The 131,584-nt window shown below is 42.6% G+C and overlaps 5 protein-coding genes across 9 annotated transcripts in view; 4 read left to right on the forward strand and 1 right to left on the reverse strand.

Annotated features, from left to right (window-relative positions):
- Positions 1 to 1,350: 1,350 nt before the first annotated feature.
- Positions 1,351 to 11,124, forward strand: LOC147253002 (transmembrane protein ZNF593OS-like). Of its 2 annotated transcripts, none has more exons than XR_015118522.1 (3): positions 1,351 to 1,507; positions 7,292 to 7,412; positions 8,601 to 11,117. XR_015118522.1 is itself a non-coding variant. In XM_086217976.1 (3 exons), exons 1-3 carry the CDS (start codon positions 6,432 to 6,434, stop codon positions 8,745 to 8,747), a joined length of 315 nt encoding a protein of 104 aa, XP_086074102.1. In that variant the 5' UTR covers positions 6,290 to 6,431; the 3' UTR covers positions 8,748 to 11,124. The 2 variants fall into 2 exon arrangements, 1 of the variants encoding a protein (XP_086074102.1); XM_086217976.1 differs by lacking the exon at positions 1,351 to 1,507 and adding an exon at positions 6,290 to 6,478 and having other exon boundaries at positions 8,601 to 11,124.
- Positions 11,125 to 22,493: 11,369 nt separating this feature from the next.
- LOC147253003 (uncharacterized protein C1orf232) lies at positions 22,494 to 25,122 on the forward strand. 2 transcript variants are annotated; one of them, XM_086217111.1, is made up of 5 exons: positions 22,494 to 22,748; positions 23,764 to 23,841; positions 24,096 to 24,202; positions 24,667 to 24,775; positions 24,833 to 25,122. In XM_086217111.1, the coding sequence occupies exons 1-5, from the start codon at positions 22,668 to 22,670 to the stop codon at positions 25,055 to 25,057; spliced, it is 600 nt and encodes a 199-aa protein (XP_086073237.1). In that variant the 5' UTR covers positions 22,494 to 22,667; the 3' UTR covers positions 25,058 to 25,122. The 2 variants fall into 2 exon arrangements, with proteins under 2 accessions (XP_086073237.1, XP_086073236.1); XM_086217110.1 differs by having other exon boundaries at positions 24,667 to 25,122.
- A 19,805-nt stretch (positions 25,123 to 44,927) lies between these two features.
- Positions 44,928 to 63,511, reverse strand: fam110d (family with sequence similarity 110 member D). Its single transcript, XM_086217112.1, has 2 exons — positions 63,336 to 63,511; positions 44,928 to 48,543 (listed from the first exon to the last, which is right to left on the reverse strand). The coding sequence occupies exon 2, from the start codon at positions 47,832 to 47,834 to the stop codon at positions 46,476 to 46,478; it is 1,359 nt and encodes a 452-aa protein (XP_086073238.1). The 5' UTR covers positions 47,835 to 48,543; positions 63,336 to 63,511; the 3' UTR covers positions 44,928 to 46,475.
- A 26,092-nt stretch (positions 63,512 to 89,603) lies between these two features.
- Positions 89,604 to 117,063, forward strand: slc9a1a (solute carrier family 9 member A1a). Of its 2 annotated transcripts, XM_086217977.1 has the most exons (13): positions 89,604 to 90,679; positions 100,010 to 100,482; positions 101,979 to 102,229; positions 103,941 to 104,158; positions 104,986 to 105,191; positions 107,487 to 107,576; positions 109,128 to 109,198; positions 109,531 to 109,707; positions 113,406 to 113,532; positions 113,643 to 113,744; positions 115,096 to 115,177; positions 115,442 to 115,498; positions 115,990 to 117,063. In XM_086217977.1, the coding sequence occupies exons 1-13, from the start codon at positions 90,394 to 90,396 to the stop codon at positions 116,277 to 116,279; spliced, it is 2,430 nt and encodes an 809-aa protein (XP_086074103.1). In that variant the 5' UTR covers positions 89,604 to 90,393; the 3' UTR covers positions 116,280 to 117,063. The 2 variants fall into 2 exon arrangements, with proteins under 2 accessions (XP_086074103.1, XP_086074104.1); XM_086217978.1 differs by lacking the exon at positions 115,442 to 115,498.
- Positions 117,064 to 129,268: 12,205 nt separating this feature from the next.
- LOC147253006 (mannosyl-oligosaccharide 1,2-alpha-mannosidase IC) overlaps positions 129,269 to 131,584 on the forward strand; it is a 182,832-nt gene continuing 180,516 nt past the window's right edge. The window contains exon 1 of one of the 2 annotated variants that reach the window (XM_086217979.1): positions 129,269 to 130,841. In XM_086217979.1, coding sequence (XP_086074105.1) covers positions 130,284 to 130,841 — 558 coding nt within the window. In that variant the 5' untranslated portion in view covers positions 129,269 to 130,283. The remainder of the gene's footprint in view (positions 130,842 to 131,584) is intronic. The other variant, XM_086217980.1, reaches the window with a different exon arrangement.

The raw sequence follows: 131,584 nt of genomic DNA on the forward strand, positions 1-131,584 counted from the left end.
TGACCTTGGAAACGAGAGTTTTGTCCTCAAGGTCTATTTAGTGCCATGAGGTGCTGATGGTGGTGAGTGGGTTCACCTGGATTCTCTGTCCTGGGAGAGAGAGAGAGAGAGAGATGACGCTGCCGCAGGAACAAACTCTTGCTCTGAATGCTAACTGTTGCGTCACCGCTCCATATGTGGTAAGGTGACACCTGGAGGTCTGACAAAATGGCCGCCTCCAAACTCTTAAGACATACAGGTCATTTAAAACATGGAAGGACAAATGGCAGCATTAGCTTTATTCAAACAGGTAAAAAAAACAAAACAGACGCAGCTACATTCTGATATCCATCAAAACCTTTTACACTAACAAGACAACAGGATCCACACAGGAGCTCTCAGTCAATCTTCCTCAGCGGGTGCAGAGTAAACGTTCATCTTTTCAGAGCATTTAACATTCGTAGAGGCAGAAACAGATTGTTTTCACACAAACATGCGATCCCCTTCCCCTCTTTAACCTTCAAAGTTCTTGGAGAGCCGTTCTTCTGTATCTCAGGAATGCATATTAACCCATTGACCCCGGCTCACCAGGAAGGACCGGGGGTTCTTCGTTCCTTAAGTGTCCAACATCCTATTCACCCCCAAAAACGAGCTCAAGTCTACCAGGCGGATTTTGGGAACGTTATAAACCAAATTCAGTGTTGCATGAAACTTTGATTTGAACAAAACGGCTATTTTAGATGGCTTAATGTCATTCCCCGCCTTTTTTAAGCCAACATTTCAACACAACGGGGATTAATTTTAAACCAAACTTTAATCAGTAGTTCTATAAATATCATCTTGAGAGTAAGATGGTGTGATATGATCAAAAGTTAAAACAGACGTACGGGGAACTTCAGGGGAGATTTTATCTAGTCAGTGCTTTTTTTCAACTTTAAGAATGAACTTTTCATAATAATTATAAGAAGAAGAAGAAGAAGAAGAAGAAGATTACAAACAAATGCCTGTATCAATATCAAAACGAAGGAAACTCTGTAAAACTCAGAACTGGCAACAAGTTAGGTTTATAAAGGTTTGTTAGTTTGGCTCTTTGTTCCTTTCTTGTTTTGAGCGCTCCACTTTTAAACATCCATGTATCAAACTCAAACACACCCCTTGCAACAGGCTACACGTGGCCTGCATGTTATTCACCTCTGTTTTTAGTATTTCACAGTGTTTGATTAACTCTTTAACAGAAAAAAAAAAGAAAACTAAGGAGACATTGTAGCACACCCACCGCACGTGCTGGAGTGGACGAGCCCATTCCTCCTAGATCTCAGGGGTGGGTAGTGGTGGGGTCCATACGTTTCACATGCACACTGAAGCGGCTTGTGTGTGCCGCATGGCCGCCAGTGCCCCACCCCCCCTGCTACATATACAACATGCTCCAGCTTCATATAAAGATTGAACACCGGGGTCCAGCTGTACTTTCTACCCAGCACAGGAGGTCCGGCCCCCCAAACTGACCCCAGAAGCAGCCCAACTGCGGGTAAGAACTCGGGTTTTTACTTCATACTTTTACAAAAATCAAACAAGAAAAAAAAAAGAAGTGACCGGTGAAGAAACGCCATAAATGAGTTCTTGCAACTATTAGCTAGTAGAAGTCTTTGTCTCTTTGGTTAGTCAGGCTTGTTTGAGCTTTACTTCCTGAATTTTGATATTTTTCAGGTTTTTTTTCTCCTTAAATGTGTAAATGTGGTTTGAACTGCTGTTTAAAGAGGCAGCACATTTTTTTTATTTGCTTTTTTTTTTTTTTTTTTGCCGTGCAAACGTTTAAAACCCCCTTTGTTGCATGGAGGAGGTTCTCCTCCCTCAATAAATGAATATTCAGTCCACCAAAGACCTTGTCAGCTTGCATTGATGAGAAATGAGCAATTAAGAAATGCAGTAATGTCACAAATATTGGTAAACCCCGACGGATGAATGTCTGTTGGGTTAAATGGTTTTAAACGTTGGCGTGCAGCTGATTGAGAGGGGCGTGGCTAGAGAGGATTATTTGGTTAAAATGCAATGCATTTTGTTTAATTTTATTTGCCTTAATACCGGTAAGAAAAAGGTGGTATTTGAGCTGCAGCCCGACCATTTGGACGTTTAACAAAAGGGATCAACTCGTTTCTTTCGTTTTTGTGACGAATTGACAGCATGAACCTCATTTTAATTACAAGTCATGTTGGTATTTCAAAGATGTTTTTGCGTTGAAAGGTTTCATGCAGGCCTGTCATGTCGAGTCTTTTCTCCCAGGGCATCTGTACATTTTGTACTCTGGGCTGTATGGATGCAATCATGGATCCAAGCTGCTACTAGAGTCCATCTAAGGAAGTGCAGCTAGTTTATTCTGTGTGTTGCAACCTGTAACTTAATCTGGATTAAATGTCTGATGTATAAAATGAACATAGATTTAGATTAATTTCTTAAACAACAAGACAGTTCCTGTGACAGGAAGCCGAGGGTGCACTTCTCTTTGGTTTGAAACAGTCCTGGACACCTCAGGATGGATTCAGGTGCGACCTGTGGGTCAACTGATTATTTTTCTGCTCATAAACAATCTTGTAATCCGGTTTTATGTTTTGATATCCCTGAATCAAACTGTCTTTGTTAGCGATTGTCGGCCATGTTCGCTTCTCCAGTGGAGGGGCCCAAAATGGTGACCCTGTCTTATGTTTCAGAGTCATGTACACCCTCAGAAGATTTGCTCATGCGGCTCTAGCACAGACTGTCACTCCTCTGTTGAGCAGCGGCAGAGCGAAAGACGTTGTTATCTTTTGTGAAGATGTCTGCCTGATTTTATGGAAGATCAACTTTTTAATACATTTTTTGCACAAATCAACAACAGCAGAGTTGATCCTTTCTCATGTACACTGAGAGCACACAAAGAGAGGGCATTGAATTCATCTCCCCCAGTGATTTAAATATTTCCCTGCGCCAACAAAGCTGATTCAAGCGAGCGAAGGAGAACAGCCGGTTCAGGATGGGAATATTTGTGTTACTCCATCTTGCCATTCTCTATTAAACATACAGACGGATATGGGCGGATGGCGGTTGGGGTGATCCTACCTGAACTTCCGGCCGCCATTCTGTCTGAAGTGGGGGTGGCCACAAAGCCAAAGCAAGTGTTGGTATAAAAGGTGGGAGATGGCGCGGTGGAGCAGCCACACGCTAGATGCCGGCGCTGTTGTGCGACATGCCAGGCTGGGGATTCCACCGGGATGACTTAAGTCACACTCTAGTGCAGCGAAACGCCAGCTTCCATTCCCTCCGTATGTAAAAGAATAAAAAAGGAAGCTGGCGTGCTATTTGAGGTGGTGACTCATGTCATCATGCATGACTGCAGGAAGCGCTCTGTTTCAGTGAAGGTACATTGTAAGAACTCTGAGACATGAATCTCTCCTTTAAATAATCTCTCTTCTACTGAAACCTCCGCTGTCCTTTATTGTACAGCAGCTGCATGTCTGCTTCATCCTGTCCTGTGTTGTAACTTGTAATAGGTACTTTTATTTTGTTAAAAGAGAAAAGTTGGGTTGTGTGTGAGTTCGTGCACATTTCCTCAGGTTTCAGTGTGACTTTCTGCTCTTTGTCCAAAAGCATTAAAGATGGTTGGTAAACGGTGGTTAGTCACACATGAGTTTTTACAATGGACTCCAGTGTGGAAGATGAAGCCTCCAGACACGGCGAGGCTGCTCTGAAGCTCCCAGTCGCAGCGAGAGCTCGTGCAACGCCACTCTGGCAAAAGAGAGAAACCATGGCAACTGCTGTGTTGCTGACATGCCTTCATCAGGAATGTGGAGGATGCCTAAACAGCAACTGTCCAACAAGACAGCCTGGTTGATGATGTAATCCTGAGCCGTGGCTGAATGGGAGATTTTACTCCGTCTATAGTCCGTCTGTGTGTGTGTGTCACACTGCCATTGTCCGTGCTCCCCCACCGGAGATCCCTCTGCTCTGGATGGACAAGCTTCAGCGCGGAGGTTAGAGGGACAGGGAGGAGGCGGGGCTTAGAAAGGAAGAAAGGTGCCCTAGGATTTCATTGGCTGTTTGGAGAAAAGTACATAGTGTACTCAATAATTCTTATTTGCCCGGTGCATCCACCCATCCTGGTGTCTGCCTGATGTCCTGCCAGCATGCGCACAGATGATAGCAATCAATGAATCAGCCTCAGCTGGTCCCCCCGTCAGAGCAGCGTGTGCTTGTTGTGATTGTTTATCTGCTCCAGTTTTACTTGATAGTCCATTTCTTTGAAATGAAAATCATCCCTGTTCATGTTGTATATCTGCACCACGAGCTCTGTCACCAGAAACAAGCCCAAAAGACAGCAGTGTATGCGTTTCGTCAGTATTTGTACCGTAAGCAACTTTACAGGAAAACGGGCTCAAAGTCTCGAGGACTAAGTGGACGTGGCAACATCCAGCTTTTGTGCAGCTGCTCTGTTTTCAGTGGCGTCATCTTTGACGTGTACACAGCTTTATTCGTCACCTGAATAGTGAGGGGAGTCCAGGTGAATGAGTGAATCACTGGCGGGACTCCTGCTGAAGCTTGAAGTTAGCCACGCCCCAAAAGACTCTGTTGCCAGTCCAGAGTCATCTCAGTCCGACAGCTGACTCGCTATGGTCCGCCCTTAAACACGTTTGGTGGCATCATTTCATAAACAGTACAGAATATTCACTTAAGCTTGCTCAAAACTTGTCACAGAACTAAAATGAGCATACAGATATTAGTTTAAAATGATTTATGTAAGGTTTTAGTCTCATTATTGATCAGATGCGCTTAAGTTGTAGCCAGAAGACACTCGGGGCTCATTCCTCTGCTGAGGCCGTACGATGTAATCGGACCCTGATCAAACTGTTCCAAAATCCAAGTTCTATCTTTCCGCTACATTTATTCAAAATCAATCCACATTTTTAAATTAAAAAAAAAAAAAAATTATCCTGTCAACAGACAAAACCCATAGCGGATCACATGACCTCCTCGGACCACTCACACACTCAATGCTATCCAGAGCCTGATCAGATTTACTGTTTGATAATCCTGATACCAAAAACCACTGAAAATGTAATTTCTTGGTTTATTTGTTCCATGAACCTTTAAGTTTGTTGCAATGAAAAATGCAACAACTTCCTCTGACATAAGAACTAAGTTGTTGTATGACATTAGGTTTTTCAGCAACATAGAAAAGGCAAGTGAGGTCAGAGCTGCATGAATTTATTACTCCCTTCCAGTCACCCATTCAAGCACTCGTGCACGCACACACACTCCTAGACTGCTGGCCGAGGGTGCTGCTGTATGCAAGGTGCCAACCCAAAAACACGATAACAGGCATTTGTGGACGGATGGTGAAGGCACCAGGAGAAGAAGGTGGTTCTGGAGGCATCGTTGACCTGTAGAGGGAAAAGAAATCAGTGTAAAGCTACTTATGTTAGATTAATGTAGCCTAGCAGGGAGTCAGAAACCAATCTTTGCCTTAATCTTTTAATCATAGTGTTGTTAAACTTGACGTAATGAGATTACTTTGTTAATGTGACTTATTTGGTCACTTTTTTTTAAATGAAGAATAGAAGCTCTACATAACTGGCAGTTTGATGTAAACTTTTCTCTCCAAATCAAGCAAAAATTCCATTTCCAGATATATTTTCTTTATCTAAACCACATGAAAAGTCCTGATCGCTCTTGTGTATTTTATTGTAATTGTACTATTGACACTTAATTCCAAACGAAGGTCTGCCATGTCAGTCAAAACTCCACAACCTTTAAATAACATGATGTAACACTGGCAGCCGTTGAATCTGATCTGTGCCAGATAAACTGCAACTGTTTCTCCAGTGGAATGGTAATGGGTTGTATAACATCCTGTAGGATCAACAAAATTTCAATAACCTCTCATAATGCAGTAACTTTTTACCTTAACGTTCTGTTCAGGGTGGAGGCTCATGAGCTCCGTGACATTTTATTTCCCTAGATTGATTGGAAGCGCACATCCGGCTGGTTGTGTAATCACACACTTTGACATGCGGGCTCCCTGAACACCACACTCATGCCGAGTTGTTTTGTTGGTAGTTTTTTACTATTTCCATTGTGTTGACTGAACGAGCAATTTATGTGCGAGCGTCAGTTTTGGAGAGGGGTGTGTTTCCTGAAGCGAGCTGCTGAGAGTAATGCATCTCGACAGCGGTGTGTATGTGCTTGAGAGTGGGCGTGGGCTGCAGGGAAACCCACAGATCTGGTTGGGTGAGAGCGGGGCTCTATAAAAAGGCGGAGCACTGCATTCTCTCTAGTTCACCACTTTTGTTGGCATCTGGTAGGATTTTCAGAGTGGTTCGGAAGTAGAGTCCAGTTGGACGGGAGCTTCCAGGCTTGATTGCCACCTGAGGGATTGAAGAAAGTGAAGAACAAGACCAATTCTGCACAGGAGCGACTTTTTAATGCTTGGATTACTTTTTCTTTTCGCTAGTTGTGCAACTCCGGGCAGGTTGGCATGTTTATCTTTCGCACATGTTTTACCTCATTGTCAATCCTCCTCACCTTCCCCAAAACCTTGAATTCAGAGCTGATGGTCAAATCCCAGCTGGAAGCGTCTGCTCGGGTCAAAGCAAATCGTCTTGTGTTGCAAAACCCTGTTCACCGCTTCATGTGGGCTTGCTGCGATGACCTCATGTCTCACCTTTCCCAACCCTGCACCCACTGATGATCCCGTGTGTGCAGTTTAGATTCTTGCAAGTTGGGGAGTTCTTTGATCAAAGTCAGATTCTTCCACGGGCTTTCCTTTGGCACCTTCCCATCAATCCACAAATGAATAAATGTCCCCCATCTTTGCCTAGTGAATGACGCAGCATGAATACAAGAGTGTTTCCTCTGGTCCAGATCTGTTCAACACATGATTTAATCATCCAGAGCCTTTTAGGGGTCTTGTGCTTAGGAACTGAGGGGGAACTGGTGCGAAGTAGGTTGAATCTTAAAATGTTTGCAGATGTGAGACATCTGATATGGTTCCCACACTGGGCTTCATGGTGGGTCTTTGTACTATAATGTTTTGTGGCTTGAGGGAGGAGATGTTCCCTGTAATGCATGGATCAGATGCTTCTCGTTTATTAAAAGCTAATCAGTGTTCACTTCCTCTGCTGGCAGCTCTACAACTCTTCTGTATTTCAGTGCAACAGACTTTCAGCCTCTACTTATCTATCATTTTAGATCCTGTTGTCTTTGAAAGTTAATGCTCGGTTACTTTTATCCGTGTTGGATTAGCGTGCAAATGCTAACCAAATTCTGATTCTTGTCTGTTCAGGTTTCAAGAGCCACCTCAGCTCTTTCCGTCGTTCCACCCCCACACCAACACCACCACCTCATCAGAAGACATGATCATCAGACTGGGCAGGCTGACACCTGGATACTTCCGCCTCCTCCAGGTATGAACAGCTCCACCGCTGCGGACACACGAGCATGAAGATATATGGAAATACTCGATTTGGAGAACCGTCAGAGTAGGAGTGGAAGTGTGAACAGTGACGGACGCTTTGCTGTAGCACAGGATCTCTAGACTTCATGGGCCAATGAACCTTCTGTCTCTTGATGGAAAAATCCTTCACTTTCCCATTTTTCGGCAGTGTTTAGCAAACTGAGTTTATGCTGTCAGCCTCTCCATCGGTGTCTCTGTACCGCGCAGAGACACGCTTGTGCTCTGAGCTGCTGTCAGACACATGAGGGGTCCAGAGCTCCTCTATGACCCACAACCCGCTTTCATCTCAAAAGCAGTCAGTAATTGACAGCGACATGAATCATTGTTACATTATATCCTGTTTCTTTTGTCCCTCTGCAGTCACTGTGACCCCCACATCAGTAGTGACCCTCCCTATGTCTCGGCCATTTTGTAAAGCTTTTGTTCATGTATATAAGTTTGATTTGAAAACAATAGCTGGATTCTTGTATGACTCAAAAGCTTAACTGACCGGACAAGCGTGACTGTTGCATAAGACATGACACCCTGGCGGGACAGTAAATTGCTTTGTAATAAAGTTGCCATTCCTTCTATGGGTGAAAGCGACTTTTCCGTTAAAGTTGGATAGCAGCTAAACTCACCACGACATGTCAGTGGGCTTCAGCAACATTATTCCGTTAAACCGTCTGTAGCCTGTAAGCTGGTGTCTTGGCGTTTTGGAGTGTGTGCGAGCGTCTGAGCTGATAAAATGCTGACATTCCTATCTCACTGCTCAAGACCCTCAGGGCTTCCAGAGAGCAAGAGGGATCTGTGCATTTGGAAACCATGTGGGCACTCTGCTCTAATCTTGGCGGTCATCCTTCCCAATACCAAACCTATGATTCAGCGCTTGCTCCTTTATATCTGCATGCAATCTTGTGTTCCTGTTTTGTAAAAGCTAAATCACCGAATGTTGGGTCACCAACTAAAGCTGCTGATGTCGGTCATTTTAAGGAAGAAGAGTCCAAATATTTTAGGGATTTTGTTTTTCTAAAGTCTTTGGAACATTTGAGAGTAGGGCAAACAAGTCCTTAATAGCGCAAAAGTTTCCACTGTTGACTGACCTCTGACCTGTCCTGTATTTTTTATTTATTTATTTATTTATTTTTTGTCGCTGCAGAGGCAAGTGGCTGGCGAGGTGCAGACCCAGCCAGAAAACCGTGCCATCAACCAGATCGCCATGATGCTGGCAATCATGGGCCTGAGTTTGTCCTACTATAGTGCCAAACAGATGACGGAGAAGGTCCATACTCAGCCTGCACCCTGAAGAGACTTGACCTCTCCCATCTTGGAGGTGATGGATGAGCCAATGAGTAGTGAAGGACATGGATGGAGGTTATGGATGAGGAGACATGCCAGTGATTTCCAGGACCTCACTTTTCTCACCATACAATCATAACCACACTCGGACACTGAATTCTGCATCCCCTCACTCACCATGCGCGGAGGTTCCAGGGCTGCTGTTAGTTTTTCGGGAAGGGGGGGCAGTGGTCAGCACACTCAGGGTCTTGATTTGATGGACTGGTTTTGATGGGGGTCAAACCATCTGACTGCCGGCTGGGTCTGACAGTTAGTCATTACGAAGTTACATGCTTGCAAGAAGCCGTCAATTCTGTTCTGAGTTTAAAAGAGAATCTTGCTGAAAGCGTGTCCAGACAGGAAGGGTTAACACATGAACAGTAATGCCTTGATAAGGGAAGGTTTCCTGCTGTAGAGATGTACCTTGTAAGGAAGTGACGTCAGACCCAAAATACAGTTGGGAATGCAAAGCTCAACCCTCTAGTTTCTTTAAATTGTCCGTTAGTGGAAAAACCTTGTAGAGCCTTGTGAACGGATGGGGTACTTGGTCAACATGTATATACAGTATATACTTGTAAATTCTCTCAGATTCCATGAATATTTGCACAATACTGCAGCAAGAACAGGTCTGCAAAGGGACTTCAAACAATTCACTACTTTTGCATTTTTTTCTTCTTTTTTTTTTTTGAATTCACACAGTTTTAATGTGAAGTCCTGTTGAGATACTACCTTTCCCATCCTGCAGTATCTACTACAATTAAATGCTGACATTTAACAATGTACTGAATATTGCATGGGTTTGCAAACTTTAAATCAGAGAAATTAACGACTTTGTTTTTATTGATGAATGTATGACTTTATTTTGAAATGATTAAATAAAAGCTGTGAACATTTTGAAATGGGCTGCACAGTGGATGTTTAGTGTTATTTTAAAGCATTAAAGTACAACTCCGATTCTTCCGTGAGTGGCAGAACGATCATTGAGTTGGAAAGCTGCAGTGTTTCCTGTATTCGGATCTGTTGGCTGCACGCAGCAGGAAGTGGTCACACTAGTGTGTGCGTGTGTGTGTTAAAAGTCCTGGTTTGCTTCAGCTCACGCAAGCCCACATATATCGTGAGTTAGCAAAAATTTGGTTGTATGGGCAAAGCTTTGCTGTAGTTACATCAAACACTCACACACCCAGAGGCAGCTGAGCACAAATTTGTGTAGAAAATCAAAGTGAGGAAAACATGTTTATAAGGGAATGCTTTAAGTGGAATAAATGTGAATAAGGGACTTTTTTAGACTTAAAGTGCAACCTTAATCTTCATAAATTGCTTAAAAATTGTGAGGGCAATGAAGTACGACTAAAGGAAGTGGGATTTTATAACAGTTGAGGGGTGACTTGTTACCATAGAGGACGTCAATCCCAAGAACAAACGCTCAGCGGCCATTTTTCCTCACTGTTTGGTGCACTTTCCTCATCACATATGGCGTAGAGGACATCTCTTCATGACAGTGGCCAAAGAAACTGATTTTGTCATGTTTCGGCGCTTCATTCCCATCTCTCTCGCCTCAGACAGGATTGAGGCACATCGGCGTTCTAGTTCTGCACGTTCTCCCTTTGTGTTGCAGAGCATCGAGTCAAAGTGCGCATGCCTGCCCGCTGCCTGACGTGATACCTTGTGGCAGGCTGAGACCTCGTTGGGTGCCATGTGCCTCTCTAACCATGCCACAAGCTCCTCCCCCCATCCCCTCCCCCATCGCACATCACTGGGGAAAATCTCACTTTTGCATCTCAGTGATGCTAACTGAGGACACAACCTTTTAACGAAGAACAGCCATTGGCTGAGCGGTGACACGTCATCGAAATCGGTTTGGTTCTGAGCCGCAGAGACAAAAGGATAGGGATAAGGTCATTGGTGGGGAATGTGGATGGGAGGAGCTTTGTGTGAGATGAGAGGGGGGCCGGTGCTGTTGTCATTTTTGCATCTAACCATGTTCCAAAAACTGTTAAAGTTTAAGCATAAGAGAACGGGCCTTAACAGTCAAGTGAAGTTCAATGAGCGACGTGTCTTTTGAGTGTGGAGGCTGAAGTTCTTTGAAAAGGGCGTAATTGTGGTATGGAGGGAATTCAGAGTTGCAGGTGTGAACAAGAAACACAAACGTCCCTGTGCAGGTCGTTCTCAGATGATATTTGAGGACTGAACCAATGTGAGAACTCAGAAGAGCCAATATGAAGAACGTGTACACTTCTTACTTTAGATTTTATCTTAAATAACCAGATTCTGGACGGATGGTGCAATGATCCTGTTTTGTACTGATTTATCTCCATTAGAGGTGCACTGTTGCCTCTCATGGACTGGACTACTTTTTCTCTCCTGTCACTAAGTACTGTATGTTACCCATTTATGGGGAAGGAAGTGTTAGAGCCTTGCAAGACAATACCGCCCGCTTGTGAAAATATATTATCGCTGCAATAAAGATATAAAATAAACTTTTACTGTCTGGTTATGAACCTTTAAGAAGCACATAAGTGAGAAATATTTTAAAAGTACACAAACCAGTATTATTTATTTTATTTATATTATTTTGTTGCTTTATTGACATATTTGACACACGTGCTGCTGCATCAAGAACCATATATGGTGAAAAATAGGTTTTTGTGTGTGTGTTTTTTTCTCTCTCCAGAGACACTAAATGCATCAACTACAAGCACATGAGCACGTCTCAGCATCGCTGCCAGAGTCTGGTTGAGAATGCAGCAGCGTGCATGTGCCCGGCTGGAGCATGTTGTGGATGGAGGTTCATGCCGGGGTAGCCTCACCCCGGGAGCTGCTGTTGTGACTGGTGCGCGATGTGCAGACAGCAGAGCACACAATGTCTCTTTCCAGACACCCCCCACCCCTCACCCTGCAGCACAATCAACAGCATCCCTTTTTTAATCTACCGCCAAATCAAAGACTCAAATCTAAAAATAATAAGACTTTTTTTAAAAAATATTTGAATGTAGGAAATGAATATATACACACAAAAATGTACAAATGATCCCCCAAAAAAGAGAAATCGCAAAAAGTACATAATAAATAATACACCAAAAAAAAAACCTACTTAAAAAACAAACAAAGAAATGCTACATTATGATGTTCATTATTACTGGAATACTGGAAGATAATCTCACTTTCTGTCGAAGCCACTTTGTAGGACACAAGTCAGCGGTTGATAATATATCTGATATATCTAATAAAAGGCTGCCAGATCCGTAAAAATACATGGGGGGGGGGGGGGTGTCTGGATTCTGAGTTTATGTAGTACACCTCCTCTAAAGGTTGATTGACAGTTGTGCTGCAGTTGTGTCTCCTCCATCAGTGTGTTACCCAGCCAGGTCAGAGATGTAGGGCGCCATGTTCCACCTCCTAATCTCACTCTGTTTTTTTTTTTTTTTTTTTTCCCCTATGGCTTCACTTTCATTAGGATTTTCTTAAAAGCCGCTTATCGCTGGATTCTAAAGGTTGGGTTTTTTTTTCTATTTATGGGCTCAAAGGTTTTTTTCCCACAGGGTTTATGATCTTTTGCATTACAGGTGTTGGATGATGTGATTTATTCAGAGCAAACAGATCAAATCTGTACACACAGATATCCATCTATCCATCTTTGTTTAAAAAAATATCATGACTTCTTGCAACAGCGTAATTATTTAATGCTGCCCATAAGAAATCCTAAATGTCTCATATTTCATCAATAAACCATCTGAATGAACTCACTCCATGTTAGCCCGGACCGTCCCTATCACTACTTTATTCCTTTATGCACAGCCTGAGAAAGTTGTTTCAGCACCCCGCAGGGTTTGGACGGGCACATTGTTTAGCTGAGCCGCTTCATGAGCGGAGCAGAGACCGTGAGCTTGTGATTTCCTGTCTATAATGGAGGGGAATGCTTGTGAGAATACCAGCGGCTGCAGCAGCCCGAGCTGGGAATAGGCGGTGGTTTGGGAATGACACACTCTCTGTCCCTTTGTTTTAAAAGATGGAATCTCTCGTTACTGTCGCCCTCTCGTACTTATTTACGTCTTGTCTGGATTCTATTATGGGTTCCTGAGACAAATTGGTTCAATGTCGGTTTCACAAATGTTAAGCGATGAAAATTCTCTCTCTAGGAACCTCCAGTCAGACATGTTTTTGCGTGAAAACAAGGGTTTGAAGGAGATTCATAGTAAAACAGAGTTTTCTGACTTTTCTATTTGAGTAGTACTTGAAACAAACCTGGTACCGACACACTTCCTCTCTCCTTCTCAGTCCACTGCGCTGAGACCTTTGGGAGATATTGTATCAGACCCAAAGGTTTATCTGTCTGTGTTGGGTGCAGACTAGATCACCTCTCAGCTACATGTCATTGCAGAGACAGACGTCCTCCACTCTGAGGGTGTGGCCTGGGGGGGGAGGGGGGGGCCAGGTGGCCGACTTTTCAGCAGTAAACAGGATCCTGCAGGAAACGTGTCATGACCCTTGCTCTCCTTTTTTTCCAATTTGCTGACGGAATAAATTATTTCATACAAATGGTTTGACGTAGATCATGGAGGTTGGGGGACAGTTTTGAAAAATCATGCAAACTAGGGACTCCGCATCAGTTCTATTCATTAGAACTGGGCGGGAAATATAGGAGACACAACTTTTAATCACATTTTATTGCCTCCTATATTTCGTATGAATATTTTACAGCAAAATTCATTGTTCTTTTCGTGTACACCAAAATTGAGCATGTTTGCTTTTGAAGAGCTTCCATGTTGAGTGACCTAGGGACTCCAAATCAGGACCAGCTAGACTGGGAAAAGGTGAAATCTCCTCTCATCGAGTCCTGCCATCTTCTGCTCTGTTTACTCCGTCTGTTTCCTTGTCTGTCCCTGCTGTATCTGTCTCACGTGGCACCTGATAAAGTTTGTCTTCACTAAAAGCTTTTCCACAGCTCCACACCCAAGACTGCTATAGAAAGTATTACCGCTAAGTGTTGAATGAAAGCTGTTGCATTCTAATCCTCTCGCCCCCCCCCCCCCACCCCCCGATCCCTCTATCTAATCTCCCCCTGGCAGCAGACACCCCATTGTTCTTCGCCGACACAAAACAGACCAGTACAGGTTCCGTTTGGGGTGATCGTTTGACGGCAAGTATGAAAGAACTTCATTAATGAGTTGACGATATCAGGCCAGTTTAATACACATCATGTTGTTTAAAATGATACAGTTATATCTTTTTATGAGTTCATACGTTTTTGTTTTTTTTTTTAAATATCACTTCTAATGCATCACGAGTTGAAGCAGTGGATGAGGGGCATTTGGAACTGAACACACGTCTGAATCCGTCCGTCCCAGCTGAGTTTTAAATGTCCCTGCATGCGTGTTTACTCCTTTGGGGGTGAACTTTCAATTCCTGTTGAGTGAAACAGCAGGCCTACTGTTTGGGAACCGCCTCCAGCCCTGTGGTGAATTCTTGGTTGTAACCACTCCTCAGCTGGTTTGAACAGGTTATCCAGAAGTACGAAAAAAACCCATCAATAAAACACAAGCACATAGACAAGCGTGCAACCAGGACTCGAGAAAAGAGATTGAAATATGACGAGCTGACTGACGGGAGCTCCTTGGTGTCCTTAGGGTGTTTCACAACGGCAAAATTAAACAAACTGATGGTGCACAAGAAGCATTTTGTTGGATTGAAACAGCTTTCACAGATCTCCCTGCTGTACACCACCAGTCTGATAAAAACATGATCCTGCTCAACTTGATATTGAACAAATCGTCAGTGTTTTAATGAGGTGATTATGTCAAGGCACGTCTTCGTGAAAGAAATGTGCTTCAGTGACTGTGGCTTAGTTTCACACTTGTGCTTCAGTTTTTCTTATTCAGTAAAACTACGCGCGCTACAGTCTATGAAGTAAGACTATACAAGAGAGAGTGGTGACTAATCTAATTTGTAGTTTACGCACTAAAACGCTGAAGAACCTCTGGAGTCCTGTGATTTGCGATGACGCTGTGCTCTGTGATTATAGAGGTGTCTCCTCTTTTACGGCCTGTCGATTTCACAACCTCAGTAACGACAGCCGTGTAATATTTATATCACTCACTGGTCTTGCAAACACCTGGTTTATGGGGTTACGTCCACAAATCCTACCAAATAAACTGCAATGGACGCTAACAATGCCATCACAGTAAAGATGATATTTAGTAGAGGTGGGTTACTGTTAACTTTCAATTGGCACAATATCATATTTCAGTTCTTCAAATTAGATTTACCTTCCAAATGCTGTTCATTGCCAACTTCTGTTAATAGGAATACAAACAAAATATGAACGAATATCAAGGAACGAGGAAACACATTAACAACCTTTTGGATCAATAAAGTCAAGGAAGTGTTTACATGTAGTGGTTTAATTTTTACCCTCAAGAGTTCAAAGTGTTGTCTAATTTTGACTACTAACCCCCAACAAATGGGAGCAACATCTAGAATTGTGGGGCGTCCAAACCTGTTGTAAAAACCAAGAAAAAGTTAACTGAGCTGACATATTAAAATATTCAGCAATGTTATTAGCTAACGATATAAACCATCGCTACATAGCCAATGTTAGCGTTACATACAAGCCGTTAAGTGAACGGTTCTTGCAAAGCTTTCTTAAAACTTATACACACACACACACACACACACACACACACGTTTGCTCAAGCTTATTTGAATTGCTCTGTGACCTTGTCCATCCTTTCACTGCTTGTAAAAAGTAGGATTTAATCGCCAGCGACTGCGGGGAACTCGTGCAGGAATCTCTCACTAATTATTGACCACTAACCTTCTGTCTGTTTTGATGGCCGGCCTTTGTTTGTGTACATACATGTATGTGAGTGTTCAAATGCAACACAGAAGTGAGGACACGTTGACAGCAAAAGGCGACCCGCAGCTCACACCAAAGACCCGAGCGATGCCAATGGATTAACTGGGATTACTGGTAATTCACATTACGGGTGCATGGAAATTGGGTGAGAAATGAAATCTGTTCATTGATGATTGTTTCTATTATCATACATTTCCAAACACACGTGTGGTTAAATCATGCCTCAGACAGCAGCATTCTAAAAATAGGCGTGGTTTTATTGTCGTCAACCTTATTACCACTATTTTATGTCAACCATTAGAGCTCCAGAGTGTTTACTCAGCTGTTTTTTTTTAACCTATAACCACAAGTACGTAAACAAATGTGCAACGCAATGACTCAGAGGAGATCGGGGACAAAATATGGTTTTGATTCGATTAACAACATCAAATTTTTAAATAATTTGATTAATAATTTGCTTGTGTGTATTTTGTAGCTAATAAATTATTTTCAGAAACCTGAAAATTGGCCATTTTACAGTCAAATGTTATTAAAGGAAAAAAATGTATGAGATGAAATGGTAGTTGTTGTTTTTTTTTAACCAAATGCAGTGTTTATGTGTAGTTTTCTCCAAAATGAATTCTGCAACAGATGGTACGCACAAATAGAGCAACAGGATCTAAAATAATGGGCTGATAAGCCCTTTTATAGAGTACGACATCATGAGACGACACCCGAAAGAATCCACGGCACCAAGAACCTTGAGAGTTGTTGCATAAGACCAGAAGTACAAGCTAAGATGATGATGGAAAAACAACACCTCCAGTAAAATCCTGTTTTGGAAAATAAAAGGAGCTGTGAATTAACATTTTATTGAGTGCTATCCAACTGCTGGCACGCTGGGAAACAACTGTGGCAACACACATACACACACACACACACACACACACGTCTGCAGGGCCTCGTAAACATGGGGGGAAATAGATGGGTATGCACGCTAGCGGATTTACTCACGCCAAGCACACAGATGCCTTATGTAACAACATGCGTGTTATATATACAGGCACAAGTACACAAACGTGCATGCAAACACACACCGACACAGATGTAGTTGTGTTCTCTGGTGTTGCTTGTTGAGCAGTTTTCAGAAATAATCTGTCGACGTTGCATTTTCCAGATGCCTCGCATGTTTCTATGAAAGTGTATATGTCACAAGCACAAGTTTCCCAACAAAGCAAAATCATTGTTTTGCGGGTTGTTGTTTTTTTTTTTTGTTGGATTGATACACAACCATTAAACTCTTTTTGTTTCGCTACATTTATATAAAAAGTTCCAAAGATCGAAAGCGAAAACAGATTTTTGTCTTTCCACACAGATTTGTTCGGTTCATTGTCAACCAACAGGAGTTGCAAGAGGAACCAAGGGTGAGGAAACGATGATATATTTAAATGTACATTCTCTGTCTCAGACATATTGCTCATTTGTTTGTATCCTCTCCTCTGTAGTTCTCCACCGTTTCATAAGATTAAGCAACCTGTGATCGGTTGAGCTTGTGATGGGGACAATGACAAGATGAGTATCATTCTCAGGTCTGTCCATTGAAATGACACTATTTCATACGTGTTTTTAGTCAGTGTAAACATTGGAATTGAAAGTAGAGTGAGGTCTTTTTTTCCTTGCACAGAGCCAACTGATTGAATGCTACGTAGCTTAGAACCATGCATGGCAGTGGGCGGGCTGGTAAGCCTTCCGCCATCTCTTCGTATTCTGGTTCAAATAGATCAGCTTCAGGATCTTGGTTGGTGCAGGGGTAGTCCTCCTCATCCTCTCTTACGAAGTTGCCCGTGATCAGTGGCAGCACCTGCACTTATTATCTTGATGGAAGTTACAGCGGGGCTTTCGAGGTGCGTGACATCACTACCCAGCCGGAAAAGAACCTCCAAAAAAATGTGTCTGATTCTAAAATTATGATGTCTTGAATTGTATTTTGAATTGTTATTTATATTGTGAATATGTGAACATTTTGGCAGGGGTATGCTAACCTGCCCATCCACTACCATTCTTTGTGCTAAGCTAACTAGCAGCTACTCTCTGCGGGTTCCAGCTCTCTCATGTACACTCGGAGGACAGAAGTGTATCTGTCTTTTTATTCGGCTCTGGGGAAGAGGGAAAACAAACACATCTCTGAAAAAATGTTGCCGTGCTCCTCTCAGCTAATCTGGGAAATTCAGCTGTATTTCATAATTCATGTCTGTGCCACAGAATCTTTTCATATATCAAACAGGACAGAATCTCCTGTAATCCAGTCTACTGTGACACACAGGCCATAGAGGACGTATAAAGTAGGCCAAGCAGCTACCTTACGATCTGACCTACTGACCTGAATAATGGAAAGTTACTGCGTCATAACGCAACTGTTATCTTCAAGTGGAGGTTTTCTTTCCTGAAATCCTACGTAGCAAAACTTTCAACGCTGCAGTATTTGTGGTCGTACACACGGCAGAGAAAATAGAGCAAAGGGCAGCAGTTTCTCTGTTACACCTCTTAACTCATCCAACGCATCCTGGCAGGGCTGCTGTCTTCACATTCAGGTCTATTTTGGTGTGGAAACATTCTGTCCAGTTAGTGTGTTTTTTTCTTTTTTCAAATGCATATGACTGATGAAAGCTCCTCCAGGGCCACCCTCTCTCTCTCTCTCTCTCTCTGTCACACACACACACACACACACACACACACACGGCTATCACTGTCAAATCCAAGTCGCTGCGGGAGGTTGAACAACAGGTTCCTAAATGGACGAGTGTCACATGAGCAGCAGTACATTTGAGCTCATGAGTTGGGGGGTGGGGGTGGGGTGGGGTGGGGGGGTTGATACTGTATACGGGGAGCGGAGAAGAGTAACGGCCTGCTGTGAAGGTCTTCCAAATTATGAGTGCGATCTGTGGTGGGAGATGGTTGTCTGGATCACCTGCGCTGACTGATGAGTGCTTCTAGAGTTCCTCCACATGAAAATGAAAAATGCAGATGGATAAATGCTTGTACTGTGTGGCTGGTCTAAACTTTTCAAAAGATATCAGACTAAATTGATCGATTTCATCCCTCCACCGAGCTAAACCTGCGGTCCTGGCACTGTCATGCTTGGGACCTAATCAAAGCTGAAAGCAGCAATGGCCAGGCCAACAACCCCTGGACAACTTTATTCACCCAAGAAGAGGAGCTCAGTTTTAGCAATCTACCCAAACTAGACACACAGACCCTGGACAGGTCACCAGTCCATCGCAGGGCCAACACATAGAGACAGACAACCATTCACACTCACAGCCACACCTACCGTCAATTTAGAGTATCAATCAGCCTCGTCCCCTCTTGATGTCTTTGGACTGTGGGAGGAAGCTGGAGTACCAGAGAGAACCCACACAGGAACAGGGAGAACATGCAGACTCACACAGAAAGACCCCCTGCTGGAGCCGGGGCTCAAACCTGGAACCTCCTTGCTGTGAGGCAAAAGTGCTGACCACTGCACCACCGTGCTGTCAGCACCATCATATTCTACTGTGATTTATAGAAGTAAAGACTCTGATCATGTCCTCCACCGGTGACAAAGGGTTTCATTTGAGGTCAGTTTGATAGAAATTTAGTTTCCATGTTGAGAATTGTTCAAAAATCCCTGCTGGAGCTGGAAACAGGCCACATTTCAGGTCAGTGCATCAGTTTACCACTTATAATAACATGTCCTGGTTTGACTGATGACAGGCCTCTGGTTATAGCTCTGGCTGCTAGGCTGGAATTAGTGATGAGGAGAAACTATCCAAATGACACTATGGCTCGACCAGTCTTTCCTCCCTCCATAGTTCTTCCCTCCAGTGCTTTGCTGACGCTTTCCTGAATGACACATTTCTTTCACTGGGCCAAAATCTTTATTCTGTCTGCTGGGAGAGGAAGGATCATAATCCATCATAGCATCATGAAAATGTTCGACTCTGCAAAAACTCTGACGGGTAAAACCTTGACAGGCCTCGTCGGAGATGGCTCAGCTGTTGTTGACTTCTCCGATGACTTTGAGCAGGTCTGCTTGAAGCACACGTAGGGTAAACACCGTGAGGCGACACACGTGGACACCCTGTTCTGTACATTGTGTTCTATAGCTCTGAACCTCTGCACTGTTGTGCTTTCGCCTCCTAGTGGCCAAACAAAAGAAGGTAAGAGTAAAAGGACAAAACCAAAAAGGATGCCTCTCATACATCCTTTACATACATTGCGATAATGTGCTGGTGACACACTTGGTAGCGCTAAGAAGCACAGCTGGAAGTAAGAATGAGCCAGTCCTTTTTAGGTTGTTTTTGTTTTTTTTCATGAAATCAGCTCAAGATCAGTCTTTAAAAAAAAAAAAATTCATTCATAATTTTTTGCCAGGAAGATGTTTGTAGCAGGCATTCATTCAGAGCACTGATTACTTGAATGAATCGGTATATATTTCTGTCTTTTGTCGCACTGCTGTGACCTGGTGGGACACCTTAACATTTCCAGGTTCATCAAGAACGTGACAATAAAAGCCAAAATGAAAAGTAGCAAGAGACATGAAAATTGATTCAAATTTACTCACCTGAAAATTGAACCTGTCGCGTTTTTACAGTGATTACACACAATGACAGACAATAGGACAACAGGAAGTGGTACACACAGCAAACCTGGGGACGGCACATTCACGCGCCCGGTATTGATCAGCCAATCATGTCTTCGGATTACGAACAACACGGGGAGCGATAAAGTCAACAGTTCTGTCAAATCCCCCAGAAAAGTGTAGAAGAAGTACAATTTTTTGGATTATTTTTCAGTCTTTTTTTTGTTATCTTTGTAGAGTTTCTTTTGTTGAAATGTGTTCACTAACAATGCTTCATACGACGACACTGTTTGGTGAATCAACACAAATTTGAAGTCAGCAAACATTACTGCTCCACAAACGGCCTTGACTCTTGAGCCATCTAGTGGTGATTTCAGGCAATTACATGTGATAATATGTGAAAGTATGTGTCTGTAACTTGCACACGGCAGTCACTGAATATGTAATAGAAAAACGGGAGGCAGTTATGACAGAAAGGTCAGCTTCTAGAAACAATGAATAAATCAATGATTATTCAATCAAAATAACATTAATCAGCTGCTATTTTTATAATTTGTTCATTGTTTCAGTCTTTTTCTTGGCAAAAGAGTCCAAATTTGCAGATTTCCCACTCTTAAATGAAATGATCTTCCTTTGTTTTGTCATCTATGAAAAAAAATGAAGAGTTTTTTGTTTTTTTTTACAATAAGACTGATTAAAAAAAAGAAGCAATTTGAACACTCCATTTTAGGCTTTTAACAAATTTTCTAGACATTTTATAGTTTAATTTATTCATTGATTAATCACAAAAAAATATATGGCACTTTATCCCAGGACGGAAGTAATCATGACATTCAATCCAGCAGGTTCGCTGGTAGGCCGAGCCCTCGAATGAAAGCTAGCAGAACTTTACTTTACTCCTGGTACGCTGAGAGTTTCATTTCACGGCTACTGCGCGGCATGTTTGTCATAGAGGCGATGCTTCAACAGTCATCCACCCTGGCGTGGTATAAATTTGGGTGTGTCTCCTCTCAGGCTGAAACCTTATCCGCTCCAACCACCATCCAAACTGGCTGCTCTTCCTATGACCATCCTCCACGAGCAAGCGCACGTAATCACGTGACCCATAGGCATGTATTCACGATTCATGTTGATATCATGGATCTGCACAACATCCTAACTGGCTAATTAAGGTAACCACAACCAGAAACGGGATTGGACAGGTCAGATTTCTCTGGATTATAATCTGGATGAGCAATGTTGAACATGACCCAACGTTAGAGTCAGCGTATAGGATTTCTGCCCCGCTGTTCTCATTGCTCCAACAAAAGACAGAATTATGAGAGGTCAATATTTATTCAAGCACATGTGACTTTATATTTCCGGGCTCAGTTGCGTTGTTGTGAACGGCCGCTGAAACACAATCAGTAATCAATGCTTTAGGCATCACTAAAAGGACATCTGCTGTAACCAGTCACAAAATAAAACCTTGCAGTTTTTGTGAAATCTAATTGGTGTGTGACTGATGTGCTGCAACAACCAATGTGGGAGGACTGTAAGGATGAGTCCAGGCAGCGGTGCTCGAATCAGTATGGCAAAAAAACCCCAAAAACTCCAACAAACAAAAACATAGAAATGAGCTTCCACAAATTAAACATAAGTGAATGAGGTAATTCAAGCATGTTTATAACCTCACTGTTTTTTTTAATCATTTTTGTTTACTAAAGCATAATAGGAAGAGTTGCAACCCCACCTTAATAGAAATTGCTCACATAGAAGGGTTTTATATAAGCATAAACTTTTGAAGCCACTCAGCAGCAATGGTGTTGAATTCAACATCAGCATAGTTCCACAGATATACAGCGTGTGTGTGTGTGTGTGTGTGTGTGTGTGTGTGTGTGTGTGTATGTGTGTGTGTGTGTGTGTGTGGAGGTTACAGGAGCCAGTCTACCAATGTTGGCTGACAATGGACCTCTGGCTTTGGAAAAGAGACTCTCTGAAAAATGAATGAGGAAATCCACACCTGTTTCCAGGTAACCAAGGCAGGGATTCTGAACCGTGACGCCGACTCTGTGTGTGTGTGTGTGTGTGTGTGTGTGTGTGTGTGTGTGTGTGTGTGTGTGTGTGTATGTGTGTGTGTGTGTACACTTGCATGGGCGCATGCACAAACAGTGTCCCTGCTTTACCTGTTCAGATACACTTTGGGGACAAAAGCGACTGTCATCTCCGCGGGTTTGATGAGACGGACATCTTCTGACCTGGGTCAGCAGTATGAAACAGCGTGGGCCTCGGCGCGTCACAAGTTTCCTGCATTTTGTTTGTGTCTGAAGAGCTGCTGAGAAATTTATGAATGAAAAGAGGTCAAAGTTCACTCAAAGAACTGAAGCTGGAAGTGGCGGAGACTGGACCAGAGAGGAAGAGAAGGGTCACAGAACTGAACGTGTAGTTGTGCGAACATGAATCCTTTGTGGAAAGTCTGTAAGAGCAAAGTGATGAAGACTTTCAACCCTGAGTATGAGGAGGACACTGCTGAAGAGGTAATGACAAAGGAATTCTTCCTGTTGTTCCAAATGCTCGCTCAAATGCAAGTGAAAGGAGCGTTTAGGTGATTCATCAGGTTTAGCTGATCATTTCCTGTTAAGTGCAGTGTTAGCTGACCTTTAACCTCAGGCTGTTGTTGTCTGTGCAAAGGCAGAAGTAAGACATAGAGGATGCTTCCTCTGTTGTCTTTGCTGATGGAATCCCTGACTGATAATATTGGGACACTTTGCACAGATGGAAAACAGCAGCAGTTGTTTTCACAGTTACTTTTAATTCTTTGCATCTGCGCAGGTCAAATATGATGTTTTCTTGGCTGCGATAACATCACCTGGGGTCTAGTCAGAGTTTGGTAGCTGCCGAACTGACAGGGTTGCGTTAACCCAGATCTCAAGAGTGCGAAACTCAATCCTGCACAGGAGCTGAACCAACGGATTAGTTGGCATTCCACTGACTGACATGAGCTCCAAACTGGCACTGCCAGGACATGGACTAGGACCTCAGGGAATACTGTGTGTGCGTGTGTGTGTGTGTGTGTGTGTGTGTGTGTGTGTGTGTGTGTGTGTGTGTGTGTGTGAGTGAGCGAGTGAGTATATGTGTGTTTGGTGAGATAGTTTCCATTTAGATTGATGCGCAGAGATGTCGTTGCTATTTGAGTACACATTGCTCCGCACACACTTGTGAAATTTGAGCCAGCTCAGTGGATTACTATGACCTTTCCTTGTGTCAAAACACACGATGGAGGAATGCTCCTCGAAACCATCAGGAAATAGCAAAGGAAATGATGTATTTCCATGAAAAAGACAAACAATAATTCTTTGATGATATCTTTTTGGTTACCACTTTAAAAAAAAATATGTTTCAATTTGTGTTCTACATGCTTGCAGTACCAAGTGTACGCAATAGGTGGCATTCAATGCTCACAATGTGCATCTGTCTGAAAGTTTTTGGAAAATAGAGTCAGTACACATTTGTGTGCACAGGTTAAATAAACCCATTGTTTGGCTTTTGCAGGTGTGTGAGATGGAGAATGACATGAGTCCAGTGCACGAGGATGAAGGACCCAACGCTGTCACCCAGCTGGCCCGGAAAGTACGTGGATGATGAGTCCAGAATGTGTCAGATATTGTGAAAATTAACACAAGATGATGAAAATATGGCCACTCACACCAAACTAACAACAACAAACTAAATTCACTGAGGTCTTTTTCTTCAGTGCTGTAAAGTATCACAATGGATTCTTTCTTCTGCTGCAAGTATCATAGGAGACCAGTGACCCCGAAACTCTTCAAATGTATACCTACTTTGACCTTTGACCCTATGTGGGTGGTTGGTTATGTGTTCAGATGCAAGGGGCTGGAACCAAAGGCTGGAACAGGCTATCGACTCTCTTCAACAAAGAAGATGAACACCAGCTTCTGGAGGAAACCGAGAGCCCACCGGTCGCTGACCAGTGAGTGGACATCACTCTCTTCAGCTTCTGTCTCGCTCCGTCGTTTCTGTCCGTCCGTGACGTTCGCGTGATTGATGTCATTGAAAATCTCTGAATTTTAACATCTCTTGGCCCATCTGGGCTTCAATCAATCAGAACAAGAATCTCTGATAAAATCATGAGTACAAGCGACACTGCTCATCCAACTCATTGGGATTTTGTCGACACTCTACAGAAACATCTACTGCCAAACACAATGGTTATACACTTAATAAAACTTGGCTCATGATGCTGGGATCAACTATATCTTGTATTATCTCTTGTATCCTGCAGTGTCTCTAAGAAATTTCGGGGAAAAAAATCTTAATCTCTGTCTAATTAGCATGAAAAATTAAATTTAGGATCAGAAACCTTTAACCCTTCAAAGCCATACCACTTACTTGTTATGTAATCTGTCTAACTCACTACTTCTGCTGTAATCTCAGTCCACTGGCAGCAAAACCGGAGGAGCCTCCACGACCCTCTAGACGCACAGGATTCTGGGATAGCTTCGCGGCTAACTGGGCTGCCAAGAAGCAGGCAGAAGCTGCAGCTGCGGCTGCTGCTGCACACGAGGCAGCGTCGGGGCAGGGTGAGGAAGGGGTGATGGAGGCCGGAGGAGAGGAGAACCAGGACGAGCAGATTACAGAGGCAGAGGAGAGAGTCGGAGGAGGAGGAGGAGGAGGTGGTGGTGGTGGTGGAGGAGGAAGCAGTAACAACAGCTTTTCTAAATACGTCTCACTGGGCGGAGGGAGTGAGGACGCATCCTTCAAATGGAACTTTGTCACTAGCAAGTTAGCAGAGCTGAAGACCAAGAGTGCGACCAAGAGCAATTAGTGGTTAACGAATGAGGTTACAAACAAGCTGGGTGTTAGAGATGAAGGTTACAGATCAGAGTTACTGAGGGTTGATGGTTTGTTACACAAGAACTCAACCATGCAGGTATTTGAAGACGCCTCCTTTGGGGCATAAACAGAATTGTCTTCTGACAACATCATCACAAGGGCCATCGTTGTAGCTGGTTGACAAACTCCACATATTTACTCCAGAATTCTGATCTTCTCTTGCCTACGTGTTGATTTCAAAGTCTAGGACACCTGCAAATACGGCCATGAACTATAATCAAACACTGGATGAATACAAAAATATTATATTTATCATATATAGAGAGATCTCTCATAACCCTGTTTGTGTTTCTAGAAAAGGAGAACTGGAGTTAATGACAGAAATTAAAAATATTTCTAAGTACTTCCACGTTGCAACGATCAGATCTCACAAGCACGTCCCCCTGACTGTTAAATAAAGATGTAACATTGGAACACTTCAATCACAAGAAAACCCCAAACCCCAGTAGAGTATAAAAACACAAGACATTACACGCGGAACTGAACGAACAAACCGGTGTCTGTTGCGTTAGTCAGGGTTTTTCTCATACGTCTCACTGTTCAAACTCATATTTTTTTCCATGTGTATCTAAATAAAGACTTTGATGACATTTATTTCCATCAGATTGCTTTACATTTAAGTAACTGCAAATTTAGAAAGGACCTATAACACTGTCCATATCAGCCTAAGAAACTAAAAGTTGTCTTCGCAGCCAAAAGTGGAACTACTGGCTGCTCTGCAGAGGTAAATACAATGGAATCTTTATCTGAGCCTGGTCCATGCGCAGCTTAATCCTGTTTCCTGGGGTTTTGTCGACTCACCCAATGTGCTTCCTTGAATACAAAAAGGGCCTTTACACTTGTCATCAAACCTGATCTAATCTGCAGTTTAGCAAAAACTGGATTAAGCGATTAAAGGCAGTGATAGCTGGATTACTTGAGGGATTATCTCACTTAACCTGCTCCGAGGGCTGCAGAGGGATTTCAGTTAGGAGGTGTGATCATGTGAGATATTCAAATATTTGTGACACTCTTGAGCTGACACTTTTGACTACTTCAGACATCAGGAATAACAAATGTTCTGTACAGTTACACGGGCCGTGTAAAATATGAATGCGTGTGTGTGGACGAATAATGTCAAGCACGCTGACGTGATGACTTCACTTGAACTTTACCACTGTGACTGAGACCGACGTGCTAAGTGTGGATTTCCAACATTCCTAATATTACGAAAGGGGAAAAAATATGATTTAAGATTTTACTTGATCTAGTTTCTTTCTCTGTTTGAGTCTTGTATGTCGAATTGTGTTGTTTTGTTTTCTTGTATGCTGTAATAAAAACTATTGTACCCTGAGTCAATGTACCCTTTGATTTCTGGGATGGAAATTTGAGTGCAACCAACTTCCTCGGAGCTCATGTGCAATTTTACGTGTTTTCATTCCTTTTTTAATGTTTTTTTATTACTGCACGGATACATGAATCGAGACACAAGTCGAGGTTAGGCGCTGTCTGAAAATCCTGTTTTGGTTTTAGATTTACTTTGTGACTATTTTCCCCATGTAGAGGCCCAGTAGTCTCCTCTTACATTTCTGAAGCTGCTGTTTAAACACCACAACATAAAAACGCTTTGTTTGGGGTTCATATGGAATAAATTGAAAGCAAAATGTACAAATAAAATCATGTTTAAGTAGCATTTGAAATATGTGCGGTCTGTGCTACACATATCCACTAGGGGGCGCCCTTCACATTGCACTCACTCATTTTGACTCTTCGTTTAACAGAGTTGCACTATTTTCCCAGCCAGCACTACCTTCCTCTCTAATCTCTTGCCCTTGCTTTCCTCCGATCTACACCCACTTCCTCTCCCTCTGTGCCATGTTTCCTTAGATACAAAACCTTTTCCTTTTCAATTTTAAGGGCATTTCTTTGACGTTTCCTCATGAGTTTGACGAAACATCCTACTAAAATGTGAGCTAAGGCTTTTGTTTTTGTTTTGTTTGTTTTTTCAAGTTGACAGCGATCATTATTCTGTATCTTCCCAGTGTCAGTCACATTTCACGCTGTCATCATGAATCCTCTGACAGTCTGAGAGTCTCAGTTGTTCTTTCCAGACGTCCGCAGATGTCAGACTGAGTTGGAACAGACCCAACACACACATGCACGTGCGCGCACACACACACACACGCACACACACACGCACACGCACACACACACGCACACACACACACAGATGCTCGGTTTTGTTTTGTTTTTTTGTTCACTGTGTTATAGACCATGAAACAACCACTGGAAGACAATTTATTCCACAAAAGCCAGGTTTTGGCTCATGAGCGTGTGACATCCGGGTGAATTCTTCCACTATGTGATGCTTATGTGCAGCACTGAGACTGCGCATCTTTTTGAAACCGACAACTGTCAGTGGAAATAGAGTCGGTAGAGCATGAATGCAGAGACACAAATGGAAGTCAATTATATGTGGGCGCTCCATGGAAATGTGTCTCCAGGGGTTCAAATAATGTGCTGCTTATCATTGCTATTATTATTATTGCAAATGGAGGACTTTTGTTTGGCTCCTACATGCAAGCACCTGTAATTGTGCCTTTAGCAACCCTTATTTGAGAAAAGGGTCTTTTCATTTTTAGACTTTTCCCAACAGTTGTGCACCCTGTCTTCACGTCCCTGTGACCTTTGCCATTTGGCTCACTTTTGGCTCCTGGTGTAGAACAAACACTCCCCCTCCCCCTTCTTACAAGTACATCATTGAGTCGTCATACTTTCTTTTTCTGACAATGAACATCAATGACCTAACTGCTTCACACCTCGCCCTGGGCTCTGTTACACACACTGTAATTACCTCAAACAAAAGCAAGCTGCCACAAAATTCTGTCTGCCTGATTTCATTGTTGAATAAACGGCAAGATTTTTTTTTCTCTGCTTGATGATTAAGACGAGGGGCATGAGAGACCACAAGAAAGCTGAAAGCAGCCATAAGTAAACTCAGGGTGTTTGAAGATCTTGCCATTTTGTACTTCCATGAATGAAGGTCAAACACACGCTAGTTTTACCTACATTTGTAGTGGGGTGCCGTCAGGGCATTTTTTTTGCGCACTTATTGCAAAAACCAATAAAATATTAACGTTGTCATGACTGAATAATCCTGGCATTGCTCTCACTCTGTTTGGTGCGAAGGATGTCATAAAAGGTTGGTTCTTTTACGGTGGATATAAAACACTGGTTGTAGTTGGATTCTTCAGAAACAAGAAGTGCACTGAGAGAGCAAAGATCTCCAGCAAGGTCCATGTCATATTTTCCATGAGATATTAATGAAAATATCCAGAAACAGTAAACATTGGAGGACTGTGTTCAAACAATAACATGAGTTAAGTTAGAAGAAAGGAAAAGTCAGTCAGTCTAACACCAAAATCAATGGAGGCCCAGTTTAAACAGTTGTTATGAAGCGGCTGGGAGGGCGCAGCTGCGGTTAAAGCCGATGCTAACTGCTCAGTTTATTCTGAAGGTGACAAGGATTCTGCTGAGAAACACTCCTTAAACTCTAATGAAACAAGAATGAAACTGCAACATTTTTTGTTTGACAGGAGAGACAGGGATCAGAGCTGAATGCATTGACATAAATTATTTGTCTGTGGTGTGAAAATAAAGTTAAATAAAACACTCATATCAGTTTGAGTGATCAAGGTCCTCCGGTTAGTTACAAGGGTCACGGAACAAAATGTGCAACATGTTTTACTTTGATAATCTCATGTTTTGCATAAGGACTAATTTACTTGTGAAGTGACAAAAAAAAAAGAATGAAAAGTTAAAATCGTCACCGTGAGGATGAGTTGGAACAATGCATGACTCCTTTTCCCACTCTGATAGTCAAAAACATCTTGTCCTGTGAAGGAAGCCATGACTCAACTGGGTATTCAGACAGATACGACTTCCGTGGCGGCGGTAACGATTAAGTTGCTTTATGTAGCAGCACTGAAACTAGTGCCTCTCAGCTCCGAGCCACATTTCTTTTTCTGCCTAAGATTTGTGTTGTGAGTTTTGAAGCTCAGCTGAAAAAAATGAATTCAATTCTGATTTATATTGTTTGTTTGTTTGTAGAGTCTAAAACTAATTTAGTTTCTGACTGGTTGAAAAAGAAGAGAGAAGAAAAGAAAACATCGAATGAGGTCAGTAGGTCCTGCTGGGACTACCATGTGATTATGTAGTATGTCAATGTTGTATTTTCTGCACGTGTCTCTTTGTAACGCTGATTGGTTGATGCTTAAGTCATAAATTACGCAGCTAAAGTGAAAGCTCTGTGCCATATTTTGGGAGGTTTGTCTGCATGATTACAGTGTTAGATGCTGAGGTTGAAATATAATTAGTCTCGGGTCCAACATGCGTAAAACTTCAGCCCTCAGGTGTCGTCTCCCCACCTTGTTTTGTCTGCGAGGCGTTCTATAGATGAAACTGTGAGAGAGAGGCCATAAAAGCAAACAAGAAAGGCGATATTTGACTTATAACCTCTCTCTCTCTCTCCCTCTCTCACACACACACACACACACACACACACACACACACACACACACACACACACACACACATTTCCAACATGAAAGCCTTCACAGACAGACATGTCTGGTAGCACTCAGGTATGACAGTGCTGTGGTGGGTGTGCGTCTCAGTCGACACAGTGACTCATACTCTCCAACAGCAGTCCCATCTGGAGACCAACCAGCGAGTTTTACATACACAAACACGCCAGCGTCTACCTTCAGCCGCCACACCTGCTCCAGGGTGGGGGGCTGAGGAGAGAACGCATACAGTAGCCACATTCAGTGTGCAGAGGATGACACACTTGTATTTTGTCTTCAGCACATTAGATTTATCATGAACCCTGCACCTCAGTGCCTGTATGATCTTGTTTTACTGGTTTGAATTGATTTGTTCAGTTTAGTTTGACAATTTATTGTCGCTGCTTGGAATCGGAAAAGATAAAGATTAACTTAAGGAGTTTGCAAGATCAACAGAGTTGTCCTCCATGCTGCGTCCATTTAATATTTGCCAATATGTTAATGATTAATCTGCGCATCAACGACAGTTACAAAAGCAGCACTTAAAAGCAAAGTCCATTTGCGTTCCCTTATTTATTGTAGAAATCTAAGCCAGGACCACAGACAATTAAATCCCCCAGTCTGATAACGTCCTTTCTAATGCCTCCTCTTGTTTACGGTAATTAGAATAATGTCTTATCAGGAGGGTGTTCATGATTTGCTGCCTGGCTCTTTCAGGACTACAGAGTAACTTCTCAGAGGTCATTTTCAAGGCGAAGTGGGTGAGATTAGCAGCAATTTTGCACCAGACAAAGCGCTGATAGTTTTATCAGCTGAGAGCACGAGACCTGGCGAACAAACACGTAGCCAAAGCCGTTGGCAGCCTTAAACACCAGCGTCAGCAGAGATAAGAAGTAGATTTTGTCTGTAGTATAAGTCGCTGCTGGGTTCTCATAACCTTTGTCGCTAAAGCGGTAGCCTTTTTTATCCTGTCGTGATACCGTCTAGATCCCTGAAAAAAAAAGTTTTAGTCATATGAAGTACTTCAGAAACAGGGCATTAATCATCAAAATATTATCTTTTTAATATTACTTTAAAGGAATATACCACTTGACTTACTGTCCTCTCCAGAGCCACACAAGAGGATAGATATGCTTCTAAAAAAAAACACAGAGTCTGCTAGTTTGCTTAGCTTGAGGAATGGTAGGGGATGGGAAATATTAGCATAAAAAGTCATCAAATAGAGCTTCAGGATCTGAATTCCTCCTCAAGAATTCTTCCTCATTCTTTCTTACATAGTCGGCCATGATTAGAGGTAGCAGTCACGCTTCCAGTCATCAACAAAGGTGAGAGAAAAGCACATTTTCCTTAGTTTTAACAAAGGTATGCTAACATTTCCCACCTTGATTATGCTAAGCTAACCAGTGGTTTCTGTGGGTGTAATGCATGAACAGGGAGAGAAAAGTTTTTTGTTTTTTTTTACGTTGCTCCATACTTTGTTGAGTTCCTTTGGGTGCAGGTTCAAGTTTTTTAAAGTGCAAAATGTTCGGACTCAATTTGTAGAATTCAATCACAAAATGTCGCGGATTCTTTGTAGAAAATAAGACTTGTGGGGATTGTTTTTAAGTGTCTGAAATGGGGGAAGGTGATTTATCCTTTGTGCCTCATCTTGCTCTAAGGAGGATTCTCACAGGACGTTTCATCCCTGTAATCTGCAGGCTCAATCTCAGTTTTGTAATCTCATGGCTCTTTAGGAACAGATTTGCTCCACCCCACCACCACCCCCACAGAAAACCCCCTACACCCTCTATTTCCCATCTGAAGGGTAATCTCTCTGCTAAACCAGCCCCCCTGGCCACACTGCAACCCACAAAAAACACAAATACACACAGGCAGAGGCACGCAAAAGTAGGAAAACACACACACACACACACACACACACTACCTCTATCTGTGTTGAAATGTGATCACCCATCCCCAAATGTAGGTCTCTGTAAATAGATTGATTTTGTTGCAGTGCTAACAAGAGCTCAGGGCTGGAAGGAAAGCCCCGTGATCCCACGTCAATACGTTATCTGTCAATATGTGTGTTTTTGCCTCTATTCATATTAGTAATTATTGGCTGTATTGATTATTTCCTTTAAAGCGGGGCCACCAACCCACCGACAACTGCTGAGCCTGTTGAACATGAGCCTGGACATTCCCATGCATGACACAGAAAAAATAACGGAGCAGCTGAGATTTTTCTGATGCCAAAATTATAGTTTGCTGAGTTATTTTTACGGGAGTGATCGTCCTTCATCAATCATCCTGTGTTTCCAAACTGCATGGTGAGGTTGTTGTTTTGGACCACTGGTTGTTGAGGTGTCCCCCAACAATAAAAAATGCAACGTGTGTGATATTCGGGTACGCTGGAATGCTTATCATGTCTTTAAGCCTTCCACAGACTCCGTGTCAGGCTCAAGTTACTGTTTCTACAGCTGTTTAGGGGTTGTTGTTCTTTGCTTATGCTCCCGACCTGCAGCTATAACCGCTAAGCCTAAACACACTCACACACACACATTTACAGAGATACATGCAGAGCTCACCGTGAGAACCAATAAAGACTCCAACAAGGCATGCATGAAGTTCATCTGCATCGGTTATGTTTTTGAGAGCGATGGAGGAAAGGTTGTCTCGTGCCAAGTACTTCATTTGTAGATTCAAGAAGATTTGTGAATGTAAACTAAAAATAACCAGGTGTATCAGAAGAGGAACCTGCCAGTGCCAAGCATTACTATTGCAAGGCTGTGTAGAACACAGTTTCTGAGGAGAGATCACTGCATGATACAGTTTTAATTCGGGTAGTGTTTTGTTTGTGTTTGTGTGACACAGGACTGTCTCTGCTATGTTTTTCCACGACCTCAGGGTCATCCCTCACCCACTACAGGCCCATCATGCTTCCACTCCTAGCGTATCCAGCCTGCAGAAATCAACGGCTTGTAACATAACCAGCCAAGTCGGAAATTACACAAATTGATGCACAGCTGGAAGCACGATGCTCCTGTTTCTCATCAGGTATAATCAGCGGAGGTATGAAGACACATAGAGTTCCAGCGTGAAGAAGAAGGCTATTCACAGCTATACAAGTCCCTACGGCTCGCCTTACACCCTTCTGCAGGAGCCGTGCGCACCCCCATCATGCCTGTCATCAGGATTGCATTAAATTCCTCTAAGACTCTCTTTTTTGCTGGTCATTCTTTTTGCTTTCCACATGCCAAAAGAAATTCCTGCGTTCTTATATCCACGTTTCTTCTCAGAGTCATTATCTTCTCTCTCTGACATGGGAATCTGGTCGCAGCCTCTCTGTGGGGGTAGAGCTGGTTGAGTGGCGGGGTACCACTTGATAAGGAGTTGATGTCAGGAGGTTGAGCTGCAGAGGGACGAGGCTGTTATTTGGAGCTGGCATGTAGAACTTCCTCATGTGGACAAGAAATTGCATAGGAGGTTACAAAAGAATGATAAAACTGCAGAAGTAATGCAGCACGAGTGTGTCTCTGCATTGGTCTCCAGCCTCTGTTCACGTCTCCCTGTCACCTCCCACAAGCCGTCCACCAGAATCTCTCACAATTTCCCTCCTCTCCAGGGTTTGAGTTACTATTTGGGGGAAGCGCCTTTTGGTGGGCACTGTTACTGAACATGCCACGTGCACATGGAAGTAGATGAGAGCGTGATCGAGCTGTCGCTGAAACCCCTCTCTTCTCGGAGTCGTCACTGTCTGCAGCAGCAAGCAGTAAAGTTCAGCTTTCTTTGTAAATCGCGCGCACGCCCCCTTTACACACTTGGCTTCGAGTTGGAAGCCACAGCGCGGTTTTGAAAACGTAAAGAAAAAGGGTTAGTAGTCAAAGAGTCAGCTTTGTGCAGGGTTACCACAGTGATGGCTTCAAATACGATAAAAAACAAAACACCGTGGCCTCAGTTTAAGGCGCCCAGACGAGCACAGCAGAAGCAACGGTACGTCAAGCGGTAATTCAAGTGTGAGCTACAAACTAAACACTCTCAAATACATGCTACTAAAAATCACGACTAGCTTTTGAAATTCCTGGATAAATCGTGATTAAGAAAAGGAATCATTTGACAGCTGCAGTGGAGGCAAATGTTCAGAAAATGGTATGTCCTGTTTGTACTGCTATTATTTATTATAATTAAAATCTATAACCTGTGACACAAAAATGGATGTTGCTTTAATGTCCTGTAGACGTCTATAGGGGAAACTTCCTTGAGCTCCCCTGTAATTGGAACCATGCCCCCCCCCCCACATACACACACACCTGTCCCAAGGTCTAATTACCCCTGCAGTTACCTGTCTGCTCCTCACCTGCAAATCGTTCTCTCGCCAGCCACCCACTCTGTTTTACAGATCCACTTCCATTGTTTTTGCCAGTTCACCACGCGCTGTTTCACTCCCAAGCCTCTGTTTGGGTTCCTGTTGTTTCTCTAACCGGCTCCCTGCCTGTTTAAGCCCTCGCTGCTTATCAGAGTTTTGATTCTTAGCCCAGTCTTTGTTGAAGTTGTTTGCTTGTCTGGACCGGCTCCTCTGATGTTGACCCTCGCCACGCCATTATACCCTCATGTTGCTGAATTCATTGTCCCAGACATTAATAAAGCAGGCCTGCAATAAACCCTCCCTCATGAGAACTATAATGATCAGGACTTTATTGATTCTTCCTGAGAGTGGGTTGATGAATGTAATGGCTGGTTTGGAGGCTTTAATTTGCTGTACTGATGAAGTTTAGTGGGCTATGAGGTGTTTGGGATAGTTGTCAAACCCCTTTATGACAAATTATAGGAAGACTAACCTTATTTCCAGAAAATTTAAGTAAATGCTGCTTGCACAGATCGGATTACTTTCCAGATTTTACTTTTTTGATAAAAAAAAGAATTGTAAGATGTTGCTTTTTTGCAGAGCTTCTTATCACTTATGTGTTAAAAGCTGGTTGAAGAAGGAGCTGATTCAGAAGAGATAAAAGCAGAACTAATCCCATCACCCCACTCCTCCCAACACTTGGGGAACTTCTTTAAAGAACAGACTTAATTGTTCCTTTCAAGAACGGTTAAACCTGTTTGAGTGACACACTAATGGACTCATTACACACCTGGACTGGTGATTCTTCTTCTGGAGGAGACACTGCTGTCATTGAGCATGACCCCAGGAGTCAGACATGCACCGTATCATGTTTTAGACAATTCAATTCAGATTCAGCCGTGTTCTTCACTCATGCTGCGCTGGAGGCAGAAAGAAAAGTTTCCTTCCTGTGTTCATTTCCAAACATTTTGGCCTTGCAAGAGGAGAATGAGTTGAGGCCAGATTTGCTGTTTCTCTGGAGTATTCAGAGGGTTACATACGCAGTACAGCTACGAGCAGGTCGTTTAATTAGACAACTGTCATCGCCCCAGTGTTAAATCCATGTATTGATGGAAGTATGTCAACCTCCTGAATGGTGTGTGGCGGTTTAGCCCATTACCGCTGGTTGCATCATGCAATAAACAAGCCAGAAAATGGCTTCCCTCTCCACTGAGATTCAAATAAACAAAGAACTCCTCAAGCTAAAGTTTGTTTTCTTGCCCAGAAAATGTGTTTTCACCCAAGCACCTGCTATGATGACACCTTGGGTTCTGTGAGCTGTTTGACTTCTGGTTTACATGCCACAGTGGGACATAGGGAATGTCCGGATCACCTGTAGGTCAGCTTGGGGCAGATTTGAAGCGTATACATGTCAGAGTACATCAATCCCAGACTGCGTCTGCCCGACTAACGTAATAAATCCACTTTTTCACAGGTATGGTTTGATGTTAATAGTTTTCTATATCAAATAGATGTTGGCAAAAGAAATTTGGCTTAACTCAAGAAACATTCTCATGCATAAATTTGCTCTTACACACCGAGAGTTTTAGCCCACAGTTTCGTCTTACAGACAAGAAACAAAGCCTGACTTGCCCTCAGTACTCCTTGCTCCTGCATCTATTGTGTAGCTCTTCTAATTGTCAGTCACTCAGGCTTTTAAACACTTTAATGTTACATGAGGTTAACAATAGATTTGTACAGAGCCACAGAGGGTACAGAGCGTTGCTTCCTGTCTGCAAGACTGAACTGAGGGCTAAAAAAGCTCTTTGGTAAGTAAGGAGAGTCTGAATGAAGCCCATTGTCTGTAATCTACATTCAACACAAATAAAAATGTCTAGCCAGCAGGGCTCGATGATTAGAATTATCTAACTGTCTCACGTTTTTAGCTTTGTGGCGAACAATATAAATACAACAAAACAAAATCTAAACTCTCTTCACATAATTGATTTATTCTACGATGCACGTCACAGAGCAGCATTCCTCTCTGCACAGTGATCCAGGAATTTGGCAGAAAGTCATGAAAGCGCACACTGAGGGCTTGAAGAATATAATTAGAGGAAGCAGACTGCATTAGATCACAGTGGACTTAGCAAGGTCAACAAGCGGTTCACATGTAATTTGCTTAGGTAATTTGTTTCTTGTCTGACAGTTATGATCAGCAAGGTATGAAGGTTTCAATTTGATGCCACAGAAGACGATAAGTCAGGTGGAGATCCTCTGTGGTTTTGAGGAGCTGTCATCAGCCGAATCCTCAGGGGAGGTCCTGCCCAGCGTGGCGCCATGGTGATGGGCCTTCCCTCACCCTGGCAGCCCAACTGGGGTTAAATTAGGAAAGGCTAACCCAAGAACTGTGGTAGCGACAAGGGTGAGGTCAAACGCTCTGGTCTACTTTGATGATGATGATGGTGGTTGCAGAGCGCAGCAGACAGACGGTCTTCATCCGGAGCCTGAGGGACCCTGAGAGGGCAGATCGAGTGTCGCTGATCACTAATGTTGCTCTCATTCACGTATCTTGAACAATACTTGTAAACATCTGTCCAAATCACAACGTGCTCGGGTGTGTCCTGTGCAGTTCTATTACCGGTCCCTGTTCTTATAAAGATGAAATAAGTTCCCTGCAGAAACATAGGGAGCAGACTGTGTTTTGTGCCACTGCTGATGCTTGCATACCTTCCTTTCCTCTCAAACAGCCCGAAGGTTCGAGTCTAAGTCTCAGCTCTGTCTGTCTGCACTGAAGCTGCACTCCAAAATTAATCTCTGGCACAAAAGTTGGTTTCACCCAGACTTCAGGCAGCGATGTTTTCATTAAAAATATAACAAAAGGAAATTAATTTCAGCTGACATCCGTTTGGAAAATATTTTCACCTCAGCCTCCAGTCACAGAGGCACGGTCGTTGCCTTCGTGTTTATGGAGCTGCTGCTGCACCTGCTGTACACGACTGGACCGTACCATCTGATTCATTGTATAGAGTTGCTTTTATGTTAAAACATGACTTTCCTGCTCGACTTGTGCTTGTGTGTGTGGAGTCAGCGGTGATAGGGCGGCAACAGAGACTTCTGATTGGACCTTATTATTATTGTCTTCATTATGTCTCTATCACTTGACAGGCTGCTCTCATTTACTCTACTACTACTATGTAATACTGTAATAATATGTAATAATGCACTGTAATTCATGTATCATCCGTGTAAATGTATGTATACATTATTTAAACCAAACCACGGTCTCTCTCTGGCGTTAACCAAGTTATTTATCTGCCAAACCCAAACCCAAACTTAACCACAGTGTTGTAACTACTCTCTTAAAGCAACATGCCAAAAGTCATACACTCATTGTCAATAATTTGAATGGCAGACAAGCAAATGATTAACCTTCTCTCCTGCATTATGGCGTTCCACCCACCGGACAGCGAGTTGGCTTTGCATCAATTAACGCTGCATAGGATTGCACTTCACATTTACAAAACCAAACCTTTATTGATTATGGGAAGAACGACAAACGGACGAGGAGGGTTCCTTCTGGGCAATCAAAGGCCGATCACCCAGCTTGAGGTTCTCATTGCAGAGGTTTGCACATGCACATGAATCGCTTACATTGCTCCGCATTTGTAGGATTAAGCATGAAAAATTCAAAACAAGTTTCATAAGAATGTATCATGATCAGATCATGTCTTGTAAAATGCTGAGGAACACACTAAAGTCAGGCACAGACTCAGCCTGCATTGTTCTGATTTCTTCTTCTTCATCTCCATTTAAATCCTAAGTGTGGGGAAAGCATTACTGCCGTTAAAAACAACAACTCGTTTGATCTTTGCAAACAGAGAAAAGTTTACTTGCATAACAAGCTGGACATTGAGATTTGGTCACTCTGGAGGCACGGCGAGACTAATTCTTAAGTTCATCCATGAATTTATGTACTTCAAGTTGTCCACTTGTGACTGAATCATCCAGAAGTGTCTGTTAATATCACTACGGTTGTCCAATGTGTGATACCATCATTTCAGCATGATCTAAAATTTGATTGTAAGGATTTTTGGGATCTCTTGATCACTCTGTCCAAGTGAACTGTAGCTTCATACGTTTTAAATAACTGCAGACTGCTGACCTCTGTTGTGTTGAGATAAAACTATGCGGCTGGAGGAATTTACCATCGCTGTATGCTTGAGTGAGGGAGGAGAGGCCGAGGGAGACTATTTGAAGCTGCGGAAGATTTGTCTTCTACATTTTCCCAAACAATTTTTAACTGGCTGTGGAGAACATCAAAGCTGCCACCTAAAAGGAAAGAGCCCCGTCATTGGTTACAACTTCACCATACTGTGGACATATGGTCACATGGAGAAGTTTGGTGAGAAAACTGAAAGTAAAAGAGAGCAAATGAAATCCATCCAGGAGTTTTGGGTTATGAACTTGGTGCCCTCTGGAGTAGAAGTGTAGATGAATGTTTTCATGGATACAGACGCCGAGCGAGAACCAGCTGTCGGCCCGATGTTTTCTTGTTCCCACATGACTGGGAATAGATCTGACTATGTGATTTGGCTGCTTTCTCACAACCCAGTGGCCAATAAACGCTTTCACAGTGAAGAAGGCAATGCAGTAAATTACTGTAAAAGAACAAACAAAAAGCTGTAAAATAAACGTGCAAATGAAACGGATTGTGTTTCAATTATCTTTTCTCCCGAGAAGATAACAGTAATTTATGAAAACCCAGCACACGCCCATCCATCGGGACTCGCAGACGTCCCTGGCATGTACAGTAAAAGCCCTCATCAAAGAGTCTGCCTGCTTGCAGTTTTTGAGTTTGAGCCCTCAATAGTTAATAGTTACAAAATCGTGCATCTCAAATCGTGTAAGAAGTTTTCATTTTGTTTCTCAAACTTTTATGTTTTAGACATACAATTTCCATTGCATTTTTTTTTTTGGATTAATCAAAAGATAAAATCCCTTGGAAACAGTGCGGTCTGAAAGCATTTTGGCTCCAGTGTTTGAGAAACGTAGCTTTACAGTGTTTCCTTATTCACTCGTTGTTGGTGGAGGCTGCCAGCAAATACATCAAGAGCTATTAGGGTTCGGCGTCTTTGCTCAAAGTAACTTTGACTCAGGAGGAGCCAGATTGAACTTTTCTAAAACGCTAGATGTCCGTTCTGCCTCCTAACATCGTGCCACTGCACCACATGTATTCAAGCTAATTCATCATCTGCAGGTTCGAAATAGCAATTTATTGGAATCATATTGAGTCAAGACAAATCTGGCACAAGCTTGGACAAGATTTTATCTGTCATCCATTGAAAATATTGAAAAATGCACACATTTAACACACTTTCCACTCATTATTAATCTTCTAATCATCGACCATAAAATGTCATTTCGTGACTGCACAGGCTTGCTGCTCTGTTGGAATTATCTTTTTAGAGGTGAGATGGCCGAATTTAGACTTTATTTGGACAAAATGTGTTTAACCGAGATGAAAATGTCGTCTTATCAGTTCAGGAGGGCTCGTACAGAGGTGAGAGAACACTAGAGTGCGTCAAGTGAAGTATGGGTGCCCATTATCGTCCCTGAGATTACTATCATGTATTTTTTCACTGATAATGTGTGTCTTTTACCTTATACAACCTAAAATAAATCTAAACACCAGTGGTTGATGGTTAAGTAAATATTTAGCTCTTAAAGTTACGTTCTTCCTCTTTTTTCTATCAGATCAGAGGGATTTCTGTGGTATGTAGGAATCTACAGCCTGTGACTGTGGATTTAATATACGACTAATAATAACCATCTAAAATTTCCAGTAAATCCTGCTAATCTAGACTCCACACAGGTGAAAACAAACTGAGTGGATTATTTACAGCTCCTGCTTGGCTCAGCTCTGCTGAACTCTCGACCACACAACTACCCTCCATACCAGCTATCCAACACACCGGATTAGTCACTGTTAAGAATATTGTTTCCCTGTTTCACAACAAATGAAAGGCTGATCGGGTTGGCGGGTTGTACAGTATATTTTGTTTAAAAGGGAAAAAATCTTTAAATTGGTTTACCATGATCGAGTCACATGGCAGGACCCTTTCCACCTGTTTAACACCTTAACCAGCGTCAAAAGCTGGATAGGACAATGAGGGGCAGCTGACACCCCTGCACGCTGAAAAGAAAACACATAAAACTCTTGTCTCTTTATCCTGTAAGTTTTAGTTGAGGGTGAACCAGAGGCCTTCAGGCACTTCTCTACTCCTTTCTGACGTCAGATGGTTATTTGAGGAGAGTCGAAGGGCTCCTGGTCAAGTTTCCCACAGGGCCCAGACTCAGCCCATCTCCCTGACCTCCTGGGAAGAAAAGGTCACGCTTTAGAGAAGGGGAATGTAAAGAGCCACCCCTCTGATTTATGACGCGACGTAGCAATACGATACCTTTAGCACAGGGATGGTTTTTGTTACGGAGGTGAGGGTACACCATAGCAGCGTTCCCGGCACCTCCTGCCAACGTTGGTTTAAGGTTTCAGCCATTTAGAGGGAGAAGCCTAGCATTCAGAGTCAGAGGGTCTGTAGCTGAGCAGGTTTTTAAATAGCTTTGGACAATGAGAACACAGTTATCATTTATTCTTGACCTGCTAACTGAAACATTGCATTCCCAGATGTTGTCCAGCTGTTTGATATCATAAAAGTGTTGGATCGTTCCAGTAATTCCTTGGACTCAGTTATAAAGACGTTTCAATTGTTGATAAATCTTAGTCTGTATCAAATCAAGTCATGAGGTCAAGTCTTGGTGACCGCAGCTTAAAAGTGCTACAATCTAATGCACAGGCTTTTATTTTAGAAAAAGCACCTCATGGAGGGCATCTTGTTCGAGCTCTACAGTTACAGCATGAAGTCATATTTATAACTACATACAAACACTGAACAATAAAGGGAGTTAAAAATAACCCAGCTGTGGCAGTGCAGCTCGCTGTCAGTTGTCTGACTCGTTTTGAAAATCCCATGTGTGCAGCGTTTTATGGCACCAGGGTAGGGTATGACAGTGGCTTCCTACTTAGGAGCCGCTGGTTTGAATCCCCGTGTTACTCTGATTTGGTTGGGCGTTCCTACTGAGGGGAAAATAAACAAAGCTGTATTTTGTGTCCTTCCTGCTTCCTCAGAAGTATATCAATCCATGATAAACAAAACTCTTTAAAAAAAAAAAAAGAGTCATTTAAAGTCCTGGACCCAACTGGAAATAATAAAATAATGTCTGCATCAAGAGATGCACTCACTTGACCTCTTGTATGGATGCTGAATTTTATTATATGGAGATCGTCAGACCCCTGAAACTTGTGCCGTTTATTTGACTATCACCCGCTGATTTATCAGCACAGATCAGGGAACCTGACCCCATTGCTTATTCGAGTGCACTCACACTTGGCCCGCTTGCCTTGTACCCTACACCCCCCCCCCCCCGAGTGGAGTGTCTGACTCGACTGGTGACGAGCTTCCAATATTCTCATGCCCTCACCGCGCCGTAAAATTGTTACTCGTATTCATGTCGAGATTCACTGCTTCATCTGATGGTGTTTTTCTCACCTGCAGCATGTACGGAACCAAATATACTCAGCCGCTGTTCACTTTCTGTGGCCGTGCTTGTCCACGAGCTGTGCTTAAGTCCATCTGCCCGAACTGTGCCCCTCTGCAGGCGCTCACACTAGTTACACACACCAGACATTCAGGGACAAGCATGTTTGGGCAATGCATGGATCAACTAGTGTGTGTGAAGCAAAGTGTCTCTGGCCAGCAAACATTAGAATAATCAATAAAGAAATATGGATGATCTATATTCCTGTGTTGCAACCAGCTGATGCTGCTTCTGTCAGTTTTGCTTCCAACACAACACATCATTGCTGTTTGGAGACACAAAAAGGTTCATAGTCATCCACTACAAAGAAAGTCACCAGCTTTTTGATATTTCATGCACTTTAAAGATGAAAGTGCTTTGGTACCATCTTCCTCGTAGCTACAACGCGTCCGATCACAGCGCTGTGTGTTGGTTAAGAGTATTCGTCCACTCTGTCCCTGAGTCATGAACCAAGCGCTTCTCTCAAGCGTAGACATCCGGAGCCTGCTGAAGCTGCTGGCGCAGAAGAACTAGGCCAGATTTGACACACTTCACAAGTCATGCTAACCCTGACACACATTATTACTTCTCAGAGCAGAGAGAGGGAGAAAAATCCCAGTTACAAATGCACCCCTCCCAGTTTTGAGGCCATTCAGACACAAAATGAAAAATATACAAGCTGAGCTGATAGCAAAGGGCTGGGTTGGAGGGTTTTAGCCCCATATAAGTTCTACCGCCCTTTATCATGACTCAGAAATATTGTAGTGACAGTAGCCACAAGCATGAAGGCTGCAGAAACGAGAATTCAACTCTTACCATGAAACCATGCCTGTAGATGAGTATAAACCCCGCCTGTATGAATTATAAAGGACTGAAGTGCTCATATCTATGGCTAATTAACAAGCTAACGTCATTTCTTTGAAGTTTCAAGAGATGCTTCACTGTAAACCAGTGTGTCAACTTATAATTAGGCCAAAACTTTACTGGACAAGATTTGCTAGCGGGCAAAAGTGTGAAGCAAGAGCTTTGAAGACCCCCTGTTGTGTTTTTTTTTCTTTTTCCTGCAAGTGAACACCACATAAGCACCATCAAAGCCTGGAGTAGTGGATCCCTGCCAGTTTATCATCTACTTTTTAAACTAAGAGGCATTTTTGCAAGCACACAAGTCATAAACAGGTACGCCAGTCTGACCCCCCCCCCAAAAAAAAAATCTCTGCTTGCTCAGCATTTGTCCTCTCCAGAACCTGTCATGCCAATAAAAATAAGAGTTGCATTGTCCTCTACCAGCTGTTGTCTGTTTATTTCTAGGCAGACTGAGGAGGAGAGGCCAAACCCAAAACATGACCATATGTTTAAACCTTGTCCTATGAACCCAAAACAGGATGTCACAGCAGGCCCTCTGGTCAGAGAGACAGACCTAGACACAGGAACACAGGAGCGCTATTGTTCTGCTTAGGGAGAGACAGAGAGTGAAAAATGGAAGTATAGCAAAGGAGGAAGTGTATGATCGTGTGTGTGTGTCTGTCTGTGTACACGCACTACACAGTTTCTTTTTGATGCTTTATGCACTTTAGGGTAATCTGAAAGAAACAACCAGCTTGCAAATTTATGTTAAGAGTCTGCACAACAGGACTCAGGGAATGTGTCAGATGTTTGTATCCAGAAATGGCCTCAAACCATTTTGGACGTCTTTGAAGGGAACGGTTCTTAAAATAGTAATCACATATTTTCTCTTTCGGGAATTTGAACAAGTCTCTTTTCTAGAAGCACAGCTGTGGAGATCATTCAGAGCCATCTTCAGACAACGGAGCCGCTCCACGGACAGTGTATGATGGAACAACTTGTGGTTGGTCAGCACAGATGTTGCTTTCACTGCGATGTGGAGGCTTTTTTCCCTGTTCATATCTGAAGCCCTGTAATTGAATCAATCCCACTTTGAATCTGGAATGTTGCAGGAAACACTTGTTCGCTTTGATGCAGAGAGAAAGATAGGAGGCTCGATTCTGCTGTCTCTTCATTGCTTACGTAGCCACTAGCTATAGATAGTTAGCTTACATTAGCACAGATGGTAAACTAGGAAGCATGAACTTCCGTGCTCAGACCAAGATTTCAACAGAGGATGGTCAATCCCGGTCTTTTAGGGTGTAGAAGCGGATCTGCTTTGGCTCAGTGGCTTTCACCTCATTTGAGTCTGTCATGATGTTTTGCTGTTACTCTCCATTTGTTTTCAGAAACATGTATGAGGCAGGCAGTTTCGGAACTCTGGAGTCAGTAAGAAGTAACTCAGGGTGAAAAACATTTCTTTATGGATTCAAGACATCTAGCAGCAAGTACTTTATAAGCAAAGAACATGTTTTGGGTGGCATAGTGCTGTAAGGTACATCCTCCTACACTGCCATCTTTACTAAGCGTTCTCAGTCCAGAAGGTTCTCATTCACGGTTCTGAGTGTGAGGCAAGAACTAAAGCAGAACCATCCTTGTCTATCTTTAAGAATCTGAGGCCCCTCCACTCCGAACACCTTTCAACCCGTCCTACTTAACTTTCACCTCGTGGATTTTTCTTCCCTTCGCAGTGCTTCTTCTTCTGCTTTACTGAAGCGCGAATGTTGTTCCTAACTTCAGATAAAAGCATCTACCGAATGAGTAACTGTAAATGTTTTTAAGTCTAAACAGATTTATTGAGAATGGACCGCTGTTTTCTGAAACAAAATAAACTTTAGTTTTACGCTGTCAGCCGGCTGACAACTGAGTTGGTGCATGTGAAAACAAATGCTGACTCAGAGCTAGAACAGAGAGACCAAGAGTGGCAGAAATGGGTGGAAGGTCTGCTCTGGTATGATGTAAACACAGCATCAGGCCACAGAGGCCGTCGAGTCTATAAACACAAGCAGTTGCAAGTCACTTAAGACTTGACTATGCAGGGAATGCTAAAAGGATTAGCGAGTAGCCACTTGAGATAATGTGAAAAATGAGACAGTGTCATGACACTGACTCAGTCACCCATGACCCTCGAAGAACATCAGTCTTATCTTTGACTCTGTTGGAGGTTTTTTCTCATTTTATGACAAGTAAATGAATTATTTGCGATGTATTCATTATATCTGAAACGAAACATTCCTCATAAATAAAACAACTGAACTGTTATTTGTGCTTTAAAGCCAATAATATTTCAAACACAAAAAAAAGACCATCCTAGAAGTTTTCTTTTAATTATTTGTATTTATTTGCTGTGTACATGATACACAAACATCTTTGGATTAAAAAGGAAGTCTCTCATATATATATATATATATATATATATATATATATATATATGGAACTATGGAGCAACTTTGTAAACATGCAACCAAATGATTTCCAAGGGGACCACACAAAGCAAAAAAAACAAAACAAAACACAGCCGAGGAGTTCCAGACCCTGTTGATGATAAATACATGAAAACCTATCGAGGCTGCGAATAACTGTGTAAATTTATCACATTTACAAATACAACGTCTCTCAGTCCAACCTCTGCATACCTCGGCAGACCCCGAGTTTGTGTTACAGTGTCATCCTCCAGGAGGACAAACGATAGAAATGACCTTCCATGGAGATAAAGTGACAATCACCAAAGGATGGATGACGTGAGGTAGGATCTGTGGTTATCGCAGAAATGAGGGCGGCTTCAGACTCCCCTGTGTGTGTTTGCATGGGGAACGAGACCATGGACCCAGCTGGGGAGGTTCAACTGTTGTAAATAGCCAGATGGTAAAAGTGACATCCTAAATCACATGCAAAAAGGGCTCTGACAACTTGAGAGTCTGTAGTTTTTAATTTTTGATGCTTATAAATATATTTCAAAGTTGTTGTTTTTAATGGGAATGACTAGTACAGGCAGCCTTTTCTTGTTTCTCATTTTGCAGCCACACAGGCACATTACCTGTGGTAGTCAATGACTGTTTCAAGAGTGATTATTGGACAGTGAACCAACAGATCCTCCTTCTTCAGATTGGAAACAATGAAATATAAACGTATAGGCAGTCATGGCTCTGTCCTCCATCATGCAGGTGCTCCAGCTCAGTGTTTAACATTATATGAGATGTATTTCTATACCTCGACCCTCCATGTCCTCTATCTCTGTCCAGTTCAGTGCATTAACAACCCCACAGGGGTGCCTTGCATGTTCCAACGCCTGCGTTTAAGGAGTTTAAAAAAAAGGAAAAACACTAACTAAACTGGGACATTTCCATTTGAGGTACTCATGGTTCACTTCGTGCTCACACAACAGCTTTCCAGTTTAGAAAAAAAAATAGCTTAGTGGTTTTTCACTCACAATAAGTCATTATGGGAGAGTGTTGCGTCAAAGACGGTAAACTCTGTCCACTGTGTCAAGACAAACATACACTTGTACAGTTATGTGCCCTGCAAAGGGGGAGGCTGATTTCAGATCAGTTCAGAATCCAGTTCTGCACCCATAACTTCAATGACGCTACACACAAGCACAGACACCACAACATGTTGCTTGGAAAAATGGTTCAATCTGCCGATAAAGTCGATCTGTACCCACACTATACTCCCACTGGATCTATAAATACAATATATCAGCTGGACAGGAAGCAACTGCTGTAGTACTTAAAAAGAAACAGTCTCGAAAATGTTTACTCAAAGCTTTTTCTGGAGAAACTGGACCTATTTACCATTTTGCTTTTGATTGCAGCAACACAACTCACCCACATCCCTCAGTGACACAATATGGCACATTGTTCTTGAAATTACATATTCATCTAAATGCTTTCATTTTTGGTTTGCGGTGCATTTCGGCAGCAAATGTCACTGGCAAAATATAACACAAGCAGACTCTCATGGAACAAAGGTTCCTCGTCCCTGGATTAAACCGTTGACTCTTTTGGTCCTTCACGTGCAGCGTTCTTACACCCATAAAGCCACTTGATGACACGAGCATTCCTCTCAATGATTGACACACCAGTGGGAAGCTGCTCAGCCAACTCCTCCTCAAACAGCCCGTCTCCTGAGTGGCGGGAGAACTCGCTCGGTTCTGAGCCACCGCAGCCGTCTCCACCAACGCTGCGGAGGGCCAGTGACAATGTGTCTATGGAGCTGGCACCAGAGAGGAAATTGTCTCTACCCAGACGGTCAATCATGTCCATGTCCAGTCCACAGAAGTCAAAGAAATGTTCCTGCTCTGACAACGCTACTGAGCAGCGCAGACGCAGATCTGACTTAGAGCGATAAAGTTCTCCAAAATTCCTTCTGGATGGTGGAGGGGAAGCCCGTTTCCATGGGTCATTCTCATCATTATGGTTATTTGAGTGGTTACAATTGGTGACTCCATTATTAGCATCATCAGTAGAACCTTTTATAAATCCATCATTAGTCTGTTCAAGTGTACAGCTTAACCCAGGGCTTGGAACAGACCCTGGGCTTCGATCTTGGTCCGTTTTGCTCGACCTCCTGCTCCCTGGTCCACCATCTGTAGTGTCTTTGTCGTTGGTCCATGACATACGGGAGTCTCCATCCCGTGATGGTGCTTTCTCTTCACCAATGACCATCTTGTGGATTCTGCTGTCACCCCCACTACTCTTTTCTCTCATGGAGCCCTGGAAGAGGCGGCGGACAAAACTGTAGCCCTTCATTTCCATGTTGTTGTTTTCTCCCACGCCTGAACCACTGGGACTCTTGCACTCTTTTTTCTGTCTGTAGATGACTAGCGAGTCTGGCCTCAGCATACGTTTGCCTGTGCTTCTTCTGAGTACAGGGGCACTGTGTGGTGCTACCAAGGTGTTAAGTCCCGGTGTTCTGGGGCTGGGAGGTGCTACTTTGTTGACATTACTCCTGTTATGGGCCTCAACATCAACGGAAGTCCGCCGGTTCTCCTTTCTTGAGTCATCATTTTCATTTTCATCTCTTGAAGTAAAGGAGCCAGATAGTGTAGAGAAAGGTGTGTTGGACGAACGGCGGGGGGGAAGTTGAGGGGTCAAGCTACCGTGGATGGCAATAGGTCGCCGGGGCTGCGGTGGTGGAGTAGCACATGGCACCAAAACAGGTTCCTGCTTGGTGTTGATTACCTGCTGACTCTTAACGTACTTAGCTTTGTCTGCCTCAAGCCTCTCCACAGCGCTGATTGAGCGGCCATGTCCTCCACCATCTATCTGCCGGCGCAGGTAGTCTGGACCCTTGTTGAGGAGCCTCAAAGGGGATGGGGATCCAATCGGGGTTAGTGGCTTCATGTTGATTCACCGAGCTGGGAAAGACATCAAAACTGCAGCCCCCAATTGACTGACTGCGTCTGGTGTCCTTCAGAGAGCTGTTTTTGGTCCTGTGAAATTCTCAGCGCTTGTGAAAGGTTGAAACTTTTTTTCAAGTGTTGAATATGGTGGCAGCTCTCATTCCTCTTCACACAGCTCTTGAATATTCCTTGAAGTGTTGCCGATGGGTAGCAATTCAGGAGACCACAGACTCTAAGTTTGCTGTTAACTTTTCTATAGATAGCTTGCAGTCTCTTTGTTGGGCAGTGTTGGAGCTTACACAAATTGATATCTCTATCCAGTATTTACACAGTCACTTGGATAAGCAGGCAGGGCACAGGGAAGTCCTTTTTTTGTCAGTAAAGAGCACTCCCAAATGAGACGCTCCCTGCCCACAGTGCAGCAGAAATAGCAGGCAGGGTGCACTTTGAAAGGGTTACTCTTTCCTTCCCCCCCACTTTTTCTTCTCTTTCTTTCTCCCAACAACACTGCTGCCACTGCTGGAGAAATTAGATATAATGGTTTCAAATATTTGCTTTCTGCAGGCCTTCAGTGGGACCTGGGTCAAGACTTCGATTGCTCAGTTGCAGTTTAGGTGACCCGAGGGTGGCCGGCACCAAGGCACTTGGTTTGTTGATGGAATTATGGGCAGATGTAGATCTTGTCCTTGTCCTCACCTCACCTGTATGACCTGGGGAGACAAAAAGGAGAGAAGAGAGTGGTTTTAGTTGGAAGTGCAGGCGGCAAAGACCAGATGGCAGGCAGGGCAGGGTTTCCTAAAGCCAAGTTCAGTTTGTGCTTATTTAGAGCTGGAGGGAGTTTCATGTCCGCAGCGGGCAGCAAGCTGACCTGTAAAGGGATAAATTGACATTTTGCCCGTATGTTGTAAATGTAACCTACTTTTAGACATCTATCTAGTCCACAAGTTCACAGTCTGCTGAGACGGTAGCGTTTCTGTATAGTATCAAACAAAAATGCACAGCAGTGTTGTCTGATCTATTACAGACATCACACACAAAAGTTAACAAGCACATCAGTGTAATAGTGCATATGAAGGCAATATTTTTCCTGTTTCCGCCTCTGTCTGGTGTCAGTTTGTTGGCCAGACAAGCCAAGAGATGGATGAAAGAAATACGGATGCAATAATATCTGTTGTCCAGACCAAACAACGATGTGTCTGCCTCTGTCTATGTTCTATAAATATCTGACGTCTTGCTGATTATTTCCTGAACAGACTCATCCAAAATATTAAACCAGTTATTTTAATGTTTGCCACATGAAAAAGGGCGGCAAGTATGGGAACAAAGGTGTTTATCATTATAGTAAAGCAGCAAACCATCTGCACAACTGAGGTCTGGTAAGCAGAGAGAGACTGGATTGTTTTGTAGGTTTACAAAGACAGTAGTTATTTTTGAGAGAAAATTGTATATTTTTTCAATGAAGTGCTACAAGTCCACCAAAGTTTCTGTCACATCAATTAAGCTGACGAATCAGAACAAGAGGAGTCAACGTCTTTAAGGCTTTAAATAAATGGCTTTGCTGAAAGCTAGACTAATGTCATTCCGAGGTAATAACTCTTTCACAGCCTCGGTTAAACAGCGTTCTCATAGAATTAATGAGCCACAACAAAAGTTAGGAGACACTTGAAACCAAACATAGAGCATGACGCTGGGATATTTCTTCTGATGTGTTCTGTGGAGAGATAAGTTTAATACCTATAATCGTTTCATGTGGTGGTGGTGGGCAGCATGTGCCTTTAAAAGGAGCATTTATAGCTCGAACACTCCCGACAGTTATCATGTCTTTATATACGTGCGCATGTGTTCATGGGTGTATTTGTGTATGCATGTGCTGTATGTGTGTCAGCATGAGGCGATAAGGGGCTTGGCTGTAAATGACAGATGTACAGCTGGGCTGCAGCTTTCCTTGTATTCTGCACCTTATTAATGTCCACAGAAAGCTGTACGTGTCTGCCGAGAGCCCAGCGAACACTGGAGAGATTACGAATATGTTTTTGACACTTGAAAGAGTTATATATATATATACCCCAAGGCACAGATGGGGCCTGTTTCTCATTCACCTCCCTTCAATCTTATAAAAAGTCCATCCGTAGAGATAAATGCTCTTTGGGCAGTGCAGGAAGATGTTATATTGTTGCGCTCATTGTTCACTCTACTTCAAGCATGATCGGATGCTATTTTAGCGTTTCCTTCTCGAGGTAAAACAATGAACAGCCTCGTTTGACAGGAAAAAGGATCTATGTCTCTTCATTAGGGTGAACTGCATGACACCACTGACGATGGCAAACGCACGCAAACACTTAATCTCTCGTCTTCCGTCTTGTGTTTTTACAGTGCGTTTGCAGGAGAGGAAAAGGCAAAGTGACAGATTGACAGCAAAGGTCATGAGTTAGATTTAAATCAAAGAATAATATGATGTATGGGATGTTTTTATACCCCAGTGACACTCAATCAATAATTCCATCAATACTGCAAAGCCACTTAAAATGAAGAAGAACTTAGGTGGAGGAAAAGATTCATAAGGCAGCTAAAAAAAGGATCCCACCAATATGAGGCTTTGCTAGAACAAACAACGCTGGTGTAAGGCCACCCCAGCATAGAATAAATGTAGAATCACATTACTCCATAATGGAGATGTGATTTATAAAGACAACAGCGTCTGGAGTAAGTTGTTCTGCCAGCTGCTGTCCCTTTTACACACACGTTGCTTCACCAACACAATATTCCTTACTGGAACAGGCTGGGCAAAAGAGAATTATCCCATTTAGACGTGAAAGCACCAAGAAAACCTATGGCATTATTGTGAAAACAAACAAACAAACACACAAACAAAACTCCTTAAACCTGAGTGTTTTATGAAAAACTTGATTAAATAAAACATATATAACTCAGCCTCTGTAGCAGACTTTGCCCTGATGTTCATTAAATACGTTTTGTTTTTTTAAAATCAATAAGCACCTGAATGGACATGGATGTTGCATCTCATGTTGGCCAAATGAAATGTCTGACTAAGGCTTTTGCAGCACCGTGCATGGTAAAAAATTACCAGGGTCGTTCAACTTAAAAGTTTAAGTTCAATTACTGCCTTAAAAACATCCTGTAAGTAAATTCAACTTCAGGAAAAGCTTTGTTTGAACTCAGGGAGGTCATTAATTTAACTGAACATTGAGTTGCTGTCCCAAAAACTCATGAAGTTAAGTTGAAATGTCATAACTCATTATGTTCATTGGAAGTAAATTATAGAAACAAGTTATGATAACTAATTGAGCTTTTCACTTTGAGCAATGGGTGTCAACACCTCCATCAAACACACTTGTAGACAGGCAGGTTTGGAAAGATGCACACGCGAAATTGATCATGTTTGACAGCAGAAGAGTTGAATGTTTCCTTTTGCCCCCTAAAGACTTAATTTAGTGAACATGAGGTTAACGAACTCAACCAGTGGTTAACGTGAAAGAAAACCATTTTAAAATGGGAAAGTAACACACACCAATGGTTTGTCACTGGATTTAAACTTAAAAAAAAAAGGAAAAATATAAGTGTTGCGCACTCCGTCTCCGCGTGCAATATTCTTTAACAGCAAAGACTTTTTGGCCTTCTGGACTTTTTCAAGATCATGAACTTAAACATGAAAGAGGAAGCAAAAATGTTCTTCAATCCACGGCTAGGTTCAATACAACTATTCATTTCAGTACTACTTACACTTTAGAAGGTGACCTTATATTTCACGTAACCTTCTACCTCCTTCAGCCTGTCAAATGGCACCGCTATAAATCCGCTCAGCGCGGGGGGGGGGCTACAGCCTTTGGTTAGTTTTTCCAGATGTCCTACTGACAGAGCTCGGGAAAAACTGTTTAGATGTAGTTCTGGGAAAAAATGACATGCAACAGGTGTGGACGGGGAAGAAGAAAGGCCTGGGCATAAAACAGTGGGGTAATAGGTGTTACGGTGCCTGGCAGCGGTGGAGGTATTCATCAAACAGCTCCCTTCCGGAGTAATCTGTTTTCCGCTTGAGTTCAAAAGCATATGCTATTGGGATTATTTCCATTAGAGTCTAAACAAAGTCATTAATCCTTATTTTGCTTTTTAAGTACCAGGGATGTGAGGTAAAAACACTAACAATAACAGCAGGGAGACATGCAGTGGCAACCTTTGATATATACAGCAACTCCAATACCAACTGACCCATCAGAGTCAGTTTATGTCTGAATGCTAAGGTGCATCCAAGTGCGAGAGGGACACCGAGTTTTAGAGTTGTATTTCACCCCTGTTACCTCATACAACAGGAGTGAAAAAAGACCCGCAATACCAGCTGTTGTCAATGAATTGTCTTTACAAGAACCTGCTAATGTTCAAGTGTTTAAAAGTGTGTGAAAATACAATAATAAAGGGAGAGATTGAACATGCGCACGCACGCACACACACACACACACACACACAGGGACAAGAACAAGAACAATGGCAACCATTAGGTGCACTTATCATAATGAGCTAAATTAGTAGCCGGCACCTTCTCCTGTGATCGCAGAGCTCGTGCAAATCACGAGATAGCGGGAAAATGTCTCTCTTGTTATACAACCTCCACTCTTCTCTCTGCAGGTCGTCATTAACCTCCAAACCTTTTCCATCCTCTCTCATCTGCACCCTCAACACACACATCTCCCCTCCAACGCAGTGCTCAATCACTCTCCTCCTTCTCTCCATCCCTCTCCTGTAAATGCCAAAGTGGCCTCTACAGCCTCTGATTTCCTTTGCCGCTTCATCTCTCTTCCTGTATGCACCCTGTCTATCTACCCACGATCACTCCGTGTCTCTGTCTCTGGCCATGCTCCATTTCCTGTTTACCTCTTCGTTCAATCATCAAAAGCTTGTTTTAGCTTCAAACAACACACAGTACCTCAGCAAAATCTCTCTTTGAAGGGAATTGGTAGTCTTTACTGAGCATATGCTTGGATTATTAGGTCATGGGTTACTAGACAATGTGCTCAAGGGTTTGTAAATGGACATCTTTGGACATTTTTGCTGTGGTTTGTAGTTGGCACCATTGGCTCCATGAGTGTGGCTCCCGCTTTCTGAATTCTGGTGGCGTAAAGAATTGATTCACAAGTGTAAGAACATCTTCATGAGCTCAAGACACCCATTTTTGAGGCGAAATGCACTTTTTGGGTGCAACATCCAAACAATCAAAAGATTACCAAACACCAAAAAACACCCTTAATTACAATTTCCCCATGTTTAACTTGACCCCTCTCTTACACCTCAAATCTCTCTTTTCTTTAATAAAACCTCACTGTCTGTCCGTCTGTCTGCCCTCTCTTGCCCCCCCCCCCCTCCATATCTGTCTCTGTGCAGCGGATGGCTCACCCTGCAGGGGAGGCTTAACCAGGCGCCCCCATGCAGTTAAAGAGGAACCAGATGTTTTATGTCATGCTACATCAAGATGCCCAAACAGCACTGACACAGACCTGTCACAGGAAGGGACTGTGAACCTCAGCGTTCCTATGTGTTGCTTACAAATGACCCCATGAGAACTTCTAGCGGGTCATGTTCAGCATCCAACACATCTCGACATATTTGATTGTGAAAGCATGCAGCTCTCTGCTTGTTTTTCTGATGTGAAAGCGGTGCCCCAGAATGAAGGAAAACACCCCCCCCCCCCCCAAAAAAAAATCCAGGAAGTATTATCCTGCTTCAGGAGCGCTCATGGAGGAAAACAGCTTCATCAAGGTTTGCTAGGCGTATCCAAAAGAAAAACCAGCTGGCCTTGGCTTGCAAGGTTAAAGGAAGTTCCACAGTGAATTATGTATTCAGTGAAGTAAACACAAGATAAGAAGTTAATAAATTCAGAGGGACCACCTTTGAAGCTCTTGGGAACGAATTCAGCACGCTTACCTGTCAAATTAATCTTGGGGGATGAGAGGCATCTGCTGGTCACCTCGAGAGTCTTTCCTCTCTTTCATCTCACATTTCTCACTTTCTTTATACGAACACCTGGCACTGCTATTAACACCTGACACAGACTGATGATTGTCGCTGATGGACTAAAATATCTGGATGTTCAAACGTTAACTAGAGCTCATTCAGGGATGTGGCAGCATCTGTACACAGCGTGCATATAAAGCCTCCACGTGTCCACTAATGAGCCAGGATTTATATGCTGGTCCTGTTTGGTCATTAACCAACACTCCAGGCTTGAATTCTGTTTTGGTCAAAAGCACAAAAAAAGACAGTTGTCTTTTTTTCTATCATGCAAACAAAGAGACACACCGGCCTTTCTTTACATTATTAATGAGTCACAACAATGGTCCTCTTCCAGGTCCACATGCGACTTGATCTGGATTCTCTGCCTCATTAGTCAGGGAGGGAACAGGACAAACACGGTGACAATAAAATGTAAGAGATGGAGCCCCCCCCCCAAAAAAAGACAAAGCCAGGTCACCAATTGTAAATCCTAACACCATTGTGACATCTTGAGCCCCATTAGCTGCTTGATCTACGATCAGAGGCTACCTAGGGCTTTCTCTACATAAATGTGGAGCAGCAGTGGGACGCCTGGGATGACTTCAGACACCCCCCCCAATTTAAATACACCTCCTTCCAAACAGCAAAATGGGACAAGATGGGCTCTTTACTCGCCACTGCTGCTCTTTTGTTATTCAAAGCAAATCATCGCAGGGACAGCTGAGTGCTGGAGCCACGAGCCAGCGCAGACTGCGAGATGACGAAGATAAGATCTGTAGCCTGTCAGCCACTCAGGAGTGCGGTGGGTGGATGTGGAAGACCACGTAGCGGCGAAGAGAGAGACGTTAAAGTCAGCACACATCTGCACCGTGTATGTGCTGGCAACAACTCATTCATTTTTCAGATCATATTAGCTTCTTATTTAAGTGACTTTGGCTAATTCTACTGTTAAAATTAAGACAAGTCTGGCTTTTGGAAGAAAAGAGAATATAAACCTGGTTATTAGCCGTCTTATTGGCCATCTGGATCCTGATCAGCTACAGCACTAGCGCTTTCATTTATGAACTGATTTTTACCTACATTACCCCGTGGAAAATTTCCAAATGTTGAGACTAAGAAACAACCTCACACAGACTTCAGTGATTATGCTGACGAGATTAAAACAATACCTCTAATAGGATACTGCAGTTTAACAGCTATTTCTGACAGCACATATTGGGTCATACTCAGAGTAAGCAATAGTTAGGTATTCACAACATACTAAGAGAGGTCAAACTGTTTGTGATACACCTTCCAGCGAGAGTTCCAAACTCTCTTATTTTGGATATCCAGCAAGAAAACATTTGAAATTTAGCCTACCAAGGTAGCAACATCGCAGATTTAAGGTGAGATTCTGGAGAAAAACTCCAGAGTTATGAGGCTGTGCATCTTCAGTCATTAGTTGCACTAAACTGTATGCTAACAACTCACACACCTTAGGAAAAATACAGGCCAGAGGGAAGTCAGCAGTCATATTATTGGTCTATGTAAACCTGCTTCAGTGCAGGGTTAGGTTGTCCTGTAACTGGCGAGTACTCAGTCAGGTCTTTATCAACACTGTAACACCCAGAGCAAATACAGATAAAGTCTCTTGAGATAACATGTTCACGTTATTCTTAACTTATCGATGGTTCCCTTTTCTCCTCACTCAGCACAGGAAGAGAGGTTTTACTTTTGATAACTTAACAGCTCTGACCTATAAAGTTTATGAGTCACTTTACAGCAACACTTCTTATATCAAAAAGGAAAGTAAAAGCATCTCAGAATCAATTGTCCGGTTTCAAATTAGAAATTAAAGACAATCAACCAGGTGCACTGTGGCAGGAAACCTAATAATCCACTATGTGCCAGGGAGACGTCTGAACCAGCCTCCCGGAGCAGGAATGTTAATCCTGCTCTGAAATACCTCACTGCTGATGAGTGAACTATTGACGGGTGAACTGAAACACTAACAAGGAGATGACGTTTACCTGGATCCTCTCATAAGACTGTTTCAGAATACTCAAAGCCTCACGTGCCATCAGGCTGTCAAATAGTTATGCAGGCAGGAAAGACGGAGGAGACTCGCGGGAGACGACTTGAACGTGTGAATTCTCAGTGACCTTTAGAAATGTTGCAAAAAAGGAAACAGATTTGGTGCGTTTCTATCAGCTTCTTTGAATCAAATATTCAAGGCGATGCAATAGAAATTTCCATCAGAAAATGGTGGTTTCTGCAACCTTAGGCATATCTGTATGTCTCTCCTGGTCGGCCTGGGTGGCTGTTCAGGGCTCCCCCCTGGAACTGGATGGGAATAGCATGTTCCTCCCATGTGCTACATCCCCCTGAAGGAACTTTACATACAACAGAGGAAGTACGTAGTCGTCTACGACCCTCTCTAAATCGGCACAACAACTGTGCAATGCACAACATGAGAGTAAAACAGGAAAAAGCATTAGAAGAAGCCACTACATGAGTGCTTACTTGAAAAAAGAGGTTTCCATCTCTGCCTTTTGAATAAAAACGCAAACACTGCCTTAAGCAAGCACAAAAAGGTTTATATTGAAATTATGGAGGGGTTTTGGTGATTTTTGCCGTTTCCACCAACCTTTTCTGATGTGGTCCTCCAAAATGCCTTGATGGAATCATGACCAGTGTAGTGTGCTTTGTCTTTATGCTTGCGTGTATCCGTGAGTTAAGAGGAACACAAGCTAAGGTTGTGTGAGAGTTGGAGAGAGTTGGGTTTGTCCAACTGGCGTGCCAGCGCTGGACAGTGTTGTTTTGTAAATTACACTCCCTCCACATGCCGACCGGGCTTGTGCGACCAGCAGAGCAAACCACGGTGACCTACTGTGTGTGTCCAACCCAATCCTCCTGGACTGGGAATGCACTCTGCAACTCTGGGTAACACAGAATCCCCCCAAAAAAGGCCTGCCCCGAGGCTGTTTATACAGTATGGCACAGAGGCATAAATCTGGCTGCATCCCTCAATCTCCCAGAGTCTTAAATTATGAAGGGCTGTTCTCACACTGTGAACCCTCATTAAGCTCTCAGCTGGCGTGAATGCTCTGAAAGACAGCTCTGTCTGGCAGCCGGCCAGATGTTTTATTTCACCAAGATCGGCACATTTTTCACCCTACTGGGCATGAGTCGGCCTTGACTCGATGAAAAAGGTTCTTCCATGGATAGGGGCTGTTAGTGTCGCTAAAATGTCAAAATATGGTAATTCGTACTGACTGATACACCTGTATACCTGCAACTGAGCTCCAGATATCTTCACTGAGTATGTTGTGGAGGCCTGGAGCAGAGGGAGGTTATCTGAAAGACTTGGACTGCGGGGGGGTTCATACCAGAAGAGATCTAATACATGCAAAACAGACAGAAAAGTCATGTAAACTCTGTATCATCTCACCTCCCAGCCACACAAACACACCAGGACGCTTAAAGGATATTCACACGTTTGCAGAATTCTAAACAGGCGTCGACGGTGTTAGCAGTAAAAGGTTAGCACCAAGTTGTGAGGATTTGCGACAAGAGTGTTTGGGGTTGGCTGTGGCTTAGAGCTGCTCCAGCTGTGCTGCGTCCCCAAACACTGGGTCATCTGGGGCTCTAATGCCAAACCCCATCTAAACCCCCCGCTGGGCAACTATACACTCTCCAACACTTTAAATGTGCCATTATTGATTCTCGATCCGCACAGCTGAGCCCTGTTGGATCAGTTTGTCCGAGTTCATCAAGTACTGATGAATTAAAATGTTCCACTAGGTCACTTCCTGGATCGCTCCACTGATAAAGTCTACCAATTAGTTCTCACATGACCCCCTTCGGAATAGGCTTTTGTTTGTATATATATATATATATATATATATATATATATATATACACACACACACACACAGACACACACACATATATATAGAGAGAGAGAGAGAGATTAGGTAGATGATCTAAATAGATTTTAAATAACACTTCTGTTTAATTATTCTATTACTTTATGTTACAGACATCATATTGGGGCAATTTTGCTATTGAAAATATAATCAATTCCATGATACTGATGGCCAGACTGAGTTAGAGAAAACTAAATGTACCAAAGGAAAACAGGATTTTAGTTTTTTAAGTGCCATCTTGAGTGGAAATGACATTTGTTTGATTTTTCAAGGGAGCCACAAACCTTCTGCGGTACTTATCAAGTTACAAAGCCACAAAAAAAAAATGTAGGAAAATAACGGGGTCAGGTGGGCTTGATTATTCATGGAACAAACTCATTATAACATGTTAAAAAACTTTCTACTGAAATCTTTAGTTATTCTGTATAGAAATCAATATGCATGGTTGACTCACGCTGAATGAAAACACATCCTGACTCATTATTTATTAACTTTTGAGCTGTCAAATATTCAACTGATCTGTTCATCATGACTGTGTGGTTGTGGTTTGGTTAGATTTGATTGACAGTCCGTGCAGACACTCAATCTGCCAACTCTCCTCAGATTCAGGCTAAACTGCAAAATCATTCCTTCCCACTTGAAATAAGTGAGAACGTAAGGACAAATTATTGGCAGAAAATCACTCATAAAAGGAGCCTGATCTGCTGAGAAAAAAGGCTCTTGGGGCTTGTTGGTGAATTTTCAGAGGCAAGAGGCAGCAAATCAAAATCCAACATTGATTATTTTCCTCAACTTTCCCAAAAGAAAACCTCAAACAAACCTACATTCTCACCAAACTGTCTGACTACAAGGAAAGAATCACCCAAAGCCCCTTAGCCTGGCTCCTCTGTTTTTCCTCGCTGCCATGTATGCTTAGCTGTTAACCTCTGCTGAACCTGCCAGCTGTCTTTTCTCATTACCAAAGACCGACCTGCTTCCCAACAAACAGGCCCCCAAGTGCCACAAAAAGAGACCCCTTCGTTTGTCCCTCTTCGCCTCCTCCTCGCCCTTGCTGCTGTCAGAATCAGAGAACATCTGGAGCAGCCGGGAGACTTTGTGGAGCTGCATCGTCTCCTGCTTTTGAGGGGGAATGTCCAAGCCTGTGTCATCTTCCTCACGGTTGAACGGACGCAGCGCGGCACGCCGTGAGTGTGATCGGATGTGGCAGAGCTACAGAGGCGCCCGGTTGGACTGTGAACAATTACGAGGATGTGAGAGCAGCAAGGAGAAGGGCTCTCACAGCTGTCACCCACACACGGGGGACCGTCAGGAGATGGAGGTCTGTCAGATCGTATTTCATGATTTCATTGCCCACAATAAATTATGAATTGAGTTATGGGCCCGTAGAGATTGGTGTGATGTAAGAGTGGAAATTGACTTCAGAGCTCAGAAACTGTCAAGACTGATTATGACAAGGATCATATCATTTGCGGTTCCAAAGTTAGATGCAAACATTTGGTGCAAATTTTGATTTCTGCAAGTGAGCTAAAAGCTATTCAAAGATGTTTCTTGAGAGTTCAGCATTGTAAATCTTTTAGCACGAGTGAGGGTTTTGCTTCAACCAACTAATGTGGGCTAAAAATATGTCTTTGCTCATCAAATTATCACTTCAGTGACACACACTTGTGTTTACAAAGCAGATGAACTACCAGCTTAGTACATAGATGGTGGTTTAGCATCTCGTTCTAGCCAACAGCCCTTTGTAAGAGTAGTTATTACTTGGTGTTGGCTGTTACACTGATGCTGTGACTTGTTCTTCCTCTCTTTCAAACAGTTCTTCCTGCAAATGGCCGACCAGGAAGTTCCCAGAGTCCAACAGCACAATGGCCCAAACAAGGCAACGAGGACCAGTAAAGCTAAATTATAAGCCTGACAGTTTGTGTTTGAAGTGTCACACTGTTTAGAACATCAAATGTCTAAAACCAGCTGCTGTTCAGTAACACACCAAAACTCCTTCGACGCAGTGCCAGGGGCAAGATGATGTCATTAGCAGGGTACATTTCCCCTCTAATTAGAAACTTGAGCTTCCCGCCATAACTCTGGGGCCTGCAAAGATGCGGCAAAAGTAGGCTTCAACAGCACAAACGTCCTTTTTTAAAAAGTGATGGTTTCAAGGCGGCACAACTGAACGTTAAACGATGAAAAACACATGACTTGGCAATTGTGAACGAAAACCATTAAATATCTTGCGGGCTCACGGTGACGCGGCATAAACAAAACTGATAATGCACTTGCGAAACGACGGGAAAGATTTTGGTAAATGATCATACCTCATGATAGTTTTTAACCCTTTGAAATGTGTGAGATTATGACAAGTTTGATGATAAACTGTATGTTTAGACTGCTTTGATAATGGGTTAACATGCACAGTTGCAATCAAGCTTTTAATTTCAGCTCAGTTAGGCCATTTATTTGCACTACTGTCAAAGACCCCGTATAGAAGTTCCGGGGAAAAATCGACTATGTTCACTTGTGGAATGATAGGTGGTGGTCTATCCCTTACTGTCGGCTGCAGTCAGGAGTTTCTAACATTTAATTTTTGGATCACATATCAAAGAACATACGTAGCAGGTCACATCCCTACACATTTAAACAGAATTCAAGTAAACTGGACAACTTTATTTTTGCACCTTATGATACATTTGCTGTCCTTGAAATGTGTTGTTTCCACTCTTGCACCCATGATGCCTCCCTTGACTGTTGGATTAAATGCCGTAGTGGGACCTATAGAACAAGCACAGAAGGCCTACGCCGGTTTAAGAGTGCCTGAAGTGTCTACATGCCAGACTAAAACAATCCTCAATGGCATTATCAAAGTATTTTAGTCCGACTTCAAAAAGATTTCAGTTGGATATGAGAGATAGCATCTAAAATGCCAATCGACGCCCCCATAGGGCATCCAACAAACGTCAGATTTGATGCCTACGCCACAGATGCAGGTACTGTGACTGTAGAAACAGCTGCATCAGCATCATGCGCCATTTTTCTTCCAACATCTAAACTAGTCTGAACGCATCAAGGCAGTCTGATGTACCTCAAAACACTGCAAGTGTGTGTGTTCTGCAATCTAATACAACTGACTTAAGAAATGAAGCATGTAAATATTTGTTAAGTGTATTTTGTAAGAATAGTTTCACAAGCACAATAAAAAGTTATTTGCTGACATCATGTAAATGCACTGAATGTGAGTAAAAAAGGCAACGTGATTCTGCATGTAAGCACATCTGTGCCGCCATTATTAATATCACTGCTGGTGCTATAAGTCAAGTGGCAGGCAAAGACATAAATTACATTTCATTTAGTCATGTAAATGATGTCAGGGCTCCTGTCAACACCCCAGACAGAGAGGAGCAGCTCTGTGCCGCAGGGCTCTGCGCTCTGTAACAGGAGGAAGTATTCTCGTCGGCTCCTCAGGGATCAGCATCAAATACAAGATGCAGTTACATTACAGCTGGAAAATTAGCACACTGCCGCATGAATCAGGGGAGAAAAATGGGACCCACACTGTAATTTTGCAGGTAGGTTGGTGAGACCTAAATCAAGGAAGGATACTGGCTATGTAGTAGCTGTTCATGATCTATGACTCACTGTAGTTTTCAGGCAGGGATGCAAGCCAAGTCGAGCAATTCAGCAAAAGTTGGATACAGGAAAGGAGGGAGGAGATGAGCCTAAACATACACCCTAACTCTTAATGACGTATGCATCTCACGTAACCTTCTTTATTTTTACAAGAGCCTTGATTACAACCCAAACCCCATGGAAAACAATTATCTTTTAAGCCAACATTAAAGCTCCAACTCATGAGTCAGTGTGTACAAAACTCTGAAACATGTCTGAAACAACTTCAGATCATCGTCAGCAGGACCTGACCTGACAGAAATATGTGATATGACCCCAACCTCTTAGCACCGTATTACCTGGGGCGCAACAGAAGCAACAGCCCCCTTTACACAGCCGCTGGAGTGTTACATTACTCTTACGTCCGTATAAAAGTACGCTAAGAGGAGCGGAGCAGGACATTGTTTCACCTCTCAGCCGGCAGCTGTAACGGCATCAAATCAGCGTCTGTATCACAGGAAGAGCCGGAGCAGCTCATTTAAAATGTTGACGCTGTTGAGTTTATGTCACACCAGTGTAAAGCAGGGAATTCGTTGTGTGCATCACAACAAGTGACCCTCATTTCCATTGGCAAAGTTTCCGAGATGCCTCCACTCAATGTGAAAACGTTACACTGGCATGTAAAGTTCGTGGCCATTTTATAGAATTTCTGTGAGATCAGCACAATTTGCATCCAACGCCCTGAATTAAATCGCCTCTGCTCACAAGCACACTCAATCTCAGTGATTGTGTTTAGGGGACAGGCGAGATTGTTTAGTCTGGCTGCGAAGTTGTTTATGTCCCTGACCTCACACTGATCAAACTAACTCTGGATGCAGGTTAGGGGGAGGAGCTTGGAGGTCAAGGTGGAGCTGACCCTGAGGGCACAGGATTGTCTCCTTGGAAGAGACTATCTTGACTTTAACAGAGGGTGAATTAAAAAGAAAAAAAAAACAGACCTCCAGATTCCCTGACTTTAAAGTTCTCAGTTAACCCTTCAGTTATTTGCACACCTGCTAGACAACAACATATATTTGGCACAAAAGAATTGATTAGATGGCTCTGCTAAATTTTTGATTACAAAACTTTTCCTTGCTGATTAGATGGCTGGAAGCCAGCACCTCGCTCCCCTGATCTCCTCCAGATGCAAACATTTAGTGTGGAGCAGAGTTAAGATGGGATAGACCTGCCGCCTCAGGTCGGCTGTGGAGGTTCTCATCACAACCCAGGGGTCAGTCACCTCTCTTCCTCCACGCAGCTATAAGCAGTGACTGGAGTTCAAGCAGAGAGTCCTCACGTAGGTTTACATGTCAGACGACGAATAGTTGTCTTTGACAATTTCTCACAAACTGTTTCGGGTTGACCCTAAAGACCGCTGTGTTGTTTATGGATCAGCCAGCGACACACGTAAACACACCATAAAGATTTCCGCCAGCACTAGAAGAAGACAAACTATTGTAATCTGGTAGTAAATGTTTACAAGGTCGTGCATGCGCTCTGGTCCCTCGGGTAAACCTATGTAAATTAGGACTCATGCAATTACAACAATAACGTGATAGTATTATTATTAAAAAATAATAACAATAATAATAACAATAAACGTCATATGCCATTACTTAGTTCCTCAGACAGATACAACTGCAACATTTATTCATCCGGCCATCTAAAGAGGTCATCATCCAAACAGCAGACAACTCCCCAATCACGCACATCCACGAATTGTGCTTATCCATGCCACTCTTCTAATAAGTACTAAAGCCTTTCACGGAGTAAAGTGCATCCACAGGGAGATTCATGAGGAACGAGAAGTAGAAAACTATCGCGCAGGATCACTGATCGGCAGAATCAATCCTACCTGATCGGTATCCGGAAAAAAAGAAAAACTTCTCGGGAGAAATGCCAGAAATCAACTCGCACATCGTCTAATAATTGAGTGATTCAGATCATCAGCTGCTCACCTTGTTCAGTCGCTTTATCCGCTGCTTCGGTTTCTTCAACCCTCAAAAGGTGTGGAGATCCTCTCTGTGACAGGCGGTCTGCTTCAGCGTGGCGCTGCGCTCTGCGCTCTGCGCGGACTGCTGGCACAGTGACGGAGCGCAGCATGGCAGCAGCAACATGAGGAGGGAGTCCCGAACTCCCCACGGCGGCGGGGGGTGGGCAGGTATGAGGCCGTCTGCCCGTGTAAACTGACTCCTGTGTAGCCCGGAGGGAGGGAGGGGGGAGCAGAGAGGAGCGATGGGGGTTGGGGGGCTGGGTTGGGTGCTGGGGGGACGGACTACTACTGTAATATCATAAAACTTCATAAATTGTGTCACTTGCAGTATCGCAACATGATTCATTGGTTTAATCTACAAATGGCTTCTAGACAGTATCATCAAAGAACTTAATTTTAAAATTCAGTTACAGGGGAAAGCCTATGGTGGCCTTAAAGGCTGAACACAACAACAGTTTGGAAAATTAAAAAAACCCATTAAAAGCGATACTCCACCCAAAACACTTTTTTTTTTGCCTTTCAAGTGCCCTCACAATGTCAACCTCACTCGAAATTTATTTTCCACCCTGCATTACTTCTTTATGAATCCAAAATGCAGAGAAAGGCAGTTACTCGAATTTAGCGTGAAGCTAAAAACAGCCGATGGCCAACGGCAACAAAACAACAGCAAAACTGCCCAAAATCGTCAGTTTACAAACTCTGAAGTGCATCATCCAGTATAATGCTCTCTTTCTTTACCCAGCTGCAAATTCAGTAATCCAGGAACACTTTGATTTGAGCTCAAGCCAAACTAACTGCAACACTTCTGGTTTGGTGTGACTGGACAAGCAAGCAGCTGAGTGTGACCAGCTGGAGCATTCAGTTGAAGGAACTCCCTCAGACTCCTCCTCACCTTTCTAGCCCGTCTGGAGCCACAAAGAATTAATTCAGTAGGGGGGAAAAAATGCCATTGTGAGCTGAATTTGTGAGCGCTTGAAAAGGATGTTACACAAAAAAAATCAGAACAAAACAACAACAACATTTCACTGAACAACTATATTTTAGAATGTTGGAGCTGCATTCAACTGAATGAAACGTGATGATTGGAACATTCTTGGAGGGAGCTTTGAATATTCTTGAGGGATCGCGTGAAGTTGTACAATAATGTAACAAGGTAAGATAACTTTATAGACCATAATCGAATAAATATATCAATTTTCATATTTGTTTTTTTAATAGAAAAATATTTTAACAAGGCAGCACGGTGGTGCAGTGGTCAGCACGGCCGCCTCACAGCAAGAAGTTTCTGGTTTCAAGCCCCGGCTCCATCACAGGGTCTTTCTGTGTGTAGTCTGCATGTTGTCCCTGTTCCTGTGTGGGTTCTCTCTGGTACTCCAGCTTCCTCCCACAGTCCAAAGACATCAAGAGAGGATGAGGCTGATTGATACTCTAAATTGACTGTAGGTGTGAATGTGAGTGTGAATGGTTGTCTGTCTGTGTGTGTTGGCCCTGCCATTGACTGGTGACCTGTCTAGGATGAGCCCCGCCTCTCGCCTGAAGGCTGCTGGGATAGGCTCCACCCCCATGATCCTTCATAGGATAAGCAGTAAAATAAGGATGGTTGGATGGATATTTTAACATCATATCCCTAATTTTCAGATACCAAAAAGTAAAAATGCATAAGAATTCGGTGACAGCTGGAGTCAACATGAGTGAGGATATTTTCCTGGATAAGTCAAAGTGGTGGCTGAAGGTAAAAGACAGGATGGTTGTCAAAACTCATCCTAAGGGTAAACAGTGCGCAACATCTAAAAATCATCAAATGATAATCCAACTGACATATTACCTCACTTGTATTAGTAAATTCCTTCTCTTTTAGAATCGATGTGTTAAAGCGATCACCTTGTCCACTGAGTAGTTTCAAAGTACTTTTCTTGTGATAAACCGGTCATTGATTGACAGACTGTATTGTTTTTTTGGTTGTTGATTGATTGATTGTAACAGTGCAATTCACACATTATCTTAGTGGACTTTTGACTAAAATGGCTTCACAATTACAAATAATCGCACTTGATTTGAGGAGCTTAAGGTGTGATGTAGACTTTGATGTCGTTAAAGTCCCGTGAGATGCCGTCAAATTAAAATAACGCCAGAAAAGAGGTGGCTGCTCCATCTTTGTTAATGAGATTTTTGGGTTGTCCTCCGCTTATTGCTCCCTGTTTGGGTGAAACTAGTTTGTTGATTAGTATTAAGGATCGCTGATGAAGTAACACTGTGCTGTCCTTCCGCATCCTTGACTGACATTTTTCCTCCAGTTTTTTTCTCTCTGCTCTTCTCTCTTGAAATACAACTCAACACGTGCAGCCCAGAAAGGTCAGGAAGGGGGGAGAAAGAGTGAGATAAAGGAGTGATCCACACATTTCACACACACCTGTTTCTCATTCTCAAGCTCATCACTCTTGACAGGGCAGACAAGCAAGTGAGGAAGAGCAGTGCACAGAGAGGCATTAGAAATATTTTACCGGGAATATAAACAGGCTCCTAAACAGAGCCGTATAAAGCCGCGTGCTCACCACACACGGTCAACACATCACACATGCCTCTCCTAGCACTACTTTGTGTCGCGGGGAAAGTGTTTTTTTTTTTTTTTTATGGAAGAAAAGTATAAATATGAAGCTTGAAAACAGCAGGCGTGCTCAGGAAACCCTCAAATGAATGTAGGTTAAACAATCAAGTGAACTGAAGACGAATGGAAGCTATTTCTCTGAATAGTAGCTCCTCCATAACTGAGATTAAGCAGGCAGTCACGCTACATTTGGGGCAGCTCCAGACTGGAGCCATGCAGGACTATCCTCTGCAACATCTGTGTGCAGGAACACGATCTGCTGATCCCATTCGCTGACCTTTGCCCCCACAATTCCAACTCAAGGAAGCCACACTTCCTGCTGGAGACTGCGTGCACGGTGGCGGGTGACCTCAACCTTGTTTTATGCCATCTTTGCCCTCAGGAAGACACTTCCCACATCGAGATTCTAGCGCGATGTGGTTTGGAGAGCTCTCCTGTAGCAGGTGGCTAATTCCAAGCGTAGTTCCTGGTGCCAGTCATCTGTCTAAGACCCTGTTAACACGGGTGATAATCCTCTGAAAGCTGTAAAAAAAATCACGTACTGAGAGGTCGGCAGAGATGCTGGGGTCCCATACAGAAAAGGATCTGTAGTGTTTCAGCCTTGAGGGATCAGAGTGGCTGTTGCTGGTTGTTCACAGACAGAATACTGAATGAAACTGATATAAAGACAGCAGAAGCAAAACCTATGCTGACAGGAGATTGAAGTAAAACACGACACGCATATTTGTATGGATGGTTTTGATGCCTATCAACATGGGGGCCACTGGTTGGGTTCCCAGTGTGGCCTCCAGCTTGGTTGGGCTTCCTAACAGACACAATTCGCCTCCTCTGATCAGTTGGGGCAATGCTTGCCTTGGAGAAATTGCCTGAAAAGATGCAGCTCCTCATACAACCAAGGAAGATCGTGGTGGTCGGAGCAGTGGGGCGGAGCAACAACGTGGACGGCTTTGCAGGGTTTCTGAGCAGTGGCGAGTTGGGGAGGAAAATGAGGGTGAAGGCAAAAATATAAAGAAAAACAAAACAAAGCAATACTGAGACATTTAAAAGCTAGAAATGCAGTCAGAGGGTGCAGACCTTCACCAGAGTGCATGCGATATTTGTGGATATATTACCTCTTGACCTCTTGACCTCTGTCATATTACATCCAGACTATAAATGCTACCATCCTCAATCTACATCAGAAGAGAGAGGAGAGTCTGACATAGACAATTTTTTTGTTTGTGGAGTCATAAATGTGGGAAATAGAGTGTTAAAAACATTCCCTTTTTTTGCTTTTGTGTAAAAGGCGACACATTTGCCAACATCCTGGCAGACAGTTTAAGGTCTTGTCCCAACCAGGATGGGATGTAACCCACTCTGAACATTCAAGTCAAGTCAGATCTGCTCCAAAGCTGTAGATGTTCTTCCTCTCCCTGTGCTTGACTCTTCTACCAAGCTTTGTGTAAATCAGACCCATCAGTCTTGTGTAATCTTGGTAACAGCCGGCCAGACAAACAAAAAAAACCCACAGACTCCTTGAGGTAGCAATTACTCAAATTTTGTTTGTTTTTTTAAATTTCACTCGAAGGCAGTTTTCTGAAACATTTGGTGAAATCCTACAATATCTCCCAGTTTGTTGAGCACTTACAGAAATTTACAAAAGTCAAGTAAACACTCTCTCAATTTTTAAGGGATTTTTGGGAAGAGCTGTTTCCATTTAAGTCCCATTTCCACATCCTCTTATTCAAATACCCAAACTGCCACAAACCAGTTTTGAATTAGGTTTCTGGAGCTAAAAAAAAATTAAAAAACAGAGGGCGCATTCATGCATCTTATGTGCCTCAATATCTGAATGGAGGAAACTAGATACCTTCAAAAGTCAGGCATCAGAAATTACGTTATTTACATTTTTCCTTGATTTAGATCTTAAATCGCGGCACAGTTCACTGATCGCCAAATGTATATTATAACCATACAGTTGAATACTCATGTGACCTTTTGTGACCTTTTGACTTTGTTTATGTGCATTTAATTTGACTAGAATTACCATTTACCTTCTAAAGCACCACTTCAAATGTACTTCTACAATAATTTTCTCTCTCTAATCTCAAAATGATCCTCAAAACCATAGAAGTGCAGCACACACACACACACACACACACACACACACACACACACACACACACACACACACACACACACACCAGCTTGAGAAAAAATGACCCTTCAAAGAGGGGAAGCTCTACCACGACCAGCTTCCTGCTCCGGCCCATCTTGGACCATTTGCTAGCATCTATGTGGCTGATGATGGCCTTGTGGACCATGTGGTGGCTATTTGAGCCACAGAGGTAATCGAGGTACCCATTGAAGTGGTAGCACTTTGTCTTCATCTCAAGAATAAGGCACCTCAGGCCTGTTAACTTGATGAGCTTGTTTGTTTAAAATAGGAATAGTTCCAGAAATGAAGCCTCAGAACACAATTTTACTGTAAGACTGAAACTCACCGTAACCCCACCACGTCCTCAACATTTTCGTACATTGTCAATGTCGTATGTGACTCAACAGTTGGCCAGTAATGCTTAATCAAATCTGGGCTAGTTGACCTGTTTATGTTGCACAGGAGTCAATGAGAAGACAGTATCAGGGTGGGTTTCCACAATAAAAGACTCTGACATCCTGCATGTATAGACTACACCCCACCCACTGACAATACCGTCCCTATAGCCTTGAGCCGCTAGTATGAAATGTGTTTCCAATTTCTATAGAAAACAAACTTTGTGTCAACACATGTTGTGTTGGCTCTGAACAGCAAATGCACCCTTATTGTTTAAAACACCGTTGAAAGCTAATGATTTGTCTATGAATGTATATTAACAGTCAGATCTGGTATTTTTGATGCTATTCACTCCAAATTCCTCATGTGCTCCAAGTCTTCACACACATGTATTTTGAGGGAGCATGAGTGACGCATGGACTTGTTTCTTTGATCGCCGCCTTCACTTCATCTCTGCCCAACTTCGGGCTTTGTAGGCCCAGACCTGACCTGAGGACACGCACATGGCTGCGTCCTGCTGTGTTTATTTTGCCCCCTGTGCCGACCTTTAACCCCTATCTGCAATGCTCCTGCTAGTTACGACACCTTTTGTTTGGAGTATACATCTGGAGGAGAAAGAGCATGCATTGTTTAGTTTTAGTCTTGTTTAGGGAAGAGGAAGGAGAGAAAAACAAAAAAAAAATGTTTGTAGAGTCTTAAACATGTCAGAAATGATGACCCTCCTGCCACAGTTGTTTGGGTGAACTTGAAGCCTTTTGTTAAAGTTCCAACATGCCGCTACAGAGAGACCTCTAGACTGTAGCCAAATCCTGGACTGTGGACCAGAGCCGTGTGCTGAAGTGTCCCTGGACAGCTCAGATTTACTGTTTGCTGAGGAAGAACGTCATGATATGTCGGGAATAGAAACTGGACAATGAGGATGGCAGGAATGCAGCCAGTGAAACACTTCCTAATAGTAAAGATCAATATTTGTTTGAGTACAGAGAAAAGGAGATATCGCATCACAAAGCCAGACATTCTCTTGGTATTTCCACTTGGCAAAGAGACTCATGGCTTTTCACTGAGCAACTTTCCTGTGGGGAAACAATACCAGACAGGCCTCACCAAACAAGGACATGGCATCATGACAACCATGCTGGAGTAACAGCGGTCACTCAGCCAATAAACACCGCAAGTTAACAAGTTCAGGCTCACCATAAAACAAACATTTGAAAGTTGTGAATTAGTCTCTGGTCAATCAGTACATTTACACGATGTTGGAAAGTGAAAAATTGACTTCCAAAATCCATATTAGTTTGACTAAAAGCCTCACATACCTCGATAATCCATGTACATGCTTCAAGCTATCAGTCGAAGGCGAGGTGTTCTGAGCATGCTTTTGTCCCATTGTGGTGTTTTACCAAACAGCACACAGTCAAGGGAAAATTAAAAAACAAAAGTTATGTGAAAAGTTTTCCTCTCCGAATCTAAATACAAACTCCCTCCTGGTCTTGCTTGTATGATTGCATTATCATCATCATTATCAACATTATCATCATTATGATTTATATATTCTTACATCTGTAGGGCTCCTGCACCCAATACCTCATCCAGTGGATGCTGAGCACAGCAGACACCAGAAGGTAGTGCGATTTCAAACACTGTCTGCATATCCATCTGTTTTGAGTATTACTCAGGCTTGATACTTGAGTCAAACAATATTTGCAGGTTGTGTTGATGATATGCTGAAAAAAGATGTAATATTTTAACATTTCATCCAGTATAAAGGCGAAATCAAAACAGCCAAAATAGCTCAGAACTTTAAAGGATTATCTCCGAAAGTGTGTGAGGTTGATCTTGCCGTTCTTACCTTTGGGAACCATTTGAAAATAGGCAGTAGTACAGAGGATGAATCTGGACAGTCAGACAGCCGACTGGAAACAAAACAAACTTCAAAGATCTTCACAATGGCGGAGCTGCCAATCTGCCTGCCCGTGCAGGAATCTGTCAACCAGCTGGCACAGAGTCGATGCTGCTCTCGAGTCAAGCTAATCACCTCTGTCTGCAAAGCCTTCCCCTCAAGAGCTCAAACCTATAAATGTGGTCCTGTTCTACATTAGCTGATTTACATTACCAATTAGTAAGATTACGGTGGGTTCCACATCCTAAAAATCCACTTCCAACCTTAACTGTACCCCTACAGCAGAGGGACCAGGTGAAATCAAAATGGTTTCCACATGTATTCTGGTTGCCTGGTGATGAATTGCTCCTGTGAGCACTAATGAGCTACATCAAGCTGTAGCGTAACATGGAGGAGATGGATTGCAGACTCAATCTATATCCTACAAGCTGAACATTGCACCAAACAATGCCCTGACATCTTTTCCTGTTGTAGTTCACCCTCGGATGAAGTCACTTGAATGAAGCTGTTGTCTCTATGCACCGGTAGTTCTGTCTGATTTATCCTCAGCGCCTGAGAAGACAGAAATCTCATCACCAGCCTTGTGGCGGAGGTGTTGAGCAGGTTAAGTGGCCATGTGACAGGCTCTATTGTACCCTCAGGTGTGGAAGTCCAGCTTTCCTTTGTGAGTGTCCCTAAACAGGAGGTGCAGGCGTTTTAGCTCGTAGGGAATCCAGCCTGTGGGGACACGTACAGGTTCACATTCACCCTATGAAGTGGCGAGGCTTTTTGAAAAGCGGGGTGGTCGGTTGAGGATAAACAGGTGCTTGTCAACACTCAGCTTGTTCCAAAACATGAGACTAAGTGGACACACCTTGTTGGGATGTGAACCATGGTGACGTTTGCTCATCTGGTGTTTGTTCCAGATCTTTCATGACCTGAATTTAAAGGTATAGTGAATCATGTGGCCGACTCTGTTTGTACATTTTTGGTTGTAAACTGGTTAATTATTCAGAATTTGATCCACTTGGTCTGATAACATATGGAAAGTATGGAGGAACTGTAAAATTATGATTTATCTGCAATCGAGTCAGCTGAGTGCTAACTGGAAGCATTTAGCTTAGCATGCTTAGGTTTCCAGGGCTACAGACTAAAAGGCAAGAATTTACCTGGCAAATATGAGCTTAATGAGCACTGGGAGAATTTAAAAATATGATGCAGAAATTGTATGTTGACTAATTTGAAGACAGCAAGACAGTTTTATGATATACTTTGAAATGTGTGGTATACTTCAGTTCAGATTTTAATTAATGAGGGCTTGCAACTGCTTTGAAAGGCCATGTGTTCACCAAATGGTGTTCCAGTGAATGGGACGCAGTGCAGCAGCTTGCTGCCAGGCCAAAGGTTTCACACCCAAGTGCCAAAGCGCTTGTTGAATTTTTGACAAGGAGAGTAACAGCTAACCAGCATTTGTGCCAGGATCTTTTCAACCAGTGCCCACATGGTCATGCGACAACAAATCATGGGTCAAAGCCAAGTGTGAAGATAGAATACTCTTAATTTAATGGCAGCCATTTATCAAACACACCATTCAAATCTACAGCTTTTTATGATGTTTATTACACTGAGAGAATATGTGGCACAAGGGGAACATTTTCCCTGTCACCAGAATGATGTGTCCCCATCCCATCCACACAACTGTTTCATGTTAACTTGTTCAGTTCAAACATGAGAGAGAAGCTTTTCATGATGTGTCCCAGCGGGGCTCTTGCTGTCGCTGTGTGCAACCATGCAAGAGCTCACCCTGCTTGCAAAACTTTGATTGGGCTCTTTGGCAAATGATTCCCCTGATCCTGGCAGCATGTGATCGCCCATGTTTCACGGCTGAAAGTCACAGAGGTGGTCCTAGCTTTTAACCCTATGAAGTTTTAGAGAGGATGGATTTTCCTAGTGCCATCAGCCTTAATGAAAATCACACTGTCTGTAGCCATTGGCCCACAGTGAAACCTGGGGGTTTATCCTGAATTTAACTTTGATTAGTCTGGTCCTGTGGATTGAGTTGTTCTGCATCCTCTGCTCTTTGATCTACAGGAGCTTTAGCAGCTTTAGTACCCCCTAATCAGCAGTCTGTGGACCAGTCCAAGCTTCCCTGGGGGGGTGCATAGAGAAGACTGACCCACAGTGTGAGCATGGCGGGGCGAGGAGTGAGTGGGGCCAAATTGGCAGACACGTAGTCTGGCTCCAGCTATGGATAACCTCAGGGTACTCCCACGCCTAATGTCACATGGTTATTAAATCAAGGAGCCTCCATTAAACTGGACACAACTGCTTTTGACACCCGTGTCTGACACTGGCGCCCTTTATGTGACCGTTACAAGGACAATTGCCCAGTGCAAACCTGGTGGACATTTACCTTGAGGGCAATGATAAAACTACCTAACACTGTTGCAGGATCAGTGGCTCAACTCTGTAGCATATTGTGGAGATTGTGTTGCACACTGATTCAGACCAACTGGTGCTTGTACCCTTGTACCCCTGGTGTATCACTGCAGTTGCCAGGGGTTACATTCTGGTATTGTGGGTGTGTGAAATCCAGTCAGCAAGCATGTAGAGAAGTCAATAAAATATGCCCAAAAATTGCAATTTTTAATAAAAACAAACAAACAGCTATTGTTTGTTTGTTTTATTTTATCTTGTGGAAAAAGATATATGACCTGTGTATACATATGCATGTACCTACCAATATGACATCCACTCATCAACCAATCGTCACTTTTTTAAAGGAATACGGGCCTGTTTCAAGGATGGCGCATATGGTGCTCGGTCAAGCATCTTTGCTAATTTCAAGCCAGCCGTATGACGTTTTGTCACACCAAGCACCCCCCTCTTTAACTAGCAAATGAACTTGTGCTCCTTCCGCACCTTACTCTAAACATTCTTCATCATCTTTCTGTAAGATATGCCATGAAACAGCAGTTGGACACTCAGCTTCTGGCAATATATGTCAAACGGAGGAAGTGTGCAGTTCTGCTAGCAGTACAGATACAAACACAAAACAACTGCCCAAATAACACAAATAGAGAGATGCGACAATTTCAGGAGTCTTTACGGAAAAACTATCCAAATTATCACTGATTATATTGTGCTCAATAACGACAACTCTGAAATGTTAAACATAATGGTTTGGAGTCAAAGGAAGGGTACTTCAGCTCATTTGAATACTTTCAAATTATGCCATAATCAGCATGCCTAGAGGAAAACTTTGTTGCTCATAATAGATTTTTTCATTTCCTCATCAGAAATAATTCATGTCCCCCCCCCCCCCCCCCCCAACACACACACACACAGCACTGAGACTTGCATTTGCTCATTCATAATTACTAAGCTGGCTATTTTAGATTAAAAAAAAAAGAAAAGTACAAAAAAAAAACTGTTATACAAGCTAAATTTAGAACTGATGGTTCAACTCTTATACTGTTGCTAAATTGAGCTGTAGTTTCTCAGAGAAACAGGCTGGACCAAACCTTTCCCTTGGGTCTACGAGCCATATATCAGGCAGCATTCAAAGGCTCTCTGGGTGTAAACAGTTTAGTTTAGGACTTGGCTGGAGACCTGGGACCTTTATGCCCTCAAAACAATGCCAAATGGAGCTTGACCTCCATGTTTGCCTTTAGCCTCAGACCTCCCACTTACGAGTTGTTTTCAAAGGTCACATGTCTGCGTAGGTCCATATCTTCAGTCACTTTGTGTGGGAGCAGTGCCATAATTAACGCTTGTTGGAGCTGCAATCTGCTTTTTCTTCTTTTTTTTCCCCCTTGCTTTTACTGAAAATATTCTTCATATTTCTCTTCGTAGATGTGAATATGCATTTCTGTTACCCAGCCCATCAATGTTTTACCTTTTTGAAACCTGTGTTGCAAAGAAAAAGACAGGTAATCAAACACAGCCTCTTCAGGAGAGACAGGATTAAAAGTTTCAAGTAGGCAGCAGCGTGTTTAGAGATAGCATTACGAGATTACTCACCTGATATCACTAATAAAAGATTATCTGTAGCAAAAAAAAAAACAAAACGCCAAACTGACTTCAGATCTGTTTCTCCTCTTGTTATTCTTAACCTCTCCACTGCTCTTTTTATCAGCTGGAGGTTTCTGTGTTGTCTCGGGGGACAAAGCATTAACAATGAAGATGCTATAAACAGGAAACAGCGGCCCTCTTTGGTTTTGTCTCATTGCTCCCAGGAAGAGACAGCGAGTGACACAAACCAGAACACACAGACACACAGACACACAGACACACACACACACACACACATGTGCACACACGCACACACACACATACACACACACACACACACACACACACACTCAAACATACACATACACACACAGGCGTCTAACAAGTATCTGGCCTTGTTTACCTACTTGACACCTTAATCCTCCAATTGTTGACACCATGAGTGGAACTTTACTGCACATACCCTGAGAATTGATCAAAATACAGAGAAATCACTCGAAAGAGTCACTTTTCACTTTTTTAAAAATTGAAAATCAGAATTACAGCAGCAGTTCTATTATTCCTTCACTTCCTGGTAATGTTTGGTTGAAGGAGCCATGTTTTCTTTTGATTGTCTGAACCAAATTATTCGTCACCGTTCCAATGAACTTCTTCTCAGATTCCATTGAGTTAACTCCCAAAACTCCTGTTAAATATTTCGCAAGATGCCTTTCACAAATGAACAGAATTTGACTCTGCTTCTTCATCTTCTATCACTTGAACAAACACACACCCACATACTGATGAGGATCATCAGAGAGGGAGCCCGACCTGACTGAGTTGCAGCTGTGTCAGCAGGACTTGGAAATCCGGGAGGAAAAAAAACAAGGGGGAGAAGGAGGGAGAGAGGGATGAAGGGAGATAAGAGGAGGAGCGGAAAGGAAATGTTAAGTGTTTGTGTTGGCCCCCCTCCTCCCTCAGTCCTTGGAGTTTTATTGACATGTGGGTTTGTATTTTACATGTGTGCTGTGTCTGTGTTTATAATGTGTATATAATTGACTCCACCCCTGTGTATCCTCTTGAATGATTCAGTTGGGTGTTCATGTTGATAATTGATTAATGAATTTGTGGATCATGTGACAGACCCCGACGGGTCAAAGCATGAACAGGCATCAGTGAACAGAAATCTGATGACTCAAACTCTTCTGACTGAGTCTAACACTTTGTTTCACTTTTGTTTTAGATATTTACACTGACAACCGGAGCAGCATGTCCAGCATGGTGCACCGTCGTTCTCTCCTCGGCTGATCGTGAATCTGACAGAATAACTTCAGACGAGTGCATTCTGACGCACACGGTGTTTGAAAAACTTGATGAAAAAAAAAAAAGGCGACCCAATTAAATAGGAGACTGCAACCCCTTTTTCAAATAAGCAGCTGTGGAGGATGATGTGTGTTTATGGTTGTTTTATCTGCAGTTTGCCTCAATCAAAACATGAGAAATGGTTGTGTGTATGAAAGCTGGCCATTAGCTGTATGTTATTCAGTCTCATTTCAGCTAACTCCTTTAGTCAGCCTCTCTAAAACCTGACAAATCATCACTTATGGTGCAGCAGACGCATAAATGCACACTTTCACCGGTTTTATGGGCTGTTTCCTCAACAGACCAAGACAATTCTGTATTTAATTTAAGGCCAACAAATTATGAAACCATAAATGCGAGAGGATCATATAATCTGTCTTAATTTTGTCTCAGCTGGATGGAAAATCATAAGAAAGCAACTGTGGGAAACAACTTAAACTGCAGGATTGCAGAAATTGTGACCTGCTTAAAATCCACAACTATTCATACTTTGGTACTGAGTGCAAACCGCAACGGAAAAATTAATTGACTGTTTCACTCAGGTAGAAGTACATCAGTGTTCCTAAAAGCACATTAGCTGTCTGTCCATATTGTTCAAGCAACTTGAATGTTAATTTACAAATAATCACATTATGAAAATACATGTTACATCATGGAAAAATACAATAATAACACAAATTCCAGGCCCTTCTTAATATCTGAAAGGGTGTTGAGTTTTGTTCTCTTATTGTGACATAATGGATCATCAGTAATTTGGGGGTGTGTAACTTGTTTCCTTGTTCCGTAGTGACCCAATAACAGCTGTCCTCGAATGAACTCTGCAAAATGTGTCATGAAAAAACTGTCATGGGTCACAATGCAAATGTTCACTGTGTGGAACAGGTTGACGGAGTTATTGGATAACTCTGAAGTCAAGTTTAGGGCTGAAGGTGGTGGAAGCGTAGTGGGAGTTCCAGCAGAGGTTGACATTAGCATTGCAGCCGTGTAGCCATAATGTCCATCACATTATCATGTTTACTGTATTCATGCAGGATAGAATGGGCATTAGAGTCTCCCATTTATCACCATAATCCATGCTGCATGCTGCAGCTCGCTCCGTGTGGTATTTTGTGTTTTTGATTTAAAAGAGATTTGTGTGCATGTATGTCTTTTAGGGGAAATAAGCTCTTTACGAGGAAGCCGTGTTGCTGGGGGGATTCTTGGAGAGAGCAGAGCTTTCTTCCATCAGATCTGAGAGTGCGTCTGACTGGACTGAAGTCGTGTTTGATAAGCTGTTTCAGTTAACTGAAAATTCACTTGACTCAGTTGATACAAACCACTGAAAAGGCTGTGGATGACGAGGAGAAGAGTAGATATTGATCGAAGAGATTAATACAGATTAAAACTGAAAATTGAAGACATAGAACACATAGGTAGTCAATCTCACAGGGCTGTGGGAACAAAAACAAATGAAACTGTTACCTTTTCTCATAAGCATTGTAACAATGTTGACGTTAGTCCAGGCAACAGAGGCACAAGTCAGCTTCCTTTATGAGGTAAAACCTACAGTAAATACTGCAATGCATATTTCTGACATCTTAATTAGTCCGTTTTTATACACGCTTGAATAATGGGCTGTTTTGTTTACCAAAAGGCCTGACTCCATATTTGTCCCTATTATTAATACAAAGCTTAACAGCATGCTGTACAGTATGCTTTCAAATTCTAGCCTGCAGCTGTGTAGGTACATAAATGCACATCCACTTTTTTTTTTAATGTCATTTTTAGCTAGAGGCTAATTAAAACATGAAAACATGGAAATATCACATCACAAAGACTCTTCACCCGCTTCAGTTTTAAGAACTGCGGTTCATGTTCTACCACGGAAGGAGCACCATAGCTGTCTTTGTTTCTCCTTCCCACTCCTCCTTCCCTTACGATCGCTGACGTGGAGAAACTACACACACACACACACACACACACACACACACACACACACACACACACACACACACAAACAATAAACAGCCCAATTGTTATTTGTTTCTGTCATCTTTTTCTTTTCTGTTGTTTTTTTTTCTGTAGACCAGAGACAGAAGACAATGGCGTATTCACAAGAGGCCTTGTTGTGAGTGTATCTTCTTGTACTAGACAAAGACAATGTGCTCATCCACTAATGACAGAGGAGCAGTTCTTAGCAGAGACTGAGTACATCTGGATGACCTTAAATCTTTGCCTCTTAGCGCATGTTTTCCAAGCACATTTATTATTTGAGGCAACTTTCCTTGCTCTGGCTCTCTCTATTTCGATGGCTTACAAGTATTAGGTGTTAAAGGCCACACAAGATTTTAACATTTATTATTTTACATGAATTACTTTTGTGGACTTATTCATTTGTTTCGAGGGAAGAATATCACACTCAAACCCCAGTGCGGCCAAGCAAAATCACCAGGCAGTTCCAGATGAAAAGGTTTGAATTGAATTCTTAAAACAGCACTTTGACTGGGTTACCGTTAATCACCTGTTTTGCACATTTAGAATTAGTCAGCTGGCAATATTCCAGTCACTTGCCTGATTCTCTTTACTGTACACTGATAATCCCTCTTTTTTGCGGCAGACTAAATTCCTGTAAACCTTATTTTCCACACAGACTCGTGTGTAGTGGATGACATCATGAGGAAATTCAGCAGTGAGTTGGCTGGATTATGTCTATTGTCTGGCCTTCCAGTGAGCACTGTTTGTGGCGATGACTCAAATTAGCACCCGATACATGTTGTTTTAAGCATTTGTGAGAGTAGCACTTCTACAAATTCCCGCTGTGGTTAATGATTCGATCCACTGTGGTTTGGCTTCAGCTGCTGGACAGGTTTTGTTTTGCCTTGTTGATCTGAGCTGACCGACAAGCTTTCAGCATCTCTTTTAGTATTTCAGAGGTGGTGACCCCTCCCTTGTCCCGTGTGTGCCATGCCCTTCCTGTGTCCATGATTTATTTAAAATGTAGACAACACAAGATATGGAATATATTATTTTTAAAAAGGGAGATTAGTCCTGCACATTTGCACAAATAATTTAGGCAACAGGTGCGCCAAGTCATAGAATTGACTTCATCGAGTTCAACAGACAATATTTCAATCCAAACAGACCTTCTTCAAGTCTGCAATATAAGTCATGTCAATATACGCCTTAGATCATGTGAATATTTTTAATCTGATACACCTGTCCAGTCAATTTCACCCTCGTAAATATCTATGCAAAAGAAATATGCATCAGGTCACCAAATATGAATATCCGAAGATACCAGGAGGGAAGGAGGAGTGTAACCTCAAGACAACAAATGACTTCATGAAGGAGTTCTACCTGCAAGCTTGGTCAGTGTGTAGGACCTTTCTCTTCTGAGCATTTCTGATCATACATAAACTAGCATTTGTATTCTCTCCGTATTATCTTGTTTCTACATCTGAATATCATGCACTGATCTTGTTTTCTCTCAGGAATCCTTAACACCCTCTTGATTTTGAAAGATTGATCCTCATCCCTATACTCTGCAGTCCTGAGGAGTTCAGCTCAGCCCACATCTGTATGCTCCTCTGGCCCATGCACACCACCAGGCTTTGTGGTTTTGGGACTCGGCCAGAGTGCAACTCTGTGGTCAGCCACTACTTAGACAAGCTGTAGAAAGGGGAGCTCCATTTCCCTCTCCTCACGGTAGCACCTTCCTAACATGCTATCACAATTACACAGACACACGCCAGCAAATGGGAGCTCACAGTCAGTCATGACAAAGGAAAATAAGTCCATCAAGTTATTAGGTCAACTGAGGCTGAGGCTTTGTGGTGACTTCCTCCAGAACCAGGGGTGGGGGGAGGGGGTAGCCTCTGGGTTACGGGGAGGCAGCAACTCCAGTGATCTAATGCAATATTCAAATCCAGCCTGCGTCTGCTACAGCGTGCCCCGCTGCTGTAAAGCTGTCCTGTCTCATCACCATCCATGCTGAGTCACGCTCCCCACGCAGCCGCTGCCTCCACTGCCTCTTGACATTCTCCATAATGCTCCAGGGCAACGGGGGCTAATACACATGCAGGAACATGGAGAAACGCATGTGCATTCTTGCATTCAGACTCACACACGTCAGCAAAGACACATTCACACACACGTAAATGCAAACACACCTGATCAAAGCTAAATGTTACAACCCATGAATGGAGGTGTAAAACTATGGATCGTAGTAACTGTATATGGTCATAATGAGAAGTAAATGATACTAGTGCATGCAGATTTATAAATGAAAGGAAAGTGTAGTTCAATAGCTTAATAATAAGATTATCTAAAAAGAAAAAGTGCTGCGCTTGTCCCTTGCACTCACATCTTCACCAAATGAATCCTCACAGTGCTCATTAAGCTCACTGCTGGCAGGTAAATCCTCCAGCATTTCACAGTTTATGTTTTTGTGTCTATGAGAACATTCTCACTCCGCTGGGAGGATGAATACTGCATCACAAGTCTGTGGTGTGTCCAGAGAGCACGCACAGCACCTGAAACTACTTGTTATCTCTCTGCTAAGATGGATGAATAATTCAAACTCTCAGCTCTTCTTGGCTTTCCAAATGTTAACAGACCTAACAGATCAAGTTCTGATCATGAAAAAAAGGGCCTTTTGCAGGGCTTTGAGACCCTCCGAAAAATGTATCCAGTGTTTTACAGCCGCAGAAGTTGCAACTGAGTAAGCTACAGTGGACGGAAGCACACAATGACAGTGTGTAATAACTGTTGGTCGGAGGATGGAGACCCACATGCTGCTCTATAGTCATTCTTTAATCATTCTAACCATGTTAATAAAATGGCTGGCAAAACATTTATTTCAGTGAATTAAGCATCAGAAAATACACATCTTGTTTTTTTTGTCTTGTTTTCTGCTGTTTGGAACTGATTCAGTTGATGAATCAACAACTCCCTTCAATTTCATTACAAAACCTCATTTGGAGGTCATTTTTCATCGTCTGTGTTCAGCTGTACATTGAAATTATCTTGCATGTACTGCAAAGGCTAGATTAATGTTGCATAATACATACCCCCGTTGCACTATAGCAGCTTTCCTCAAGGTCCTCTTTTGCTATTTTTACCACTCGGGAAGCATAATTCAGATTAAAAGTATGTTGGCCAGGGACAGGGTGAGAGCCAGGAAGGATGTAGCCGTCCCACTCTTCCTGCCGCTGTCCCTGTACTGTATGTTCACAGGCAAGGTTATTTCACATTCTCCTTCACTCATAAAAGATGTCGTCACTTTGTAGCTGCAAGTCTATAAACCAGCTTTTGGTATGTGCCAGTAGGTCCCATAGCTCTCTTTAGTGTAAACCTGCTGTGACAAGATATTTTTGTAATTCCTGTGCTTAAAATGAAGTGAGGATTGAGTTTAGTGGTTTTATTCTCTGCATCAGTCTGCTCCCTTTATAGCATCGGTGGTCACATAGTTTCACTTATGTGGTTTCACTACGGGACGCAGTGGCAGTGAACTCTGGAATGGACTCGCCACCCTGAGATGACACAGTGGCAGCGGTTGTGTGACTAAAACTGAGGCTGATTAAAGAGGGTGACAGAGCCTAGTGGCATATTTAGCAAAGCGAAAGTTTAAAGATTGTTTAAGAATACCATAGAGTGACAGAATAGATGGTTTGAGCGAGACACATTCAGTCTGAAAATTTCCCATCACTTTAGAAATTACAGTATTTCATCTTGGGAAAGACAAAATAAATGTTGGCGGGAACACAGTGACTGAAGCACAGACATAACATTGCTGTTTGGTGTCATCTCGGTGCAACGGTAATTTGTGTATTCCTGGTGTGACTGTATTTTCTGTCAATGTACAATTAAATCAAAGGTATTATTAAATTCAGGCAACCATATATGCAAAATGCTCAAGCCTAATTAACCTTCACTGCACATCACACTGCATTATCATTACCCACATCAGAAATAGCTGTCAAATGTCTTACTATGAGTAACCTCTCTTATTAGTATGTATTCATGGACCTCACTTGTTTTGTAGACATCATTATTCACAATAAACAAATACACATGGTGCAGTTGGCTACGACGCTGCCGTTGATGCGCAGCTCATCGGTGTTAGAATTGATTGTGTTGTTGTAGTCTAGAATGTACTCAAACACCTTAAAAAAGGTCATTCATATAAACACCCCTGGTGTCTCCCCTCCTTTGGAGAGTTTTGTTGCCGAAAGTTACCGGTTGAGAGGGTCGCCATGAGCTTCAAGCTGAATATACATAGTTGGCTCTTCCTGTGTTCTGGAAACACAAAGAAAGCAGAATGGACAAAACATGTTAGTGAGCTCACACACCTATGCTTGAGTACTTGAGAGGCAAACTTGAAGTATCGCTTCAAGCTAAATTCGGTCTGTTTCTAAAAAAGGACTTTGATGACTATTACAGTTTCACTACTCACATGCCCTCAAAATATTCACGGGTGGGCATAATTGTACAGTTAAAACAGAGTCGAAATGACAGGTTATTCTGTTTAATAACACATTAAAAGGGAACTTTTTGCAGCGGAAAATTATACATGAAAACTGTGGTGGTGAATTGCTGAGCCACCATGTCAAGCTACATGCTGAAAAATGTCCTAGTTGGCTGCACAATTGGTTTTGTGTTCATGCTTGGAGAGCAAAGGTTAAGTCAGGACATTGTAAAACACCATAACTTTGTGTGTGTGTGTGTGTGTGTGTGTGTGTGTGTGTGTGTGTGTGTGTGTGTGTGTGTGTGTGTGTGTTGGTGAGTCAGGGAGCTATACAGAGAGATACTGGTCAATGTATGGATGAATTTGCGTAAGAGGAAGAGAGAGTTGATGCTGTCTGGTCTGCCAGTCTTTTCTGTTTCAAGGCCTGTTAAGGTGGCGCTCACATCTCAGCGCCTGAGGAGAAATATTCATGGTCAGGCTCTCATTCTCAGCCTCATGCATGAAGTCCTAACGCCAACAAATGTTAACTGGTGAAACACCGAACTGGATTCAACACTACTCTCTATTGGTTAAAAGGATAATGCAATTGTGCAGCAACACATCGAACTTATAAATGCATATGGCTAAAATAAACTACATCCAATAAGATCATCAATAAATGAGAAGATGGCACACCTCAACTGGTCATTTTACATGGACTATAATGTCGTACAGTTGAATAGCTCTAGGCTAATTTCATGGCCTGCTTTGAAGTTCAAAGTGGGTTTCCTTCCCCCGCGTCTATTCTGGGCAGCGCCAGATGTGACCTGGGAAGAACTGCTGAGCGAGTGCACCATTCATGGTAATGAGGTAAGAGTTATGGTGCGCCCAAGAGCCAGAGGTCTACCTGGAACACAAAGAGAGGAACACCTTGGAAACCTTGACTTGACAGCACAGAGCAAAGCCTGGCTCTGGTGCGCAGACACACTTTTATTAAAACAGTGTGTGAGTGAGGAAAACAACATGTGATGTTTCATTTTCAGAAAGGCCTCATGGCTCCCACCTGAATGTGATTTACAGCATGCAGATATTAAACGCATATTTGCTCAGGGATTCCAGCCTGTCCCCCCTGAGCAAAGGAAGTTGGCGCTCAACAAGCATTCGGTTATTGACAGTGAAGATTACTTCATGCAAACATGTTCAGTATTTTGTTTGTGTTGCTGCCACAGACCACAAAGAGCAACATGTAGAAAAGTTTAAATGTATGTGATTTAGCTTAGATATCTAGATAAGAGAATCAATAGTTTCAGGAGCCTCATGGTTTTTCCTAATTTCCAAGAGTCAAAAACTAATAATTGACCCTGGATGGACTGTTTTCATGTCTTAGGTGTACTCTGAATTTCTGTAAATTACAAATATCAGACTAGCTCAGTTTAATAGTTGGCTATCTATGGGAGTAAAATATATCAATAAACATAATAGGGTCCTCGCCCCGGAGTACCTCCGGGCTCAGGCTCTAAAAATCCAGATATGAAACTAGAAATCATGTCGGGAGGTGTAAAGGATGCCTGTTGTATTCCAGCCTTTGTGTAAGGGGAAGCCCACCAACTCAGACTAAGACAAAACCTGACATAGACCATCAATGGTCCACGGTGACCCTGACACAATAACCCGCAAATTAAAACAACACGCACCTTTTTGTTGAAAACACAATCTGCCATCCTCCCCAGGGCCAGACAGGAAGATCGATGCCCTTCTCTCTGTGCGGGTAATGACTGATAGTTGAGGGGAAGCGTTAGCAAGAAGACCAAATAGATGGTGTGAAGATATAGAAATAAATAAAACACAATAAAATTTGGAAATTCATCAGTTTAGTTTTTTGGTTTTGTTTTGTTGTTGTTTTTTGGTGGTCACACTGATAAACAGTAAATTACTGATATTTATTTCATTTCCAACACAGCTGAAACCAATCATAACCCCATATGGTGAGGTTTAGTCTCAAAAAATCGAGATAAAAATAACAAACAAACAAGTATTTCCTGATCACCTTTAAGTAACCTCTGGAAAAAAATGTACATTTTTAATGAATTTGCAGCATTTCTGTCATGTTGAGTTTGTTTTCTTGATGCGGTTGTGTTTAGTCTATTTGCATTATTAAGCTATAATCTGCACGTTGAGCAATTTAATATTTCTAGAAGGATGGCGCCACCCTCAGGCATAAAGCTGTACATGCAGATAACCACTCTGGATAACAATGACATCGGTTGACTGTGGGTGGTGCTGCTGCATCTCCAGAAAAAGACTCAAACTGTCAGGTTTTTCAGGCCATGTTTCCCTGAGTTTATTTTGCATCTAAGGGTGAGAGAAAGTAGAGAGGGAACATCAGCGGATTCATCTACTGCCACGTGGAGGGTGTTGACCCATAAAAAAGCAACCCAGTGGATTCATGGTTAATTTATCAGCCTATGCAACTTCCTTGCTTCTTGGGTGGTTTATGTAAAATAAAAAGAAAAAGTACATGAAGCAACTCTATTTGTATACATGCATGGTAAGGTCGAGATACATTTAGAATGCAAAATCATTATCTTTGTTTCTGCGTGTAAACCATACATGACTGCACAACTTCTGGTTGAACCGTTTTTGCTGTACATCTCCACTGACCTCAAATCGACTTTCTCCTCTATTTAATGATCATCTCTTGGGGCTCTTTGCTGTTGGGAAGCATAGACAAGCTTCTCCGCATGCTCACGCAGTAGAAGTAACCTCCTGCGGTGAGTGACATTCTCCATACTATATTATAATAATGCTTGGTCATACAACAATGACTGCCTGTAAGAGCGTATGCTGTTAGTTATTTTAAACTGTTACAAACATTTACGTTACACTGGCCAGGTGGATTCTGAGAAGTCATCAAATTACACCGGAGACATTATGTGGTTCACTGTCTGACCCATGGCGTGCTATGACCACATGGCCATAATCATAAAAATACGCCTTTGCCTTACTCTATGATGATGGAAATAATACCCCAAGGACACCAGTGTTCTGCAAGAGCTACATGTAGTCATTAAGCGTGATGTGATCTGGCATTAGTTAGAGCAGTGATATTTGTAGTGGCTGAGAGGAGATGAGGGTGCGGGGTTTGTAGCAGATGAGAAAGAGAGCTGGACATTACCCAGAAGCTTCCGCTCCCTGACAGAAGTGACCGTTTGCTCAGCAAATCCTCAAATAACCACCTCTCCCCGAAAGGGTACTGTCGTGCGATTAAAACTGTCAAAATATTTTTGCTCCGGTCTCTGCTGACAGACATGCTGTCAGACCAAGTCATCATTTAGAGCTTATACCAGGAGGTTTCGTGTTTGCTTTTCAGAGTCTTATCCTTGGTTCCTGCTGGTTCACTGTCACAAATCCAAGAGGTGACAGCCCTGGTTCCTGTGGCTGGGCTCAAATGAAAAGTCATGTGGATGCGGTTCAGCTAGGATGCCATCGGTGTTGCAGACAGTTTCACAGGAATTTGCTTTCATTGTAGTCTCACCCTTGGTTACCACCAAGTCAGACTCAAGTCCCCAGTTGGCTTGTTTTTCATGTTTATCTGAAAGAATTTGATTATGTACAATTTCCTGGGACAACTGATTTGGTTTTAAAGATAAACATGGTACAGACAGGACAGTGTGCTGTTGAAATTTGGGATGGATGTAATATTGACCAAATTACATTAAATCAATCAATCTGACGTTGATCTTTGCATTATCACCATGATCTTGAGGTTCTGACTTCGATCTCTGACTCCAATCTGTTCAACCTCTTGACCCTGAGACAAAGTCACAGCGCATCAAAGCTGTCCAGGAAGAATGCTGGATCTCCCATCTCAGTCGTTCAAAGTTTCACCGCATCTAAGTCATTCAGACCATTACCATCGTTCACTCCCAGCATCACTGAACTTCCAGAGGAGTAGAGGACTGGATTTAGCACTACATTTCCAGGCAAGCGCGCCAAGTTAGCTGTGGATCAGATGAACGGTTGTTGAGAAACTTCAGTAAATCTATATGAAGAGCCATGCACATATCAATCGCAGTTATGATCACCAGGCAATGCAAATTAAATGGGGAGGTTCTCAGTTCCATGTGAATGATAGATTTCTGCAAGGCTGCATCATGTCTCCTCTTTATCTGATGATGATTTGCCAATGGAATCAAAATGATGCGAAACTGAGTGTATAGTAGGTAAATCTGTTATCAAATTTCTGGGTCATCTGTCAAGTTCAAGACGGAGTAGTAATAGTAGTATTAGTAGTAGTCGTAGTAGTAGTAGTACCAGTATGTTTTGTTCAGTTATCACACACAACACAACTCATCTCGAATGTGTTCCCAATGGTGTTCCAGCCTGAATGCAAACGTCTGATCATTGTGGATTGCCATTTGATTGTTGTTGTGTGTTTCTTTTTTGTGTTATACCCCCCCCCAAGTCCTAATAAAGAGTGAATTAAATCCAATCGTCACTTTTCCAAATGAAACAAACAGAACAATCATATAAAAGACTGGAAACTGCAAATCTTGACAACTGCCTTGCCTTAAAATCCAAGAAAAATAGCGTTAATTATAGCCGGTGTTTCCATGTAGGTATAAAAGGTCTCTAGCAATGATTGACTTGTTCTGTATTGTGGTTTATGGGAGACGGCACAATGTCTAACTTAATGCAGATAAACAAAGCAAGTAGAAACTTCAAAGAAGTTGTGTAAATCAGTTAGAGATCAGGGTTATACGTGGAGTTTTATGATATGAAATCATGATTGTTCTGTTCAGAGGAATAACCAACCTCTGTCAGGACAGAACTTTATTTCGCTCAAGGATATCAAACGGTTGGCTTGGCCAAAAAGAAATGTGTTTTCCTAATGTTGAATGAATAACTTCCCCCATGCAGCTCCTTTGCTTCAGCCTGAGTTTATTTTAGTAGAGTGCAATTTATCTTTGATCAAATTTGGTTTCTAGCTTCAGCAGTGCAGACTGGCTTTGACAGCAAAACTGAACTCATGGGGCTTTTGGCTCATGCACATATTTGCTATAAGTAGTCTCTGCATAAATATGATAGGCAGCCTAGGCTTGTGTTTAGCTTCGTCCTCCGAAGAACAGTAATTTCCCTCATATCGGCCAACCACAGCAACGTGCCTCCTATTATTTTCTCCAAGTATTTGATGGTGTTTGGAAACATGCAGTAGAAATGTGTGTTCTTGCAGCAAAACTCTTGGCATCAAAAAACATCCCACAATAGAAAAGAGCTGTAAATCATGAATTTACTGGAGATGTTCCAATACAGAGTGACCACACAGCAGGTTCAGCAGTTCAGTTTTTAGGGACATAGGCAGCCCTCCTGGGTTGTGTTTCATCCAATCACATTGTTTATCTCTGTGTGAAGGAAGCTATGATTTTCCGTGTGCAACAAGAGGTAATGAGGAGACAGAACACCTTCTAGTCAGAAAGAGTGATAAAGACATAAAAACAGAAATGGCCAACGTCACGGACAGTTTGTTGCCTGAACCCCAACAGAGACAATGTTTAATTATGTGTGCAATGATTCACCCTCTCCATACCTTCTTATTACTGCACCCCCAAGCCCTCGGACATACGAGATATTATATAATCCATTTTTATCTGGTAGTTTTACCCCAGAACAATCGGTGTCCCTTGTTCCCTTCACTGGGCTTTTATTTGCCTCACACATACAACTATTATCAACACCACTCCTTCACCACAGGCCTCCTCATAAGAGCAGCCTCATTATTAAGGACTCCAGAAACTTCTAAGTAATTTTTTCCCCATTTTACTTTATTCTAAACTAAATAAACTGACCACAGGTTGTTAACTAATGTTAATAACCAGCTGTGTGATCTTTCGTCTGTACTTCAGTGTCAAACGTCACTAGTTTGATTGACCAGCAATATCACTTGAGCACAAGTCACTGTAAAACAACAGGCCTGAGGCCTGAGGCCTTCTCACATTAGTGGAATTACATGTTACTAACTTTAGATGGTGTTCTTGGAAAATCACATGTTGAGTCATGATTTGAACTTGTAAAGCAAGGCCACTCCCACAGGTACACACCAGAAGCAAACACCAAACAGATAAGCAGGACTAACTCTTGCCATTAGTGTATTATTGGCATTAGTCTAATGTCATCACGTGTACGGTATATGCCCTTCTGAAATATCCTTGGGAAATCTATTCAGTCTCCTCTAGGGGACTTTAGTCTGCAGCTGACCTCCTCCGCAAATGCAGTGTTACTAGACGTTTATCGCTTGTTCTCTACTCCAGTTCAATCCAATTCTGCAGCATATGCACGTCCCCTTCTCTATCAGCTATTGTGAAAACTTCAGATAATATAACGCCACATGCTCGACAAGTATTCAGATCATGGAGAGCACTGCTGTCCTCAGGCACAATTTCTGCCTTCTAAGATGAAGGTTTATTTCATGGTATCCATGCGCCTGGGGCAAGCTAACGGCTTCATTATGACCTAGTCTATATAATAGCAGTCATCACTATGAATGTTTTCAGCAGAGCAGTCAAATCAATAACAATAATAATAACAACAATAATCACATAATGATTCAGGGTGATATAGACCCTTGACAGGTCATAGCTTCGTAAACACAGGTACAGATGATACAGTTAATCATGGTCCTGTTCTGTTTAGTATCACAGCCAGTAAGCCAATATGCACAATCCAAGGGCCCTGGCTCACGCACACCGGGCAGGTCTGTAGGAACGAGTCCTAAATCCCTAAAGTATATTATCATCCTTGAATATCTGGTTCCCTTCCCTGGTGCATTAATGTATCTTAAAAACAAATGGTTGCGAATAAGCGGCTAAACAAGAAGCCTGACGTAGAGGACGCGTCAAGTCACATCTGTGTTGTAATTTGCTCGCACCCATTATGTTAGTTTTGCACTTGTGACAATTTCATTTAAACTTAATAAAACATGAAGGTGGTTTTCTTTTGTGAATCTTGTCATTACGAACAGAACAAGTTAGTCCCGTGGATTTTCGTTCATCCCTGGGCTTATTTTTGGCAATGTTCTAAAAACTAATGCCATAGAAATCCCCCACTTCCGGGTTGGCCTACGAAAACGTCATTCCCTCCACAGTATATTGGCGGCTGTGAAAAGTGCTTATTCCACACCGACGCACTGAATTTATTGCTAATTTTTCCAGATGTCCTTGGGCAAAAATAGTGATCTCCCTGATTAGATGATGACACATGAGCATAAAACACCAAAACCAGACCAAGCATATCTCATTCAAACACTGATGTGCAAAGGAAAAACCTGTTTGAGAAGCTGGAGGTACGGGACTTTTACCTATGCGACACCTTGAGCCTCCATTCCTATAGGTGTCACTGTAGTCGGCCATCCCCCTCCCCTTCCCCTACACTCCTCCTCCTCCTATCCACCAAACCTCCGCGAAAGGGTGGACGTTTTGAAGGTTGAATGAGTCCACACACCACTGCAGACAGCACTGGCCGCCTCCTGGTTTGACAAGTCGGGGGAACCCTCTGAAGCCGGGGCGGAGCACATCCCAGGTCTACACCACCCTCCCTGCGCTGACCCCCGCCAAGGTCCTGTCCTCACGGAGGGGAGGGGGCGGCGGGAGAGACGTTGGGAATACCGCATACACGGACACTGAGCGTAAAAGAAAAAAAAGTTGTGATTCATATGTTACACAGCAAAATGCGATGCGGCTACGGTGCGGGTTTTCCTCAAGGTCAGCATTTGAGCTTCGCCGATTCACAGACGAGTTTCTCGGCCAGTCGGAGGGGAGGAAGAGGCGTGGAGGGGATGCCGCTGTGCCTCGCTCGCCTCCAGCATCAACAATGACATCTTTCATCGATGAGGACATTCGTGGTCTCTAACACCCTTAAACGACTAACTTGTGAGCTGCTAAAAAAAAAACCCAACAACCCTCCAACAGGACCGGGGTGGCATTTATATAAGACGCTTTAAATCATCTTGTCATTTCCTGCTTCTCTTTCTACGGCCCCAGCCGGAGTGATACCTGTGTTACCACACTCAAGTCGAGCTAGCTAACAAAGTAGATGTTATGTTTAAGCTAACCGACTAAAGTTAGCACTGGAGAGTTGCTAACAAGACCGATGAGGAAGTTTTAACCAAAATAGCCGGGTCCCAACTTCCTTAAACTTTTCAGCCAGTGTAACAAATTGATTGTTAACAATAATGCCTTCGAGGACAGGTTCATACAAGCCGTCCGGCTTCGGTTTACCGGAGCGGGGACTACTTCTACTGATGGTTTTGGTGTTTCTGGAGGGCTCCGTGCTTCCACTCGGAGCTGCCAGCTCTCCGGATGTCAGACACCAAGAGAATGTACACGACCAGAAAGTGGCGGATGAAAAGCATAACTTCACGAAAAAGCCTTTCCCTGTGCTCGGCATTGACTACAAACACATACAGACCCCCTTCGAAATCTCCCTATGGGTGCTGCTGGCGTCTTTAATGAAACTAGGTGAGTGTCATGTGTGTGTCACGCTTTTTTTTTTTTTACTTAAGAGTTCAGCCGCAGGTGAGGTTGTGGTCGGCCTACAGGTGGAACAGGTAAGCTAGCATTTGCAAGCTGTAGCTATCTCCCTATTGAATGAGAGTATAGTCTATCAGTTTGTCTTTAGATAACAGTCCAGAGATACCACGGATAAATCACTCTGCATGTACAATAAGGCTGTTGCAACACCTGAAAAACTTGATGTGCTCACAATCATTGACAGAAACCTATCACTTTTAAAGTGACATATATATGTGTATATATATAGAGAGAGAGAGAGAGAGACTCAATTTTCCTGTGAAAATCAATGACGAAAAGCAGATAAGTCCAATGTCCTCCAAGATTACATATTTAAAGTTGGGTGAGAACTACAGCTACACATTATGAATGTCATTTTTCATTATCTGAGATGTAGTTTTCCCCACTGTGGCAAATATCACAATATATGCTGATATCAAAACAAGGGCCTCTGAATATTCCCTCCCGTAGTCCCTGCTTTTGGAAGAGACCACCAGTATGCTGACATTAGTTATTCTAGGATGGCTAGTTGGTGCCTCTGAGGGGCAAATCTGTATTGCCGGTCATGCTGATTACTCATCAGATCTGTCCGTTTATGTCGTGAATGTCTTAAGCTCGAGCTGTTTCTCCTTGCCCCAGTGATGACTAAGCAGGCTGATGCTGCAGTGTGGATGACGGACAGAAAATGTTTGGCAAATTGTCAACACAGGGTACCTCCTGCCACACAAGTGCTAGCAAGTGATGCTCATTTAGAGGATTCTGTCTCCCTTTGTTACTTTTGTCCACCACATTCTTCTTTTTGCCCCTTCCTTGGGTGACGCTTCCCACAGAATGCTGCATTGTCCCCCTGCTATCTTATAAGAGCCAGCAGCTTGCCAGTTGCCTGTGACATCAGGGGCCTGACTGAGCACCAGCCTGTAGTCAGGATGGGACAAAATTGCCTCACTGCCTGGGCGAGGAGCCCAGTGTCTCAGGGGAGAGGACAGGCAGGGAGGAAGCACCTGGCTTACATGTAGGACACAGCTCAAGGACAAGGAGGAAAAATGAGGGGAGAGTTGAAGGAATGATGAAAGATTTCAGAAGGAGGCAGAAAAAGGCGCGACACTGGCCGCGAAGCATGTGAGCTGTTAGCAGCAGCAGTAGTAGTAGACAGTGACCTTAAGCCTCTGATTATCCCAGGAAGGTTGGAAATGGAGTGTGGGTAATTTGATGTGGCCGCTACACTGCTCAGCCTTGGCCCCGTATCTGAATCATGATCATAACTCATCTTATAAGCCTAAAAGCACATCCACAGTCCATTTATCTCTTCAGCAGACCAGACAGTCCATGTTGCCCTTCTTTTTTTTTTTTTTTCTAGCATATTTCTTAAAGCAGTTGCAGTCTATACATTTGACTTTTTTCTTCATTTTCTAATAGCAGCTATGAATTTATATATATATATGTGTATATATATGTGTGTGTGTGTGTGTGTATATATATATATATATATATATATGTATATATATATATATATGTATATGTGTATATATATATATATATATATATATATATATATATGTGTGTGTGTGTGTGTGTGTGTGTATGTTTCCATAATTTTAAAAGTGCTAAGAGACACAGGAGAGGATTCGTTGGCATAATGGAACATTTACTAGCCTAAATGCCAGATATTCCCCACAGGAGAGATAAAGACTACAAACAGCCAGAGGGTGTATTTACATTCACCACGTAGGGGAGACGTGAGTGATCGTGTTGCTGGATGTGTAAATAAGCACGAGCTGGCTAATTGATTATAGCCAGGTCAAGCTATCACTGAAAATGTACACTAACAGGCAGACAGAGTCTTTCTTTTGATTATTAATGATTGATTCTGTCCTTTGCAATCAGCCTGCAGATCACCATTGTGCATTATCAGCCTGTGGCTCAAAAGCACTCCGTCCTTTAAGTCCAGGTTTGTTTTATGTACAATTTTTTAGATGAAAGTTTGGTTTGAAAGGATTTATACAGCTATAATTTGGAAGAATGAATCTAACTACACATTATCAGGATGCCCTTCTATAATTGATTAATGAATGTAATAAAAGCACCAATGTAATGAATAACAATTTCTAAGACACTGCATGAACAGGAATTAACTGTCGTCTGCCACTCATAAGTGATACAATGGCTGTAAGCGTCGTGGATTAAGATAGAACTGATAATTTTTAATTCATTGGAAATATGTAGGGGTAGTGGCTCACACCCTCCAATAGCTTCCTGTTTTGGCTGTTAAGCTTGACATTATGTAGACTTCCAGTGAAGGCGATGGCACAATGCTTTAGTCAAGTTCCAAGTAATGCGAAATTCAAGTTAGTTTCACATTCCGTAAATAACTCCCAACTACTCAAACAATATGAAGGTGTTTGTTACCTGGTGTGACCCTCCATAAAACTGCATTACTGTACATTCAGAGCTGCTGTTATCTGAGAATAGTTATGGAGCAGGACTGGAGTGGGGGAAAGTGATTGGATTTTCAGTTGCACAAAATTAAATTACTGGGAAATAAGTTTCATGCAGTGTGCTGGAACTTATCGCGATATCACTGGATGTGGCCATCATGTCACGCTTAGAAACATGTCTCAGCAGTGACACTGTGGGAATTCAAATAGTAACTCAACTGGTTATCAATTAGAGGTTTCTTATGAAGATAGTAATATAGATATTGTTAGGCTAAAACTTTTTTATCTGATATTTTACAGGCAGAGGAAAAATCTGTGTTCAAGACATATTTATCTGTACCTTTTAATTTGATACTGAAAAGCTGTTAACAGTTGCTTATATACACATCCAGCAGTTGTGTAGCGACCTTATCATTTTTGTTTTAGTCACATCAGGTTCATCTAAGTCCAACAGAGCGCACGCTATATTCTCTGTTCTTCAGCTTTGCTGTGGTCTCCATCAGCTCTTGGCTCTTAACCAGCGAGTAGCTAATTGTGCCTCTTTGCCTTTTGCTGCTGAACAAGAAATGTACAGTCGATTTTTTTTTTGTCTTCAAATGTTTTCTTGCTGCAACTCAATCATAAAGCTCTTGAAGGCTGAAAGGAGCAGTAGAGTGGGGTGATCATTCTTTGTAGGTTCATCACTACAAGCAACATTTCCAGCATAACACCTTGTCATTTGATGTATTGTTATTACAAATATGGATTATGCCCCTTGAGTATAAAAATGACTCTTGCCTGTGCTGAACATATCACTTTTATCTCAAGGCAGATTATTCAAGGACACAGTTGATCAAAGTTCAAGAGGTGAAATGCAGAAGAGGATACTTCTGCATAGACTTTTGTTGAGGATTTAAGTGAGGATTGAACCAGCGACCCTTTCGGTTGCTGGACAGCCACTCTACATCTGAGCCATGCCGCCCCTGACGTAAACTAATCCGCACTAAACATGAGAATTCGGACAGACTCTTGAAGGCAATTCACACCTTGCACTGATATTAGTGTCTCATTCAGATTGTATCTAACACGAAGCAAGACATGAACCAGAATGAGTAAGTTGAATGAATTTTTTTGTTCCAAAGTAAAGGGATATCGAAAACCCTTAATATACTCGGGCCTTGATAGTCACCTTATCTCTAAGACATGGCAGGGAACGATTCCAGGTAAATGATTTGGAATCACACCCTTGGCAAAGATTCAGTAAATGATTCCTTGCTGCATGTCGAGATTTATTGGTCAAACAAAGAATAAGTTTTCATGACATGTGTCTAAGATAATTCATCTTAGGTCACGATGCATCCAGTAGATAAACAGCGATTTAGTCTTAGTCGTGTGATCAAAATGTTTAATTGGATGACTCAACTGAGGCTATAAAAGGAGACTTGACAATTGCTTTTCTTCAATGAAAATATAGATATATGTTTTACCTTTTAAAGTCCATTTTCTCCTTAATTTGTCAGAGAAGGAGATTTACTCACAGTTATGACCTCTGCCAAAAGCTTGGTACTGTTCCGATGTAAGACTATGCAAAAACCATGAGGCCAATTTTCATCCGTTTGGTAGAGTGGTGTCCCACGGACAAAGACCGAACATGACATTTTGGAGCATTTATTATCGTGAAAATAGCTTTTGTTGTTGTTGTTGCCTTGGCAGAGGAGTGTTGTAGTTCTTGTTGTGTAACCAGGTCCCCTTCATTTTGTTAATGTCTTGTTTTGGGAGAAAAGATTTGAGAAATGTATTTTGGCAAAAGGGGCACTCCTCTCACGTGCAGCAGTGAAGCAATGTTGGCTTTGAATGCAGTGAATACCAGAGATAGGTCAACAGATGCAGCATTCTGTCCTTATTACTTTTATCGTCTTTGAAAGGCAAATCCTATTTTATATTTAAGAGGAGAAATGCCACTAAAAGGCTTGGGCTCAGCGGTGATTTCAAAATACATATGATACTATCACTGAATTGTACTTTCAACAGCAGTTTCAGGAAAATGTGTAATTGTGAATCATAGCAATGATTTGTAGAGGCCTTGGAGCATCACTGCTAAACCCCACCATAGCTCAGACACAATCTCGCGAGAAATCACTCGCCTTTGTGTTTTGTGTACACGTGGTAATAAGGATCATGCTGAAATATACCAGCCGGCCATTGTTAATAATTCAAACCAACGCAGCTCTTGTGCAGGCAACTTGAGGAGCACAATAGTCTGCATCTAATAATCAAACGATGAGTCACAAAAGCTGACAGTGTCTTTCACACAGCACTAGATTGTCACGGATCAATGCTTGAATCACCCTACATGAATGTTTCTTGTTTTAGTTTTTTTTCCTCATTGACAAGACGACCAGTCAGTCAATCATTTGATTTCCAAGGAAAGTATTGAATGTATGTCTCTTCAATCCCCTTTTGTAACATAAAGGCTGGTCAGATGTTTGCTCTTGTTTGAGCTGGCTCGATCCAGTACATTTGGTTGCCAGCAGAGTACAATTAGTCACCTGGCAACAGGACACAGTTCCTGGCCGTGTGTGAGTGCTTAATGCCAGACTGCGCTGACTCTGGGGACGCATGAAGAAGACAGAGCTGTTACCCTGTGGTGGATTTCAATAATCTTGCGGCTTGAAGGCTCTCAGGAGGGGAGCGGGGCAAGGACAGAGTGCCAGCAGACACTATTGACAAGCAGCCATGATGAACTGCCTGATGTCATCGTTACAGAATCTGTCAGAAAAACTTGTAGCTTGCTTAATGTATGATACTTTCTATAACAGAGGACACTGAAAACCAGTCTCTAGTGCAAATGTCTCAACATCACTGCAGCGATGTGCAGAAAGTTCATCTTTGAAGTTAGCGGAGCTTATTGTCACTATCTTATCTCCGGTGGAATGGCTCTTGTGCTGATGTGTGAGGAGGTCACCGTTGGAGTCACGCTAGAGAGATTTAAGAATGTGTTAAGTGTCAGCACTCAGCCTCTTGTCCCTCTTGGTCAAAGGCTCTAAGCTGAGACGCTACATGAGTCCATTCAATTAGGCCGGTAAATGAATGATTGTGTTCAGTTGTCAGAGCTGCACATCCCAGTTGGAGGGCTGCAGGTTTGATACCTTCAGTGTAAAATAAACAGACTCTCAACATGGACTCTGCAGACTGACCAAGTCAACGTTTGTGCCAATATATGGCCTCTTACACTTGTTTAGACACCAGGAGTAATGTTTAGTTAATCCGTTCTGTAGTTTGTCCTTCCTTTAGCACTTGAGCGACTGTATATCTTTTTATTTAGAAGTGCATGTAAATGACTTGTCAGAAATGGGTGACTCAAACATTTTAGAGATGTTTTGCTTGGTCTTTGGATTTTTGAACAACTTCTGTTATTGTGGAGTTTCTACTTGTGTGAGTAATGTTAATGCATACTTCCCCAGCTTTGAAATGTAACACCTGACTAGAAAACCCAACAGAATGTTTGCTCTGATTTTAATATTTTTCTGATACTTCTGAAATTAAGACTCTACATTTCACCAGTCTCACAGGCCTGCCTTTTATTTTAATACTTGATCAAGTTTTAAATGTCAGTCCATATTGTAAACTATTCATGGATCAGGACTCAGGGGTGGAAGTCTTTGAACCTAAGTATTCTGGCTCAGGTTCATAACTTAATGTCACTCGGAAGAACGCTTCCTCACAAGGGATCATGAGACTCCTTGTCTTCTAATAATACTCCCGGTGGGTGTCTGACACCCCCCCCCCCCCACACACACACACACACACACACACACACACACTATGGACACTATGGATTCAATTATTACATTTGTTTCTTTTCAGTAGAAATGTTAAAAATGTAAAAATAAAAAATTCTTCCTCTTACATGAGAAATGAAATAACCTGTCACCAGAAAGTTGACGTTTCGGGCAAACGGCTCAACAGCTCAGTGGTGAGATATAAGCTGAGCTGCTAATTGTTAGTTTGCGTTCCGTGGTCACTCCCTGCTGTGTTTGTGTGTTTGAATTTGTGAAAGCTGCGGCACCACTGGAGGGAGGTGTGGATAGTCTGTTTGCTTTGTTAGATAAAGTTCTAAAGAGCATTCCATTTTTCTTTTCCCAACACATGCTGTAGGCTATTGTTGCTGCCAAGTTCTTGGATAGGACGGGTCCATTCATTGTGAAGTCGTCTCACAGGCCCTTTCAATGAGTCTCCTCTATTAATTGTCCCAGTAAACCATATCAGAAAATGAGCATTCACGATACAAGAGCCCTTGATCCGCGTTGAATGTCGCCGTTATTTTACCACCTATGCCACCCCTGCTTTTGTTTATCAGACTAGTGCAGTTTCTTCCAGCAGTAGCGTTGAGTCTGCTGTTTACGGTGTATGGTCATAATGTGTGTGTGTGGTAATACAATCAGAGGGTGATATCATTCCTGAGCAGCAATATGTGTTTGCTCAGAAGTGTTGAGCACAAGTTCCCTCAAGGTCTTACTTGTCAAACTAATGACTCTAAGCAGGTCTTTGTTTCTTTGCATCCCATAATACCTCGTTGAATACACTGCTGCCTGCTAACTCTCCTCAGCAGGCAACAGGCTGAACAAGTGTGTCCTCCATTCAGAGAGTGCTAACCTTAAATACGTACAGTAGATAGGTACTGTATGGCAATTGTTTTCCTAAATCCAATCCTAAAATTCTTTGAAATTCTTGAAGTAAACATGAAGTCAGTTCATGGTTTCAGAATCCGTCATGGTATTTACATGCTGCTCACCACAGCACATTTCATGGGAAGACACATATGGTTTCTGTTTCCTTTTGTTCGACTCTCACAAGCAATCTTTGTTAACCCGACTGGCTATCCAGGCTCTATGGAGTTGTAGGCGGTGCCTGTTTTCTATTAAAGTTCATTCAGAAGAGAACAACCCTCAACCCAGAGGACCTCATTGTTGGAAAATTCAGTCGATTGCGACCTGTGGAAAGAGGCTCTCTCACTGTCTCTCTTGCTTTAGAGCCACAGCTGCATGCAGCTGTACAGTCCCTCCACAAGCATGCAATTGTTAAGCTTGTACTTTGAAACACTAATAGCGTTGTCCACAGTCAATCCAAGTATACCACCCCAACCGCAGATATTTTGTAGCTGCGTTTAGGATTTGTGATGCAAAACTTGTGTTGTTCCGGCCCTGAGCAGTGGGCCTTAGTTCCCTCCTCCTGCGTGTGTGTGTGTGTGTGTGTGTGTGTGTGTCTGTATATGTGTATATCAGACAATCAAATGTGCAGCAGAATTTGCTCTTTCATTTCATCAGGTGATGAAATTGACTTCTAGCATTGGTAACTGTTGGAGAGGTTTCCCCTGGGCTCACAGTAGTTTTAGCAAAAAGCATTTCATAATCCAGAGTTTGCCTTTCTTGCAATCTAGATATCTGGAAATGATCTTGCTGCCTCCTCCCCTCTCATCCGCCAGTTGCCAAATATGGTATAAACGTTTTCTCTTTCTGTAAATATCCTGTTGTGCATGATAGAAGCAATTAAGACTGTTTCCTAAAGATTACCAAAGGACAAAGCCAACCCTCTGACCGCTTGATGAAACCTTCAATGTTATCTATTCCTATCCGAACTAGGGAGGGTGGAGCTGCTTTTAAAGGCATGCCAAAGATGTGTCAGACAATAGTTTATGTATAGTTGTTGTGTTAATCAGAGGGTTGTTGACCTGCCAACCATCACTGTGTTATCGCAGAAATCATAAAGTACTTCAACATTATCAGAAGTGTCATAAAAGTGGTAGAAAGCCTCGTGATGTTACTGTGCATCCCATGACAAACTGATATTATCCACCCCTATAAGATTGTTAAGCCTGCATGTGAGCATGTTGCTGGACCTGGTTCATATTTCTGTTTGTGTGTGTTTGTGTTTTACTGCATCGTGTCATCAGCTGGTACAGTGCCAGGGTGAAAATGACATGTCCCAGCACTGCTGTCACGTACAGGGAATATGGCCAAGGAGAGATTCACACTATGGGATGCTTGCTGTCGTCCCTTTGAAGTCTTCATCCCCTCATGTTTGCTATTTATGCAGACAACTGCAGTTGTCCTGTCAACTCACGGTGTGTGCACATGACGCGTCAGCTTGACATCAGCTCAGGAGTGATGGTGTCCCGGGCTTCTATACCAGCTTAGTGATCCAGGATCCTCATCTTCTGTCAGACATTATAAGTCTCAGAGGCAGCCTCCATCAATACCAAACAATTGTAAGAAGTGATTTTAGCTGTGTGGAACGTCAGACTTGAATTGTTATGTAAAAGTGCAGCCAGCTGAAAGTGTTTCTTTCCTTACACAGGCTCAGCTCAAATTTCAGAAGTTTTGTCTCCTGCATGTGAGGTCATGAGAAAAGGTTTTAAATTGCAGCCTGGACGAGTGTTCCGGTTATGCGAGATCTGTCTGATAGAACATGTTTTTCATATTATTTGCATTTTTTTCCACGATTATTTCACAAAGCGATGGTGGAAATCATATGTTACACTTGTCTTGTTCTTTCTCCATCTGCCCAGTAGAGTAGTATAGAACTTTAGCCTGTGACATCCTTGTGGTCCTGATACACACGTAACTGTGGTATGTCACAGCTGATTGCTCTTGTCATGTGTTGGTGAGTTCACTTCAGCAGTGTTACTTTTCGAAATGTGAAGAAAGTAGCAGATGGGAACAATTCCAGTTCACCCTACAATACACAATGTGACTTGCTTTTCACTCAGGTGGAATCTAAAGTATTTGATTCTGCAGCTACTGTAAATCTGTCTCCCCCCCATCACATTGCATCTTATCTATGTTTTTTCCGTCTTTCTTCCCAGGGTTCCACCTGATTCCTCGTCTGTCCGGCATTGTGCCAGAGAGCTGCCTGTTGATTGTGGTGGGTTTGCTGGTGGGGGGGCTCATAAAACTAGCTGGAGAGAAGGTCCCTCCCGTGCTGGACTCCAGATTGTTCTTCCTCTGCCTGCTTCCACCCATCATCCTAGATGCTGGCTACTTCCTGCCCATCCGTCCCTTTATGGAGAACCTAGGCACCATCCTGATGTTTGCCGTTGTGGGGACCCTGTGGAACGCCTTCTTCATCGGGGGCCTGCTGTACGCTGTGTGTCAAATCCAGCCAGATAATAGATCTGACCTCCAGCGGCTAGAGCTCCTGCCTTGTCTGCTGTTTGGCTCCATCATCTCAGCTGTGGATCCAGTTGCTGTGCTTGCTGTGTTTGAAGAGATCCATATCAATGAACTGTTGCACATCCTGGTGTTCGGTGAATCGCTGCTCAATGATGCTGTCACTGTGGTCAGTAACCAAAACAGGAAAAACGACTTTTTGTCTGAAAGTCTATAGGGACTGTGTATGTTTGTAATGTGATTCCCTTCCTGTAGGCTCGTCTGAGCTCAGCTCTCTAGACACACCTACTGTAGTGAACCGTTGACTGAGCATGTCATCGCACAACTCTCCTGCTCACAGCACACCACCTGTTAGCTGGCCTCTTACCAACCAGCATCAGCTCCAGTATAAAGTTACTGACAAATGCTCGACCCAGAGCCGCACAGGATACCATGTTTAGTTTTTAAACATAATCTCTGATATAACTGACATATTGTTTGAGTGTCCTTTTCCCAAAGAGCCTTCCACTCCAGTCAGGACATATGGTACGATCAACTAGTGGCATCTGCAAGTTAGGCATCAAAGCACACTCATGCATGTTGGATGGCACTGCTGCACCATCACTGGCGCTGAGAGTTTCCAGGGACTCTGGTTAGAGTCAGAGCATAGGCTAGCGTCGGAGGGCTTAGCAGGCGATCTGCACTTTTAGCCTGTCTGACAACACATGTATATATAATATTACCATAGTGAGATTCTTAGAAAATGCTTTGCACTCAATATTTAGGTGATACTTTTCGTATTAATACACATTTGCACATCTTGTCACAACAGAACGGTTCCAAAGATGGGTTTAACTTTTAGATCTAAAACAAAGTCATCAGTAATGGAAAACTTGGAAAAGTCAATGCAGTTTGCAATTCACAGGCCTGAAAAAGTTTTTTGAGAAATAGTTAAAGGCAGAAAATTTTGGAAAATAAAAATAAGAGTGTATGCAGTTCAGTTACAATCAATTGAGAAAACTGTCTTTCAGTCAATACTGATCTACTTTAATATATGTTTAAGTTGTATCAAACTACGTAGCTTGTCAATAGTCTTAGGTACATTTTCACTTTGCTCTCTTAGGGTTTGAGTTTGTGTACAGTCATGCAAATTTCCCCAACAGGTGTGGAAAAGTTATGAAAATTTACTGGTAAATATGTGTATGAACCCTGAAAGCTTGCATTCATTAACACTTGGATGTTGTTGAATCTAAAATTTTTTCCTTCTTTACATGCGTCTAGAAATAATCAATAATCAGTGTTTGTAAATGTTCTCTTAAAACCGTTTGACCCAGCAAACATTTAAGATTTAAGTCTCCATTTGATATAAAAACCATGCAACCATTTCACACTCCCACTTAGGCGGTTTAAAAAAGTTTTTCCCTTGTTTAACAGCTCTGTGACAAAAAAGTAATAAGTTCTTGTCAGGCCTTTTTTACATTTTTTATTTTTTTATTAAAACCCTTTCATAAGTTTGTTGTTGTCTTGTAAAAGTCCAACAAATAAAGCCACATATTTCTAGTTTATAACACAAACCTGGATGAGATGCATTACAAGTTTGTAATAATGTGTGTTAAATATTTTCATTTCATCTTTCCCATGCCTTTGGCGTTGTTCTGTGGCTAACACTCCTCCTCCCTCTCCCAGGTGCTGTATCACCTGTTTGAGGAGTTTTCCCTTGCTGGCACAGTGACGGTTATGGATGGCTTCCTGGGAGTCATCTCCTTCCTGGTGGTTGCGCTAGGTGGCGTGCTGGTTGGAGCCATCTATGGGATCCTGGCTGCCTTCACCTCACGTTTTACCTCCCACACGCGTGTCATCGAGCCACTCTTTGTCTTCCTGTACAGCTACATGGCCTACCTGTCAGCGGAGATGTTCCACCTGTCTGGTATCATGGCGTAAGTCTGGGGGTTCTGCAGAGGGGTTAACAAAACTCGGATATGTATCATCACAGTTTATTTAAATACTGTGCCTTTGCCCTGATGTTCTGTTACTTTTTTTTTCCAATGAAGATTTCCCCTGATTATCACAGATCTTAATGAATTAAAAGCAAGTATTGAATCACTTGAAAATACTGTTAACACCAAAGACACATCACATTAACAACAACCAGCAGCATGTTGAAACGTAGGCAGAAGTATTCAATGACCAAGAGGTAAATACGGCTTCAGGACTTTCAATAGCAGTAAACATAATTACTTCATTGACTCAGTAAATATAATTAGTTGAATACTAAGCATTTTATCAATACTTTGTCCTTGTAGCAGCAGCAAGAGTCACAGGATCTCAGGCTAAGAGAAAAATGACAAGATGTTAGACCACCTAGAATAGGGAACCATTCCATTCATAATTCCTATGAATGTGTTCATGGATGCCATTTCTCTTATTTATTTTGAGGGAATATTTTCTCGAAGAATGGTGGTCAGCCCTCCAGTAGAGCCACATTATTAACACACTTGATGTTGATTTTTCCTATAATTTGTCAGCCATCTATGTATACTGATGTAGTGCGTATTTTCCAAATATCACAGAAAAAATGTATTTATATATGCTGCATATCCATTTTTATACACACAAATTGGGTTAGCTTAGACGTCCCTGACCTTGTGGGCTCGAGTGTTTCACACATGTTCAGCATGTATAAATTGATTTCCTAGTGCATCACGTCTGCTCTCTGGTATCTTTGAAATACAACAGCTGGACATCGCTCTTGTATCATATGATTTTAATATATATGGATCTGTATTTATCCTCAGTGATTAAATGTCATGGTCTATATGTGGCCTTGCCTCTGCCAGGGAAAACCAATTTTCTGCTATTCCCTCTCGACAGTAACTCAACTGAACACCGTTGCATATTACACTCTATATAACCAGTGGTGAAATGAAAGAATGTGAATTAACTGCACCGAAACTCAGACTGAATTCATAGGCTTCCAAACTTTCTCTGTGGTGTCATTTGTCATCAACTCTCCCTATATGCGTCAATCCTCTGTCTATTTAAGGTGCTAGAAGTTAGTGACAATATAGACGGGCGGTGAAGATAAACAGTCCCCCCTCCCTCGTGTCAGAGCTGATAGATATTTAGCTTCAAGGACGATCGTGTCCTATGGCTCGCTCTCTTCTTGCACCACACATCAAAGACGGGATTTATCAAGGTGCTTTTTTTATATCATGGTTTTAGCAGACCTTTTGAATTCCTTTCATCTTTTCCCATAAGCCTCGAGAGCCACATGTTTGAGGAATGAGGTTGGATTTTGAGCAGCTGCTGAGGCTTATGGAATTTGGATGTTGTTTATTCTTGTTTTTTTAACCTTTTGACACAGAAACAGTGCATGACAGTTGTACCGAATGGAGAAGTGGTTGGTGTTAGGGATGAGGACATTGCTGGCTGTTGTCGCGTGTTTGCGCAACATCTTGAGTGAAAGACCCTGATGTTGCTGTTGCAGAAATTTCTGTGCTACCAGTTCTCAAGAAAGCTTCATTTTGATTGAAAAACATCACAATGATTTGGAAATAAAAGACAGAAAAATACCTCTCTGCAAGTATGTGTTGTCTCTGTGCTCATGTATCTTTCAACTGAGCAAACATTTTCCTCTTCCTCCTCCAGGTTGATAGCATGTGGGGCAGTGATGCGACCGTACGTGGAGGCCAACATTTCACACAAGTCCCACACCACAATCAAGTATTTCCTGAAAATGTGGAGCAGCGTCAGCGAGACTCTGATTTTCATCTTTCTGGGCGTGGCCACGGTAGAGGGACAACACAACTGGAACTGGACCTTCGTCACCGTCACTGTCGTTCTATGTCTGGTGGCACGGGTCATAGGTCAGCTGCTCTTCAGTTGTTTTCAAAAACTCTATAAGTAGACGTAATTAAGCTGCTTGTGTCTGAAGTAATGAGACAAAACAACCGTCGACTTCGTCAGTTGGCAGTTTTCAGTTTTCTTGTAAGTGACAGGAAACATTCAGGAATTGATGGTGAGTTCACATTCTTGAAATGCTTCCTTTAAATGGTTTTGATGAAACAAATTCTTCATGAAACTGATTAAGATTTAGCAAAAAGCTTAAAAACTTTATGTAAAGGAGATCAAGGGATGATAATTTACTAAGATGTGAGTTTTAATAGGGCTCGTCACATAACTGTGGGTGAGTGAGCACCTCCAGTGATATCCCTGTTGACTTCTACACGACAAGTGCGTCAGATGTTAGTTGTCTTTGAGAGAGACTGAAAGTAACAAAATGATGAGGTATGTTGAGCCACGCAGTCCCTAGTCTTTGTTTTAATTTCCCATCATCATTGAGCAGAAATGTCTTTTGTGTTAGTAAAATGTTGCAGGCAATAATCATACATTTCCTATATGTGCCATGGTTCAAGGTCAGAAAGAAGTAGTTAATTGTTTTTTGACCTGTCACAAAAAGGACAATTTGTATATTTTTTGCAGGGCTAAGGACAGTTTTTCTACCTACTATATTGTAATTGTTTGCTATTTACAGTAATCTGCTGTGACCATCAATTTTTTTCCAATTTTTCAACAAACCCTGTCCTCCCAAAGAATTGTACAACGGTATTTGATTGATTGCACACACAGTGTCACGATGACGGATACTGTTGTCCAACTTAACCTAAGTTTCTCTTTATGTTGTCCTTCCCAGGCGTGGTTGGTCTGACATACGTGATCAACAAGTTCCGCATTGTCAAGCTGACCACCAAGGACCAGTTTATTGTGGCCTATGGTGGCCTGCGAGGCGCCATCGCCTTCTCCCTGGCTTTCCTGCTGGACAAGGACCACTATGGATCGCTGAGAAACATGTTCCTCACTGCCATCATCACCGTCATCTTCTTTACGGTCTTTGTCCAGGTATGAAAAACTCAGCTTCGATGAAGAGGATGCAAGCAGATCACTGCTCTCAAAGCCTCCTTCTAGCCAGCAGGATTTATGACAGATTAGAATTCTGTGTTGTAACCACTTGTTTTTCTTTGTCATTAACTCTCCTGATTCACGAAACAGTTCCTTTTTGTTATTGTACATTTACACAAAGCAAACGTACAATAACAAAAAGGAACTGTTTGTTGTTGTACATTTGTTGTTGTACATTTGCTTTATGTAACAAAGTACTGGTACATGAGGAGAGCCAGTATATAAAAGTGAAATGTGTAGTTTGTGACCTTTTATGTCATGCTGAGGATTCATTTTCACACAGACATTTATGTATTTTCAAAAAGAGACTGAGAAGCTGCCTTTATGATTATAAAGGTTCATTTTTTTTTCAATCTCAGATGGACAGAATGGAAGACTTTGTTGTAAATGGGTCCGACGTCTTAAGGAAATGTGACTTCAGCTGTCAGCGTGAAGCCTGCTGACAGACAGGGTCCTGAGCCGTTTCATGTATAAAAGATAAGCGGGAAGACTGCAAGATGTAATTTTCACAGAAACAGATTCTGTGAGTGTTTCTTAGGGCAATATTGAAGGCACTTTAAAGGTATACAGGCAGTGATTTTACATACATGTGTTGCACGTGTTGAAGCACCAAGCTCACATAATACTTCCTGGCAAACCAGTTGGCCAGTAAAATGGCAGCAAGATGTTTGGATGTGAATAAGAGCCAGAACGGTTGCAGCTAAAATAAAACTTGGAGGACTTCTCCTGTCGGCCCAAAGGCTTGACTGGAAGCATGTTTTATTTATGCTGACTCGATTCAGCTCCGGCAGCCTTCAAAGACTTTTTACCTGCAAGGTGGAATAAATAGCAGAGAGCGTGCATGGGAGTGTGTCATGTTTGAGAACAATATGAGCAGTCAACATTTGGAGTTTCTGGACTTGTAGGACGTTGTGTTGGTCAAAGTGCGGGTAGGTGGGGGTACTGATTTATATTTTTCCATACAATCTAGATTGTGTATTAAAGTATATTATAATAAGGGTAGAAGAAGAGAATGTTTTATGTTAAGAGAAAACGAATGATCCAAAATGAGCAGCACTGTGGAGACTTTACCGTACCTCAATAGTACAGAGGGATGGACTATGGATGATCCCTTATTTATCAGTTAAATATTGACCTAACTAGAGGAACAGCTAACTGCTCTGTTCTGATTGGCCTGAACTGCAATTTGCAGGGATTACCGAGGGACATTACTTGTTTATGGTGATGCAAAAGTGTTGTGATTTGATGTATTTCAACATTTCGAATAATTATGAGATGAGTGTAGGTTCCTTTGAGTGCATGCTTGATAGCAGTACTTGGAAAATGTAATCATTAACTGTAAGGCACTATATTAAACTAATGGCCGGCTTAATCGACTTACAATCTGTGGCTTGTGGTGTCCCTAAATTATGCTGATGACTGACAGAATAGTTAATTTGATTACAAATGCAGATGTTTCCTGTAGCGAAAATGTTATGTGGCAACATTCACTTCTCTTTTTGAGTCATGTTTCACCTGAGCTGTTGGCTTCGCTGCTCCAAATCCCTGCAATTAATTCCCACTTCACATGTGACAAAAACACAGTCGAGGTAGTCTCAGCTGAGTTGTTTTTGTCCACTTTTCCAATTTTAAGTTGTGTTTATGGACACACACAAGGCCGTAGTTATCCACAATGATAGAGATGTGGCTAAAATGTTGCTGATACGAAAAGAAAAATGTCTGTCCTATAATTGAGAATGCATTACTGTGTCTAGACATCAGTTCATAGCTTGAGCAGTTTGGTAGCTGAGGTTTTCCCATTGAGCATAAAAGAACTGTGGTTTATCCTCAAAGCACAACACCATTACGTCGGTAGTACATTTATAACCAGAAAGATTTCATGATGTGTGCTCGAATCAAATCTGCATTTCTCAAGTGCTAATATATGTAGATTTATACCTTTCTACACTTTGGCATTTTCTTGTCCCTCTTTCAACATGTGAGGAATGATAATGTGGTGGAAAACCTGCAGTTTTTGTAATTTATGTCAGAATGTTTCACCTGCTGTGGTATGATTTCTGGTTATCAGTGAGTGAAATCACAGGCACAGTAGTTATGTTTTCAGAGCTCTAACATGATGTGCGATCATGTCTGGAGAGAACACCTTTTTTCATTAATTCTTTCAGACATTCCACTTTCCTGCATGGGTTGTCTGACGGGGGTTAATTTCTTACATTCCTCCTGTTTGTCTCACAGGGCATGACCATCAAACCTCTTGTGGACCTGCTGGCAGTGAAGAAGAAACAGGAGGCCAAGCGCTCGATTAACGAGGAGATCCACACTCAGGTACAACCAAGTAGATAATAGATTAAATCAAAAATGCAGAACAGTTCCTCAGAATTTGAAATAAAGAGCACGTTTTATTAGTTTTATGATGGTATTTCTTAAGTAGTTATGTGAGAGCGTTTCCAGACCTGAACACTTGTTGGTTGTTACTTCCACCTACTGGCGATGTGGTGGTACTTCATCTTGTAGATGGTTCAGGTTTAGTAAAGCCAACATCAATCCACAGGTTTCCAGTATAACATTTTTCCAGATGACTAGTTTTGTTGCCCATTTAAAAACAGTATATTGTTTACTAGCAAGTTAAATATAACCTGGAACACGCTGTCTCAGAGACACATACAAATGTACATGCACACACACACACACACACACACTGAGACAGACACACACACAGACACACTCTGCCTCTTCTATCCTCTATTTTTGGTGCTCAAATGCATCTATAAGTGACCACCACAGTCCACATTTTCTGAGTGTTTTTAAGCTATTAATGCAGCTTAGATAGGCACGTACATGCACACACACGCATACACACACACACACACACACACACACACACACACAGCCCTCCCTTGGGTTTTGTGGTGAGTCACCCGTGCTCAAAGCAAAAAGAGCAGGCTGTCCTAATGGCTTCTCCCCCACTGTAAAGACCGATGATTAGAGTCAACAGAGCAGGCTGGGGGCACAGTTGTACTCATCTCCAGCGTGTCCGTGAATCCAAATTGAGCCTTCTTGGGTGTTTTATTTCTGCGGGGTGACATGCAAATCCCAGTCATTGAATAGATGATGCATATTCTCTAAAGTGTCTTAATTTGACTGAATATGTAATCAGGACAGAAATCGCAAAATGCAGCACTATGATATATTTTGCTTACCATCATGATTTTACTGCAAAATGAGTCACGATACCTTCATCTCCATGCAACACACGTAGCCATTCAGTATTTGTCTCACTATGCTTCTATCCATTTTAATATTCTTCACCTCATTCAAACTTTATTATACTTACTTTTATATTTACTTCTGACTATGTCTGTGTGGCTTGATGACTTGTTCCCATAGCAACAGTGCCTCTGTCATCTGCTGGCTCAGTCAGGGGTGGCTGCTGTCTGAGCATCTGTACGTTTCCCCTGGTTGTCTGACCAGACGTGTTGCCACCACTAATAAAAACAATCAATAACCTGGCTGTTCCTGCTGCCGGTTTTCCCTCATGAATTTGATTTTAAAGCCCGTCTGTGGTACCTGGGTGGATGTTTTTGCTGGGAGGACTGGGTGTAACAGTGAGATGTTGCTGAATATACTTGTAACCAATGTATAAGGCCATAAAACTCATGGAAAATCATGTGTCTACAAGTGACATAGAGTTTTACATGGGGAAATGATAACGCTGTCTTTGCACAATCAAATTACTCCCAATAACATCTACCGTCATACAAATATAAAGATATGTATCCCAATAGATGTAATATTAGCCAGCTGGGGGAGAGAGAGAGAGAGTCGGTGTGTTGACTTGGTTTTGAAACACAATATTTTGCCTCTTTTTCTACTCAGTTCCTCGATCACCTGCTGACTGGAATTGAGGACATCTGTGGACATTATGGGCATCACCACTGGAAGGACAAGTACGCTTTTTTTTTTTAGTACTGATAAACTGTTTATGACAAATGCACTGATGGCTCCAAAATTAATGTCACACTAATAAAATAAGTAATAGCAAAACAAAGTGAGTTATTTAAAATGTCTGTAATGATCCATTGCCAGAATTATAATTCATTGTCTGCCTTTTTTTCTGGAGATAATGCAAGTCAACAGCTATAGATGTAGAATTCTCTTGTCATCAATACGTCCTCGATTGTTTCTTCTAAGATGCCTCACCAGCCATCTCTGCTGTCTCTTCCACTCCTGTTCTTACTCCTCCATTTTTCCTGCTTTGTCTCTACTCTCCTCCTCCCAGACTGAACCGCTTCAACAAGAAGTACGTGAAGAAGTGCCTGATTGCTGGTGAGCGCTCCAAGGAGCCGCAGCTCATTGCCTTCTACCACAAGATGGAGATGAAGCAGGCCATTGAGCTGGTGGAGAGCGGAGGGGGAGTCAAGCTTCCGTCTGCTGTACCCTCCACAGTTTCCATGCAGTAAGTACTGAGCAGCCACATACCACGGGAACAATACAACCAGTTCACATAGGAGCCTTACAAGATGTCGCTTTGTTGTGACTTTACAATCTGTACAAGATACAGTCACCTCTTTTAAGAGCAGCAGAGAGGCATGCAACAGGCTGGTTGCAGACCAAAGCAGGGGCACAGCAGTGTGTGTGTGTGTGTGGGGGGGGGGGGGTCACTATGTGGCCTATTTGTGTGATATACAGTCTGTTGTGAACTGTTGGCCGGTTGCTATTAAACAAGTGTAAGACGATTCTTAACCACTGACACCAACCCTTTCCTTCATTTCTTCTCCTCAAACTCATCAAATGGACACAAGCTGAAGGAAGGTAATTGCTATTGCCCTTGTGCAGCATAGACTGCAGGCTAGTGATCAGTCTCCCTCTCTGTCTGTTGCTTGGGAAACACCAGAAGAGGTTTTCTGGTCCGAGCTGGTCTCATATGATTGACTGCCCCAGCATGCCAATCAAGCTGGAGCTCTCCGAAAGTTGACTCTCATTCAAGTTGTCTTAGCCCCCCAGATAAATGAAGGAACCTATCCATGAGAGACAGGACTGGAAAGTGAATGTCTTATTGGTGATATTGTCTTTGCCTCAGTGCCTGATTCAATCTGAGTATGTCATAGTGGAGACTGGAAAAGAGTACAACCACTTGACATACACACAAGTGGTAGAACTCACACCACAACATTCACATATACAGAGGAGAGTCTATGAAGAGACACAAGGGAACTATACATACTACATGAAGTGAGAGAGTGAAGGCCAGGGTTCACATGGGAGAAACTGAGATGAAGAATCCAAAACATCTGGAAAAATCAGCCAAGGGGTCAGGGGACGGATGATTGTCCAGTACTGTACTGAGAATCCCGAGAGGAAAGAGAGGCCACAGAAAAGGGAAGAGGGAAAAGGAGGGGGGGCCCTTAAGTTAGAAACTCACTTGAGGCGTTGGGGGGATACGAGTGTAATTTTATTGTTGCCAGTCAAGGACTTTTAATTGCTTAGGCTTAATAAATTCACGGACACTGAGAGGGAAACGCTGGAAGGAGAACAGCTGTGGGCCTTGAAAGTAATCAAATAGGCCAATAATTGAAGGTTAAGGGAAAAAGATTAGCTGTCAGCACTCAGATCATTCAAGAGAGGCCAACAAAGAAAGGGCCCTGAAGTCTGCTGACCTTTTAACTCTGGGAACCGAGTCCAGTATTCTGAGAGCAAAGATCAAGGCATGCAATATGAAGTTGAAGCGGATCACTGGGTATGAAGGGTGTATCGGCCCGTTGTTGTTTTTCAAGTGCTTCCTACTTCATTGGTCTGATCCCATGTGAATGCTCGTGAAGGAAATCTAAAAATTGAGATGAAGCGCTCAAATTTTCGTCAACATGTTGCTCTGCTACAACATGTCTGAGCTTTGAACCTAAAGTGTAAAGACTTTGAGTTAGCATGAAACACTACAGTAATGAAGCCTGCAGAGGCAAGCAGAAAAGTGAGCCGGTGTTTCACTTATTTGATGTGATGGAGTTTTATCAGCAGGTGGAGAGCATCACCCGATTAGCATGAGCTCTAAGAATGCATGTAATTTAGCCAGGAGATGAAACATAAAGAGTTTAAAGTAGAAGAATTAAGCGAATCTATGTATCACATTGGATAATGTAGAAGTAATATTGCTAGAGGATATACGTGTTCTTGCAGATAAGAAGTACTTTATCCATGAGAGACAGGACTGGAAAGTGAATGTCTTATTGGTGATATTGTTTCTGACATGCTTTTATGCATACTTAGAGTTTTATGAATGCCGCCATTATGATAGACTCTAACTGGCCAAAGTATAATGTACTTGTAGATAATAGCTTATGAAGTTATAAAGAGATATTAGCACTATACTAATATTTGATCCACCCAATTTAAATGACTTAGGGTTGATGAAGATTAGAGGAGCAGTACAGTCCATAATAGTCCAGCAACAACACAAACTACAGCCTCCAAAATAGCTATTGAAATAAATCCACAGCCCTCACAGAGAAATTCAATAAAAGACATTACAATCCTCATAAAGGGAGGATGTATTACAGGACTGTTGTATTATACTGAATTAATTTTATCAAAATTCGCCAATAAATTGTCATGGGAGGTTGTAATAGTGCTGCCGATAGGGATGTCAGTGCTGCTAAAACAGAATGCACAATCTTCATCATTCTTGCCAAAGCTGTCAATGCTGTGGGTATTAACCTGAACCTCTTATGTCCTGAACACATTTGATCCATAAATACAGAAATACGTGGACGGCTTTGATGAGCTGCTTGGAGAATTATGAAAAAATTATGAGATTGATTTTCACACAACTTGGCTTGGCGGTGTATGTAGCTCAAGGAAGAATCCGCTAAAATTTGAATCAAGTTCATCATACTGCCACTTCCTACATTTACATGGCTTCTGTCAGATCTACCCACATTTTGGTCAGAAATTCAAAAACTTGGTCTGAAGAGCGTTGTTTAGTGACGTTAACGCTGTCAGATCTCTTCCAAACCTTTCTTGTTTATTGAGACATCGTCAGGATGAATTGAAGCCACAGCGCCTCCTAGTGTGGACAGGTAGTAAGCCTGTCCAACAGAGCATCAGCTTGGTCTCGCCTTGGCCAGAGGTATAAGCTCTCTGAGTTCCCTCAATTTTTTCGCTTTCGTTAAACGGATAATAGAAAATAGATTTAGAGATCGCTTGACACATTCTTTACAAAGGTCAAAAGATGTTAAAGGCATCTTGATGAGTCTTTAGTACTCTGAATTTAAATCTGCTGTAATGAAAGGATACTGTTAGGAGCTGGACAAGACTCATTAATTTCATAATGGCGTTAAGAAGGAATCTGTTATCAAATTGAAGGGCACACAGAGAGTGTATACCTCCACTAAGACCGGATAACCCCAATTTAAAAATGCAGTTTTTCACTTTGTTAACCAGGTTTGACCCAAATGTAATGAGTTCTTCCTGGGTTCGTGATACACACCTCCACCACATTTGGTGGAATGCGGTGCGATCCTGTTAACAGACAAAAGGTACAGAAATGATTACCTGCGTGGTGGAGGTAGTTAAGCCCTCATCAGTGGTCCGGTGCGAGCGTGTGCACGGGACATATTTCGGTAAATGTAAGTAAAAGCTTCCGGCAGCTTGATACCCTCGTAGGAATCCTCTGAATTAGTTAACCAGCAGGCTGATAACAGGAAAAGGACTTTGTCTCTTGTCCCTCTGCCAAGGACAGACAAGATCAGATCTGTCAGACCCATTCATGCTGCAGTGCCAGTAAGAGTTATAACATCACTTAACAGTTAACAAGACAATTACTTTGTGCATAATGAGAATCCATTACAGAAATAGCTAATGTTAGATCTCATATCTCTGGGTAAATTATTTCTCCTGGTCTCTGCACTGAAAGAGCTGCCTAATAAATTACAAGCTCTCTCTTGGAGCCAGTTCTGTTAGAAACTCACTTTTGTCAAGTCATCATTCGTAAGAGGATATCAAGGTCATCCGGATTTCAATAGTGCGATTATCATAATAGTGGTGTGTTTTCATAATAGCACATCTGACCAACTTTTGGCGTGCATGCATGTATCTTCAGGCAGTGCTTTGTTGGTTTCCAGTGCATGAACTCTGATCTTCTATTTCCTGCATATTTCATAGAAACATCCAGCCCAAGAAGCCGGCTCCTGCCAAGCCTGTGGAGAGGGCTTTACCTCAGCTGCCCAAAGGCAGAGAGGAGGAGATCAGAAAAATCCTCAGGAGTAACCTTCAGAGGACACGGCAGAGGGTAACACTGCAGCTCTTTTCAGAGTACTATTGATAATGACTTTTGTTCTTGTTCATATTTTCTCTCTCTCTTTCTCGCTCTCTCTCTCTCGCTCTCTCTCTCTCTCTTAGCTGCGCTCCTACAACAGACATACTCTGGTGGCTGATCCGTACGAGGACGGCTTCAGTGACTTCCTTCTCAAGAAGCAGAAGATGATCGCGTTAGAGAAGAAGGTACAGTCTTAAATCAAGAAGCATTCTGAGCCAGCTTTCTGCTTCCTCAGGGGTTAGCAACGTGGTCACAGCAGGAGTGAGTCAGGACTTGTGTACTCTGTATAAACATTATTTTGTGGAATGTATTAGCAGCCAGCGATAAAAGAGACTTTGATGTTCTAATAAGGAGTCTACCTTCAGTCTCCTAAATTCATTTTTCGTCACACAAATGGGGATAATCTATTTGCACAGTTGAATAGCTCTTCCTGCAGTTTCCATTTCATCAGCCAGTAATTTTGGGGAATCCAATTTGTTAGAGGCTACTGTTTTCTGCAGTCTTAGAAACTAACATGATTTAAATGAACTTTCTGAGAGATGCTGATTGATTGTTTGTCACTGAAGTCTTTTAGTTAAGCTGTTGTACTTCCCAAACAAATAAGTCAGATATGCTTTGTTCAGGCTGCAGGCAAATCTGGTTTGTTTAGTTTCTCAAATCAGATCTTCTTAGTTGTGTCCAGACATCGCCAATCCATCTAGATAGGTTGCCAAGGTAACAACATTGGCATCAACTGTAACTACATACTGTTTGTTGTTTTAATCTTCCCATTGGTACAGCTTTCTTCCATGCCGTGAGGTAACTTTTGAATTATTTTCTTGTTGTGGATGGGTTCCTTCCAGTTTTGCCTGTGCAGACCCCCCCCCCCCCCCCCCCCCGGCCCTCGAAGTGTTCGCTGTCACTGCTGATACGATGATGTTGTGTGTCAGGTTGTGAGTGAGCGAAACGACACTTTGAAATCCCATTTTAGCCTCCAGATCTTCCAGACTTAGATAGATCTCCCGAAATCTGACTAGAATCTGATTTTGACCTACAGTACCACCACCAAATGAAGTTTGGATTATTACAGCAACAATTTATCCATTTATAAGCCAAAAGAAAGTAAATTACAAACTACTTTGACAATCTACTCATCATATCAGTCCTTTTTATGCATAAGTCAATGGTTTCAGACTCTTAAACATTTAAAGGATTTGCTCTTTTTTTTTAATTGAGCAAATCAAATGGAGAGTCTTTGGGAGTTGGATAGTTGAATGGAGCCATTGGAACACATCCTTTTGGAAATTGTAATGATCATTTTCCACATTTCCTTGACATTTTAAAGACTTAGTGATTAATTGGGAAAATAATCATGTGGTGGTTTTGTTCCGGATTTGCCATGAAATCTGATTTGAGCCAGCATTTTGAATATTATGTTTCGTAACATCTCTGCCCTGTGACCGTTGTTGTTATTTGTTGAAGTTACATTATGTAACTCCATTACTTAAAGAAGGATAAAATGTCCCCTAAGCGTCTAGCATCCCTGTGTTTTCCCAGATAAAAGAGATGAATAACTACCTTACGGTGCCTGCTGCTGCTCCTGACTCCCCGACCATGTGCAGAGCCAGACTGGCGTCAGGTAAACTCATCCATCTTGGCGACAGCCAAACAGCTGGCACCATTTTACTGCAAAGCACCACGTGACACTACAAGAAAAATCATGTCACGGATGGGACACTCAAGAATCCCACCTTTAGTTTGGCTCCTAAGGCAGCCATCACAACCTAGCCACTGCTACCGCTATCACTCACAGCTGCAGGAATGTTTCAGATATTTCCCCATCGATGGAAATATGTTTGCATGTGCCGGCCGGCATGTAAACCAGTGTGTGGTTTCATTTTAGGCAGAGATACTGATTTCAAACCTGCTCAGCAGCATAAAGGGGACAAAATCTGTCCAGGTATGTAGTGAGAGTAGAGAATATCCATCTCGATAATAAACTCATGATAACCCCAGTGACTGCCTCCGCCACCCTAACATGCATGTTTCATTAACGCTGCTTTTTACATTCCTAAATGATACATTACTAACGGGGGGGGGGGGGTGGTCTCACGACATGATTGACAAGCCAGATTAAGGACAAAGTTTTAAATTGCAGTGCAGCATGTAGAATTGTCCCAGCATGCTTTACATTGTTTTCTTTGTTGTTTTTTTGTATGAAAAGTCAAAGGTTTGCAAGCTTGTTGAATTTGGGCTGAGTAATTGTGTTGACAAGTGTTGTTTATTGTTGTTGTGTCGACCTTATATTTGTTGTTCAAGGACAGGAGAATGCCTTCATCCTATGTTTGTGCACGCTGATGGAATGACTTGCAACCCCCCTTTATTAAAGCAGATATGGAATCCCCCTTTCCAAAGTCTTATTTAAATGCATTCTGATGTCACATCCTGTAGATCCTCAAGCCTACAGCGTGAAGCCGGTGTCAGACAGCGTGCCCACCATTCAGGTCGACCTGGCCTCTCCTCAGTCTCCAGACTCTGTCAACATGATGGATGAGTTCAGACGGGCTGGAGAGCAGCAGGAGGAGGACCGCGGCCTGATGATGAAACCGCCCGCGGGGCCCGGTGGACCTAACAAGCCAGGCGAGGCAGATGGAGCCAGAGAACAGCAGAAGCTGATGAGGTGCCTGAGTGACCCCGGTCCCAGCGCGGATGAGGAGGAGGACGAACCCTTCCTACCCTAATGTGGCAGACGGGAAGCTGCATGCCCATCGTCACTGGTTAGATAAGAGGGGCTCTGCTCAAAATGATCTCTTTGGTTCCAAAACCAGACAAGCCAAAACTGCTGAACAACAAGAAAAAACCACAACAGAAATTGCCTGAGAAAAAAAAAAAAGAGCCATTAGTTTATGATAATCATTGCTCTTTATTTTTTTAGACGGTATTGGGAAAGCAGTGGGAGAATTAAAGGTTGATAGTCTGAGACATTCAGGAAAGAACTATGCATTACCAAAGGTGCGGACTGTTTTTAGTGTCAGACTGTGTTCTTTTTACATCAGTGTCACACTATGTTTCACTTTCAGCTATGGCACTCGAAGTTTAGTTGTACATAATAACAATATCTCACTCAAACTGTTATATATATATATATAGAAACCATTCTGTCGTTTGCAATTCACAGATACACCGTAGGCGTTTGATAACATGTTGCCTTATTTTATGTCAAATCTCTTCACTTGGTGCATTTCTAAATACTGCGTTTTAATTTCAGGGGTACTAACAGCTGTTTGGCATTAAATGCCAGTCTGTTTGTTCCGAGGTGTAGGTTTAAACCCGGACGCATTTCATTACTTTGCAAACCAGTGCGTGTAAAAGAAGAACCACAGATTTATAGTTGAATGCTTACAGAGCTACAGCCTTTTACGGTGGCTGTGGAGGGAGTCGTGTCAACTTGAAAAATTCCTCACTCTCGTATAATCAAGTTTCACCGGTATAAATAAAGAGGGGCGTCGAGCGAGGGAGGAGAGATGAACGGCGATGCAGCATTTGTGTTTTTCTTCTAACTTCTGATGTTAAATCTTGTCTTGTCATATTTCTGTATGAATCTTTAGTCGTCTTAATTTACACCCTTTAAAACTCACTCAAGTAGGAGCTGTTAGAGGTTTTTCTTATTAACAACATCCCTTTAGATCGGCCTCATTTGAAGCAACTGTGCCCTTCATCGCCGTTCAGGGATGCAACAGTTGAGGGGTAAATTGTGTGAGAATCCATCCATGCCTCCGAACCATCTTTAAACCCTGGCATGTCATGGCAAAAAATGTTATTCTATGCAGTATCCTTGGGGAAAAAAGTGTAAAATATGTAAAATAATTCTAATATATATGACCACCCTTTAAAAATAGTAAAGTGTTGTAACATGGCGATGATGATGGTGAAGTACTGCTGAGGTAGATGATGAAATCAAACCTGGGCATTAAGATCATGAGAGCTGCACATCTCAAACCACAAAAGCATCATTGTAGTATTCTAGTAATACTACTGCACTCGACATGGTTTTACGGTGCATCAGCCTGTGTACAATACATCACATGACGTGTTTACAAAGCTGCTCAGCTAATTGGATTTTGTCAAAATAAGTTGATTATTGATGGAGGACAAAAAAACATCATTCGACATTGAGAACAAGTGACACGGTCAGTGGGAAATATGTGTAAACCTTTGCCAATTGTAGGATTTAAGGGTATTCTGTGGACTAACCTAGTATTCCTTCAGGGGCGCCCATCTTGCTCGGGGCCCTGGTTTGCCTCCCCTGTTGAAACCCCAGGTTATTTTGCTGCAAAACAACCTCTCTCAACCCCTCCCTGAAGCGTGTGTAAACGTCTTCCCAGGTTCAAAATAGCGAGGGGGATATTTATTTCGGTCTGTGCATCGATGTGTGTCAACTATGCACAAATCCCCACGCGGAGGGATGGCAGGATCTCATTTCCTGTCTCAGCCAAATTAATGTAGTTTCTGAAATATAATGTAATATGCCAAAATGACATATGATTGACAGGATTTCCCCCGCCCCCACCTCCACCCAGTCTTCAAATCCTCCTTTTTATTGTCCCTTGAAGGACAGTGATATTTATGTGGACTGTAACATTTATGAGCTTCTGTGACTGCAGCTGCTGAAGCCCTGAGAGTTGTTTGTCTCCGTGTGCGACCGGTCGCTCCGCCTGCTGCTGGAGCTTGGAACCTCTCTGAATCCTCTTTGATTGGGCATCAATTTAAAGGCAGCTCTCTTAACCCCCATCTGCTGTTGAGGTTTTTAAAGACGTCAGAAAGGCTGCAGAAAAAGAATGCGTCATTTGAGAATGCATAGCAGAGAGAGAGGGAACATTCAAATAATATTGTTTGATTTTTCATATCAAATTGATGAATGATGAAATGGGGGCGTGACGTGAGCAAGCATACGAATCCCAGACTTTTATTTACTTCAGAAGAAAAACCACTCATAGCCCTTCTTCAAGTTTGTTAAGGTAACAAAGACAACCACGGTTCTCATACCAAATGCATCTTTATGGACAAACATTCTCGCACTCCTTGGAGGGAAATGTTTGTTTCTCTGAAGCCATACAGCCTATAGAAGAACCTATTTTACTGAATTCATGTCCTCTTTTGTGTCTGGAAACTTTACTCATTTTTCAGCTTTGACATGAGTAGTGGCTGGTTGTTTTTTGTTTTCTCCAGCGGTGAATCGTTTGAACTGTGGCTTCTGTCATCACTGAATGTGTTGAACTGGAACACTGCTGCCTCACCAGCGTTCACTCCGGCTTTACGGTTTTTGTTCTTTACACTTCTGAGCTGGAATATTCAACTGCTTTACTGGAGGAAGAGTTTTAACGTCTTTTTTACAGGGATATCAAAGTCATTTGCTTTTATTGTTCCTTATTCATGTGCGTTGTTATTTCTCCGTGTGCTTTAAAGAATTTCCCGCGCTGTGGTATCTCCTGTTTACCTGTAACAGCCCTCCAGAGGCGTCTGACTGACTTGTAACTGTGGAGGTCAGGATTTTACTTTTATTTTCCACAACAAGCTGAATTTACTGCTTTAAAAATGTTTGGAACCATTAAGCAGCTCACATTCAGGGCTCCATGAGTTGACTGTCCGCCTGGTAAAATAGGGTTAATAATACACCAGTTACATATGGGGTAATTGCATGTTTTACACCTTTTCTTATTGGATCAAGAATCATACAGATTGAGTCTGCTTTTTATGTCTGCTATATATAATTTTATGACTCCTCCAATAAGTATTAAAAAAGGTTAAATATCAAAAATCAAAAGCGGTGTGATTAACAGGAAAAAATGTTTCAAATGTCTTTAAGCTTTTTATTTAATACAGAGCCCCGGAGAGGCCAGAGAGACAAGCAGATGTGTCCCCCAGATATAAGCTGTTCCCATTCGGATTCATTTGTGATCCAATTTGTCTCTACAGCGATTAACTCAAGGACGCACTGAGACGCTCTTCCTCTTGACAATGCAAATTGGCGTGCGGTTTATTGTCAAACTAACCGCTGGAGCCCAACAGACTTGTTTCTTTTTTTTTTTGTTCTGTAACTGTTGCATCGCAACCAACAGACTTCACCCAGGAGCAGGCACGGTGACACGAGACTGACACAGTAGCAGTCTTCAGTGTTTAACCTACCATCAACGTCCTTAACAGTACGATTCTATACTCCCATTCTGTAGCTGGTCTGTGGTCAGGAGACGCAACTTGTTCCCATGCCTTAGCTGATTTGGGGCCGCATGATACGCCTCCCTGATGCCGTGATTGAGTTGCAGCGGTGAGCGTTAACTTGGTCCCCTGATTTGTGTTATTCTGGCCCACGGGACGTAGCTTGTTTCAACATTTTCAATCATTTGTGGCCACTAGATTAGATAGATGGACTCTTTGATTAATGTCGATGATTAATCACCAATCAAATTTGTGAACAAATGATATCTCATGGCTGGAACAACTTCTATCTTGTGGTCACTAAATTAAAAATGTAAAAAAAATGTATATATATTTTTTTCCTTTTCCTGTCTCGATGGCCACTCCGTAATTGAATGCTTTGACAAGCTGTTCTATATCACTTTTGCTGTATGAGGTAAAACATGCAGAAACACTGATGCAATTTAAGTAGTTTAACAGCTTGGTGGTGCAAGAACAGCAGTTACTTAGTGGGAGAACATTAGACAAGTGCCCTCAATTATAGAGGCGGTAGTCAAACTCAATATGACACATGCATGCTTCATCAACATAATGACCCTCCACTATCATTACTCCACCACCCAAAGACTGTTTTCTTCCCTCCGTTACCTCACTATTCTCTAATTTGCCTAATGTGGCTTCTCTTGTACCGTTTTACTCCAAGCACTTTAAAAAGCAGTACCTTTATCCCAAAACACCAACGTCAGCGAGAGCAATAAGTGGCTTTAATGTAGTTTACGCGGCGGTGCGTGGCTATCGGGTGACACACCAGAGGGAAAAGGAATGTACTTTATGATGTGTCTTATAAACAGAACTGGGATTTTATTGTGTGTCCCACAGCAGACAAACTGGGAAAGTCAATACTGAGAATTAACAACAGACTTTATTATATTTCCCTTTTTTATTTCACCTTGTCTTTGTTGAACTGCTTTTTAATTATTTGCTGTTATTCAAACTTAAATGTTTTTTTTTTACTTTACATGCACCTAAATGGAAATATATATATATAGAAAAATGAAAAAAAAATGTACCAGAAATGTGTGATGATCATGTACAAATCAAGTGTGCACTTTCTTGTTGATGAAGCTTTTAGCATTCCATTCCTGTAACGACCCGCAAACTAACAACCACAAATGAACCTACGTCAGAAACTATATACCAAATTAAAGTTTTACTTTATAGCAGTGCTTTTTTTTTTTTTTTTTTTTTTTAAGTGTGTCGTGATTTGGGGAAGATTTTATGTTTTGTTTGCCCAAAATGAAAAACAAAACTTTTAATTGGAAGTGACTTCATGCATTTCACACTTTCGGTGTGTTTAAGTTTACACCTCAGCAGGGACCAACTGAGGGGAAGTTAAGAATAACACTTAGAACTATGAGTCCCTCAGTTTAACGTCAGAAAAGTTGAAGCGCTCGCTGAAAAATACTCTACTCTGTATTCTGCAACTGTGGGCTTTTCAAAGTTGTACAAACATACACAGCTTTTACACATCTTAACTGAACAAGAATGGAAAAAAAATACGATTAATAACATTTAATAAGCATTTTATGAGCCCAAACACTGCTGATATGAGCAGCCCAAGTGAAACTTCCTTGCAAAATCACAATGTTGTAACCATGTTTGTCCAGAAGGGGGCGCGCTGTACATTAGAATTGATCTCAGATCAGTTCCTATCCCTCTGTAAACTGAAGCTGAACAAAATGACTCTGCGCAGCCAAACGCTCTTAGACAAGTCACATTTATTTATCTGCAGTACATTTTGTAATTGGATTATTTTTGGGGGGGTCTCATGAATGAACTCTGAATGAACTCTGCTTTGTTTCCCTGAAATATTCCGTGGCTGCTCAGCCTGCCAGCTTGTATGGAGAAAGTGAGATATCCAGAGTGAGAGCCGTGGCTGCTCTGGCAGAGATTTGTTTATCCCGGTTCTATTTCAGTTAAACGGAAAATCACAATGACTTGTGCGCTCCATACCCGGCTTAGCTTGACAACCCCATTGACTCTGTAATATTGTTTTTGGAACGGCTCAGCTCTATTTTTATAACTGGTTTTAATTGTTGCTATTCGTTGCATTCTATCATTTTCAAGCAGACGCTTTCGGTGGCCAAGTTCATTTTACATCCGAGGAGTCGAATTTGTGACTCTATTTGTAAGAATTATTGGCTTTATATTTGCATTTTGAGACATTCTGCTGGTATTCATCCAGAAGAATTAACAATAAACTAACAGTACAATGGACTAGCAACATTACCAGCACACAAATCTTAGGTTGTTCTGTTTCTGAGAGTTCAGTCTCTCTGTTTCCCTGAAGTTACACCATGTGTGTGCTTGACTGATTTCAAAGTACACTTTATGAATTCAGTTTTCATTTGATAACTCGTGAGTCTCAAGCTGCAGATGAGCTGATTAAAAGCTCAGTTTGTTCATCTGGGGGAGTAAATGTCCTCTGAGGCGAGTTCACAAACATGAGGGGGGGGGAAAGCAAAGGCCTTATGACATCATCAGGTTAATTTAGGGGGTTTAACGGAGATCCTGAGCGCTAGAAACCCGGGGTTTGAGAGACAGAGGCGTTATGTCAAAGATGCTATCGAGTTGCATCACAGGAACTGTAGGATCCTGTAGTTTTGATCTGGGAAGTCAGATATGGCAGAACTACCCTTGAAGAACAATGAGTGATCCAGTGTCAGTTTCTCATGCAGTCACGTTGAGTGTTGTGGTCATGAGTACGATAAAAGTGTAGAAGGGACATTTTTGTTTGTCTAGTTGTGAGGGGGAGGGGCAGCTTTAGAGCAGGAGGAACATATTTTGGTTGAGGATGAGAGTAGCAGTCACTAGTACACAGTAGCACAAGCAATGAGTCAGTGTTTCATTTTCCTCTGAAATGGTTAGTAATGCATTCCTGAAGAAAGAGCGAATGTACTGCTCGGAATCCTCCGGCGTTCACTCTGGTGTGGTCAGTTTGAAGGAACTGGACACGCACGCAGCAGAACCAAGCAAACATCTGGAGTCTAGAATAAAATGCGACCTGGAACAATCACCGCTTTTGTTTCATTAACAGCTGTTGTTGTTTTCTCTGAACTGCATCCTGACCTCAGCTCGAATTTGAGGCTTCCCTGTATTGAGTCGTGTTAACTTTCATTTGTTGCCCTCATACACACAAACCTTTTCACTTCATCCATTCCCTCTTAAAGCGACAGTAGCACTTTGACGTGTAAATGGCCGCCCCTTCTAGTCAAACCATTTCTACTCTAATCGTGCACTTCCATGTCTCTGTATTTCACAGCAAATGGAGTTTGTGTTGTGACGTTCCAGCGACGCTCGCTGCCGAGGTGAGCGGCGAAAAAGTGGATGGATAATTAAATGGTGGAAATAGAGACGGAGGAGCCACACTGTAGCTTGAGATGTTTTTCACACTAACCATTCCAATGCAATATCATGAAAGCTTTTCAGAGATAATGGACTGTCCATGAGTGTCCATCTCTATTTCCTCTTCGTTTGTCTCCCGACATGGCCGAGGAGGATGAATTGGTTTTATTAGCATGAGAGCTCTTCTGCTCATTTCCTCCGGGTTGCGCTTGAATGTTTGGAGTGTCTTCAGCAATTACAATGCCATTTGTTTTTCAAGGCAGCATGAATTTCAGTTTCTGGTTGAACTATTGAGAATTTTGTCGTTATTGCTGACTTTTCTGATTGGCAGTCAGTTTTTAGAAATTAGGAGAGATTTTTTTTTAAATTTTTTGTCACTTTACTCTTTTTTTAAAATCTTACTTTATTTCAATGAGCTGAGGCGAGGCTCGCAGCCTGCTCTCAGCTTGGTTGCAATGCGCATATTACACAAACTGACCAGCGGATGGCACTGTGTAGCCGTGAACGTCTGCCGTTGTCTTCACCTAGTAAGCTCCCACCTTTTCATTTGTGATTTCAATGTGGGAAGAGTCGGTCCACTGAAAGCATACAGACGTGTTTAATCAGAGCGTTGGGGAGGGAGTCGGGCTTTCTGTGGTCCCACTCCATCAGCTTAATGGCGTGTTTGCTATTGCATTCACTCTCATTTACATGGCCCATATACCATTTGTAATGTATGCCAAATTGTTTTGTATAAGCAATAAAAAGTCTGAACTATTGCTTCCATGTTCCTCGCAAATGAATCTCCTGCGTTGGAAAATATTTAGTTGCACAATAAGAAATGTTTTGATTATGAATTTGGTCACTCGTGGGGTGCGTAGAAAGAGCAGTTTGTCTATGAAATGAAAAGACAAATATAACTTCAGCCAAGCAATCATGAGAGAGATTATTGTTCTCCTGGTAGGATTTGCACCGATGGCTCATGGCAGACTGGTCGAGGTGAAAGAAGACAGCTGTTAACCCGTCAGCTTTGACCCATTTTTCAGAAGATTACTAACAAAGTTTGGAAATGGTTCATAATTGTCAAGAAGTGCCCAGCTTCAACACCTCGCTCTGAAACTGGTCCTGTCAATAGTATATTTTGTCATAACGGGCTCCCATCGTGAAGCGGGACAACGCCCCGTCCTGAAAAGGCGATATTAAAGGATGGACATCAGCCATCCTGCCGCTCCACGATTCCCATTGTCAGCGAAGCCTTTGCAGCGATGCTTAAAGAAACAAATAGCAGGCACAGTGACATTATTAATGGGGACACGCCGTGGCAGGCCCATGCGTCTGCCTGCTGCTTGATGTATTGGAATGAGCAGAACACAGCGATGAACTTTTTCATTGGCGTCTCATTTGATGAATAAAACATCAGGGCTGGATGGGACAGAATTGAATTCTTGAATACAAGAGCACAAATTGTTATGGATCACAGGACATATTTCAATCTGCGAAATGATGAGTGGTTTAGGGGGATGTCCCACCAATGTTTGGTGAAATTCAGTGGCCATTATGCGCTCGTTTGACAAATCCCAATTGTAAAATATTCTCTTCCAGTGTTAGAGATAGAAAAAGGCACCTCCCTGCCACTTTCAAACAGTCAAAACTGTTTCATAACATGAAAATGTGAATTAATTTTTCACAAATGTGTTTTAGAGTAAAGCAACAGTGTGTAAATTTCACATGTAAACGGTCCAGCCCTTGTAAACAAGTTCACACGGTGCTCTGTAGCAGCTCGCTGATAAAACCTCGCTGCATTTCACTTTATGAATAATTTGAATATTTTGGAAGCCGGCAGAAGAAAGAAAGCATTATGTTATCTTGAACACAATATCTCAGGAACATCTTGAGGTTTTTTTTTTTCTTTTCTTTTCATTTTTGCCTCAAACATCTAGTGGGGCTCGAGGTTGAGCTGTAAACAATTTGGTGGTCGAAGTTCACTGTGACAGGTCCACTTTGCAGAGGCTTACAATCGTGATGCAGTGTTAGATTTTGTTTCTGTTTGACATCAAGACAGTAAGTAACTTTTATCTGTAATTAAACCCCCAAAAAAGGCTGAAATATCAAGTTTACTCTGCATTCCGCCAGCGAGTCTCTCACCAACGGGTAGTCAGAACCTCAGTCCATGTTTTTGTGATTACTGTCAGTTCCACAGGGGGGGAGACAAAAGTTACACAATGCAGCTTTAATTTATCGGGTTCAGCTTTAATATTACGTTTTTGCACATTGTCATTTTTTTTCTCACCCAAAGCAAGAAAAAGAAATCACAACTAGGAAATTTACTCCATAGAACCTGAAGTAGTATTAAAACAATTCATTCAGTGGTATACAAGTACGGATACCCATCTTTCTGCAGCACCAGAACTTTCTCTCCATGCTCATGAATTATGGACAAGTGTACATGAAGAATCAGAATGGCAGCATGTTGGAGCAGATGCTGTGTGTGATGCCGAGTGCGATGCCAGCGCTGCATTATTAAGATCCAACCATCACGCTGAATGACATCTCTGCTGCAAAACCACAGTTCACAGTTTACGTACAAATGGCAGTTTCGGCGTGAGAGCGACAGGATGCAAAAAAAGAACGCAGGGAAGAGAAATTTACCAACGTAAACCATTAATTTGGGGTGACAAATGTCTGTGCTTTGACTTCACGCTTGCCCGGTTGGTTGTGGGGAGACTGCATTGCCTCGCTCATCTATCCCGGTGATAAACTGGGCTGTCACTGGCCAGCGCCACTTCATGCAAGCTCAATGGCTGGACCCATGGAAACTCGGCCATCTGAGAAACACTGACTTGATGTGTCTATTGAGTTGTTTTAAAAAGGCAGCAGTTGGTATTTCATTTTGATGGAATCAGCATAAACATATAAATAATGCATTTGCTGTAATGTTTGTCAAATGCGTGCATGAATTTGCGCTCACTTTCGGAAGTCGTGCAGAATTCCAGCCTCATGATATACAGATGCTGAGTCATCACAAAGACACCCTTCTGACGACAGACCGTCTTTTTGTCAGTGATAAAGCCCTCAAAACATTTCATAAATGTTCCTGCTCTCAGAGGAAATGCTGTTGGATCACAAAATAAAAAGGCTAATTCAACAGTTCTGTCTTCTTCCTCCCCTCTGTTCTGTTAATTACAGACAACCAGTCTGACTCAATTAGGGCTGCGGAGGGAGACGGCTCAGCAGTGGAAATGTGGGGTCAAATGCAGTACAAATTACCTTAAAATTATCTCGTCTCACTATATGCACCTGACAATGACAAAAAAAGCCCGCGGAGCTTCATGAGTCAGATGTTAATAAGGGCTTATTATGTGTGCAGACGAGGTTTTCTCAGGAAAATCTTCAAGTTCCCGTCAATGTTTTTGCCAGAGAACAAATAACCACTTTTATATTGAAATGAATGTTCCAGCAGCAGAGAGGAAGAGACAGCCGGGGTGTGGGGAAGAAGATCTGTGCTTAAGGTTCACCAGGAGGTCATCACACGTCACACACATCGTCGGGAATGTCGGTGACACTGATGGTCTGCATTGACTGCTGGGATATATGGAGGAAACTTCTGGACAGCAGCGTGGCAATAACCCTCGTGGTCTCCGAGGACCAGCGGTGGCCTTTGGGTTGTGTTTGGGGGGCATTTAAAAACCAATATAGAGACTGATGAGACCTTTTTTTCTCCATTTGGGTTCTGGGGTGAATTAGTTGGATAGCGCTGTGCAGGCTCTTCAGTAATGGCCAGCTCACTGTCCCATCTATCTTATTTAAACACTTAAAAAGCTCTGTGTTTACCACTCGGATTCTATCTGCACACATTATAGCATGGAAACTTTTCTTAAGTGTCCGTCTCTTAGTCAGGTTAAAATCCAAGCATGATACGCTGCCATAACCCCTGAGAAATGAATCACATCTACCTGTTCGATGTAAACATTATAGATGAGATCTAAATCGAAGGTCACTTGAGTGAAATCCGGGGACACTTTGTGTTTATTATTGCTAAAACCTAAAGAACTTTGCTCTGCTTTTCTAACAGAAGTCTTAGACAAGCCAAACTTTTAAAGTCCTTCATGTTTTTCTGAACACTTTGCACAGGGCAGACAGACATTTCCAGCTTCCCAAGGGACCAATTGAAATACAAACAGCCACATCTGCTGCTCAATAAAAGTAATTGAAACCCATTTCCTGTGTCTCCACCCTTTATTTGAGCCAAAGCTGGTAGCCAAAGTTTTTTTGTATTGAAGAAACATAGAAACAAACATGATGAGGCTTTATACGGTGTTCAAACTGAGCCATTTGGGTGATCCGGAGCAGGGTGGTGAAATTAGGTAAGCTCAACCAAGAGTACCAGTAGATGGCGCTGCCATAGTATAATTGATTATAAGATAGCGGTCAGTGTGAGCAAATGACACGCATTACTTTTTTGTGCTATTTTTGAGGAAAAATGTGAAAAAAAACAGTCAGTGTCTTGTAAAAAGGACTTTTCTACCCTCTTACGGGGCTCATTCATCTATTCACGCTCACAGTGGTGGTGCTGGGTGCCCTGCGGGGTGCCCATCTGCTCCTAAGAACAGTTAGAAGTTCAGTGTCTTGCTCAAGGACAATTGAAAAAACAGAGGATCAAACCTGCAACTCTTCAGTTACGAGATGGCTGCTCTGCCTCCTGAGTTACAGCATTCACATTAAACCAGGAATCAATATAAACTCACTGGTAGGTGGGAGAGTTCTATGGCTCATGACTGCAGAGGTCCTTAAAACATATTAAAACCGGGGCCTGAAGCATCTGGGGCCCTGCTTCAGGAGCTGGGGTGGGACCCTGCCCTCCCTCCTGCAAAAACAAAAAAACCCCAAAAAAACAACAACAAGGATTCAAGTTGGTCAGTAGGATGTGATTCAGATTCCACCTTAGAATTTTTATGACCTCTTAACTACATTCAACTGCACAACATTGGAATAATCCAACAATTCCCTTAATTAAATACTGAAACAGTTTCATTTTGTTTTGGGATGAGGAGAAGCTCTCGTCCTTCTCTGCAACTCCCAGTCTGCACCGAGCAGCGCAGAGTCACAGCTGATGCAACCAGCAGTATCCTCGCTAATTAAATTACTAAAAGCAATGTTATATATTATGGAAATAGAATTTAATGGAAAAAAAGCGAGAAGCCACTGTGAGTTTACAACAAACACAACACAACAACAACTCACGTCAACCCTCATAACCTCATGTTTTACTGCGGATCTTTCTCCGCAGCGTCATCAGGTCGACCCGTCTGCGTGTGTGGACAACAAAACAGCACGATGGAGCGGTTTTGTGTTTACATGTTATTCAGGAGAGAACCTGGACCCGCTCAGACCTGAATGTGCCAGATTGGTGCCGGCGAGACTGGAGCTTAGCGAGGGCGTGATGGTTCAAGTGGAAGAACAGAGCGGCGGTCAGCCAGGTCATCCGCCATGACTCGTCCTCCAGTTGTAGAGCGAAAGGTTATCAGAGGTGATTCATTTCCACCAGTAATTAAGTACATTTTCAGAATCGGGGAATTTAATTTTTGCACACCAGTGGGGTATGAAACATAGCTGAGGCTGGTTATAATTAGAATATATTAAATGTTTGATGGTGCCCTGGTCGTGTTTTCTCCCAGCTTTAATCTCTAGCTGCACCCCTGCAAACACACTCTTGTAATGTGACGGGCTTCGTTCTCCTCCTTCACAGAAAACTCTTAGAACACCTCTTCTTCTTCCTCTCCTTCCTCTTCTTCTTCTCCTTCTTTCCTCCCCGCATTAGTTCCAAAGCGCTGTTGAGACATCTAAGGCAGATTCATCTATCTTCTTCAAGCTCTTCCAGTATTAAACAAGCTTATTTTCCTCACGGGGGGGCGGGGGGGGGGGATTGTTTTCTACCGTCGTACAGACTAGAGCCATTCAGACCTCCGCTTTGTCCACGGGCTCAGCCGGATTAACTGTTTTGATAAGCCTCCGTGAATATCCATCAGGAAATCCGACCAGCCCACTGGATTGTCGAGTAGGGGACCGTTTCACCCCCCCCCCCACCTTCTCCTCCTCCTCCTCCTGCTGCCCTGCCTGCGCTATATGTTGCATTTCCAGCCCTCTTCTCTCGCTTTACGCAAGCGGACGTCCACGGAAGCAAGTGCGCACTAGAGGCGGCGAGAGAGCGAAACACGGCGGCGGATACCGGTGCGACAGCGCGGTGCGGCGGCGGCGGCGGCGGCGGCGGCGGTGGGTCTCTCTTTGTTGGAACCGGATGGTGGATTTGTTTATCCTACGGATTCGGATCAGGGGCTAGGATAACTTCGCATGGGACAAAAACCCGCCCTCTTTCATGCCGTCCACCGATTTGTTTCGCCCGGCGTGTTGACGCCAGTGAAAAGATTGAAACGGTGGCTGGTGGAGCGCGTTTGACGGATAGGCGACATGAATATACATGCGTCTCCATCCAGCAGCTGTACAGGAGGGATGCAACACAACGGCGTGTGATTCTACATGTACGCGGATGATCTTTTTTTTTTCTTTTTTTTCTTTTATTTGTCAGGTCGATAAACGGAGAGAAAAATGCTCGGCTGGAGGGTTTTTTTTTTTTTTTTTTTGCACCGTCGGGCAACGTGTTACTGACGGTTTGCACGACGTGGAATAATGCATCGACACACAACTTTGTTCACTGACTGACTGCGTTATCGTTTATCCAAGTATATTTATGTTCCGATTCTGTAAATCAGCAGAGCCTCATCATCCCTTTGCTGCTGTACGATTTTAGACCCAATTCCTGCGGTCCATTGATGTCAGTGATAGCGTTATGTAAATAGACCCCGGAGCTGGGGAGTTGCGTTGCCAAATGATTGGTAAATTGCACATGTAGGCAGGCCTAATCTCCGCGCATGCAGATCCGATCGATGGCGAGGTAAAGACAGGTCTGCCAGGCTGTTAGCGCTTCTGTGCAAGTGTGACGGGGGTGTGTTTTAAGTTCCGCATATCTCTGGGTTTTCTTTCTTTCTTTCTTTCTTTTTTTTTTTACACATGCATCGAGGCAGCGGGGGAGCTGCTCACTAGAGGGACGCGACTGTAAAATCACACTGGAGAACATAGTCTGAAGCAGCGACCGACCAAGAAAAGTTTCAATGGTTTTCCGAAAGTTACCCGGTGTGTCGGCATCGGGCATGGGACTGCGCCTGTCCCAGAAGTTCGTTTTTTTGCTCTTTCTATCGGGTTTGGTAACTCTGTGTTTCGGGGCCCTTTTCTTTTTGCCTGACTCTGTTCGGCTTAAGCGCATTTTTTTATCCAAGACAGAAACCCAGCCGGTGACAGTCGGCTCCGGGTCCGAGAACGATGCAAGGGAGCACTTAAAAAGACCCAACAAGGAGCAGGATCACCCGCGGGGCATGACCTCAGCTAAAGGGGAGACCACCAGCACCAAACTGAAAAACCTGAGCCGCAAACCGCCCGTCGTCGTCTCTCATGAGGCGACCGACGAGCGTCTCGCCGGGGGGAAAGCGATGGAGGATCTCTCTAGAACGGAGTCCGCCTCGGAGAAAGCTACCTCACCCGACCACGGTGCCAACTCGGATACTTTCTCTTACGTGATGTTTAAAAGGTGTCTGCTCAAACCTCCGCTGGGGAGAGACGGCGGCAAACCAAGCGACCCTCACACCAACGAGCGCCGGGAGAAAGTCAAAGAGGTAAAGACGTGCGAGTGACCCCGCGGGGGGTCGTCGAGTGAGAGCTCTCTGCTGGCGTGTGACGCGCTGTAGCCTCAAGGAAAGTTTGGTTCTACTCGAGATAAAGATGGAGGTTAAAATCTAATGAGAAAGAGGGCGAAACAGTGCAAACTCTTCTGCCCGGGACTGATATCATTTCATATCCTTACCATTTAGACAGGAAGTCCGATTTTTGCAGCTTTTCAGTTGTAAACAAGTTGCTCAATCTTCTCAGTGTGAGCTGTCAAAACATCTGGAGGCACAGCAGCCGACTTTTTGTTTCAGAAATGACAAAAAGAACAACAGATATGGAACACTTGAAAGAAATAATCATTATTATTTGGATTTGTATGTTTTTGCTGTGAACGGACAACAATATCCTTTCAGTGGTGTCAGCTGACGCTCTTTTTTTTGTGTCATTGTTGCAAGTGAAGGTTAAAGATGATTAGAAGATCTGTCACTGAGGTGATCACAGCAAGGCGTTGAGGTTTCAGATGCACACGCCTCCGCCGCAGCATGTTGAGGGTTTTCCTCTCCTACGGTGTCATACTTTTATTTAGGTGAACAGCTGAACAGCCTTCCTCCAAGTCCCCCTTAAAGATAAAACGTCCTACTTGTCGCTGTGGCACCTTGATCATCCTCACACGATAGACTGCCATTGATGCGATTGTGAGCATCGAACACTTTGGCCCGGAGCTTTGCTCTCTGTGTGGCTTTGTTGAGCC

The sequence above is a fragment of the Aulostomus chinensis genome, chromosome 11, assembly GCF_037954235.1.
Source record: "Aulostomus chinensis isolate RoL2024-O1b breed Wild chromosome 11, RoL_Achi_v1.0, whole genome shotgun sequence".
NCBI lineage: Eukaryota > Metazoa > Chordata > Actinopteri > Syngnathiformes > Aulostomidae > Aulostomus > Aulostomus chinensis.

Bases quoted from the DNA above. Each gene is read 5' to 3' on its own strand.
- slc9a1a (XM_086217977.1), top strand. From the start codon at position 90,394: ATGCCTTCGAGGACAGGTTCATACAAGCCGTCCGGCTTCGGTTTACCG. The intron at 107,577-109,127 runs GTACAACCAAGT...TTTTCTACTCAG, and splicing joins ACGAGGAGATCCACACTCAG to TTCCTCGATCACCTGCTGAC. The intron at 115,178-115,441 runs GTAAACTCATCC...GTTTCATTTTAG, and splicing joins CAGAGCCAGACTGGCGTCAG to GCAGAGATACTGATTTCAAA.
- fam110d (XM_086217112.1), bottom strand. From the start codon at position 47,834: ATGAAGCCACTAACCCCGATTGGATCCCCATCCCCTTTGAGGCTCCTC.
- LOC147253003 (XM_086217110.1), top strand. From the start codon at position 22,668: ATGAATCCTTTGTGGAAAGTCTGTAAGAGCAAAGTGATGAAGACTTTC. The intron at 22,749-23,763 runs GTAATGACAAAG...TGGCTTTTGCAG, and splicing joins AGGAGGACACTGCTGAAGAG to GTGTGTGAGATGGAGAATGA. The intron at 24,203-24,666 runs GTGAGTGGACAT...CTGTAATCTCAG, and splicing joins AGCCCACCGGTCGCTGACCA to TCCACTGGCAGCAAAACCGG.
- LOC147253002 (XM_086217976.1), top strand. From the start codon at position 6,432: ATGCTTGGATTACTTTTTCTTTTCGCTAGTTGTGCAACTCCGGGCAG. The intron at 6,479-7,291 runs GTTGGCATGTTT...TTGTCTGTTCAG, and splicing joins AGTTGTGCAACTCCGGGCAG to GTTTCAAGAGCCACCTCAGC. The intron at 7,413-8,600 runs GTATGAACAGCT...TTGTCGCTGCAG, and splicing joins GATACTTCCGCCTCCTCCAG to AGGCAAGTGGCTGGCGAGGT.